Genomic DNA, 144179 nt, shown 5'->3' with positions numbered 1-144179 from the left:
ATAAATGGTGTGATCAAGACTGAACTTTAGTCAAAATATAAATTATATCAATGATAAGTTTCGCTGACGACTATTCTGTCTTCAGTAAAAGTGAAGGACAATTACACGGCGTGTTGAATGGAAAGAACAATCTAATGGGCACTCCCAGTGGATCACGTCCAAACTGAAGAATGATGAAAGCAATGAGGAGTAGCAGAAATGAGATTAGCAAGAAAGTTAAGTCAAAAATTGAGGATCACGAAGTAAGCAAAGTACATAAATTCTGCTACCTTGGAAGGAAACCGGCACTTGCTGGATGAAACAACGAGGGCCTATAAAACAGACAAGTGCGGACGAAGATTGCATTTTTGGCCAAAAGTAGTATACTAGGCTCAAACATCAGCATTAATTTGAGGAAGATATTTTTAAGGATTTACACTTGGGACACAGAATGGGAAAACAGGAAAAGAACAGAATCGAAGCGATTGAGATGTGGTCGCGCGGACTGATAAGAAATGAGAAGGTTTTGACAAAATCTTCAAAGAAAGGAACATATAAAAAACACAAGAAGAAAAAGAAGAAGAAGAGACAAGACACTCGGGATGATAGGATATATTTTAAGACATGAAGGAATAACGTTCATGGTACTAGTGTGTAGAGGGCAAAAGCAATGGGAAAAGAGAGAGATTGGACTATATGAAACAAATAAATGAAGACGCAGAGTGCAAGCACTAGTCTTATATGAAGAAGTGGCCGCAGGACGGAGTTTTCAAAACCAAAGTTCCAATCTATCTGAAAACAGAAGATCAAAATCATTGTACTTGAGAAGTTTTGTAGTTCGGCATTGGGATATGGACTTCCAACGACAAAACTGTAGTTTTCTCTACCAGCAATGGAGACACACATGCTGGGAATTACTTGGGGTGACAGGAATAAAAGAAATGGGCCAGGAAACCAGCTAAAAAAAGACAGAATTATGACTGTGGGAACTTGACCTGGTTGAGAACCCTCAAACTTATCCAGGTCACCCTGAAGTTCGGAGGTAGGCTATCCGAGAGTTTCCCCATCACTACAGGTGTTGGACAGGGCGATGATCTCTCTTCAGCTGCGCCCTAGACGGAAGTTGCAGAGAGTGGACAGCTATGCTATCACCAGCAGCTGCACTGAAGGCAAAGTAACGTCAGTGTGGTGTGCATAGCTTTTGCTGATGACCTCACCTTAGTAGGGAACGGTGTACAAGACGCTTCTTTACAACCTATAGAGAATTTACAGTGTATCAATTGAGACCGGCTTGGAGATCAACGCCCAGATGCCTGAATTCATGACTAACATCGAGGAAGCCCTCTTTACAGTCCAACTGGAAGACACTGCCATAAGAAAAGTTCCTGCTGTTAATTACTTCGGAGAGTGACTTCTGCAAACCAAAGCGAGAGGCTAGCCGTAGACAACAGGTGCATCAGGTCCGAAAGGACAGAAGTATCTCTCTGTCCAGAATCCTCTCCAAGAGCTTCAAACTCCTACTCTACAGTTAGGTAATATAGCCGTCTGTTCTGTGTGCCTCTGAGTGCCTCGCAATGGCCAGGATGGGCCCTCTTAGGAAACTGGAGATGGAGATCCTGAGAAGGACGCTAGGTCCTGTAGGAGAAGAAGGAACATACAGAATCCGGTACAATGGCGACCTCTAAAAAGGAGAAGTCGACGCCTGATAATGAAAATGTGACTGGCCTTCCACATGAGTTTCGACTCACCAACAGGATCTTCGTAGCGACATGTTGAAGGAAAGCCACCAAGAACAAGTGGATCACTTTGTTGAAGTCATGTAAGGAACTATTGGATATCCCACTGAAGGAAACACACGACTATGTTTGGTTCTGGAAAGCCATCCTGCGGGAGATTTCCCCAGTCCCTCACCAATAAGAAGACCCCAGGGACCAAGTGGGTGGAAGCCTAGACCAATAACAGAATAAAATCTCTACTGAAGAGTAGATATGATCCCTGTGCTCCTTCATAGGCCTAGACGATGATGACAAAGAAATAGAAGAAAAAGAAGAAGAAGAAGAAGAAGAAGAAGGAGAAGACTTCATTGAAAAGGAAATACAATTATTCCTTCACTTGGTTACAGAAGGCAAGAGTGGGAAGACGAGGAATTAGGACATGGCGAGATAATATCGGAAATGATGCTGGAGCAAGACGATGTTTTGTCACCCAACCACCACGAACTCAGAAAATATCGTGCTTTTGAAACACAACTTGTTTTTTATTCGCACGAAATAATAAGTGCTGTCGGCAGGGAATGACGGGCAGGTTCCTTATTTCTACATTTCCACAAGGCTTGTGACACTACCCCTCGCAAGAATCTTCTGATGAGATTCTGTGTCTGTGGAATATCGGCTAAGCTATCGGAGTGGATCATCTGTAGCAAATGTTAGGAAGTCATCTAGTGAAACCAAAATCATATCTCGGAAAGAAGGCATTCTGGACCCATCCTTCTTCTTCTTCGCCGCAGGGTGTAGCCGCGCGGTCTCAGGTGTCTCATCACGATCCGCGCAGCTTCCCCCGTCGGAGGTTCGATTCCTACCTCGGGCATGGGTGTGTGTCGTCCTTAGCGTAAGTTAGTTTAAGTTATATTTTGGATCCATAAGCCCTTACCACAAATTTCCAATTTCTGCTTTTTCTTCTTCTTCTTTCTTCCTTGCCTTGACCCATGTCTCTTATGTGTACTGAAGCAGTGTTGATGACTCTGAGTGGCTGGATGTCCTTCCTGCCTGAAGCCACCTCTCCCCTGGGACGGAGTTCTTATACCCCACCTGACTACGTCTGGAGTGAATCACATGTTCGAAATTTCCGTCTAGGGCACTCACATGGCCTGTATCGTTACATATGAGCATGTTGGTAGGTGCCCCGACTATTTAATGTGTGCTTCACAGTACCCAACGCTCATTACCGACGAGATACTGTTTAACTTCAATTTTTATAAATGTTATTACATTTCCCCAGGGGAATGGCTAAAAATTCGCCCGGATCTCGTTCAGAGTTGCATAATGGTTTCCCTAAGTCTATAATTCGAGCTTTATTGCTCAGTCTGTGTGGTATCATAGATCGTTACCTCCCCTCCCCCCCCCCCCCCCTCCCCGGCGCCTCACAGGTGGCCACGGAAACGCACATTTCCGACGGACGCCGACAGCGGTCGCGCAGGAGCCTGGCAGATACAGTGATGCACGCCAGATGGGCCACGCCTTCAGTGGTTCCGACTACGAGTGCCCTCTGCTGCCGCGATATAAGTTGACCAGCAGCGGCCATATGGCCCAGTATCAGTAGCAGTCTTCGACAGTCTTCAGTCTCGGTCAGCCTTCGACAGTTCGCCGGTGCATCAATAGCAGGAGCCTCAAACTGCACGATGCTATAGCTTCGTAGTTGGACCTTACTGCTGCTTGTTCTTTTCTAAAGTTTCTTCCACGATGCTTGGAGAAGTCTATAAGCTAACTTCTGTTTACTGTATCTGCGTGATCGCTGATCACTTCTACTCCTACGATAACGATCGAAGCAGACGAAATGAATTAAAATTTGTGCTGCGGCCGGGACTCTAACTCGGTTCTTCTTGCCAATATCGGAGACCCCTGGCAGTAGTGACAATATGTAGGGGGAAAATGAATTGAAGTTTGTATTGGGGGGGATCTAAGCTTAGGTAGTTCGTGTAGCAATGTTGACCATCGTATACTGCGGTGATCTATTGGTTAGCATTTATGCCTAGCAAGCAAGAAGACCCGGGTTCGAGTCCCGGCCGCAGCACAAATTTTAATTCATTTCGTCTGCTTCGATCATTTCCGTGGATAATAAAAATAGACTTAAATGTCTCAGGGAAACATTTAATTATAAGATCTATAAGAACACCAATGGTGCAAGGACGTCCCACTACGTCCAATGCTGGGTTGCTTGCCAATATAAAAAAATGTTTCAAATGGCTCTGAGCACTATGGGACTTCTTAACTGCTGTGGTCATCAGTCCCCTAGAACTTGGAATTACTTAAACCTAACTAACATAAGGACATCACACACATCAATGCCCGAGGCAGGATTCGAACCTGCGACCGTAGCGGTCGCGCGGTTCCATACTGTAGTGCCTAGAACCGCTCGGCCACTCCGACCGGCCTTGCCAATATCGGAGAGCCCTGGTAGTAGTGACAATATGTAAAGGAATAGTGAATTGATATTTGTGTTGGGGAGGGCACTCGAACCCGGGTCTTCTTGCTTCCTAGGCAGAAATGCTAACCATTAGACCATCGCAGTTTGATGGTCAATATTCCTGCACGAACTGCCTACGCCGCAGTACAAATTTTAATTCATTTCGTCTGCTTCGATCATTATCGTAGATATTAACAAGAGATTTAAATGTCTCAGGGAAACATTTAATTATAACTTCTGTTCCTGTCCAGGTTCCCTACGATGATGGCTGCAGCACCAGTCTCTAGCCCACCTCTCCATGCTGTTGTGCATAAAGTAGTAAACAACAGTATGGAACTTACGTCAGAATGTTAGAAACACCCCCATTTGTGAACTTGCCATGGACTAGGCTGTCGGTAAACGGCAACCTGTTGCTAACGTTAATTCAAAGCTAACGGCACACTCGTAGATCACTCAATCATACACTGTTCTGGGGAAACATTGATGTCTCATTAGCTTGAACAAGGAACTTGCCCAGATCTGTATACAAAGAGCTGTTTGCCGCTCACTGTCCTTCTCTAATTCCAGTTTCACAAAAATTTTTCCAATTTTATAGATGTTATTCCATTTCCCGTTGGGAATGGATAAACATCGGTCCAGATCTCGTTCAGAAGAGGATGAACGTTTCGCTAAGTCTGCAGTATGCTTTTTATTGTTTCGTGTGTGGTATCATTGGTCGACAGCAACTTCACCAGCGACTCACAGAAATGCACTTCTCCGACAGAGGCCGATAACGCCCTCACGGGCACCCGGCGGATCCAATGATGCGTGTACGGTGAGCCACGCTTTCAGCGGCTCCGAATAGGATAGGTTTAAGTCGTTGTTCATACTTTTTTTCACACACTTGGGGAAGGGTAAAGACTACGACTTTCCGCGTAACACAGCTGTGTAACAGACGCTACGCGAGGCGGAGCGAACTGCACGTGACGTGTAAACGCTGTGCTCAGCGCAGCTGACTAACGTAACTGGAAATGCGGAACTTCCAGGTGTGAGCGGCTGCCACTCGCATCGCGCCGTTCCTGAAGTACTAGCCACAACTGTGGAACATTTAGTCGTTGATGTCATCATTCCTTGCTGAGTAGGTAGCGCAGTAGCGATAGTCATGTGCAACTAGCCGGATGCAGCGGACGCAAGTAAACAGTCGACTGATTAGATTAGATTAATACTAGTTCCATGGATCATGAATACGATATTTCGTAATGATGTGGAACGAGTCGAATTTTCAGTACATGACATAATTAGGTTAATTTAACAACATACTTAAGCTAATATAACAACTTTATTTTTTTGTGTTTTTCTTTATTTTTTTTATTTTTATTTTTTAATTTTTTTATATTTTTCTTTTTTTTCTTTTTTTTTCTTCATTTATATCTAAAAATTCCTCTATGGAGTAGAAGGAGTTGTCATTCAGAAATTCTTTTAATTTCGTCTTAAATACTTGTTGGTTTTCTGTCAGACTTTTGATACTATTTGGTAAGTGACCAAAGACTTTAGTGCCAGTATAATTCACCCCTTTCTGTGCCAAAGTTAGATTTAATCTTGAATAGTGAAGATCGTCCTTTCTCCTAGTATTGTAGTTATGCACACTGCTATTACTTTTGAATTGGGTTTGGTTGTTAATAACAAATTTCATAAGAGAGTATATATACTGAGAAGCTACTGTGAATATCCCTAGATCCTTAAATAAATGTCTGCAGGATAATCTTGGGTGGACTCCAGCTATTATTCTGATTACACGCTTTTGTGCAATAAATACTTTATTCCTCAGTGATGAATTACCCCAAAATATGATGCCATATGAAAGCAATGAGTGAAAATAGGCGTAGTAAGCTAATTTACTAAGATGTTTATCACCAATATTTGCAATGACCCTTATTGCATAAGTAGCTGAACTCAAACGTTTCAGCAGATCATCAATGTGTTTCTTCCAATTTAATCTATCAATGGACATACCTAAAAATTTGGAATATTCTACCTTAGCTATATGCTTCTGATTAAGGTCTATATTTATTAATGGCGTCATACCATTCACTGTACAGAACTGTATGTACTGTGTCTTATCAAAATTCAGTGAGAGTCCGTTTACAAGAAACCACTTAGTAATTTTCTGAAAGACAGCATTGACAATTTCATCAGTTAATTCTTTTTTCTCAGGTGTGATTACTATACTTGTATCATCAGCAAAGAGAACTAACTTTGCCTCTTCATGAATATAGAATGATCGACAGCTACGACCGCCGAGGCGGAACTGGTGAGCTATCCATGCAGGGCTTACGACCAGAGACGAGAAGTGAGCATTGCATACTCGCACTAAACTCGCCAGCAGGTCCTATGTCGCCATCTCAGAACTCGCCGTCTGCGTCTGCTGGCACCCGCACTGCCAGTTCCCGCTTCACTCCGTCTAACCGTAAACGCGTCCCCTGAATGTGTTGTTGAGTGCAAGTGGACTGCACCAGCGTGGACAGGGCAGCGAGATCAAGAGTTCACAAGCACACCAGGGGACTCGCGGCACTGTCGCTACACACGTAACAGTTGGGCGGTAACGGATCGGTTCGCAGCGAATATTGTTATTTTTATATACAGGGTGTTACAAAAAGGTACCGCCAAACTTTCAGGAAACATTCCTCACACACAAATAAAGAAAATATGTTATGTGGATATGCGTCCGTAAACGCTTACTTTCCATGCTAGAGCTAATTTTATCACTTCTCTCCAAATCACATTAATCATGGAATGGAAACACACAGCAACAGAACGTACCAGCGTGACTTCAAACACTTTGTTACAGGAAATGTTCAAAATGTCCCCCGTTAGCGAGGATACATGCATCCACCCTCCGTCGCATGGAATCCCTGATGCGCTGATGCAGCCCTGGAGAATGGCGTATTGTATCACAGCCGTCCACAATACGAGCACGAACATGTGGTACCGGAGTTGCGTAGACAAGAGCTTTCAAATGCCCCCATAAATGAAAGTCAAGAGGGTTGAGGTCAGGAGAGCGTGGAGGCCATGGAATTGGTCCGCCTGTACCAATCCATCGGTCACCGAGTCTGTTGTTGAGAAGCGTGCGAACACTTCGACTGAACTGTGCAGGAGCTCCATCGTGCATGAACCACATGTTGTGTCGTACTTGTAAAGGCACATGTTCTAGCAGCACAGGTAGAGTATCCCGTATGAAAACATGATAACGTGCTCCATTGAGCGTAGGTGGAAGAACATGGGGCCCAATCAAGACATCACCAACAATGCCTGCCCAAACGTTCACAGAAAATCTGTGTTGATGACGTGATTGCACAATTGCGTGCGGATTCTCGTCAGCCCATACATGTTGATTGTGAAAATTTACAATTTGATCACGTTGGAATGAAGACTCATCCGTAAAAAGAACATTTGCACTGAAATGAGGATTGACACATTGTCGGATGAACCATTCTCAGAAGAGTACTCGTGGAGGCAAATCAGCTGCTGATAGTGCCTGCACACGCTGTACATGGTACGGAAACAACTGGTTCTCCCGTAGCACTCTCCATACAGTGACGTGGTCAACGTTACCTTGTACAGCAGTAACTCCTCTGACGCTGACATTAGGGTTATCGTCAACTGCGCGAAGAATTGCCTCGTCCATTGCAGGTGTCCTCGTCGTTCTAGGTCTTCCCCAGTCGTAGGCTGGAATGTTCCGTGCTCCCTAAGACGCCGATTAATTGCTTCGAACGTCTTCCTGTCGGGACACCTTCGTTCTGGAAATCTGTCTCGATACAAACGTACCGCGCCACGGCTATTGCCCCGCGCTAATCCATACATCAAATGGGCATCTGCCAACTCCGCATTTGTAAACGATGCACTGACTGGAAAACCACGTTCGTGATGAACAGTAACCTGTTAATGCTACGTACTGATGTGCTTGATGCTAGTACTGTAGAGCAATGAGTCGCATGTCAACACAAGCACTGAAGTCAACATTACCTTCCTTCAATTGGGCCAACTGGCGGTGAATCAAGAAGGTACAGTACATACTGACGAAACTAAAATGAGGTCTAACATGGAAAGTAAGCGTTTCCGGACACATGTCCACATAACATATTTTCTTTATTTGTGTGTGAGAAATGTTTCCTGAAAGTATGGCCGTACGTTTTTGTACCACCCTGTAAAGTGCTTTATCAGAGACACTAAAGTTTACTTCCCCCTTGAGTAAAGCCGCCAAGTAGCCGAATATGTTAACTTCAATGTACCTGTCGCTATATGCGATTCGTCTATTGCGATATCGTTGTTTTGTCCGCCGATTGGTACACTCTCGCTTGTGACTGTGTCGAAACAGTCTTGTCGGCAGTGCTGGTTTATTTCAATGAAATTGTTGTGTGACTGATGCTTATTTGACGGCCTACACTTACTGATCCCAAGCACCTAGCTCAGTGGGCATTTCGTCTTTCCTCTTCGCACTTTAATAAAGTCCTTGAAGTGTTTCACATACATCACTGCAGACTTCAAAAAGTATGTGACATGAAGCAGAAACTGAAATGTAAACAATAATTGACGTAAAGTCTCCAGCTGCAAATCGGTAATTAATGCTTTCCTATTGAATATCCTCCTCAACTGCAATGAGAGGTCAGCGAAATGAATCATCTGACAGAAAGGGGTTGACGAAAATATGGAAACGCCAGAAACGCAGTACATTAGCATGCCTAATACGGTGTAGGAAAGCCGTTGGCGTTTAAAACAACTTCCATTCGTTCAGGAATGGACAAACACAGGTCCTGGATGATTCTCAGGGGAATCTTACACCATTATTCCTGCAAAATAGTTGCTGTTTATGTAACGATGGTAGATGTGGATAGAATCGCGCACCATTCTCTTTACAACAGTCCACAAATGCTCAACAGTATTGAGATCTGGTGGCTGGAGTAGCTGGGAGAGGTGCGAAAATTCATCCTCGTGCTCACAAAACCATTCCTGAACGATACAAGCTTTGTGAACAGGGGCGTTGTCGTGTTGGAATACAGCGTCACCACTGCTCTGGCCACGACTGACGCTGGTAACATATTGAGGTCATTGGACGGGTGCTGTTCTTGGTCAACTAAACGGCGCAACCTGCAGGCTGGTCTAGCACTGTGGAGCAAGCATTATATCAGCCAAAATGGTCACATTATTCTTGGCAGTAATGAAACCTCGCAGAGTAGCCATGGAGCCCCTTGAATACCACTATATGGCTGCCGCATCACAGAAGAGTTGTTTTGGAATGCCAACTCGACCTGCAGTTTTCTGCTTATGGCACTCCCTTTGTGTTGTATTGGTGGTGGTGACAATGTTGGCAAGTATGAAGTGCATTTGAGTTATGCAGTGACTTTTGTAGTTGCCGTCCTCTTATTTTTTGCCATAATCTGTGCAATGACCATTTCTCATGATCAGTCAAAAAACAGTTTCACCCTCACTATGATTTAATAAATGATAGTGAGCTGGTGTAAGCTGCCGCCAGCACACCAGTCAGCAAAGATATAGTAAGAAGATCGATAGTAGACGCTGGCCGTGGTGGGCGAGCGATTCTAGGTGCTTCAGTCCGGAACCGCGCTGCTGCTACAGTCGCAGGTTCGAATTCTGCCTTGGGCATGGGTGTGTGTGATGTCTTTATGTTAGGTCTTAGTAGTTCTAAGTCTAGGGGACTGATGACCTCAGATGTTAAGTCCGATAGTGCTTAGAGCCATTTGTACCATTTGATAGTGGGTGCTGGATCAAACGCACCTATCACGAGAGTGGCCGAAGACAGCCACGCGCCAGCAACGCCCTCTCCATCGCAAGTATTTAGATCGCCGCCGCTGGCCGGAGGGCGCAGTCTTACTCAGGCACTAGCGCAGTTACTGGCTCACTACCTCAGTCACTATCCCAGTTGGCGTCTGTCATTCGTCGCATAGGCTAACGTACCACAACACATGGACGCTGAAAAGTTAAGTAGCAGTTATCTGCTTACGTAAATAAAGAACCGTGTTAATACCTGTGTGCAGTTGTGTTGCAGAAAGAGGGTACCGGCCACCAAACAACATCCTCTCACTTGATTCGTATGGTACAAGACTCTACAGAGTCGACGAGGACACAAAACATAGTTTTCAGCTTTCTGTGTACACAGTATCAGTTCTAGATGTGCTGGCTCTTGAGCCACCAAACGCTTCGGCGCCATCGGCTTCGGAAGCGCTCACGAGACAGGTATCAACAATTTGCTCATGTTCGCTCCGACATAATGCACTCACAACTACACAGAACACTGCTCTGACGATGACTGACGCTTGCAACATATTGAAGACATTTCAAAGGTGCCGCTCGTGGTCAAATACAACAGCACCACCTAGAGGATAGGCTAGCATCTGCATTTATCTTCAAGTATGAGTTTCTCACAGTGTTTCCACAGCTTTATGAAACATGTCTACGTCGAAACTTTTGGAATACTGAAAATGAAAACAAGAGCTGCAGTTCAATATTAGGTACACTGTCTGCACTCGTTTCACAGTTAATATACACTACTGGCCATTAAAGTTGATATACCACGAAGATGACGTGCTACAGACGCGAAATTTAACCGACGGGAAGGAGATGCTGTGATATGCAAATGATTAGCTTTTCAGAGCATTCACACAAGGTTGGCGCCGGTGGCGACACTTACAACGTGCTGACACGTGGAAAGTTTCCAACCGATTTCTCACTCACAAACAGCAGTTGACCGGCGTTGCCTGGTGCAACGTTGTTGTGATGCCTCGTGTAAGGAGGAGAAACGTGTACCATCACGTTTCCGACTTTGATAAAGGTCGGATTGTAGCCTATCGCGATTGCGGTTTATCGTATCGCGACATTGCGGCTCGCGTTGGTCGAGATCGAGTGACTGTTAGCAGAATATGGAATTGGTAGGTTCAGGAGGGTAATACGGAACGCCGTACTGGATCCCAACGGCCTCGTATCACTAGCAGTCGAGATGACAGGTATCTTATCCGTATGGCTGTAACGGATCTTGCAGCCACGTCTTGATCCTGAGTCAACAGATGGGGACGTTTGCAAGACAACAACCATCTCCACGAATAGTTCGACGGTGTTTGCAGCAGCATGGACTATCAGCTCGTTCGCATTGACGGCACTTTGAACAGTGGGAGTTACATTTCAGACGTGTTACGACCCGTGGCTCTACCCTTCATTAGATCCCTGCGAAACCCTACATTTCAGTAGGATAGTGCACGACCGCATGTTGGAGGTCCTGTACGGGCCTTTCTGGATACAGAAAATGTTCGACTGCTGCCGTGGCCAGCACATTCTCCAGATCTCTCACCAATTGAAAACGTCTGGTCAATGGTGGCCGAGCAACTGGCTCGTCACAATACGCCAGTCACTACTCTTGGTGAACTTTGGTATCGTGTTGAAACTGCATGTACCTGTACACGCCACCGAAGCTCTATTTGACTTAATGCCCAGGCGTATCAAGGCCGTTATTACGGCCAGAGGTGGTTGTTCTGGGTACTGATTTCTCAGGATCTATGCATCCAAATTGCGTGAAAATGTAATCACATGTCAGTTCTAGTATAATATATTTGTCCAATCATTACCCGTTTATCATCTGCATTTCTTCTTGGTGTAGCAATTTTAATGGCCAGTAGTGTGCAATTCACGTACCTAAAGTCGTCTTTTCCTACAATATTTCGCTTACTTCATCAAAGGCAGTGCAGTCGCTATGCAAGATAATCCTAAACTTTTGCATCGAGTTTCTAACTAGAGTATGCCATATCCTAAGTGCGGATTATTAGTGCTAAGACCAATGACACAATATCTTATGTACTCTTCCGTCCCCTCCATTACGGCAAAGAGTAATACAGGTTACAAATTATAAAAGTTTTAACGGAGTTCAGCCACCTTGACGTAAGACAGGCTGGTTCGTGGCCCACGAGAAAGACAGGCCACGGGGCGTACGTCACGAAGGTAGGCCTGAACTCAGCAGACAAAATGCGTTTCTAAACCTTTTAACTCACAGCTGGGCGTGTACGTACTAACGGGAATTGCATATTTTACTGGAATCTGCCAATATAAAGTCTTACTGATTAACAGTACTACAGCAAAATTTAATTTCAGATCAGTACTCTATATAAATTGTATTACGGCTTGTTTGTAGCATTTAGTTTCTTCTGCTTAACAGTCCTCATTTCATACAAGAGGTGGTGCCTTACGCAACTGATAGTCATTTTGGCATGATTTTAATTTTATTGTACCCCAGTACACCCGTAACAAATTTTAGCATGATTTTGATTTTATTGTACCTCATGAAACGTCCCCTTTTGAACAATTATACAAGACTGTGCTTAAACTGACACACAATATTTTTAGCGCAACGCAATCTGACTTTCAGAAATCCCTACAAAAGAATGGCCCTGACTAACATTAACCTATACCTTTCACAAATCACTTACCTCACAAAAATCTTCGTTACTCGAACTACTGCAGTACAGCGAGCGCCACTACTGCCAGCTAAATAAAAGATTCAAACTACTGAAGGCACTAACTACTGATAGGGATAGTTAGCAAATGAAAGATATTAATAGAGAACAAACAATGTATTAAGTAGGCTGTTTAGGTTTTCTTATTGGTAACGCCACCTCTGTATGAAAATCACTGGCTGTGCTGTGTGCAGTCCGTGGCTGCTTTGCATTGTTGTAATACTCGCCATTGTAGTGTTAGGCAGCTGGCTGTGAACAGCGCGTAGCATTGCGCAGTTGGACGTGAGCCGCCAGCAGTGGTGGATGTGGGGAGAGAGATGGCGGAGTTTTGAAATTTGTCATGAACTGCTATATTTATATATGATGATATCAAGGTAAATACATTGTTTGCTCTCTATTAATATCTTTCATTTGCTAACTATCCCTATCAGTAGTTAGTGCCTTCCATAGTTTGAATCTTTTATTTAGCTGGCAGTAGTGGCGCTTGCTGTATTGCAGTAGCTTGAGCAGCGAAGATTTTTGTGAGGTAAGTGATTTGTGAAAGGTATAGGTTAATGTTAGTCAGGGCCATTCTTTTGTAGGGATTTTTTGAAAGTCAGATTGCGTTGCGCTAAAAAATATTGTGTGTCAGGTTAAGCACAGTCCTGTGTAATTGTTCTAAGGTGGCGTTTCACTAAGTACAGCCGTAACGAATTATAGGTAGGCCTATGGACTTCTGATCATTGTAAGACTGATAATAGTAAGACTCAACAATAGCGGAATCCAGTAGAAGATGCAATTCTCGTTTGTACATACATGTCTCGTTGCGAGTTAACAAGGTTAAAATCATAGTTTGTCTACTGTGTTGAGCGAGCGAGCGAGCTGAGGCCTACCTTCGTGACCTACGCACCGCAGCCTGTCTTTTCCGTACGCCTCGGGCTGGTTACGCCACGATTAGAGGCGGACCATGAAACAGGGTGATGCACTACAGACGGGCAACACAGTCTGCAATTCTGCGGTAGCTGAGTGAGAGAGAGCACACGCATCAGGAAAACAGAAAAGGACAGTGACTAATCAAAAAAACACCCACGCACTTTCTCTCCGGGGATACCGCAAGAAGCAGTGGACACGGCTAGGGAACACACTCATTGACCAATTTGTTGCGACTAACTGTCAGTTTTGCGTCGGAGACAAGAAACTTGACTGCCAAGAGAACGTCCAACTGGTGACCGAGGCAGCGTTAGACCCTTGGAGATGTTAGCTGGAGGCTGATGTATTGAATCGCGACGCAATTTGTGTGTTCCATCGTCATTAGGAGGGTGGGCGGGTTATACTTATATGTCAGTTTTGCGTCGGAGACAAGAAACTTGACTGCCAAGAGAACGTCCATCTGGTGACCGAGCCAGCGTTATACCCTTGGACATACACTCCTGGAAATTGAAATAAGAACACCGTGAATTCATTGTCCCAGGAAGGGGAAACTTTATTGACACATTCCTGGGGTCAGATACATCACATGATCACACTGACACAACCACAGGCAAATAGACACAGGCAACAGAGCATGCACAATGTCGGCACTAGTACAGTGTATATCCACCTTTCGCAGCAATGCAGGCTGCTATTCTCCCATGGAGACGATCATAGAGATGCTGGATGTAGTCCTGTGGAACGGCTTGCCATGCCATTTCCACCTGGCGCCTCAGTTGGACCAGCGTTCGTGCTGGACGTGCAGACCGCGTGAGGCGACGCTTCATCCAGTCCCAAACATGCTCAATGGGGGACAGATCCGGAGATCTTGCTGGCCAGGGTAGTTGACTTACACCTTCTAGAGCACGTTGGGTGGCACGGGATACATGCGGACGTGCATTGTCCTGTTGGAACAGCAAGTTCCCTTGCCGGTCTAGGAATGGTAGAACGATGGGTTCGATGACGGTTTGGATGTACCGTGCACTATTCAGTGTCCCCTCGACGATCACCAGTGGTGTACGGCCAGTGTAGGAGATCGCTCCCCACACCATGATGCCGGGTGTTGGCCCTGTGTGCCTCGGTCGTATGCAGTCCTGATTGTGGCGCTCACCTGCACGGCGCCAAACACGCATACGACCATCATTGGCACCAAGGCAGAAGCGACTCTCATCGCTGAAGACGACACGTCTCCATTCGTCCCTCCATTCACGCCTGTCGCGACACCACTGGAGGCGGGCTGCACGATGTTGGGGCGTGAGCGGAAGACGGCCTAACGGTGTGCGGGACCGTAGCCCAGCTTCATGGAGACGGTTGCGAATGGTCCTCGCCGATACCCCAGGAGCAACATAGTCCCTAATTTGCTGGGAAGTGGCGGTGCGGTCCCCTACGGCACTGCGTAGCATCCTACGGTCTTGGCGTGCATCCGTGCGCCGCTGCGGTCCGGTCCCAGGTCGACGGGCACGTGCACCTTCCGCCGACCACTGGCGACAACATCGATTTACTGTGGAGACCTCAAGCCCCACGTGTTGAGCAATTCGGCGGTACGTCCACCCGGCCTCCCGCATGCCCACTATACGCCCTCGCTCAAAGTCCGTCAACTGCACATGCGGTTCACGTCCACGCTGTCGCGGCATGCTACCAGTGTTAAAGACTGCGATGGAGCTCCGTATGCCACGGCAAACTGGCTGACACTGACGGCGGCGGTGCACAAATGCTGCGCAGCTAGCGCCATTCGACGGCCAACACCGCGGTTCCTGGTGTGTCCGCTGTGCCGTGCGTGTGATCATTGCTTGTACAGCCCTCTCGCAGTGTCCGGAGCAAGTATGGTGGGTCTGACACACCGGTGTCAATGTGTTCTTTTTTCCATTTCCAGGAGTGTATATTAGCTGGAGGCTGATGTATTGAATTGCGAAGCAATTTGTGTGTGCATCGTCATTAGGAGGGTGGGAGGGTTACAATTAACTGTCAGTTTTGCGTCGGAAACAAGAAACTCAACTCAAAGGAGAACGTCCATACGGTGACCGTGGCAGCGGTAAACCCTTGGAGAAAAGTAAATTGAAGCAAGGGTAGCAGAATATCGAGGCCGCATGCGGTCATCGCTAGTAAACCGAGCGTCACGGAGCTTCAGCTCCAAGTAGGAAAGAACAGTTCAGGCGAATGGGTACGATGGAGTCCATGTCTACGCCATTCCGGTCCAGGACCATGTTGTTGTAGTAAGTCTTGCCTCAGATCAACCAGCGCAGTACCAGCCAGCCGTGGAGTGCCGCAGAGCTGAGCTCAACTGACGAACTTCATGCTGTGTCACACCAACCACCACTGATGGGAGACCTGATTGACTACGAGCAGCAGTGCAGTACCAGGTGCTGTACTCTCCGAGTGTGGGACGGAAGACGACGACCAGGGTTCCTGGCGGACCACCGTCTGGTACGCCTAAGCGCCTACGGGTGCGGGGCCTACCAGGCCGGCAGTACTGGCTTCAACGCCTGCCACCTACACCACACCACGGGTGAGGTGGTCCAGCGAGGAAGAGGCACAGAGTGCCGTCGAGTACAGTCCCTCAGCCGGTAGCTGCTATCTATGCTGTACCAGGCTTGACTAAACATCCGTACCAACGCAAGAGGAACGTCTTCTCGCTGGGACGCAGACGCAAGGACTGGCGCAGCGTCCGACACCGAGAGTCTGTCCGTGACCAGGGCAGGAGGCAACTACGGCCAACAGTGCAGCGCCCTTTGTAAAGTTGTTCAAATGGCTCTGAGCACTATGGGACTTAACGTCTGAGGTCATCAGTCCCCTAGAACTTAGAACTACTTAAACCTAACAAACCTAAGGACATCACACACATCCATGCCCGAGGCAAGATTTGAACCTGTAAAATTGTCGCCGGCTGGGTTGGCCGAGCGGTTCTAGGCGCTACAGTCTGGAACCGTGCGGCCGCTACGGTCGCAGGTTCGAATCCTGCCTCGGGCATGGATGTGTGTAATGTCCTTAGGTTAGTTAGGTTTAAGTAGTTCTAAGTTCTTGGGGACTGATGACCTCAGAAGTTAAGTCCCATGGTGCTCAGAGCCATTTGCACCATTTTTTGTAAAGTTTTCGCTGAATAATGTTTTCTTAGCGCCACGAGCGCTTCCAGACGATTCCTGACATCGTGCGCCGGCCGGCGCGACCGAGCGTTTCTAGGCGCTTCAGTCTGGAACCGCGCGGCCGCTACGGTCGCAGGTTCGAATCCTGCCTTGGGCATGGATGTGTGTTATGTCCTTAGGTTAGTTAGGTTTAAATTGTTCTAAGTTCTAGGGGACTGACGACCTCAGATGTTAAGTACCACAGTGATCAGAGCCAGAGGCGTCCTCTGTAGTAGTCAACACTGGTGAATTGTCTGTGTATGATCGTTCAGTTGTGTTCGCTTCCGTTCGCTGCAGTATCAACGTCGACACTGAACTCGCTCTGTTGATGCAAGTTTACTGTTCAACAACTTGCCTAATTCGTGAAGTGGTCTCGTTTTCTAAACTAAGGTCAAAATTGTTGTCCAGCCAGCGATGAAAATACTGGGTGGTTATCATTAAACTTCCGCTTCTTGAGCCAGTCTAGACGGAAAAATATTCATCGTATTGGTACCTAATTCCAAAGAAAAAATGTTAAAATCTGCGCTATAGGATTTGCCTTGTTAGCAGTGTCAGTGTCAATACTTGCCACTAGGTGCCGGTACTGTCACGGCGACGTAGAGTTGAAACACAAACATCAGTGCGCATTGCAGTTTCAGACAGCGAAAATGGTTCTGGACAAGGCGTGTAGGGCTTTACCTGTACAGTTGTTTTTATCAAAACAACAGCAACAGTGCTGCTGCTCTTCACCATTATCGACCCATCAAAGGAATACCCAGGGATCCTCTCTCCACATCGGGGTTGAAGAATACGATTCGGAATTTGGAATTGACTGGCGATTTGGGAGAGGCCGACGGCCAGTTGTCACGGCTGAGAATACTGGACTCAATGTTTGATCTCTGAACACTCCATGGTCCGCCGTAGTAAAAGTGCTGCAAATGATTGTGAAACGGAATCTGTGCAAACTTCAGATGCAGACGGTCGTAACACTGAGCAAGGTTTGCAACTTGGAATATAAGCATGGTAATCAAGTAACAAATGTTACCCTCTCATGTGGACATTGAAATGCCTTTCTTTCAATTGTTTATTCGTTGTTTTTCTTCTGCATGCCCTTACGAATGTTCCACAAATATTCATTGTCTTACGATCACTTGATTGTCATGAGGGCCCTCTCAAAAAGTGAAAGTTTAATTATAACCACCCTACACAATCGATCTTTAATGTACTTCATGCCATATCGTATTTCCAATTTTCACACAGGGAAAAGCAACCACTTTTTCATTAGTGAATTTATTTAATGACAATTAATGATTACATAGGCGCTGACAGTAGTTTCAATCACATATTGACGTTTAGTGCGAATCAGGAAACGGACAACTGAGAGATGATGAGATGTCTCGAGTTCGTGACTCAGTAGTATCCATGGTATCCGTAGCCGAGAGGAGCAGCAGCATATCCCAGGCCGCCATAGCCGTAGTATCCAGCGTATCCAGGGTACCCGTATCCATATCCACCATAGAGTCCAGAAGAGTAGGCCAGAGGGGCGGAGTAGCCAAGGCCGGTGGCGTAGGCCAGGCCGCGCTTCTCCTTGGGGGCGGACTCCTCAGCGGCGAAGACGGCAGCGAACAGGCACAGGGCCAGGACCTGAAAAAGTAGAGCGTGGTGTCACATAAGGGAGTGCCAACTCAAGCAACACTGCACACTGCAGTTGCCTATGACGACAAAACCTATTCACTTTGAGCACATACATGTGGAGTGAGGCCAACTGTATATATATATATCCCACAGGGTTCTGTCTTGGGCTTGTCGTTAAGTCTGATATACGAGGAGGTGTATTTGGAAATAAGGTCCGATTAGGTGCGGAATGGAAACCACAGTGAAAATTCGACGGAGCTTTGCACAGATGTGTTGGGCAGTGTGTTTAGTGTGCCTGTCCATCGCTTCACGCCGCTCTTTTCAGTTTGGAGGGCAAAGTGGTCACATAGAAATGCCTAAAACAACGGTCTATCCTGCCAAATACGTGGATGTTTAGAGAGATTTCGCCTGAAGTTATGCTGCCCACGTAACATCAATGTCATGCATTTCTTTCTTCAACACACTTTTTAGCCGCATTCTGCAGAAGCAATGAAGAGGCCCCTGCAGCTTTTTCGATGGGAAGCGTTCGATAACGCACAATACAGCCCTTCATTGACTCCCATCGTTGTTCATCTCTGCTCACATGAACTGTTGGCTACGTAGACTGGAAAATTTGTACAACGCCAGGCAAATGTCTAAGTCGGAGCGGCGACTATTTAGAGAGGTAGCTGGAAGGTGTGACTAACTGTTTCGAATAATTTTTTTTTTGATTTTCACTGTGGTTTTCATTTCGCAACCCATCGGACCTTACTTTCCGAACAGGCCTCGCAGGATGAAAGCTTGCTGGTGCCTTAGAAACTGAACCTGACTGCTCATATACAGTTACGAAGCTATAAGGCTTCGGGACCCACATTTATTACACTATCAAGGAACCATATGACATAAATTTCAACTTGATAGATAAACCCGTTCCTGAGAAAAACAGGTCTAAACAGGTGGAGGAACAGGCGACAGTCGCACAACAAATGCCAAATTCTTTTTTCGTATGACATAATAACAAATTAACAATTTTCATATTCTTTCCTTTACTTTCAGTGTGAAAAGCTGCTCCTAGCTACATTTCATGATTCTAGGTCAACGCAAAGCAGTGGGAGAGACATCACGTACATTATGCACGCAACCAAAAATCATGATTCGTTCCGAAATCAGCATAGAATGTGTTAAAAATTTCAAAAATAGCTGGGATGAGTTTCAAAATCATATGAATAATCGATATATCAACGTGCGCTTGATTCTGGGGGCCTTGTGAAACAAGGTTTTTTTGTTCAAAAGTATGAATCTGGCGCCCCCTCAAATTGCTGCCCAGGGCAGATACCCCCTTTCCCCGCCCCCTTCCACCCCCCTTTCATGGGTCCTGGCCTATGTAAAGGAGACGCAAGGCATAGCGGCTAAGGTCCTTACCGAATGTAAAGTAAGGTAAGCAAGAGACGTGAAAAGACAAATGCACCATCTAATGGGAGTTGCGTAGATGGTGTTATAAAACCTGCAGGAGGAGCATGGACAAATGTTGCTGGAGATTGTAATAAAGGTGTGGTGGAGGCCGATATCCAGCAGAGGATATCGAATGACTGATGATGATGGTGGTGATGATGGTGTTGTTGTCCGCACTAGCTGACTAGGTACAGGTGAGGAGCTTACCACGATCTTAATCATGTTTCTTGGTTGCTTCAGACGACAGCTGCTATCTGATACTGGCCAACCTGCAGGTGGCTGCGTTTATATACTGCTCGGTTTCAGTAAACCGTGTTGCAACGGCTCAGCTGCTGGACGACTTGAAGTGGGTGGGGTTTGCAGGTTGCAGGTTTGACGCGTGTTAGCAGCTGACGTTGCGACCGGACGTTGCCCATATGTCGCGCTGCCACGCCATATGCGACGCGCCGGCACGGAAGGCCTATCAGAAATCAGATCGCCAACCCACCGGCCTTCCGTTCGCTGCCAACAGGTGGTCACTGCAGCCATCAAGGTGACGGAGTGGCCAGCATCGAGCGGTCGTAATTCAGCAAGCGATACAGCTAGTGTGAATACAGCAGTCACATAGCAACAATTCCTATTCGATTGGATATAATTTTATTCGTTAAGGGGCCCTCATACACTCAACATTTATTGGGCGATACTGACAAGGGAAGCTCCCCATTGCACCCCCGCGGATTTAGGGGCCAGAGGGGCACAGTGACTAGCCCGTCAAAAACTAAACACAGATCGAGCATGAAAACAGGAAGGTCTACTGAACTGTCAAAAGAGAAACAGCATATGGTGCAAGAACAAAAAGCAACGGCAAGTGGACGAACCGTGTTCAAAACTCCCTCATGCCATTTTTTTTAAGACGTCCGGTCATTGAAATGTTTGTTGTTTTTCTGTGGTCGTGGCAGTTGTCATACTATACAATGGTTATAGAATATGAGTCACGTGGAAAGAACGAGCTACCGTCACAAGTAAATGTGATGAATAGTGGGAGCAGGCGAGATGCTACACAGACGTCTCACAGAAATGAGAACAACAAACAAACGGGTGTGAACCATGTTACAACAAAGTTATTCAAGAGTCAACACTTCCAAAACAAAACGCAACTTCAAAAACTTTATTTATATACGTTTTGACAGAGCACAGAGGAACTGGGTGATTGTGAAACTTTTGCTTTCATTTGTTGCAGCTTATGTGACAAGTTGTTATGTTTTCATCGTTTCCTTGGAAGTGATTGCATTCACATTTATACGAACACCTATATCGAGCAACGAGGCATATCTCACTCACTTACTAGTCGTACAAATTAGGTGCGTCAATAAGGGATTGCTGTCACATGACACACGCACTGTTACTAATACCGTGTATGACACACCAGACGTATTTTCTGGTGGAGGAATCGATTTATTTGTCGCCTTGTCATCAAAGGTTTGCGGTTCCCATTTGAAAGTCTCTTCCTTTCGCCTGCTAATAGAGCAGTTGTGCAGAATCAACTGTCATTATAGGCCCCGACCTTACACCTCGCCGTTGGAAACGGACGTTGCACAACGAAACAAACACAAATTTAAAGCGAGAAACAAAATTGGCCGTAGGGAGGTTGCAATACTGCTCACCCGCTGGGTAGTCCCGCACCCAACCACTTAACTCCTCTATATTGCACTTCCTGTTCTTGGACCGTTCACTGTTTGCATTTTACTTTTTCTTCACAGTTCCTGTTATTATGCTTGATCTGTATTCAGTTTTTGGGCCCTACACTAAATCCGAGGGGGTTCGATGGGGAGTTTCTCTTGTGAATAATGATTGTCGAAAAGACTGTCTCAGCATGTATGAAACTCAAAACAGTCTTACGTGAAATTAAAACCAAGGGCGGTAACGTTAAGAGTTCAATGGGAATTCCGGTGTTTTAATGCAGAGGAGAGAGTGGATAGGTGGAAAGAGTGCATTGAAGCACTATATGAGGGAAGAATATAATAACTTCAATTCCAAAGAAAGCATGTGTTGATAGATGTGACAATTACCGAACTATCAGTTTAATAAGTCACGGCTGCGAAGTACTAACACGAATTCTTTACAGACGAATGGAAAAACTGGTAGAAGCCGACCTCGAGGAAGATAAGTTTGGATTCCGTAGAAATGCTGGAACACTTAAGGCAATACTGACCCTATGACTTACCTTAGTAAATAGATTAAGGAAAGGCAAACCTACGTTTCTAGCATTGCAGACTTAGAGAAAACTTTTGACAATGTTGACTGGAATACTCTCTTTCAAAGGTGGCAGGGGTAAAATACAGGGAGCGAAAGGCTATTTACAATTTGTACAGAAACCAGATTGCAGTTATAAGAGTCGAGGGGCATGAAAGGGAAGCAGTGGTTGGGAAGGGAGTGAGACAGGATTGTAGCCTATCCCCGATGCTATTCAATCTGTATATTGAGCAAGCAGTAACGGAAACAAAAGAAAAATTCGGAGTAGGAATTAAAATCCATGGAGACGAAATAAAAACTTTGAGGTTTGCCGATCACATTGTATTTCTGTCAGAGACAGCAAAGGACCTGGAAGAGCAGTTGAACGGAATGGACACTGTCTTGAAAGGAGTATGTAAGATGAACATCAACAAAAGTAAAACGAGGATAATAGAATGTAGAATTAAATCTGGCTATGCTGAGAGAACTAGATTGGGAAATGAGACACTTAAAGTCGTAAATGAGTTATGCTATTTGGGGAGCAAAATAACTCATGATGGTCGAAGTACAGAGGATATAAAATGTAGACTGGCAATGGCAAGGAAAGCGTTACTGAAGAAGAGAAATTTGTTAACATCGAATATAGATTTAAGTGTCAGGAAGTCGTTCTTGAAAGTATTTGTATGGAGTGTAGCCATGTATGGAAGTGAAACGTGGACGATAAATAGTTTAGACAAGAAGAGAATAGAAGCTTTGGAAATTTGGCGCTACAGAAGAGTGCTGAAGATTAGATGGGTATATCACATAACTAATGAGGAGGCATTGAATAGAACTGGGGAGAAGAGAAATTTGTGGGACAACTTGACCAGAAAAAGGGATCAGTTGATAGGACATGTTCTGAGGCATCAAGGGATCACCAATTTACCATTGGAGGGCAGCTTGGAGGTTAAGAATCGTAAAGGGAGACCAAGAGATGAATACACTAAGCAGATTCAGAAGGATGTAGGTAGCAGTAGATACCGGGAGTTGAAGAAGCTTGCACAGGATAGAGTAGCACGGAGAGCTCCATCAAACCAGTCTCTGGACTGAAGACCACAACAACAACAACAACAACAACAACATGAGGGAAGGATCTGTCTGATGACGTGATAGAAGAAGAAAGAGGAGTCCATAGGGAAAGGATAGGGAATCCATTATTAGAGGCAGAATTTGAAAGAGCTTGGAAGACAGGAAGAACAAACAAAATTCCATCGGAACTTCTAAAATCATTGAAGGAAGCGTCAACTGAACGCATATTCACATTGGCGTATAGAATGTATGAGACTGGCGACGTACCATCAAACTTTCGAAAAAAAATATCATCCACACAATTCTGAAGATTGCAAGAGCTGACAAGTGCGAGAATTATTACACAATCAGTTTAATAGGTCATGTATGCAAGTTGCTGAGAAGAATAATATAGAGAAGAATGGAAAAGAAATTTCAGTCGGATGACGACTATTTTGGCTTTAGGAAAGGTAAAGGCACCAGGGAGGCAGTTCTGAAGCTGCGGTCGGTAATGAAAGCAAGACTGAAGGACAGTTAAGGCACGTTCATAGGATGTGTTGACACGGAAAAGCATGTAGTATGGCGGAAGATGTTCGAAATTCTGAGAAAAATAGGGGTAAGCTATAGGGACTGACGAGTAATAAACAATATGTACAAGGGCCAAGAGGGAACAATAAGAATAGAAGACCAAGAACGAAATTTATTATTTAATTTATTTTGCGTATGGCAATACAGCGACAATATTTTATATATGTACAACAATATGTAAACGAAATGTATAAAACAAAACAATGTGTAAATAGTACATGTGTAAAAAACAAGCAATAGCACAAAAGGATGAAGTACAAACTCTCAAGACAAAATAACTACACGTTAAAAGCTTGGCAATCCTGACTAGAAACTCATTCATATATTTAAAGCTCAATATCTAGATTGCACAGACAATCCAAAGTAGAGGGTTTCACATATATAACCTCAGAGACAGGTCCGGCGCATCTTCTTAAGGGGCATTCCAAGAACGAAATGCTCGGATTAAAAAGGGTGTAAGACAGGTATGTAGTCTATGGCCCTGCTGTTCAATATACACACCGAGAAAGGAATGATGAAAATAAAAGAGAGGTTCAAGAGTGAGATTAAAATTCAGGGTGAAACGATATCAGTGATAAGAATCGCTGAGGGATTTCTATCCTCAGTGAAAGTGAAGTAGTATTACAAGATCCGTTGAATGGAATGGTCAACCTAATGAATGCAGAGCACAGATTGAAAGTAAATCGAAGAACGACGAAAGTAACGAGAAATACCAGAAGCCAGACGAGCAAGAAAACATAAGAATAGGTAGTCATGAAGTAGATGTAGATGAAGTTAAGGAAGTTTTCTACTTAGGCAGCAAAAAACCCGTGTTGGACTGAGCAAGGAGGATATAAAAAACAGACTAGCACTGGCAAAAAGACCATTCCAGCCCAAGAGAACTCTACTAGGATCAGACATAGATCATAATTTGAGGAAGAAATTTCTGAGACTGTACCTTTGGAGCACAGCAGTATGTGGAAAAGAACAGAATTTAAGCATTTGAGTTGCAGTGCTACAGGAGAATATGGAAAATTAGGTGTACTTGTAGGGTAAGAAATGAGAAGGTTCTCCGCAGAATTGGCGAGGAATATACACTGCAGCGCCAAAGAAACTGGTATAAGGATACATATTCAATTACAGAGATATTTAAACAGTCAGAACATGGCGCTGGGGTCGGCATTGCCTATATAAGCCAACAGGTGTTCGGTATAATTGTTAGATTGGTTACTACTGCTACAATGGCAGGTTATCAAGATTTACGTGAGTTTGAAAGTGGTGTTATAGTTGGCGAACGAGCGAAGTGATACAGCATCTCCGACGTACCAATGAAGTAGGGATTTTTCCGTATGACCACTTCACGAGTACACCGTGGATATCAGGAATCCGGTAAAACATCAAATCTCCGACATCGCTGCGGTCGGAAAAAGATCCTCCAAAAACGGGACCAACGACGACTGAAGAGAGTCGTTCAGCATGAGAGAAATGCATTCCTTCCGCAAATTGTTGCAGATTTTAATGCTGGGCCATCCACAAGTGTCAGAGTGCGAACCATTCAACGAAACATCATCCGAAAGGACTTTTGGAGCCGAAGACCCTGTCGTGTACCCTTGATGACTGCACGACTCAAAGCTCTATGCCTCGCCGGGACCCGTCATCACCGACATTGGACTGTTGATGACTGGAAACATGTTACCTGGTCGGACGAGTCTCGTTTCAAATTGTATCGAGTGGATGGACGAGTAAGGGGATGGAGACAACCTCATGAATCCATGGAGCCTACATGTCAGCAGGGGCTGTTCAAGCTGGTGGAGGCTCTGCAATGGTGTGGGGCATGTGCAGGTGGAGTGATATGGGACTCCTGATACGGCTCTCACAGGTGACATGCACGTAAGCATCCTATCTGATCACCTGCGTCCATTCATGTCTGTTTTACATTCCGATGGACTTGGGCAATGGCAGGATGACAATGTGACCCCCATTTCCGCTGGCCACCAAACTCCCCAGACATGAACATTATTGAGCATATCAGGGATGCCTTGCAATGTGCTGTTCAGAAGAAATCTCGAGCCCCTTGTACTCTTAGGGTTTTACGGACAGCCCTGCAGGAGGCATGGTGTCAAATCCCTCCAATACTACGTCATACATTTGTCGAGTTCATGCCGCCCCGTGTTGCAGAGCTTCTGCGTGCTCGGTGGGGGGGAGATACACTATGTTAGGCAGGCATACCAGTTTCTTTGGCTCTTCAGTGGCACATCTGGCAAATAGCAGGTTGCAAGTGCTACTCCGAGACGAAGAGGATTGTGCGGGAGAGGAATTCGTGGTGGACTCCATAAAACCAGGCAGAAGAGTGATGACTAAGAAATAAAAAAATGGAAACATCGGTGATCCATGATTATTATTTATGATTTGTGCAATATATATGGAAGAATACTTTAGAGATTTGAAAATGGTGACGCTCGGTCATTATATTTTGGAATATATTGTAGTAGTCTTGTACAATACGGGGTAGTTCCTGTTGGGTTTGGGCTTCAGCTGAAAACCAGTATGGCGTCTCAAACTATGCATCGAAGGGAGATGGCGTGCAAGTGACGTAGATGGTAGTCTGCCATCTCATTAGTCAAATTTCAAACGCACGTTCAGACCTGCCAGATATTTCTCTGCACTTTCGCAGAGTTTCCCCAACGTGCTGCTCCACACTCCCCAACATGCTGTTCCACGCCATGACGTCAGAAACTCCGCACACTCAACGTCCGGATGCACGGTCCGTGTGACGACGGCTTAACTCCATCACATCTGCGCCTGACACCCGAGAACAAGAGTGGTGCATTTTTCAACAGGATAATGCTCATCAAGAAATATCGCATGTCACTATGAACTGTCTACGTGATGTTGAGGTGTTTCCGCGGCCAGAAATATCCCATCTATCCCCGACAGAACATGTGTGGGACAGCTCGCAAGTCATTTCCTCTCAATGCCAGTGTCCAGGATTTCAGCCGCCATTTGCAACAGTCGTATGCCACCTGGCTTCCGGAGGGGATACAAGGGCTTTACGTCACATTTCCCAACCGAATCATTGTATGCATCCAGGCCAGAGGGGAACAACGTCATACTGATAAGTAGGTTCATACTCTCTAGTTCCTTTGAATTGATACCCACTCAACACGTGAAGTTTCATTTAGTCTCCTCCAAGTCTTCTGCGCGATACACTATTTTTTGGCAGGCGGTGTAGTATTGACTCCAGGAACTGAACTGTTTACCCGAAAAAGAGATGTATTATTTACAAAAAATTAAATTATGGATTTAGTAATGCTTCGGTTTAGGTCATCAGTACTGAATGTGTCAAGGACGGTAGTATATGACTTATCGTCACACTCGCGTCGAGGACGAAGTCGTTGAATAACAGGTTTCGAGTTAGCACCTTTTTACATCTACACCTACGTACATACTCCGTAAGCCATGGCACATTGTACCACTGCTAGTCATTTCCCTTCCTGTTTCATTCGCAAATTGATCGAGGGAAAAACTAGTCTATATGCTTCCGTACGAGCCCTAATCTCTTATCTTCGTGCTCCTTAAGCAAAGTGTGCGTTGGCGGCAATAAGAAAGTTCTACAGTCAGCTACAGATCCCGGTTCTATAAATTTCCTCAATATTCTCGAAAAGAATGTCGCCTTCCCTGCACGGATTCCCATTTTAATTCTCGAAGCATCTCTGTAGCGGTTACATCTTGTTCGCACCCACAGGTAGAAAATGTAGCAGTCTTCCTCTGGATTGCTTCGATATCTTCCTAAGGCACGGATTCCAAACACTCAAGCAGCACCTAAGAATATGTCGCTCTAGCGTCCTCTATGCGGTATCCTCAACAGATGCGCCACTTCCTAAAACTCTGCCAACAAACAAAAGTCGACCATTCACCTTCCACGCTACAATCCATATGCTCATTCCATTTCATTTCGCATTGCCAAAGTTATATCTAGTTATTTAATCGCCGTCACTGAGTCAAGTAGCAAACTACTAATGCTGTATTCAAACACGGAATTGTTTTTGGTATTAATCTACCATAACTTACATTTTTCTCCATCTAAACCTAGATGGCATTTATCACTGAGCCATCCCTCGGCTCGCGTTGGTGCCGTTGCTAGGTTGGCATCGTTTGGTTGGTATAGTTACGGTTGTTATCTTCTTCTTGTGTTCATTGGCGCTACTCCGTTTGCAAGCATTGTCTGTGTGCTAGTGGCAGCAGCGGTAACGCTGGTAGTATCTTTGTGCGACGTTGTGGTGGTGGTGGTGGTGTCTCCGTGTCGTGCGAGTCGATAGTTCGGTTGGGGGCGGACGAGTAGCCAGGTCCGCACAGCGTACGAACATGCCAGGACCACTGGCGGCACGAATGCACTGTCGGATGGAAGGGCTGTAGTCGCGAGGGGCACAACCTCGTTGTCAACTGGACCCAGGAAGTTTGAGTGGACCTCAAATCAAGTAGTGAGACATGCATCATTGTGAGATCTCGCCATTTGCTTGCGTGTTGCTGCCCGCAGTGTCGCCGAGATGAAGAGCAGCAAGTGGAGTGTTTGGGGAAGGTGAATCTAATTAGCCTTCCACCACTTCTTATTATTAATTGTTTCATTCTATATGTTATTATTGGTGAAGTTCAACCAGTGGTATTTTTCCTGCTTAGTGGCCGCTAACGCCCTGGTTACCTACCCTGGAGCTTAGTGTATGTTATGGCAGTGTACTTTTCCTTGCCTTGCCGCTGCTGTCTGGTAAGGAGTGTAGTTCGACAGCTTCCTTGATTTATGGGTTGGGTGGTGTTTTTTTTCCCCTATTTTGGCAGTAGTGGTTCCTTTCTGCTTCCGGATGCTCTGAACACCAGAGTCTGAAGACGTAGTGCTGACCGCCGGTTCCGGCTTGGGTGTGTTATTCCATCGTTGCATTGGTCACTTCACGTCACGTAGATTCAGCAAGTTTGAGGGACTTTCATACGTTGATCCTTGGAGAAACGACTGCGCCCCCTTGGTTTGGTCAGATTTGATGATTATTTTTTGTAGAAATATTGTAATGACTCTAATTTCAAGTTTGAAGATGATTAACTGGTTCTTAAGAGATTGCTATTTACGCCTTCAGCCATCAAACAGTTTTTAAATTATTACTATTGGGGTCTTCAGCCGAGAAATAGTTGAATAGTTCTCATTAAGGCTTTCAGCCATGGGTGTTACCTGTCTTAAAATTTTGATTTGACAATTGTATTCTAGCAGGGAGATTTTGATGATTGTTCTTCAAAAATCATTTTAATAATTGTAACTGCAATTTGAAGAAGTTAACTGGTTGTTAAAAGATTGCTATTCAGGCCTTCAGCCGTGCCAGCCACGGCGGTCTAGCGGTTCTAGGCGCTCAGTCCCGAGCCGCGCGACTGCGACGGTCGCAGGTTCGAATTCTGCCTCAGGCATGGATGTGTGTGATGTCTTCAGGTTAGTTAAGTTTAAGTAGTTCTAAGTTCTAGAGGACTGACCATAGATGTTAAGTCCCTGGTGCTCAGAGCCATTTGAACCATTTTTGAACCTTCAGCCGTGAAACAGTTTTTAAATTATTACTATTAAAGCCTTCAGCTGAGAAATAGTTTGAATTTGTTGTCATTAAGGTCATCAGCTGTGGTACACTTTTTGTTGCACCCTGTATAATACGTATGTACAATATAGGGTATAAAGCGATTTTCCCTGGCCGTTGTGATCGAGCAGTCCTGGGCGCTTCAGTCCAGAACAGCACTGCTGCTATGGTCACAGGTTCGAATCCTGCCTCGGGCATAGATGTGTATGACGTCCTTAGGTTGGTTAGGTTTAAGTTGTTCTATGTCTAGGAGACTGTTGACCTCAGATGTTAAGTCCCATAATGCTTACAGTCATTTGAACCATTTTTTGAAAGTGTATGTGACTGAAAAATAACCATCAGTAATTGATTACGGTCCCAACCACAATCGCAACCCAGTCCTGCATTCCTTGGTACCAGGTCTCAATCACAGCAACTAGAAATTTTGACTAAGTCATCCTGTATCCTCATGGAGTCACTCAACGACGACACCTTCCCGTACAGCACAGCATCGCCAACAAACAGTTGCAGACTGCTTATTATGTTGTCCATGATACCACTTACGTATGTAGACAACAATATCTCTGACGAAAGTCGCTTAAAAAAGTGGTTCAAATGGCTCTGAGCTCTATGGGACTTAACATCTGAGGTCATCAGTCCTCAAGAACTACTTAAACCTAACTAACCTAAGGACATCACATACATCCCTGCCCGAAGCAGGATTCGAACCTGCGACCATAGCAGGTGCACAGTTCCGGACTGAAGCGCCCAGAACCGTTGGTTACAACGGCCGGCGAAAATCGCTTTATACCCTACAGTGTACATAAGTATTATACAGGGTGAAACAAAAATGTACGACACAAATTGCCATACACTTTCCTCACACATAGATGGAGAAATTATGTGGTTTGCCCAGATAGTAATACTTTGCATTTTTTTCCTTCAACAATTTTGTATTGAACATAATGAGAATTATGCACATGAAAGAATGGTGTTTTATCTACACACCCTATTTTTCCACATAATATCCATCCCACTCTATGGCCTTCCTCCAGTGTGAAACAAGGGCGTGTATGTCCTGTCAGTACCAATCGTTGTTCTGGTGGCGGAGCCAGTGCTTCACTGTGTGAATCACCTCCTCATCGTCATCAGAATGTCTTCCACGAATGGCATCATTTAATGGCTGAACAAGTGGAAGTCCAAGGGAGCTAGATCAGGGCTGTAGGGTGGATGGGGTAATTCTGTCGAACCCTATCTTGCATTGTGTTCAGTAGTCCTGGGACTTCTGTGGAGCCAAGCATTATCATGTTTCAGCAAAACATCTCCTGGGTTGCTGTGGCGCCGAAGTCGCCAGAAGCGTGCCTTGAGTTTTGTTAATGTATTGACATATGCTACTGAATTACTGGCACTGCCCCTTGGCATCACATCAACGAGGATCACACCTTTACAGTCCCAGAACACGTTGATTATGACCTTACCGGTGGAAACAGTTGCTTTGAATTTTTTCTTCTGTGGGGAGTGGGAATGGCACCATTCCATCGACTGTCATTTTGTTTCGGAGTCAAAATGGCGAAACCATGTTTTATCACCTGTTACAATCCAAGAGGGCCTTAAACTGTTGCAACAAATCAAGACAAATCTTTTTCTGTGCAATTTGTGATCAACTGTTAGGCACCGTGGGACCCATCTTGCACACATTTTTGAATATCCAAGACTGCAGATAATTGCATCCATACTTCCTTCGCTGATAGACAGATCCAGCATCGAATGCCGAGTCGTAATGTGTCTGTCCTCAGTAGATTATTTTTGTATGTTCTGGACCACTAGTCCAATCATATAAAAATTAAAAACAATAATACATCAGTTTTAAGATATAAATCATGATATTCACCAAGATTTTTAATATTGAATTTTTCCCAAAGTAATTTTGCGTGTTCACAATATTCATCACTTATGTCACAATCATTTAATTCGTTATAAAATTTATCTTTTGTCGGTAATTGTGTTTCTTCCAATTTTTTTCCAAGAATCCATGTAATCATATGGATAAACACCTTTTCTAATTACTAAGTTAAACAATTCTGGAGAAACATACTTTTTAATAATTTTTAATTGCTTTTTCTTCAAATTTGATGAAATTTTATCAAGCGAAGAAGCCATAAATCTAAATGTATCAACAAATCTCATTTTTAAACTATTTGTATGTTTACTAAAAGTAATATATTTACTCTTATTGTTTGGTATTAATTCTATTTCTTTATTATCATAACCAAGTTCTTTCACAAGAAGATGTGAATCATAACCAGACAAGTTATGTAAATAAATAGGTACAGTATCAGGTTCTTGTAGTTTTAAATTACACATATTATGTAATGGAGCAATACATTTTCCAACTAAATGATCATGATGATGTAATTTTTTATCCGTATTGTATAAGGACATTTACACAGTGTACAAACTGTAGATTCAAGATGCATTTTGTATTCATCAAGATCAAGTGATTTCATTTCTTCAATTTCGGAATGTTTTGTTCCAATTTCTTCTACTCCTTGTTTTATACATTTTATAAATATTTTATGACAAATTGGTCCTGTATAAACAACAGGATCCTTATAATTTCCATATATATATATATATATATATATATATATATATATATATATATATATATATATTTAATATAATAAAACCCACTTGGTTCATGTTTTTGATACTTCATTGTATATGGTGTTTCGGGATTTGGTTCACAATTATCTATTTTTAAAAGTAAACTTTCAAAATCAGCATAAATAACAAATGAAATTTTTGTGTAGATGGATAATTTTGAAAATATATAAATTCTCCTTCACCTGACATTTTAACATTTAATGATTTATTAGTTAAACAATTTTTGTGTGCTCATCTAATTTTTATTTACTATTAAAATGTAGTAAACATAAATCACAAATAAATTTTACTTCATTGTGTTTAGTCATTTGTCGTGATACAAGTATAGATAAATTTTTTATATAACAATAATGTGTATTATTATTTTTCTTGAAATAAAATAGATTTACATGTTTTTCCTTTTTAAATTTTTTTATTTTTAATGGATACACTTGACATTTATCATCTTCATTATCAAATGAATAAACATAAATAGATACATTATTTATATTTTCTATTTTTGGAGTACGATCAACTAATACAGGAAATTCAATGTTTTCAAGTTCTTTTTATCAAGATCAAGGCCAACATTTTTATATTTTGTTATTCTATCAGAATGATCATGTACAGGAAACAAAGCTGATTTTATAGACAACAGAAAAGACTTTTGATTATAATTTTTCACATTAATACAAGCTTTATTGTTTTTTATTACTTCAGGTAAATCAATATAAGATGATCCTCCTGTGGAACATATTTGTTAATTGCTAGTTGTAAACTAAATATTCTGTTTAATGACCATCCTGATCCTTTAGATATTTTTTCTAAAATATGTTTTTAACCATATTTGAATTTTTTATTTAAATCTTTTTCTGTTAAAATTGTATAGTTTGGTGTTTGTTGTCCAAATTCTTGAACTTTTTCATTTATTTCATTTGTTTGTAGTTTATATTCACAATATAAATTAAAGTTTATCTTTACACCATGATGTACTTTCAAATAGTCTGAATTTAAAAAATGTTTAGGATGAAGTATATTCATATTATTTTCTAAATTTATAGTTTCTAATCTGTCTGCAAAAGCTTTTTCTACAAGGTAATCTTTAATTGTTTTTCTATCTCTTGGTTTTTCAAATATATTTGTAGAAAATGGAAATATTCTTTTAATGGTTTATGTTCTGTAGTTAGAGAAACATCATAAATATCATAAAATGGTAACTTTTTCCAAAGATTTTCACTAAATCAGCTTTATTACTTTTAACAATATTGGTTTGATTTTCACTTCTTCAGGTGTATAAATATTAACAATATTTTTATATTTTTTACATACTTCAGTTATACAATTTTTATGATTTTCACTTACTTCAGATGTATTATTATTTTTAACAATATTTGTATTATTTTCACTTACTACAGGTGTATTATTTCTAACAATATTTGGATGATTACTAATAATAATTGAACGGTTACTAATAATAAATCTAATTAAATCAGCTTTATGTAAAACTGCATATCCTCGTAAATTATTTATTCTTCAAAATTCATGAACTCTTACAACAGTATATTGCTGTAATTGTTAGCAACTCGTTCTAGTTGAACAGCAGTATATCTTTCTATTTTGCTATTCTATTTATTACAAAAAAATTTTAATAGTTTTGTAAAAATTATTTTATTAATAAAATGTTAATTATTAAATAGATGGATAAGAATTATTATATAATGGATAATTAATCATAAAGGATTATTATTTAAAATTAAAGCTTTCTTATTCTTAATAGATTCTAAGGTACACTTCTTACATTTATTATTATGTTTATCTTTATGTGATGGATTTATATAAAATCAGTTCAAATCTTTAATTTCTTGACAAATTTTACATTTCTTTTTTTCTTCACTTAAAACTTTATTATTCACTGTAGATTTATTTTCCATTTTTGTATGTTATTCACTTGTAATTCGGTTTACATGTTGCTTGAAATAATATATAGCATCACTTTTCCCACGTACACAATGATTTCGATTTTTATTATAATTTTCTACATGACATTTATTTAAACATGGTCTACATATAGTTATATAACCATCTTTTCTGTATTTTTGTTAAGTAAAATTATCAATTGATTTGTCTGTATTACAATATTTAAAAAATTTAGTTTTCATAGAACAATCTTGTTGAACGTAACAGTCTTAAGTGTGCTTCAGCTGGCGCTTGTTCCATTTATATAGACAAAATTTATTAGAAGTGTAAAAAAGTAAATTTTTTTATTTTATATTATTCATATAAATTAGTAAAAAAATAATCATCACCAATAATCATCAGAATCACCACAATATTCTGCTTCATCTTGAGCATCAAACATAGCATTAATATCAGTCTTTAAATTTTTTCTGGTACTTTATTTTTAGTAATAGTTCTACAAAGTGAACAATTTTCTTTTTCCTTTAACCATTCATCAATACATTCTTTATGAAAAATATATTTGCAAATTGTTTAACAAATTGATAATTATTTTCATCGCTTAAACAAAGAGGACAATCAATATCTTTTTCACATACATCAATTAGTACATAAGCTTCTTTTTGTTTGGATCTCATTTCGTTTTGGGTCTCCATTTATAAGAAATATTTTTTATTAAATTTATAAAAAGTTTAATTCTCTATTTTAATTTAATCATAAATACAAATTAAAAATTACAGGCACTATTTATTGTTTGCAAAACTATTAAATATATCTCACTTAAAGGGAATCGATTGTAGATATGTTCAATAACAATCTTACTTATATCAATAAGCATGTTTTCATGATTATTGATGAAGAAAATAATCCATGGTTTAAAGAAAAAGATGTTTCTAAGATTTTGGAATACATTATTCCACCACAAGCTATTAGAGTAAATGTTGATGTTGATGATCGAATTACATTAGAAAATTTATTAGAACAAGGCCCACTATCGAATAGTACACATTAAAATAAACTATATTTATTAGTGAATCTGGAATATATCCACTAATTTTGTCTTCTAAAAAAGAAGAAGCTAAACAATTTAAAGGATGCGTTACTCATGAAGTTTTACCATCAATTAGAAAACATGGAGAATATAAGTTTAGAAAAGAAATGATTCATGCTTATAAATATCAAATAAAACACGAGATAATTGTATACAACAACTACAAGAATTGAATAAATTAAAACACAGAAATAATTCAAATAAAAGATGATAGAATAAAAATGAAAGATTTTGGAATAAATATGAAAGATGTTCTTATTCAAAATTTGAGAGAAACAGTTAATACTGCTTCAGAAATAATAGGTAAAAGAAATGAAGAAATAAATAGTTTATTACCACATGTAGTTCCTAAAACAATTGATGACAGTGTAAGACCAACATTAATTCTTTTAAAATTATTTGATAATGAATGTGAATATAACTATTATGTCATTAAAACACAACGAAAAAATTTACAGAATTAACTATATAAAATCGAAGATAGACATCCAAATTCCGAAGAATTGTTAAGATTGAATTATGATACTAATTCACTAAATCTATATTAGAGAATGAAAGAAAATTTGAAGATTGTCTGCATATGAACTATTTCAATATTTTGGATGACTAAGCACAAGAACAATTGATTAATGATATTAAAATGCTTTATCAAACTGAACTACCATAAAGTAATGTTATCTATATTTATCCAAGTATTGTGTGAATTATCAAAACCAAACCTTTGACATCAACTTTATTATCTTTCTTTTTTAAAACATTTTCAGTTTTTCAACTAAGTATACATCTGGATATTTCTTTTCCTGTAGTTCTTGTTCATAAAAATTTCCTTTTATATCTTCTATTTCATATGTAATTGGATTAGACTGAATAACATCTTCAATTTCAAATACTTCTGTTGACCAATTAGCTGTATATTGTTTTCCAAAAGACCTTTTAGTTTACTAATTCTAATGTTATCACCTTTTTTAAATTTAGCTGCTCACTAGATACAATGTACTTATTTTTAATTTGTTTCATTAACTACTATTGGTTTCATTTTTATTGTAGAATGTTTTGTTTTATTATATTCATCAATTAGAGCTTTAACTAGATCGATCCATTTATAATTTCCTTGTAAAACAAATTTCTTCCACATTTTTTCTTTAAGTGTTCTGTTAAAACGTTCAACAACAGATGTTTTTAATTCTGAAAGAGTTGAATAATGATTAATGTTATATATTTCATTAATTCTTCAAATTCTTTGTTACACAATAATTCTTAACCATTATCTGTTAGTACATTATTTGGCTTTTTTTAAAAGCATCAAATAAGTTTTTAGATGTCTTATCTGTAATCGGAACAGCAAATGCATATTTTGAAAAACCATAATTACTGTTAATAAATATTTACAACTTTTGTTTATCTTAGAAATTCCTTTGAAATTACCAGAATCCATTTCAACTAAATCAGCGTGCTATAAATCATCTACACTAAAAGAAACAACAAATCTTCTTTTAAATTCTTTCTCATTGATTTATGTAATTCATTAATTATATTTTCGCGAACATTATTATTATTTAAACCTTCACCAGCACTTACAAATTTTTTTTACAAATTTACTCTTTTTACTTTTACATATTGTACAAAGCCTTTCGATTCTTTGTATTTTACTTTTAGTTGTTATTCTATGTGAATGATGTGTATCAGTCAAGATTTTACACTTTAAAAAATAAATGTGATAGTTATGTGAAGTATGATTTTCCATTTACATAGATAAAAAATTTATTAAATTTTAAAAATTTATTGAAGTTAATATTATTATTTACCTAACAATGTTATATCTTCTATTTCTTCTAAATCTTCACCTTCATTCTAATTTAAGCCTTTATTAATTTGTGATTCTAATGTCTTAATTTCTGATTCTAATGATTTAACATAACTTTCTGCTGAATGAATTTTCTTTAATGCAATAATAAGATTTCTTTACATATCGTTTATTTCTTTATTATTATATGGCATAATTCCATCGATAATACCATTACTTTGCTTTAAATCTGAAAGATTATTGTTCAAATCTGCTCGAATCTTGTTATAATCGTCTTTATTAACATAGTTATTAAATTGTGTAGAAATACTTGTATATTCTGGTTTTCTAACAAAATTTAATAGTGCATTAATAAAATAATGTCTGTTAACTACATCTCTCACATCAATTGGATAATTTACATTAACAGGTCTTCTATTTTTAAAACTAATATAACCATTACTTAACTTGAAAATAGTATTAACCTCTTTTTGAAATTGTTTAATTACTTTAGTTATCTTTAGATCTATTGATGATTTTAGTTGTTTAATACTATTTTCAATATTATCTAAAGTTAATGTAGATGTATTAACTACTTGTTCATTTTGTTTAAATAAATGTATCTTATTTCCAAAAATGTCCATTTATTAAATCCAACATATCATTAAAATTATAATACTCACATTGCAGTTATAAAAGAAACAGACATAAATGGCCACATATTAGTTCACCAAAATTCTGTATTCTTTTTGTATTGTTATATAATTCATCTTTTACTAAATAATTAACTGACTGTTTTGGTATATTACCACCAAATGAATCAAAAACAAGTTTTTATTTTTATTTTTAAAATAACAAATCCAGTGTGTACCAGGATTATCTGATCTATCTAAATGTACTATTCCACATTCAATTTTAAATGGTTGATTTGGTAATTCATCAGTCATATACAGACCAAAAGTTTTCAATTTTTAATTGTTTAGTATGTTGTTCTATTTCAAAATTACGTGATGCATTATGATATTTATAATTTACTTTTCGAATTTTTATTATTTTCTTTATTCCAGTTCCAGCTTTCTTTCCATTTCTAAATTATTTTTTTCTTCTAATTCTTTATCATTTTTCTCCGCATTTATAACTGCATATACAAGTGCTGTGGATCCACCAGCCAAAGAACCAATTGTTGCTAAATAAGGCAAGGCAGCAATTAATAATGGTAAAAATCCGCCTTCATGTTGTGTTAGTCTTTTACCATGTTTCTTTTTTGTTAAATATTCTATAATTTTTTTATCAACAGGAATACCTTATGTAATAAGTAAGTTTCCACCAACTTTCTTTTATATCTATCTTTTTTGAACACCTGTTAAAATGTTTGAATAGTTTTTCATTATTTAACTTTAATTTAATTGATTTTGGTTTAGTTTTGCCACTAGGCAACAAAGTATAATAAATTGTAAAGTTATGCATTTATATAGTTAAAAATTTAATAAAGATATTTAAATTTATAATCCCCAATCATTTTCATCAACATTAATTCCAATAATTTTCGTTTTCGATACATTATTCCTCTAACTGCTGTAGCTGCAACTTTTTCACCAAATGAAGTATCATCTGCATACATTCTTTCTTTTGCAGCTAATTGAAGTTCTTTATCAGCTATATGTTTTTTCTAAATCTTTATTATCTTTATAATGAATATCATGTTTTTACGAGTTTCATCTAATGGATTTATACCTTTATTACCTTTAGCTAATCTTTCTTCTAATTTTGTACCTGGACCACAATAATTAGAACCTGGAAGATGCATCTCAAATTGTGATTTGATAATTAATGTGTTTGAAACTTCCTGGCAGATTAAAACTGTGTGCCCGACCGACACTCGAACTCGGGACCTTTGCCTTTCGCGGGCAAGTGCTCTACCAACTGAGCTACCAAAGCACGACTCACGCCCGGTACTCACAGCTTTACTTCTGCCAGTACCTCGTCTCCTACCTTGCAAACTTTACAGAAGCTCTCCTGCGCGGGAGCCCCATTTAAATTCCAGAACTTCTGAACATACAGTAATTTCTATGGCACTATCAAGACAGTACTTAAACAGGAATACGTTGATGTTTAATACATTTTACCTGGAGTACCTCTAGATGCGATGCCGATATATCAATTTTCAATGCTCATCTCAGACTTCACCAGTATTTCAAACACAGAATCTGCATCTACATCTACATTCACATCTACACCTCAGTCTACACCCACTTGCACATATTACTGTGTATGGCGGAGGCTACTTCATGTACCATTGCGCCCCCCACCCTTTCGATTCTAGTCGCCAATTTTCTGCTGGAAAAACTGCTGGGCTGAACTGCTGGGCTGCCTGCATGTGAGCTCGAATCTCGCTAAGGTCACATTCATGGTACACTATGTGATCAACAGTATCCAGACACCCCCAAAACGTACGTTTTTCGTATTAGGCGCATTGTGCTGCCACCTACTGCCAGGTACTCCATATCAGCGACCTCAGTAGTCATTAGACATGATGAGGCGCTCTGCGAAACACACAGACTTGGAATGTGGTCAGGTGATTGGGTGTCACTTGTGTCATACGTCTGCTCGTGAGATTTCCACACTGCTAAACATCCCTAGATCCACTGTTTCCGATGTGATGGTGAAGTGGAAACGTGTAGGGGCACGTACAGCACAAAACCGTACAGGCCGACCTCGTCTGTTGACTGACAGAGACCGCCGACAGTTGAAGAGGGTCGTAATGTGTAATAGGCAGACATCTATCCAGACCATCACACAGGAATTCCAAACTGCATCAAGATCCACTGCAAGTACTATGGCAGTTAGGTGGGAGGCCATAAAACTTGGATTTCATGGTCGAGCAGCTGCTGATAATCTACACATCACGCCGGTAAATGCCAAACGACGCCTCTATTGGTGTAAGGAAAACACTGGACGATTGAACAGTGGAAAAACGTTGTGTGGAGTGACGAATCACGGTACAGAATGTGGCGATTCGATGGCAGCGTGTGGGTATGGCGAATGTCCGCTGAACGTCATCTGGCAATGTCTGTAGTGCCAATAGTAAAATTCGGAGGCGGTGGTGTTACGGTGTGGTCGTGTTTTTCATGGAGGGTGCTTACACCACTTGTTGCATTGCGTGGCATTATCACAGCACAGGCTTACATAGATGTTTTAAGCGCCTTCATGGTTCCCACTGTTCAATTCGGGGATGGCGATTGCATCTTTCAACACGATCGAGCACCTGTTCATAATGCACCGCCTGTGGCGGAGTGGTTACACGACAATCACATGCCTGTAATGGACTGGCCTGCACAGAGTCCTGACTTGAATCCTATAGAACACCTTTGGGATGTTTTGGAATGCCACCTTCATGCCAAGCCTGCCGACCGACATCTATACATCTCCTCAGTGCAGCACTCCTTGAAGATTGGGCTGCCATTCCTCAAGAAACCTTACTGCACTTGATTGAAGGTGTGCCTGCGAGAGTGTAAGCTGCCATGGAGGCGAAGGGTGTGCCAGCACCATACTACCGATGGAGGGCGCCACGAACTTGAAAGTCGTTTTCAGCCAGGTGTCCGAATACTTTTGATCACATAGTGTGTTTAAGTGAGAGACACATTGGAAGAGGCAACATATTGGTCGACGATTCTAGTAAACTACGTTCTCGCAATTTTAACAGAAAATCGCAGTGTCATGCACAACACCAGCACTGTAGCGTCTGCCATTCGAACTGCATGAGTATCGATACTCAAGTCGCCGGAGTGGCGTCAACTCAAAAGACTTGCACCAGGCAAACGGTCTACTCGACGGGAGGCCCTAGCCACACAACATTTCATTTCACTGGATAAGTACCCCAATGACGATCCCATATCGAAATGTGCTCCTCTTCTTTGGATCTTCACTGCTTCCTCTATGAATTGTATCTGTTAATAGTCCCAGCAGTAGTCGAGTATTGGTCGAACGAGGGATTTGTAAGCTACCTGCTTTGGGCGGACTAAACTTCCTGAGTACTCTACCAGTGAGCCCCAGTCTGGCATCCACCTCACCTGCCATCAGTATTTTGCGGTCGTTCCACTTCGGGTCGCTCCGTACGCTCACTCCCAGATATTTGATGGATGCGACTATTTTTACTGATTTTCCGAAATCGTACAATCTTACGATGATGGGTCTTCCGTGCATTTTTGGGTAATGAATTGTCTCTGAATGTTATAACAGTTTCAAATGTCCACCGTAGGCTCTAAGATTCCTCACAAAGAAGAAATTTATTGCATCATGTATCACATTGCCCGCAGGCTAGCAGCGCGGTCTAAGGCGCTGCTTCCCCAGCGGGAAGGCGGATCAGAGTCGAGGTCCGGTGTGCCGGATTGTTTTTCCGCTTGTCTGGTATGAGACATTCCCGGGGTGGGGGTGGGGTGTGAGAGGGGGGCGAACTGCACAGTAACCCTGGGTTTGGTGTGGGGCGGCAGTGGGGTGGGTGGACTGCTGTGGCCTGTTGTGGGGTTGTGTACCACTGAGGGCTACGGCGGGACGAAGCCTCTCCATCGTTTCTAGGTCCCCGCTTCAATACATAATACACAATCTACATCTACATCTACATCGATACTCCGCAAGCCACCCAACGGTGTGTGGCGGAGGGCACTTTACGTGCCACTGTCATTACCTCCCTTTCCTGTTCCAGTCGCGTATGGTTCGCGGGAAGAACGACTGTCTGAAAGCCTCCTTGCGCGCTCTAATCTCTCTAATTTTACATTCGTGATCTCCTCGGGAAGTATAAGTAGGGGGAAGCAATATATTCGATACCTCATCCAGAAACGCACCCTCTCGAAACCTGGCGAGCAAGCTACACCGCGATGCAGAGCGCCTCTCTTGCAGAGTCTGCCACTTGAGTTTATTAAACATCTCCGTAACGCTATCACGGTTACCAAATAACCCAGTGACGAAACGCGCCGCTCTTCTTTGGATCTTCTCTATCTCCTCCGTCAACCCGACCTGGTACGGAATCCACACTGATGAGCAATACTCAAGTATAGGTCGAACGAGTGTTTTGTAAGCCACCTCCTTTGTTGATGGACTACATTTTCTAAGCACTCTCCCAATGAAACTCAACCTGGTACCCGCCTTACCAACAATTAGTTTTATATGATCATTCCACTTCAAATCGTTCCGTACGCATACTCCCAGATATTTTACAGAAGTAACTGCTACCAGTGTTTGTTCCGCTATCATATAATCATACAATAAGGGATCCTTCTTTCTATGTATTCGCAATACATTACATTTGTCTATGTTAAGGGTCAGCTGCCACTCCCTGCACCAAGTGCCTATCCGCTGCAGATCTTCCTGTATTTTGCTACAATTTTCTAATGCAGCAACTTCTCTGTATACTACAGCATCATCCGCGAAAAGCCGCATGGAACTTCCGACACTATCTACTAAGTCATTTATATATATTGTGAAAAGCAATGGTCCCATAACACTCCCCTGTGGCACGCCAGAGGTTACTTTAACGTCTGTAGACGTCTCTCCATTGATAACAACATGCTGTGTTCTGTTTGCTAAAAACTCTTCAATCCAGCCACACAGCTGGTCTGATATTCCGTAGGCTCTTACTTTGTTTATCAGGCGACAGTGCGGAACTGTATCGAACGCCTTCCGGAAGTCAAGAAAAATAGCATCCACCTGGGAGCCTGTATCTAATATTTTCTGGGTCTCATGAACAAATAAGGCGAATTGGGTCTCACACGATCGCTGTTTCCGGAATCCATGTTGATCCCTACATAGTAGATTCTGGGTTTCCAGAAAAGACATGATACGCGAGCAAAAAACATGTTCTAAAATTCTACAAGAGATCCACGTAAGAGATATAGGTCTATAGTTTTGCGCATCTGCTCGACGACCCTTCTTGAAGACTGGGACTATCTGTGCTCTTTTCCAATCATCTGGAACCCTCCATTCCTCTAGAGACTTGCGGTACACGGCTGTTAGAAGGGGGGCAAGTTTTTTCGCGTACTCTGTGTAGAATCGAATTGGTATCCCGTCAGGTCCAGTGGACTTTCCTCTGTTGAGTGATTCCAGTTGCTTTTCTATTCCTTGGACACTTATTTCGATGTCAGCCATTTTTTCGTTTGTGCGAGGATTTAGAGAAGGAACTGCAGTGCGGTCTTCCTCTGTGAAACAGCTTTGGAAAAAGGTGTTTAGTATTTCAGCTTTACGCGTGTCATCCTCTGTTTCAATGCCATCATCATCCCGTAGTGTCTGGATATGCTGTTTCGAGCCACTTACTGATTTAACGTAAGACCAGAACTTCCTAGGATTTTCTGTCAATTCGGTACATAGAATTTTACTTTCGAATTCAATGAACGCTTCACGCATAGCCCTCCTTACGCTAACTTTGACATCGTTTAGCTTCTGTTTGTCTGAGAGGTTTTGGCTGCGTTTAAACTTGGAGTGGAGCTCTCTTTGCTTTCGCAGTAGTTTCCTAACTTTGTTGTTCTACCACGGTGGGTTTTTCCCGTCCCTCACAATTTTACTCGGCACGTACCTCTCTAAAACGCATTTTACGATTGCCTTGAACTTTTTCCATAAACACTCAACATTGTCAGTGTCGGAACAGAAATTTTCGTTTTGATCTGTTAGGTAGTCTGAAATCTGCCTTCTATTACTCTTGCTAAACAGATAAACCTTCCTCCCTTTTTTTATATTCCTATTAACTTCCATATTCAGGGATGCTGCAACGGCCTTATGATCACTGATTCCCTGTTCTGTACATACAGAGTCGAAAAGTTCGGGTCTGTTTGTTATCAGTAGGTCCAATATGTTATCTCCACGAGTCGGTTCTCTGTTTAATTGCTCGAGGTAATTTTCGGATAGTGCACTCAGTATAATGTCACTCGATGCTCTGTCCCTACCACCCGTCCTAAACATCTGAGTGTCCCAGTCTATATCTGGTAAATTGAAATCTCCACCTAAGACTATAACATGCTGAGAAAATTTATGTGAAATGTATTCCAAATTTTCTCTCAGTTGTTCTGCCACTAATGCTGCTGAGCCGGGAGGTCGGTAAAAGGAGCCAATTATTAACCTAGTTCGGTTGTTTAGTGTAACCTCCACCCATAATAATTCACAGGAACTATCCACTTCTACTTCACTACAGGATAAACTACTACTAACAGCGATGAACATTCCACCACCGGTTGCATGCAATCTATCCTTTCTAAACACCGTCTGTACCTTTGTAAAAATTTCGGCAGAATTTATCTCTGGCTTAAGCCAGCTTTCCGTACCTATAACGATTTCAGCTTCGATGCTTTCTATCAGCGCTTGAAGTTCCGGTACTTTACCAACGCAGCTTCGACAGTTGACAATTACAATACCGATTGCTGCTTGGTCCCCGCATGTCCTGACTTTGCCCCGCACCCGTTGAGGCTGTTGCCCTTTCTGTACTTGCCCAAGGCCATCTAACCTAAAAAACCGCCCAGCCCACGCCACACAACCCCTGCTACCCGTGTAGCCGCTTGTTGCGTGTAGTGGACTCCTGACCTATCCAGCGGAACCCGAAACCCCACCACCCTATGGCGCAAGTCGAGGAATCTGCAGCCCACACGGTCGCAGAACCGTCTCAGCCTCTGATTCAGACCCTCCACTCGGCTCTGTACCAAAGGTCCGCAGTCAGTCCTGTCGACGATGCTGCAGATGGTGAGCTCTGCTTTCATCCCGCTAGCGAGACTGGCAGTCTTCACCAAATCAGATAGCCGCCGGAAGCCAGAGAGGATTTCCTCCGATCCATAGCGACACACATCATTGGTGCCGACATGAGCGACCACCTGCAGATGGGTGCACCCTGTACCCTTCATGGCATCCGGAAGGACCCTTTCCACATCTGGAATGACTCCCCCCGGTATGCACACGGAGTGCACATTGGTTTTCTTCCCCTCTCTTGCTGCCATTTCCCTAAGGGGCCCCATTACGCGCCTGACGTTGGAGCTCCCAACTACCAGTAAGCCCACCCTCTGCGACTGCCCGGATCTTGCAGACTGAGGGGCAACCTCTGGAAATGTATCACATGAGATCTAAAGCGCGTACCTTAATAACTATGACCACATTCTCAGTAAAAAAGTTGTGTTTGCTGTAATGAAGATGAAGTGCTAATAGCTCTTACGGTATACATTTTAGGGCCCACGTTTACTGAACTCTTTTTTACTTTTCTGGGCTATATTACGACTTTACAAAATTGGAAAAGGACGGAGCTTGCACTACAAAAGACGTGTTTCACGCTAGCGAAGACGACTACGTGCTAATAACTCTTAATGTATGCATTTTTCAGCCCCTGTTTACTTGACTTTTTTGGTTTGGTCCATACTACCACCTCTCAAAATATGAAATACTTTTTTTTTTTTAATCCTGTATATGCAGATTTCCATGTGTGTCTGGGTACTGGTCTCTGTTTCCACATAGTACTAAAATGTTTTTAATTAGTACACACACCTGACTTACGCAACTTCATTTGAAAATTCCACAGTCTAAAACTGGCCATTAATGTAATTTATTGGATCACGATGCAATAAATTACATCTGTATAAAAAAAATTAGACAGCCTACGGTGGGCATTTGAAATTGTTTTAAGATTCAGAAATCACGTCCAGTGTGTGGGCTCACGCATGAAGCAACTTAGTTAGCTTCATGTTCCGTGTTACATTTGCCAGATGAATCGTAATAAATTGGAATGACTCTTTTTTTTTCACATTACGGATTATTTTGTAATCACGCCCGAATGCTGGAAATTCTTCTACGGAATAGAAGGAGTCGCCAAGGAGAAACTTTTTATTTTCAAATTCTGCTTTGTTGTCTGTCAGACATTTTGTATCGCTGGGGGAGGGACCAAAACGTTTGGCTGCAGCCCTGTGCACCCCTTCTTGAGCTAAAGACAACCTTCATGGCAGTTTTTTTCTGGTACTGTAATTACGTACAGCATTGTTCCTTTTTGACTGCTGTGGATTATTTACAACAAACTACATGAGAGAATAAATATACCGTGAAGCAGTAGTCAAAACATTCAACTCTTTAAACAGATATCTACCAGATGAACCTGGGTGTGCACCATATATTGTCGTGACAGCACATTTTTGAGCAATGAAGACTTTTCTTCTTAAAGACTAGTTGTCCCAGAACATTATTCCATATGACATTACTGAACGAAAATATTTAAAAAATGTTAACTTACTGATTCTTCTCTCCATAAGATTTGCATAGATACTGAGTGCAAATGTGGCTGAACTAAGTTGTTTTAGGAGTTCCAAAGTGCACTTATTCCTTTTTTAATTCTCATAATATGGACACCTAAGAATTTTGAAATTTTCACCCTGTTTATTATATTATCACTATGTGTTACGCTTATGAATAGTGTAATACAAATAGATGAGCCGAAGTAAATATGTTGTGTCTTTTTAAAATTTTAGGTGGTACTGTCAATGATACTTTTAAGAACATTGTTTCCCATTTCTTGTGGTACTGTCTGAAACTTGGACTGATTACAATATTACTACTGTCTGCAAAAAGAACTAATTCTGTTTGTTGTGTATTAGAAGAAGACCGTTTTCTTAAGGAACAATAGCAGACCTATGATTGAGCCATATGTGATTTTTTTTTCCTCCAGTCAGAATAATGTCAACAGACTAACTTGACTTAATCAATGAACACAACTACCTACATTATTTAACCAATGAAGTAAGTTACATTTGTTTACGTTGAGGATCAATTGCCAATTCCTGCACCAAGGCAAATGAATCACTTTTGTGCCGTCTAGTTTCATACCTTATTTTAGTTGGCAACCAGTTTCAGCGTTTTACTACTCCATCTTCAGGCCCCTGATTGACATGTTGGAAGATTCTACCTCAGTTGTGATTAAATCAGGGGCCAGCAATACTGGTATTGTAGAGTTTTGCTATAGCGATCACTTCACCCGTCATCTGCCGACTCCAGCAGATGATGGTAATTCGTATTCTGATATGAAAGTAAGCTGAAGAAATACGACAGTAGTGAGAAGAAACAGAAATGAGATTAACAAAAAGATTAACATCTAAGTTGGTGACCACGGAATAGACAAAGTAATTATTCCACCTTGGAACTAAAATATCACATGACGCGCAATGCAGGGAAGTCATAAAAAGCAGACTAGTATACGAAAAGAGGGCATTCCTCTACTACCTGAACAAAAGAAGAAATTTATGAGATTGTACATTTGAAGAACAATATTGTAAGCCGGCTGCTTAGGCCGAGCTGTTCTAGGCGCTTCAGTCTGGAACCGCGAGACCACTACATTCGCAGGTTCGAATCCTGCCTCGGGCATGGATGTATGTGATGTCCTTAGGTTACTTAGGTTTAAGTAGTCCTAAGTTCTAGGGGACTGATGACCTCAGACGTTAAGTCACATAGTGCTCAGAGCCATTTGAACCATTTTTGAACAGTATTGTATGATAGTGAATCATGGACTGTGGGAAAACCGGAAAAGAAGGGAATGGAAGAGTTTGGGATGTGGTGCTCTAGAATGGTATCGAAAATGAAGGGCAACAGGCAGATTCCATCTTTCTAAATTTCCGGAAAGCGTTTGAAATGGTGCCCCATCGCACGCTATTAACGAAGGTACGAGCATATCGAAAAAGTTAACAGATATGTGAGTGGCTCGAAAATTTCTTATATAATAGAACCCAGTATGTTATCCTCGACGGCGAGTGTTCATCAGAGACAGCAGTATCGTCAGGAGAGCCCCAGGGAAGTGAGATAGGACCGCTGTTGTTCTCTGTATGGATAAATGATTCGGCGCACAGGGTGGGCAGCAACGTGCGATTGTTTGCTGACGATGCCGTGGTGTACGGTAAGGTATCAAGTTGAGTGACTGTAGGAAGATACAATACGACTTTGACAAAATATCCAGTTGGTGTGATGAATGGCAGCTGGAAATGTGAAAAAAATGTAAGTTAATGCGGGTGAGTAGGAAGATCAAATCTGTAATGCTCGGATACAGTATTATTAGTGTCCTGCTTGACGCAGTCAAGTCGTTTAAATATATGGGCGTAGCATTGCAAAAGGATATAAGGTGGAACGGGCATGTGAAAACTGTGGTAGGGGAGGCGAATGGTCGACTTGGATTTACTGGGAGAATTTTAGGAAAGAGTGGTTCACCTGTAAAGGAGACCGCATACAGGACGCTATTGCGACCTATTCTTGAGTACCGCTCGAGTGTTTGGGATACACACCAGGTCGGATTGAGGGAAGACATCGAAGCAATTCAGAGGCGGCTGCTAGACATGATACCGGTGGGTTCGAACAGTACGTAAGTGTTATGGAGATGCTTCGGGAACTCAAGTGGGAATCCCTGGAGGGAAGGCGACGTTCTTTTCGAGAAACACTACTGAGAAAAGTTAGAGAACCGGCTTTTTTAAGCTGAATGCAGAAAGATTCAACTGCCGCCAACATACATTACACGTGAGGACCGCAAAGATAAGATACGAGAAATTAGGGCTCATACTGAGGCGTAGAGACAGTCGTTTTTCCCTCGCTCTATTGGCGAGTGGAACAGGAGGGCCAATGACAAGTAACGGTACAGGGTACCCTCCGCCACGCAGCCTACGGTGGCTCGTGGAGTATCTATGTAGATGTAGATGTAGAAATTAGGTTAATTGCTAACATAAGGAACGAGGAGATTCCCCGCAGACATGGCAAAGAAAAGAACATATGGGAAATACTGACAAGAAGAAAGCGGAGGATGGTAGGACGTCAGGGAATAACTTCCTTGGTACTTGAACGAGCCATAGAGAGTAAAAATGTAGGGGATTTGAGAGCTCCGAATGTGTTCAACTAATGGTTGAAGATGGTGTGTGTAAGTGAGACTCTGAGAAGAAGATATATGAAGATGGTATCTGTTCTTTCGGGCATGTCGAAACGGATAAATCCTTGCAGTCGCACTATCTTCTCTGCCCTCGGTGGCTCAGATGGATAGAGCGTCTGCCATGTAAGCAGGAGATCCCGGGTTCGAGTCCCGGTCGAAGCACAAATTTTCAAGTCCCGGTGATGTATATCAACGCCTGTCAACAGCTTAGGCTCTTGACTTAATTACCATTTCATTCTGAGACAAAGAGATTGGCACAGGAGAGGAAAGGAATTCGTGGCGGGCCGCTCAAACCAGTCAGAATACTGGCGACACAACAGAAAAGTGCAATTGAGATCTTAGATGTCTTTATGTTTTGTACAGCTGTGGTTGAACTATATAAACACAGCAGGCACACGTCACACCCTAAACAACATGTGAAGTATCTTCTGCCACTCGCAGTGTATCGGTAATCTGATCTCAAGGTATCGATTAGTGAGAAGAGCCTCGTAAAATAATTGCCACTGTGATCTAATTGCCTTATTTACCACGGATGTAAAGACATCAACACAGTTCTTTTCATTTTCAAATGGATCTGTTCAGTTATCTGGAAGCACAACAGCAGTTTTCATTTAGAGGAACAAAGTCATTGTTTTGTAGGTTTGGGAGTAATTAGGTAACAAAACTAAGTTTAAAGTAGGGACGTCTCCGTTGCCCTTTGGCCACGATGAATGATGCACGATTCGAAAGTTAGTGCATCTTTCAAAGGAATCATGCGGCGGTGAGAAAGAAAGAGAGAGAGAGAGAGAGAGTATTTTGATAAGTGTTATGCTGTTCTTTAGGATACTGGATGAAGTTAGTTGAACTAATGTCAACATATAACTTAATTGGTGTGAATGATGACCAAGTTAGTGTACAGTATGACTGTCATATGCGGCTATTCGATAGAAATAGATGGATGAAGTTTTAATCAATTGTCTTCTCCCAACGATTTGGTGCTCGGTATTATGAAAAGGGTAGTTGCTACTCACTATATAGCGGAGATGCTGAACTGCAGATAGGCACAACAAACAGACTCTCAGAAAGTGAGCTTCTGGCGAACAAGGCCTTCGTCGAAAATAGACAAAACACACACACACACACACACACACACACACACACACACGCACACACACATGATCATACTGTGGCCTCAGCAGCCAGAGACTGTGGTCACATGTGTGTGAGTTGCGTTGGCGTGTGTCAGTGTGTGTGTGTGTGTGTGTGTGTGTGTGTGTGTGTGTGTGTGAATTACGTTTGCATCAGTGTGTGCTAGTGTGTGTGTGTGTGTGTGTGTGTGTGTGTGTGTGTGTGTGTGTGTGTGTGTGTGCGTGCGCGCGTGTTGTCTATCGCCGACGAAGACCTTTTTGGCCGAAAGCTGACTTCATGAGAGTGTTTTTGTTCTGCCTATCTGTGACTCAGCATCTCCGCTGTGTAGTGAAAAGCAACTATCGTTTTCATAATATTGTTACACTCCACCCTTTATTTTCCACTGTTGAATTTGGTCTTCAGTTATACAAACTTTTGACAACTTTGCCGGCCGGGATAGCCGAGCGGTTCTAGGCGCTACAGTCTGGAACCGCGCGACCGCTACGGTCGTAGGTCCGAATACTGCCTCTGGCATGGATGTATGTGATGTCCTTACGTTAGTTAGGTTTAAGTAGTTCTAAGCTCTAGGGGACTGATGACCTCAGAAGTTAAGTCCCATAGTGCTCAGAGCCATTTGAACCATTTTTGACAATTACTGATGATGTTTTATTAACACTTCGAAAAAATCAAGCAACATGGTGAAGGTGTTGGTCCTCCTCTACATAGTCGCCTTTCAATGGGACAAATTTTTCGAAATGGTGGATGACACAGGGGAGAGCTTTGTTGTTGAAGTCTGCATTTTGGCTGTGTAGGGAACGTTCCACCATGAAACTCGAGTCGTTCTCACTCTGGAATTTCCGCCACGCAATGGTTTATTCAACCGAGGAAAAAGGAAGAAGCCGCTGAATGCATTGTCCTGAGGTCCGCGAGTTCGCCTAAACGGGAATTTCACGTCGCGGAGCAATATCGATAAATTCAATCTATATTTTCGTACGCAAAATTCTGACAAATCAATTTCAACTTTTTTAAGTTAACATTGTGTAAATAACGATTATGCATATGACGTTTTTAGTTAGCGTTTTTTATTACGAATAAAATGTTTCACAATAATTATTTCATTTTGTAAAAATTTGTTTACAAAAAGTCAGATTATTGCAACAGACTATAAAACAGACATAAACTAAATATTATTATTATTTGTGAACTCGTAGAGGTTGTGTCCCATTATCTTTGTACAAGTACGACTACGGAAAGGATTGGCTGTTAACACACTGTTATATCACGCCAAGAAGTGCGTGAAGTGGAACCTGAGCAAGCAAAATTCAAGGCTTTGCTAGATCTGCGTCTGCATTTACAAGACTACTTTGCAAGGCACACTTAAGTGCCTGGCAGAACGTTCATCGGACCATTTTCACTCTACTTATCTACCGACCCATATTTCAACAGCATCCAGGGAGAAACGAACACTCAAATCTTCCTGTATGAACTCTGATTTCTCTTATTTTATTACAGCGATCATTTCTTCCTGTGTAGGTGGCTGTCAACAAAATATTCTTGCATTCAGAGCAGTGGGTTGGAGATTAAAATTTTGTGAAAAGATCTTCCCGCAACGAAAAACACCTTTGTTTTAACTATTGCCACCCCAAGTCTCGTATCATATCTGTGACGCTCTCTTCCCTCTTCCGCGACAGTAGAAAATATTTATAGGTAATTGACAGTTTTCGCACCATGCACATACCTTGTCTAAATCATTTTGCCACACTGGTTTTTAATTTCTGATGACTTTATTAGACGGTAAATGATAGCATCATCTACAAACGGTTTAAGATAGCTCAGGCCTTTTCCTAAATCATTTACGTGTATATATTATAAACAGCAGAGGGACTATAACACTTAGAGAGATCTGTCGGATCCCTCTCATATCCTCGTACTGTTCTACACAGTTCTTTGCCTTTTGCACTTGATAAATGTTTGCAGACACAACCATCCTATCGCAAAGAAGTGTGCCATTGTATCGTGTAGATCTGATGGTTGATACATGATAATCTGGATACGCACTCCTATCTTTCCTAATCGAACTTACATGAAAACCCATGACAAAGGAGTATAAAGGGGTAGATTAATAAAAGGAAAATGGGAAAATGCTGCCGCGTGTGTCATTACTTTGAGAATGTGCCAGCTGTGACTAAAAGTCGGTTACGATTGGTTTTCACCAGAAATTTCAGTATGGGCGCAAGCAGAGCAGAAGCAGTTGCAGTCAGCCTCGTAAATAGTTCCTTTTAGTAGGATCTAGATAGATAATTCGATGAATCTCTTAACAGGGTACGGAAGAAGCAAAACAGATGGTACTAAAACGACAGCATTTTTGTCTGATTAATGTTTTTCCTGACCGAGTTGAAAGATGGACATACACTGAAGCGCAAAGAAACCAGTATAGGCATGCGTATTCAAATACAGAGGTATGTAAACTGGCAGAATACGACGCTGCGGTCGGCAACGCCTATATAAGACAACAAGAATCTGGCGCAGTTGTTAGGTCGGTTACTACTGCTACAATGGCAGGTTATCAAGATTTAAATGAGTTTGAATAGCCATACCTCTGAGGATGTCCAAGTAGTATAGGACGAAACGTTAGGAATAGAAGAATTCCATGGAGCACGGCCATATAACCTGGAAGAATTATCAACAACATGAAGAGGCTCACGTAGAGACCCTCCAGTTGTTTAACGTCAGTTGCCACTTTTGGGACCGACTGACTTCTTGCCTAAATCAATGGAGAGACGTCTACAGACGTTAAAGTAACCTCTGGCGTGCCACAGGGGAGTGTTATGGGCCCATTGCTTTTCACAATACATATAAATGACCTAGTAGATAGTGTCGGAAGTTCCATGCGGCTTTTCGCGGATGGTGCTGTTGTACACAGAGAAGTTGCAGCATTAGAAAATTGTAGCGAAATGCAGGAAGATCTGCAGCGGATAGGCACTTGGTGCAGGGAGTGGCAACTGTCCCTTAACATAGACAAATGTAATGTATTGCGAATACATAAAAAGAAGGATCCTTTGTTGTATGATTATATGATAGCGGAACAAACATTGGTAGCAGTTACATCTGTAAAATATCTGGGAGTATGCGTGCGGAACGATTTGAAGTGGAATGATCACATAAAATTAATTGTTGGTCAATAGAGAAATAGAATATTTATAGAAGTTCTCCTGCAAACCTTGCAGATGTAGTACTCCCGAGTGATTTCCCTAAATCGTTTCAGGCAAATGCCGGGATGGTTCCTTTGAAAGGGCACGGCCGATTTCCTTCCCCATCCTTCCGTAACCTGAGCTTGTGCTCCGTCTCTAATGACCTCGTTGTCGACGGGACGTTAAACAACACTAACCTATCCTAGTACTCCCGAAACGATTTGAAGTGGAATGATCACATAAAATTAATTGTTGGTAAGGCGGGTACCAGGTTGAGATTCATTGGGAGAGTCCTTAGAAAATGTAGTCCATCAACAAAGGATGTGGCTTACAAAACACTCGTTCAACCTATACTTATGTATTGCTCATCAGTGTGGGATCCGTACCAGATCGGGTTGACGGAGGAGATAGAGAAGATCCAAAGAAGAGCGGCGCGTTTCGTCACAGGGTTATTTGGTAACCGTGATAGCGTTACGGAGATGTTTAATAAACTCAAGTGGCAGACTCTGCAAGAGAGGCGCTCTGCATCGCGGTGTAGCTTGCTCGCCAGGTTTCGAGAGGGTGCGTATCTGGATGAGGTATCGAATATATTGCTTCCCCCCACTTATACCTCCCGAGGAGATCACGAATGTAAAATTAGAGAGATTAGAGCGCGCACGGAGGCTTTCAGACAGTCGTTCTTACCGCGAACCATACGCGACTGGAAAGGAAAGGGAGGTAATGACAGTGGCACGTAAAGTGCCCTCCGCCACAGACCGTTGGGTGGCTTGCGGAGTATAAATGTAGATGTAGATGTAAATCATCTTACATTTGGAATCGATCTTGTGATGACTTTACTGAGGTTAAACAGCAGCAAGCCCGCCTCCGTGGATGAGTGATCATGACTGTCATGCGAAGGATCCAGGTTCGATTCTCGCTACAGTCATGGATTTTTCCCTGGTGGAACGACTGGAACGGGCTACGCTCAACCTCATGGGGCCAATTGAGGAGCTGTTCGACCGACCAGCAGAGTTTCCAAACTCAAGAAACCCGACAACGACTCACATGCCCCTCCATACCGCATCCAGTCACAGGATGACACGGTGACTGGTCGGACCGAACTGACCCGATTTGGGGCCTGAACGCGGAACTTTACCTTTAAACAACATCATCATCTGTAAAGAGCCTAAGACGGATGGCAGATGGTCTTCTAATTCGTTTGTATACGGAGTGTATACGGGATGTAGTCGAATTAAGTCGGGTGATGTTGAGCGAATTGGATTAGGAAATGAGACACTTAAAGTAGTAAAGGAGTTCTGTTATTTGTGTAGCAAAATAACTGATGATGGTCGAAGTAAAGGGGATATAAAATGTAGACTGGCAACGGCAAGGAAAGCGTTTCTGAAGAAGAGAAATATAAATAGTTTGGACAAGAAGAGAATATAAGCTTTCGAAACTTGGTGCTACAGAAGAATGCTGAAGATTATATGAGTAGATCACATAACTAATGAGAAGGTATTGAATAGGATTGAGGAGAAGACAAGTTTGTGGCATAACTTGACGAGAAGAAGGGATCGGTTGGTAGGACATGTTCTGAGGCATCAAGGGACCACAAATTTAGCATTGGAGGGCAGCGTGGAGGGTAAAAATCGTAGAGGGAGACCAAGAGATGAATTCACTAAGCAGATTCAGAAGGATGTAGGTTGCAGTAAGTACTGGGAGATGAAGAAGCTTGCACAGGATAGAGTAGCATGGAGAGCTGCATCAAACCAGTCTCAGCACTGAAGACCACAACAACAACAACAACACGGAGTGTTCCGGAAAGAATGATGTGATTTCAAAACTATATATTTATTGATTTAAACGTACTACAAACATGGGATCGATTGCAAAATACTCACAAAATCTCAAAGGTGTATTATTACAAATGTTCTGTGTGTCCACTACCAGCAGCACGAACAAGATCTAGATAATAGCTAAATTCGCCATGAACTTTACTCAATATATCTCCTTTTACAGAAGTTAGTGGCGACTGTTATTCTGTTCTTCACTTCTTCTATGTCACAAGGTGAAAGGGAGATGGCCAAGAAAGCAGGACAGTGTCTCCGGGTCCCGTGCGTCCTATCCAGCGTTGAGGCAGAGTGTCAGTAAGAATCTGATGTACGTTGTTGTGACACTGTGGTCATGCTGTATCCTGTTGGAAAATGAAATCATCAGAGTCCCCCTCAGGTTGTGGAAAAAGCCAGTTGTGCAGCATTTGAAGACAGCTTATTCTAGTCACTATGTTTACTTGAAAAAGAAGGTACACTTTTTCACGAGAAATGGCACAACAAACGTTCACTTTATGTGAGTCTCTTTCGTGCTCGATAACGTCATGAGGGTTTTGGAGTCCCCATATGCGCACATTGCCTCTGGTTACTTTAACCGCTAACATGTAATGTTGCTTCGTCACTGAAAATTAACCGTGGTAAGAAATGTACCATCTTCCATGTTCTGACGCAGAGCATTGCTGGAGTCAACCCGTTTCCTTTCATCAGTAACCCGAAGAGCTTGCACTAGTAGTCTGTATGGTTCACACACAAATCGACGCTTTAACACTCATCAGACACTCGTGTTGTTGTGTGGCGAGTAGACTTTCGTGGAGACCGATCAGTCGTTTGCCGAATTCTATCCACCATGCCATCAAAAGCGCGAGGTCGACGTTTGCACAAGCATCCTGTCTCTTCAGATTGGTGATATCAATGACGAACTTCTCTGTTGCTGACGGATCAATGCCTAAACGCCGACGGAGAGCAGGCTGGACCGAAATCACTGGCTCACTATTTGCAAACTGTAGCACAGAAGACACCTTCTGTTGAGCGGACACCATCTTACTTCTTACTGACTTAAAACTGAGAAGGTGCATTGACCGACGTTCAGAGACCATTTTCTGAAACTCTGGGTTACGCTCATTGAAACAACACACATTCACCTCACGGCACGTCCAATGTTTCGTAATTATTACCGTCCAGAATATGTTCATCCTTCTGAAACATCCTGCATAACGGCCTGTAATCTTACCCTCCCACACATCACCAATAAATTTTTTGTCTCTTCATTAGCTTCAATAGCTACGAGAGTAGCAAGATATCGAAAAAAAGTTTTCCTATCTTCATTTTCTCGTTGTTGGCTGCAGTACATCTAGGGGTAGATTCTAGAGGCTGAAATTTTGATTTTCTGGGTTCCAGGTGACATAATAATTGATGAAGTACTTTCTGTTTCTATGACACTTTTTTAAATTTTATTCGGTTTTTCTATATCATACTGACTTCACAATCTTCATTTTCATAAAATCAAACATTAAATTATTATTGCCAAAGTCAAAAATGCGACCGTTTCCATGAGGCATGCCCACTACTGCTAATGCATTTTGCGGTAGTAGCACATTCCAAAGAGTTTACAAAACAAAAGAGTTTACAAACTTTCTTGACAAAAGAGGAATCATCAGCAAATTACAGCGTTACCTGGTAAACTAATTCAGAAATAGATTTAATAATTAGCGTTAGATTGTGCAATTAATAATATAAATTTTAAGTATTACGTATATTTCGTAATTTAAAATATTCCTAAAAGAAGAAGAATTTTAGCTATACAAACAGAGCTAGTAAATATCAAATGCAACAAATTAATTTCTCTTTATACATTTTAGCCTGAAATATAATGCATTGAATAGAAAATCATACGAAATTCTTTGAGTTAAACAGTTGAGATAATGTTCACCTATAATAGATTCGAAAATATTCCTGGTATTAAAGAAAGGTAATGCTAGAGAAGGGTGTCCTACTACAGGGCGATCTAAAAGTTTCTATTAGAGGGCGTTGGTGCAGTATATATACAACGTAGCGCGACTCCGATGCAGGTTTATAAGAACCGACACGTAGGTAAGGGATTCGTGTGGAATTCGTGTCTTTCCGACGTGCGTGAGGTAAATTTCCAACCGTGAACTGTGGCAACGTTATTACTGAATGCATCCAAACAGGATCCACGTGATGTTCCTTTCTTGGCTGGAGAAGGACAAAGACCGGTACACATCGGTTGGAGACTGGAGAATGTGTATGGGTTAATGGTGTCATGGAACGTCGCCTCGTCCCAAGAAGTTTAAGGGCCAGCTGGAAAGGTGATGCTGACTCTGTTATCTCATTACCAGGTCCCTTTGCTAATTGACTTCTAGGAATCTTGTGTCCCCATCACTGGAGAACGGTATCCATGCGATTATCACTTCTGCGGTCCCTAAAAAAAGTCCTTGAAGAGGCGATGACTCCTGTCGGACGAAAATGGGCAGCAAGCCGTTATGAACTTCTGCTCGCATTTCACATCAGGACATGGTGGTTTACCAAAGGGGAATCTTCAAGCTGGTGCGTCGGTAGAATGATTGCCTGAGAGCTCATGGAAATTTTGCCTGATTGGCGTACCGATTCTCGACTGTACGGCCTTCGGATGGAAACTTTTGATTGCCCCTTTTAGACTAGGTATAGAACAGGGCATATAACACTTTCTTGGGGAACGCCAGATATAACTTTCTACACGATAGACTTCCCTTTAGTCACTACGAACTGTTACGTAAATTGCTCGCTAATTCTAGATTTCAGCTGGGGGTCGTGTCTGAAAGTACAGACATCACACATTCATGTAACTGATTCGCCTCGATGAGTAATGAATCGACAACCTTCAGAGCGCGTGCACATTTACGGTCGACCTCCAGTTACTTTACTTTTACTTTTCCGTGTCCAGATCAAATTTTATTTTTCCAATAGTTAGCCACCGCTACGGCTTTGTCGTTGGCTTGTAGCAGGCCACTAAAACTGCAGGGCTCCGGCAGTAGTCGGCACCTGAGCAGATGTGCCTCGTCTTGTACCTCTCCGCATCCGCAAAGAACGTCATCATTAGTCAGCAGTCCCCACTTGCACAGATTAGTTTTGCATCTGGGTACACCAGCCCTCAGCCTATATAGTGTTCTCCACACTGTATAAGGAAGTTTGTTTCCAGGTGCCATTTGCACTTTTGGTATTATCTGCAGTGCGGTTTGTTCATTCCCCCATTTACGGACTCTATTATCTTCCTGTGAACCGTCAAGGATCTTGGTTCTTGCATTAAAGCTATTTCTAGACTTAAGCCTACGAGCCTGAGTGACGTGACCATTCAGTGGGTGTCGAGAATCTGTTTCTTTCTTTGTTCTCTCAGCGTCTGCTGCCACCTGCCTTCTGATCTTGGATGGGGCAATTCCAGCAAGTAGGTACAAAATACCCGTTGGTGTGGGTCTGAGACAGCCTGTAACAATTCGCATTGTCTCATTTACACTTACATCGACCTGTTTAGCATGTGCAGATGCTTCCCATACTGGCGCTGCATAGTCTGCTGCAGAAACACACAGAGCAAGTGCTGATGTTCTCAGTACTGGTGGTTGAGCTCCCCATTCATAGTTTGTGTGCCTGCGGATGATGTTATTCCTGGGGTAAACCTAAGCCTTGGTGTTTTGGCAATGCTGCTTGAAGGAAAGCGTTCTGTCAAGTACAACCCCAAGGTATTTAGGTGTTGGACAGTGCATTAGCTTCTTACCTTGCCATGTGCTCAACTACAGCATCTCTATTGAGCAGATGGAAAGCACATACTTGGATTTTGTCAGGGTTTGGCTTTAGGTGATTGGTGTCGCAGTATTGAGCCAGTTCTTGAAGCGCTCTAGAGAGATTTCCAGATGTTGCATCAAAATTGGACCCCTGGACCACCACAGCTGTGTGATCAGCGTATACGAACAGTCTTCATCTTGAGGTATAGGTTGGTCATTAGTGTACACATTATAAAGGCTGGGAGAGAGTACACTTCCTTGTGGTAAGCCATTCTTCTGCAGTCGCCATCTACTGTTCTTACCATTTAGGGAGACATAAAATCTTCGATTCTGCAGAAGACTACCAATAACCATCGTCAACCTACAGTCCCCTGTGAGGTGATATAATCTGCGCAATATCTTTCTGTGGTTTACCGTGTCGTATGCAGCAGTAAGATCTATAAAAGCTGCTCCAGTTACTAATTTTTTTTCAAACCCATCTTCTATATGTTGCGTCAGATTAAGTATTTGCCCACAACAAGGTATTCCTGGTCTGAATCCGGCTTGTTCCTTTATGAGCTTTCCATCTATAGTTTCTGCCACCCGGTTGAGAATCATCCGCTCCAGTATCTTATAGAGATGGAGTAGAAATGACACTGGTGTGTAACTTTTGGGGTCCTTTATCTCCTTGCCAGGTTGACCTCCAGTGGGAATCTAAAATTAGCGAGCATGGGGTACGTGGACAGGGACTGTGGGTAGGGGGCACTTGGTGGGAATGTGCGTCGGCCGAGAGGCGCCCAGAGATATTCCGCGCATTTGTGGTACACACTGTGTACGGACGGCGCAGTGGTTAAAAACCGCTTACAAGGGAACCTCCCCATCGCACCCCCCTCAGATTTAGTTATAAGTTGGCACAGGGATAGGCCTTGAAAAACTGAACACAGATCAATCGAGAAAACAGGAAGAAGTTGTGTGGAACTATGAAAAAATAAGCAAAATATACAAACTGGGTCGTCCATGCCTAAGATAGGCAATAATAAGGGGGATGCGCGCCGCGGAGCGCCGTGGTCCCGTGGTTAGCGTGAACAGCTGCGGGACGAGAGGTCTTTAGTTCGAATCTGCCCTCGACTGAAAATTTTGCTTTCTTTACTTTCGCAAAGTTATGATCTGTCCGTTCGTTCATTGACGTCTCTGTTCACTGTAATAAGTTTAGTGTCTGTGTTTTGCGACAGCACCGCAAAACCGTGCGATTAGTTGACGAAAGGACGTGTCTCTCCAATGGGAACCGAAAACATTTGATCGCAAGGTCATAGGTCAACCGATTCCTCCACAGGAAATCACGTCTGATATATTCTATACGACACTGGTGACAGCATGTGCGTCACATGACAGGAATATGTTGTCGACCCACCTAACTTGTACACTTGGCGAATGGGTAAAAAGATTCTTCTACCTTGCCCGATTTAGGTTTTCTTGTGGATGTAATAATCACTCCAAAAAAAGTGATGAAAACATAAGGGTTTGTCACATAAACTGAAAATAAAAAGTTAAAATTTTCGATCGAGGGAAGATTTGAACCAAAGCCCTCTAGTTCCGCAGCTGTTCACGCTAACCACGGGATCCATGGCTCTCCTCGTCTCACACTGCTCCTTAATATTGCCTATATTGCACATTGACGACCCAGTTTGTATATTTTGCTTATTTTATCATAGTTCCACACAACTTCTTCCTGTTTTCTCGATCGATCTGTGTTCAGTTTTTCAAGGCCTATGCACTGTGCCAACTTATAACTAAATCTGAGGGGGGTGCGATGGGGAGGTTCCCTTGTTAGTAAGCAGGAGGTCCCGTGTTCGAGTGATGATCCAGCACACATTTTCACCCATCGCTGCTGATTCTGCATAAAGTCCCGATGCAGCTGATATCATTAGTTCCTCTTCTTTCCTTTCTCCCCCCTCCACCTTGTCCGCACCTCGTCTAGGGGCTAGCGTTGCTGCGTCTGCATCACGGGGTCCTGGGGTCGATTTCCGGCCGGGTAGGGGAGTTTCTCTGCCTGGGGACTGGGTATTTGCGATGTCATCATTTCATCATCATCATTTGTGAGAGTGGCTAGATTGGATTGTGAAAAGAAAATGGACTGTGCAAAAATTGGCACTTGGTACGGGCGCTGATGACCGCGCAGTTGAGCGCCACACGAAACAAACATCATCATCATCAACCCCTCCACCTTCAGTTTACATAATGTGCATCACAGCTGCGGATTGCCCGTGGTGTCTGTTCTTCTGGACATGTCCGGAATCTGGAAATAATCAGCACTCTCCTTCCATCTACTCGCTCTGCTCTCTGCGCGTGACAGTGGGCTTCCATTGCACTCTTAATGTTGACACCATAGGTTGTAATTTCACCGAATGGGAAAAAACCACGCTCTTGTACTCTTTTTATTTGGTTATCGTGAGCAGTCTTGTATCACGTGGCAGCGAGACTTGGTTACCTTACGCAGTTCACAAATAGTTTGAAGTGCGTGCTATCACCGATAGTGCGTGAAGAGCTCGAGAGGCGTGAATGGGGGGGGGGGGGAGGGGGGAGGGGGGAAGGGAGCAAACTGTTGAGATCCTATCTTAGTGGGCGCCACTGATAACATCGACCAGCTTCCGCCAGGAGAAAAACAAACAGCTATTCATCTCGAGAGGGGTCGATCACGGGCTAGCGCGAGATAAAGCAGAGCGCACTACTTAAAGCGGGCTGTTGGCGACGACAACTGCGCACTCGTCGCGGTAATTTTCTGGCGGCTGACTCTGAGCGGCAGACGATGGCTGCAGGTCTGGCGACCGCGACACTAGCGCTGTCGCTTCTGGCGGCCACCGTGGCGGCCACCCCGCTGGACATCAACGAGGACATCCGTCTCGACACCGTGAGTCTTTCCCCTCTCGCCTCTTTGCACATATGTTTGTATCGTCCGGTCTCCTTTTCTTTGTTGTATACAGTATCGGCAGATACAAACAGGGGTCTTCAAGAATAGTCCACAAATCGATATCTAGATATCTAGGCGGGCAACAATATTCTCGATTTTTTTTTTCTTTTTTAATTTCATGCTAGACTACTAGGGTCCTCCACCTACCACGTGGGCCGTGGTTCTCTAATCACGAGGAGAACTTGCCCCCCTTCTAACAGCCGTGTACCGCAAGTCTCTAGAGGAACGGAGGGTTCCAAATGATTGGAAAAGAGCACAGATAGTCCCAGTCTTCAAGAAGGGTCGTCGAGCAGATGCGCAAAACTATAGACCTATATCTCTGACGTCGATCTATTGTAGAATTTTAGAACATGTTTTTTTCTCGATTATCATGTCGTTTTTGGAAACCCAGAATCTACTATGTAGGAATCAACATGGATTCCGGAAACAGCGATCGTGTGAGACCCAACTCGCTTTATTTGTTCATGAGACCCAGAAAATATTAGATACAGGCTCCCAGGTAGATGCTATTTTTCTTGACTTCCGGAAGGCGTTCGATACAGTTCCGCACTATCGCCTGATAAACAAAGTAAGAGCCTACGGAATATCAGACCAGCTGTGTGGCTGGATTGAAGAGTTTTTAGCAAACAGAACACAGCATGATGTTATCAATGGAGAGACGTCTACAGACGTTAAAGTAACCTCTGGCGTGCCACAGGGGAGTGTTATGGGACCATTACTTTTCACAATATATATAAATGACCTAGTAGATAGTGTCGGAAGTTCCATGCGGCTTTTCGCGGATGATGCTGTAGTATACAGAGAAGTTGCAGCATTAGAAAATTGTAGCGAAGTGCAGGAAGATCTGCAGCGGATAGGCACTTGGTGCAGGGAGTGGCAACTGACCCTTAACATAGACAAATGTAATGTATTGCGATTACATAGAAAGAAGGATCCTTTATTGTATGATTATATGATAGCGGAACAAACACTGGTAGCAGTTACTTCTGTAAAATATCTGGGAGTATGTGTGCGGAACGATTTGAAGTGGAATGATCATATAAAATTAATTGTTGGTAAGGCGGGTACCAGGTTGAGATTCATTGGGAGAGTGCTTAGAAAATGTAGTTCATCAACAAAGGAGGTGGCTTACAAAACACTCGTTCGACCTATACTTGAGTATTGCTCATCAGTGTGGGATCCGTACCAGATCGGTCTGACGGAGGAGATAGAGAAGATCCAAAGAAGAGCGGCGCGTTTCGTCACAGGGTTATTTGGTAACCGTGATAGCGTTACGGAGATGTTTAATAAACTCAAGTGGCAGACTCTGCAAGAGAGGCGCTCTGCATCGCGGTGTAGCTTGCTCGCCAGGTTTCGAGAGGGTGCGTATCTGGATGAGGTATCGAATATATTGCTTCCCCCTACATATACCTCCCGAGGAGATCACGAATGTAAAATTAGAGAGATTAGAGCGCGCACGGAGGCTTTCAGGCAGTCGTTCTTCCCGCGAACCGTACGCGACAGGAACAGGAAAGGGAGGTAATGACAGTGGCACGTAAAGTGCCCTCCGCCACACACCGTTGGGTGGCTTGCGGAGTATAAATGTAGATGTAGATGTAGAACACGGCAACTGTCATATCCCAGAAACTTGGCTCAGTGGAAGAGGGGTCAAAATCGGCGAACACGTGTTTCGACTAATCTGTAGATATTCGATTGTTGTTGGGAAAACGACAGTCATAATTGATGCTTTACGTGCCTTTTAGAGAGTAAGCAGTTCAACCGAGGTGGTACCACAAAGCTTAGAGTGGCGGCTTAACACTTTTGCGCCCAGTGTTCGAAACCAGATAATTCTTTTTGTTTTCCATTTACACTGTGTGATAAGAAGTATCTGTACACCCCCAAAAACATACATTTTTCGTATTAGTTGCATTTTCCTGTCAGGTACTCCACATCAGCGATCTCAGTAGTCATTAGACATCGTGAGAGAGCAGAATCGGGCGCTGCACGGAACTCACGGACTTCGAATGTGGTCAGGTGATTGGGATTCTCTTGTGCCACAGGTCTGTACGCGAGATTTGCACACTCCTAAACCTCTCTACCTCCACTGCTTCCCATGTAATAGTGAAATGGAAACGTGAAGGGACACGTACAGCACTAAAGCGTACAGGCTGACCTCGTCTGTTGACTGAAAAAAACCTCCGACAATTGAAAAGGGTCTTAATATGTAATAGGCAGACATCTATCCAGACCGTCACATGTTGTTGTTGTTGTGGTCTTCAGCCCTGAGACTGGTTTGATGCAGCTCTCCATGCTACTCTATCCTGTGCAAGCTTCTTCGTCTCCCAGTACCTACTGCAACCTACATCCTTCTGAATCTGCTTAGTGTATTCATCTCTTGGTCTCCCCCTATGATTTTTACCCTCCACGCTGCCCTCCAATACTAAATTGGTGATCCCTTGATGCCTCAGAACATGTCCTACCAACCGATCCCTTCTTCTGGTCAAGTTGTGCCACAAACATCTCTTCTCCCCAATCCTATTCAATACTTCCTCATTAGTTATGTGATCTACCCATCTAATCTTCAGCATTCTTCTGTAGCACCACATTTCAGAAGCTTCTATTCTCTTCTTGTCCAAACTATTTACCGTCCATGTTTCACTTCCATACATGGCTACACTCCATACAAATACTTTCAGAAACGACTTCCTGACACTTAAATCTATACTCGATGTTAACAAATTTCTCTTCTTCAGAAACGCTTTCCTTGCCATTGCCAGTCTACATTTTATATCCTCTCTACTTCGTCCATCATCAGTTATTTTGCTCCCCAAATACCAAAACTCCTTTACTACTTTAAGTGGCTCATTTCCTAATCTAATACCCTCAGCATCACCCGACTTAACTCGACTACATTCCATTATCCTCGTTTTGCTTTTGTTGATGTTCATCTTATATCCTCCCTTCAAGACACCATCCATTCCGTTCATCTGCTCTTCCAAGTCCTTTGCTGTCTCTGCCAGAATTACAATGTCATCGGCGAACCTCAAAGTTTTTATTTCTTCTCCATGGATTTTAATACCTACTCCAAATTTTTCTTTTGTTTCCTTTACTGCATGCTCAATATAGAGATTGAATAACATCGGGGAGAGGCTACAACCCTGTCTTACTCCCTTCCCAACCACTGCTTCCCTTTCATGTCCTTCAACTCTTATATCTGCCATCTGGTTTCTGTACAAGTTGTAAATAGCCTTTCTCTCCCTGTATTTTATCCCTGCCACCTTTAGAATTTGAAAGAGAGTATTCCAGTCAACATTGTCAAAAGCTTTCTCTAAGTCTACAAATGCTAGAAACGTAGGTTTGCCTTTCCTTAATCTTTCTTCTAAGATAAGTCGTAAGGTCAGTATTGCCTCACGTGTTCCAGTATTTCTACGGAATCCAAACTGATCTTCCCCGAGGTCGGCTTCTACTAGTTTTTCCATTCGTCTGTAAAGAATTCGTGTTAGTATTTTGCAGCTGTGACTTATTAAACTGATTGTTCGGTAATTTTCACATCTGTCAACACCTGCTTTCTTTGGGATTGGAATTATTATATTCTTCTTGAAGTCTGAGGGTATTTCGCCTGTTTCATACATCTTGCTCACCAGATGGTAGAGTTTTGTCAGGACTGGCTCTCCCAAGGCCGTCAGTAGTTCCAATGGAATGTTGTCTACCCCGGGGGCCTTGTTTCGACTCAGGTCCTTCAGTGCTCTGTCAAACTCCTCACGCAGTATCGTATCTCCCATTTCATCTTCATCTACATCCTCTTCCATTTCCATAATATTGTCCTCAAGTGCATCTCCCTAGTATAGACCCTCTATATACTCCTTCCACCTTTCTGCTTTCCCTTCTTTGCTCAGAACTGGGTTTCCATCTGAGCTCTTGATGTTCATACATGTGGTTCTCTTATCTCCAAAGGTCTCTTTAATTTTCCTATAGGCAGTATCTATCTTACCCCTAGTGAGATAAGCCTCTACATCCTTACATTTGTCCTCTGGCCATCCCTGCTTAGCCATTTTGCACTTCCTGTCGATCTCATTTTTGAGACGTTTGTATTCCTTTTTGCCTGCTTCATTTACTGCATTTTTATATTTTCTCCTTTCATCAACTAAATTCAATATTTCTTCTGTTACCCAAGGATTTCTACTAACCCTCTTCTTTTTACCTACTTGATCCTCTGCTGCATTCACTACTTCATCCCTCAGACCTACCCATTCTTCTTCTACTGTATTTCTTTCCCCCATTCCTCTTAATTGTTCCCTTATGCCCTCCCTGAAACTCTGTACAACCTCTGGTTCTTTCAGTTTATCCAGGTCCCATCTCCTTAAATTCCCACCTTTTTGCAGTTTCTTCAGTTTTAATCTACAGTTCATAACCAATAGATTGTGGTCAGAGTCCACATCTGCCCCTGGAAACGTCTTACAATTTAAAACCTGGTTCCTAAATCTCTGTCTTACCATTATATAATCTATCTGATACCTTTTAGTATCTCCAGGGTTCTTCCATGTATACAACCTTCTATCATGATTCCTAAACCAAGTGTTAGCTATGATTAAGTTGTGCTCTGTGCAAAATTCTACCAGGTGGCTTCCTCTTTCATTTCTTAGCCCCAATCCATATTCACCTACTATGTTTCCTTCTCTCCCTTTTCCTACACTCGAATTCCAGTCACCCATGACTATTAAATTTTCGTCTCCCTTCACTATCTGAATAATTTTTTTTATTTCATCATACATTTCTTCAATTTCTTCGTCATCTGTAGAGCTAGTTGGCATATAAACTTGTACTACTGTAGTAGGTGTGGGCTTTGTATCTATCTTGGCCACAATAATGCGTTCACTATGCTGTTTGTAGTAGCTTACGCGCATTCCTATTTTCCTATTCATTATTAAACCTACTCCTGCATTACCCCTATTGGACTGACCAGAAGTCTTGTTCCTCCTGCCACCGAACTTCACTAATTCCCACTATATCTAACTTTAACCTATCCATTTCCCTTTTTAAATTTTCTACCCTACCTGCCCGATTAAGGGATCTGACATTCCACGCTCCGATCCGTAGAACGCCTGTTTTCTTTCTCCTGATAACGACATCCTCTTGAGTAGTCCCCGCCCGGAGATCCGAATGGGGGACTATTTTACCTCCGGAATATTTTACCCAAGAGGACGTCATCATCATTTAATCATACAGTAAAGCTGCATGCCCTCGGGAAAAATTACGGCCGTAGTTTCCCCTTGCTTTCAGCCGTTCGCAGTACCAGCACAGCAAAGCCGTTTTGGTTATTGTTACAAGGCCAGATCAGTCAATCATCCAGACTGTTGCCCTTGCAACTACTGAAAAGGCTGCTGCCCCTCTTCAGGAACCACACGTTTGTCTGGCCTCTCAACAGATACCCCTCCGTTGTGGTTGTACCTACGGTGCGGCTATCTGTATCGCTGAGGCACGCAAGCCTCCCCACCAACGGCAAGGTCCATGGTTCATGGGGGGGGGGGGGGGGGGGACCATCACATAGAAATTCCGAAATGCATCAGATTCCACTGCAAGTACTATGACAGTTAGGCGTGAGAAAATTTTAATAGGCGAGCGGCTGCTCATAAGCCATACATCACGCTGGTAATGCCCAAACGACGCTTCGCTTGGTGTAAGGCGCGTAAAAATTGGACGATTGAACAGTGGAAAAACGTTGTGTGCAGCGACGAACAGTGCTACCCAATGTGGCGATCCGATGGCACCGTGTGGGTATGGCGAATGCCCGGTGAACGTCATCTGCCAGCGTGTGTAGTGCCAACAGTAAAATTCGGAGGTCGTGGTGTTATGGTGTGGTCGTGTTTTTCATGGAGGGGCTTGCACTCCTTGTTGTTTTGCGTGGCACTATCACACCACACTCCTACATTGATCTTTAAAGCACCTTCATACTTCCCACTGTTGAAGAGCAACTCGGGGATGGCGATTGCATCTTTCATCACGATAGAGCACATGTTCATGATGCACAGTCTGTGCCGGAGTGATTACGCAACAATAACATCCCTGTAATGGACTGGCCTGCACAGAGTCCGGACCAGAATCCTATAGAACACATTTGGGACGTTTTGGAACGCCGATTTCGTGCCAGGCCTCACCGACCGTCGTGGATACCTCGCCTCAGTACGCCACTCCGTGGAGAATGGGCTGTCGTTCCCCAAGAAACGTTTCACCACCTGATTGAACGTATGCTTGCGAGAGTGGAAGCTATCATCAAGGCAAAGGGCGGGCCAACACCATACTGAATTCCAGCAATACCGATGGAGGGCGCCACGAACTTTTAAGTCATTTTGAGTCAGGTGTCCGGATACTTTCGATCACATAATGTATCTACTCATGACTGTAGAAGATTACAACGTGAATTTTTTCCAGTGTATATTGAAATAATGTCCTTATTCGCCTACTAATTCCATGAAGGGTGAATCAAATAAAAAGAGACAATAAATGAATATAAAAGTTGTTTGCACTTGTTATCGGTGAAATTCCTATAGTGTATTTTCGTTCATAACCAATTGCAAGCGACAGTTTTCTGAAAAGTGTTCGGTTATGTGGTTTTTCCGCGAAATTATTGCTAAGGCATGAAATCTTCAGTAATGTTAACGACTTTTCTTTCCAAAGAGTCCACGTGAAGAAATGTCGCTGCGGCAAAGCTGCCTTCGCGCGATGCCCATTGTGTTCGGAATTTATATGTTTCGAACGTTTCTACCGGCGGTATAATCCAAGGAAATGCACCAAATTTTTCTGAAGAATAATCATAAGAGTAAAATATAAGAATTAAGAGATGTAAGAATGGAATGTAAGAACAAAACATTGTAATCCCTGAAAATATACACACATATGCACTGAAGCGCCAAAGAAACTAGTATAGGCATGCGTATTCAAATACGGAGATATGTAAATGGGCAGAGCACGTCGCTGCGGTCGGCAACGCTTATGTAAGACAAGTATCTGGCTCAGCTCTTACATCGTTTACTGCTGCTACAATGGCAGGTTATCAAGACTTAAGTGAATCGCCGCACGAGCGATTGGACACAGCATCTCCGTCACGAGCGATTGGACACAGCATCTCCGTGGTAGCAATGAAGTGGGGATTTTCCCGTTCGGCCATTTCACTGGTGTACCATGAATATGAGCAATCCAGAGAAACATCAAATCTCCGACATCGCTGTGGTCGGAAAGAGACCCTGCAGAACGGGTCAACTACGACTGAAGAGAGTTGTTCATCGTCAGAGAAGTGCAACCCTTCGGCAAACTTTTGCAGATTTCAAGGCTGGGCTATCGACAAGTATCAACGTGCCAACCATTCAACAATGCATCATCGATATGTGTAGCCTTGATGACTGCACGACACAAAGCTTTATGCCTCGCCTGGGCCCGTCAACACCGATATTGGACTGTTGATGATTGGAATCATGTTGCCTGGTCAGACGAGTAGTTTCAAATTGCATCGAGTCGATGGACGTGTACGGGTATGGAGACAACCTCATGAATCCATGGACCCTGCATGTCAGCAGGGGACTGTTCAAGCTGGTGCAGGTTCTGTAATGGTGTGGGGCGTGTGTAGTTGGAGTGATATGGGACCCCTGATACGTCCAGACACGACTCTCACACGTGACACTTGCGTAAGTATCCTGTCTGATCACCTGCATTCATTCATGTCCATTATGCATTCCGACGGACTTGGAAAATTCCAGCAGGACAATGCGACACCCCACACGTCCAGAATTGCTATTCAGTGGTTCCAGGAGCACTCTTCTGAGTTTAAACACTTCCACTGGCCACCAAACTCCCCGGATATTATTGATCATATCTGGGATGCCTAGCAACGTGCTGTTAATAAGTGATCTCCATCTTCTCGTACTCTTACGGATTTAAGGCCAGACCCGCGCGATTCGTCATGTATATTCCCTCCAGCACTACATCAGACATTATGCAAGTCCATGCCACGTCGTGTTGCGGCACTTCTGCGTGTTCGCGGGGGCCCTGCACGATATTAGGCAGCTGTACCAGTTTCTTCGGCTCTTCAGTGTATTAAATGTATGACACTTATTGTGAAACCTTGTTCTACTTTTTAAATCAATATAATGCCCTTGTATTCCCCATTTTTCTACAGAAATGGCTAGATAAAGGAATCATGTCAAAAAATTAAATAACAACTGTCGGGATGCGACGATCGAGGCTGAGCTTACCGCACGCAAAGCGACTTCCATATTACGTCGAAAACTTTGACGGCCATTTTCTCAGAAACGGCGGAGTATCTACGGATAAACGGAGTCACGTGTTCTCTTATTTCGGCCCTTTTTCCATCGATCGAAGTTTCTGGGTAATGGATTGATGGCACTTGTTGTGTTCTCCTCGACCCAACTACGCAGCTGAGGCCTCTGGTTCCGTTGCTCATGCAGAACTACTTGAAAGTTGGGTCACGTGGAGATCTTTTGTCCTCTGTCCTTGCATAAATGGCAGGAATGCATGATACTCCAAGTAGGAAATTATAACGGAAAAGAATTTTGGTTTAACAAGAGCGATAAAAGGAGAAGATATGGCAGCTTGTGTAGTAAAGGCCCCTTCAGTTGCGCTAACCTGGGAGGAGGTCTCGAAATGTGACATCCCTGTGCAGTGCCTCCAGAGTTTAGGTACTGTGGTATGTTGGTACCTGGCGCCTGGTACAATTACCAGGCACACTAGGTTATACGGTGTACTAGATCGGTGCAAAAGTTCGTAGAGCTTTCGCTTAGCATCGTGATATTCCATTTGCTAGGGGTTTAAAAAGGTCCGGCCTGGTCTAGGTGTAGCATCTTTGATTCATAATCAAAACGCCTTCGGTCCCGGGTTCGATCCCCGCCACTGCCTAAATTTTGAGAAATAATCAGCATTGGCGGCCGAAGACTTCCGGCATAAGAAGTCAGCCTCATTCTGCCAACGGCCTTGTCAAAGAGGGCGGAGGAGCGGATAGAGGTTCAGGGCACTCTCTTGTCCTAGGGGTGGGAAATTGCCCCTAAAGGCGGAAGAATCAGCAATGATCAACGACATGAGGATGCAGAAGGCAATGGAAACCACTGCATTAAAGACACGTAACGTGTATCCACAGGACATGTGGCCTGTAATTGAAGAAGTGTCATGATGATCTCTCCATTGGCAAAAGATTCCGGAATAGTCCCCCATTCGGATCTCTGGGAGGGGACTGACAAGGGGGAGGTTACCATGAGAAAAAGATTGAATAATCAACGAAAGGATAACGTTCTACGAGTCGGGGCGTGGAATGCCAGAAGCTTGAACGTGGTAGGGAAACTAGAAAATCTGAAAAGGGAAATGCAAATGCTCAATCTAGATATAATAGGGGTCAGTGAAGTGAAGTGGAAGGGAGACAAGGATTTCTGGTCAGATGAGTATCGAGTAATATCAACAGCAGCAGAAAATAACAGGTGTAGGATTCGTTATGAATAGGAAGGTAGGGCAGAGGGTGTGTTACTGTGAACAGTTCAGTGACCGGGTTGTTCTAATCAGAATCGACAGCAGACCAACACCGACAACGATAGTTCAGGTATACATGCCGACGTCGCAAGCTGAAGATGAACAGATAGAGAAAGTGTATGAGAATATTAAAAGGGTAATGCAGTATGTAAAGGGAGACGAAAATCTAATAGTCATGGGCGACTGGAATGCAGTTGTAGGGGAAGGAGTAGAAGAAAAGGTTACAGGAGAATATGGGCTTGGGACTAGGAATGAAAGAGGAGAAAGACTAATTGAGTTCTGTAACAAGTTTCAGCTAGTAATAGCGAATACCCTGTACAAGAATCACAAGAGGAGGAGGTATACTTGGAAAAGGCCGGGAGATACGGGAAGATTTCAATTAGATTACATCATGGTCAGACAGAGATTCCGAAATCAGATACTGGATTGTAAGGCGTACCCAGGAGCAGATATAAACTCAGATCACAATATAGTAGTGATGAAGAGTAAGCTGAAGTTCAAGACATTAGTCAGGAATAATCAATACGCAAAGAAGTGGGATACGGAAGTACTAAGGAATGACGAGATACGTTTGAAGTTCTCTAACGCTATAGATACAGCAATAAGGAATAGCGCAGTAGGCAGTACAGTTGAAGAGGTATGGACACCTCTAAAAAGGGCCATCACAGAAGTTGGGAAGGAAAATATAGGTACAAAGAAGGTAGCTGCGAAGAAACCATGGGTAACAGAAGAAATACTTCAGTTGATTGATGAAAGGAGGAAGTACAAACATGTTCCGGGAAAATCAGGAATACAGAAACACAAGTCGCTGAGGAATGAAATAAATAGGAAGTGCAGGGAAGTTAAGACGAAATGGCTGCAGGAAAAATGTGAAGACATCGAAAGAGATATGATTGTCGGAAGGACAGCCTCAGCATACAGGAAAGTTAAAACAACCTTTGGTGACATTAAAAGTAACGGTGGTAACATTAAGAGTGCAACGGGAATTCCAGGTGGAAAGAATACACTGAAAGCCTCTATGAGGGTGAAGATTTGTCTGATGTGATAGAAGAAGAAACAGGAGTAGATTTAGAAGAGATAGGGGATCCAGTATTAGAATCGGAATTTAAAAGAGCTTTAGAGGACTTACGGTCAAATAAGGCAGAAGAGATAGATAACATTCCATCAGAATTTCTAAAATCATTGGGGGAAGTGGCAACAAAACGACTATTCACGTTGGTGTGTAGAATATATGAGTCTGGCGACATACCATCTGACTTTCGGCAAAGCATCATCCACACAATTCCGAAGACGGCAAGAGCTGACAAGTGCGAGAATTATCGCACAATCAGCTTAACAGCTCATGCATCGAAGCTGCTTACAAGAATAATGTACAGAAGAATGGAAAAGAAAATTGAGAATGCGCTAGGTGAGGATCAGTTTGGCTTTAGGAAAAGTAAGGGGACGAGAGAGGCAATTCTGACGTTACGGCTAATAATGGAAGCAAGGCTAAAGAAAAATTAAGACACTTTCATAGGATTTGTCGACCTGGAAAAAGCGTTCGACAATATAAAATGGTGCAAGTCATTCGAGATTCTGAAAAAAGTAGGGGTAAGCTATAGGGAGAGACGGGTCATAGACAATATGTACAACAACCAAGAGGGAATAATAAGAGTGGCAGATCAAGAACGAAGTGCTCGTATTAAGAAGGGTGTAAGACAAGGCTGTAGCCTTTCGCTCCTACTCTTCAATCTGTACATCGAGGAAGCAATGATGGAAATAAAAGAAAGGTTCAGGAGTGGAATTAAAATACAAAGTGAAAGGATATCAATGATACGATTCGCTGATGACATTGCTATCTTGAGTGAAAGTGAAGAAGAATTAAATTATCTGCTGAACGGAATGAACAGTCTAATGAGTACACAGTATGGTTTGAGAGTAAATCGGAGAAAGACGAAGGTAATGAGAAGTAGTAGAAATGAGGACAGCGAGAAACTTAACATCAGGATTGATGGCCACGAAGTCAATGAAGTTAAGGAATTCTGCTACCTAGGAATAACCAATGACGGACGGAGCAAGGAGGACATCAAAAGCAGACTCGCTATGGCAAAAAAGGCATTTCTGGCCAAGAGAAGTCTACTAATATCAAATACCGGCCTTAATTTGAGGAAGAAATTTCTGAGGATGTACGTCTGGAGTACAGCATTGTATGGTAGTGAAACATGGACTGTGGGAAAACCGGAACAGAGGAGAATCAAAGCATTTGAGATGTGGTGCTATAGACGAATGTTGAAAATTAGGTGGACTGATAAGGTAAGGAATGAGGAGGTTCTACGCAGAATCGGAGAGGAAAGGAATATGTGGTAAACGCTGATAAGGAGAAGGGACAGGATGGTAGGACATCTGCTAAGACATGAGGGAATGACTTCCATGGCACTAGAGGGAGCTGTAGAGGTCAAAAACTGTAGAGGAAGACAGAGATTGGAATACGTCAAGCAAATAATTGAGGACGTAGGTTGCAAGTGCTACTCTGAGATGAAGAGGATAGCACAGGAAAGGAATTCGTGGCGGGCCGTATCAAACCAGTCAGGAGACTGATGACCAATTAAGGGTTTAATTATAGTCTCATTTTTTATTTGTAGTTCACTGTTGCTTTTATACATGTTGTCATTTTGTCATTTGGGAATGGTGAGTGGAGATGTGGACGCTAGAAAATGGAGTACCAAGTGGAGAAATAAAAACATTTGCGACATATTCTTATGTTTGCGTTCAATAAAGGGGTGACAGGAACGGAGGCAGCTAGAAAGATATGCGTCTTGTCTGGGGTGAATGCCATTGAGGGAGCAGGCAAGAAAATGGTTTTCTCGTTTTAAGGAAAATCATTCCGACGTTAGTAACCCTTCGGGGTCTGATGAAGAACGTTTAAACGCATTAATCCACAATGAGATACTTCAGTATACTCGAGAACTGGCATATGTGATGAACGGCGATCATTCCACCATCGTGCAACATTTGTATGCAATGGCGAAGGTTCAAGATTTGAGTGTATGGGTACCACATGCTCTAAGCCAAAATCACGAAAATCAGCAGGTGGCCATATATGCATCTCGGCTTGGTCGTCATCAAATGGTTTGCGAACAACACCAACCATTCTTATCCTGTATCGTTACTGGTGAAGACAAATGGTGTTTTATGCGAACATAACGAAAAACAAGGAATGACTGAGCCCAAAAAAATCAGCAATCACTCGTACAAAGACATTCGCACATCCACAAAAGAGTGTTCTGCATCTGTTGGAACAGTGACCGTGTCGTGTACTACGAATTGCATCACTGCTGATATTTTATGATGATGTGGATGATATTTGGTTTGTGGGGCGCTCAACTGCATGGTCTTCAGCGTCTGTACAAAGTCCCAATTTTTTCACAGTCCAGTTATTTACACAGTCCAATCTAGCAACTGTCACAAATGATGATGACCGTGGTGATGAAACGATGAGGACAACACAAACACTCAGACAGAGAAAATCACCAACCTCGCCGAGAATCGAATCTGGGACCCCGAGTTCCAGAGGCAACAATGCTAGCCACTAGAGCACGATCTGCGGACGCTGATATTTTTTGTGGACAACTGAGACGCCTCGCAGACGCAGTCCAAGGAGAACGACCAGGAAGGCTGCGTGAAGTGACGCTACTGCACGGTCACGCCCACCCGCATTTTGCTAGAGTGACAGAAAACACTACACACGTTGGGTTGGGAAATCGTTCCGCACCCACCTTATTAACCTGCTCTTGTATCCTCAAATTTTCACTTTTTGCGCTGTCTATCAAACAACCTTCAGGGAACCTCCTTCCTGGATGAAAATGTGTGCCACACATGCCTCGTCGAATTCTACGCTTCAAAACCACATAATTCCTATAGTCGCGGAATCGAAAAGTTAACCTAGCACTGTCAGACTGTTGTAAATGGTGAAGGAGAAAATATTTATTGATCAGTGAAATCTCTGCTATGTCTGTCTGTTGCGTTTATTAAAATTATGGAAAACCCTATACACTTGGGTACCAACCTAATACGTGCTGTATGCGCCACATGTGACAAAGGATTACTACTGTATTGTTTATTTCTGTATTTAAATCGCTCAAAAGAGGAAAGGCCGCTGGACCTGATGGGATACCAGTTCGACTTTACACAGGGTACGCGAAGGAACTTGCCCCCCTTCTTGCAGCGGTGTACCGTAGGTCTCTAGAAGAGCGTAGTGTTCCAAAGGGTTGGAAAAGGGAACAGGTCATCCCCGTTTTCAAGAAGGGACGTCGAACAGATGTGCAGAATTATAGACCTATATCTCCAACGTCGATCAGTAGTAGAATTTTGGAACACGTGTTATGTTCGAGTATAATGAATTTTCTGGAGACTAGAAATCTACTCTGTAGGAATCAGCACGGGTTTCGAAAAAGGCGATCGTGTGAAACCCAGCTCGCACTATTCGTCCACGAGACTCAGAGGGCCATAGACATTGGTTCCCAGGTAGATGCCGTGTTTCTTGACTTCCGCAAGGCGATCGATATCGTTCCCCACAGTCGTTTAATGAACAAAGTAAGAGCATATGGACTATCAGAACAAGTGTGTGATTGGATTGAAGAGTTCCTAGATAACAGAACGCAGCATGTCATTCTCAACGGAGTGAAGTCTTCCGAAGTAAGAGTGATTTCAGGTGTGCCGCAGGGGAGTGTCGTAGGACCGTTGCTATTCACAATATACATAAATGATCTTATGGATGACATCGGAAGTTCACTGAGGCTTTTTGCGGATGATGCTGTGGTATATCGAGACGTTGTAACAATGGAAAGTTGTACTGAAATGCAGGAGGATCTGCAGCGAATAGACGCATGGTCCAGGGAATGGCAATTGAATCTCAATGTAGACAAGTGTAATGTGCTGCGAATACATAGAAAGAAAGATCCCTTATCATTTAGCTACAATATAGCAGGTCAGCAACTGGAAGCAGTTAATTCCATAAATTATCTTGGGAGTACGCATTAGGAGTGATTTAAAATGGAATGATCATATAAAGTTGATTGTCGGTAAAGCAGATGCCAGACTGAGATTCATTGGAAGAATCCTAAGGAAATGCAATCCGAAAACAAAGGAAGTAGGTTACAGTACGCTTGTTCACCCACTGCTAGAATTCTGATCAGCAGTGTGGGATCCGTATCAGATAGGGTTGACAGAAGAGATAGAGAATATCCAACGGAGAGCAGCGCACTTCGTTACAGGATCATTTAGCAATCGCGAAAGCGTTACGGAGATGATAGAAACTCCAGTGGAAGACTCTGCAGGAGAGACGCTCAGTAGCTCGGTACGGGTTTTTGTTGAAGTTTCGAGAAGATATCTTCACCGAGGAGTCAAGCAGTATATTGCTCCCTCCTACGTATATCTCGCGAAGAGACCACGATGATAAAATCAGAGAGATTAGAGCCCACAAAGAGGCATACCGCCAAACCTTCTTTCCACGAACAACACGAGACTGGAATAGAAGGAAGAACCGATAGAGGTACTCAAGGTACTCACCGCCACACACCGTCTGGTGGCTTGCTGAGTATGGATGTAGATGTAGATGGAGAGACCGAGAAACGACGGAAAGGCTTCGTCCCGCCGTAGCCCTCAGTGGTGCACAACCCCACAACAGGCAACAGCAGTCCACCCACCCGTCCGCCGCCTCACACCGAACCGAGGGTTATTGTGCGTTTCGGACCCAGTGGACTCCCGCCCCCCGGCCGGGAACGTCTCATACCAGACGAGTATAGCTTCAAATGTTTGCGTGGTAGAGTAATTATGGTGCAAGCGTACGTGAATACTGTTTGCGCAACGATCGCCGACATAGTGTAACTGAGTCAGAATAAGGGGAACCAGCCCGCATTCGCCAAGGTAGATGGAAAACCGCCTTAAAAACCACCTACAGGCTGGCCAGCACACCGGACCTCGACACTAATCCACCGGGCGGATTCGTGCCGGGGACCGGCACGCCTTCCCGCTCAGGAAAGGGATTACTATTAGTGGACCATAATATTACTACACCTGGATGTGACAGCGATTCGGTCGGCTCATGTGTTTACTTGTCCACCTGAAGCTCATCAGAATGTGCCCTGCCGTTTTAACGACCAGATAACTTTCTCGTGATGCTATTAAGAGTTCCATAGTACATAGGAGACTAGAAAGAATTGATGAGATTTTTGTTTACTGTAATGTTATCGCACGTTTCCGTTAATGGCCACTGGAGGCCAATTTCAATAATATTGTGGTTGGGTAGTATTGATATGCGTTGTGTATCTATTGCACAATATTACTGACTGTCTATGGGCAGCTTTACAAACGTTTCAGTCTTTGTATTATTGAAATGCACTGAGATGAGTTCTGGGATGGCGATATGCACATATACAGATGGCGGTAGTGTCGCGTAATCAGATAATTAATGTGACTTTGGCCGCACGACGAGAATTAACAGACTTTGAACGCTACTTTCGTGGATCACCTCTGCTATCCTTACTGTAGCTCGCTGTTACTTGCGCTTTCTTCTGTGCATTTGGCACAGTTTGTTTGTACTCTTACTGTTTTTAGTCGTTTCTGTACTTCCGTGTCTTTGCAGGGTGAACTGCTGGTGAAGTACGGGTACCCGGCAGAGCGTCACTACGCCACTACGGGAGACGGCTACGTGCTGGGCATGTTCCGGGTCCCGTCCAGTCCCAAGGCTCGCGCCAGAGGCACCGCCAATGGACACCCCGTCCTCGTCATGCACGGACTCATGTCCAGCTCTGCCGACTGGGTCATCATGGGGCCCGACAAGGGCCTAGGTGGGTCACTGACATCTACATCTGCATCTACACTTCATAAGCTAGCACATTGAGTACCAAATATATTTTAATTTATTAAATTTCTTGATTTCTGAACAAAACATGAAATTTTTTGAAAAAAATATGGTTGAATGTTAAATGTTTCGTGGAATGGTTTGCCTACTATACTACTGGCCATTAAAATTGCTACACCAAGAAGAAATGCAGATGATAAACGGGTATTTATTGCACAAATATATTATACTACAATTGACATGTGATTACATTTTCACGCAATTTGGGTGCATAGATCCTGAGAATCAGTACCCAGAACAACCACCTCTGGCCCTAATAACGGCCTTGATACGCCTGAGCATTGAGTCAAACAGAGCTTGGATGGCGTGTACAGGTACAACTGCCCATGCAGCTTCAACACGATACCACAGTTCATCAAGAGTAGTGACTGGCGTATTGTGACGAGCCAGTTACTCGGCCACCATTGAGCAGACGTTTTCAATTGGTGAGAGATCTGGAGAATGTGCGAGCCAGGGCAGCAGTCGAACATTTTCTGAATCCAGAAAGGCCCGTACAGGACCTGCAAGATGCGGTCGTGCATTATCCTGCTGAAAAGTAGGGTTTCGGAGGGATCGAATGAAGGGTAGAGCCATGGGTCGTAACACATCTGAAATATAACGTTCACAGTTCAAAGTGCCGTCAATGCGAACAAGAGGTGACCGAGGCGTGTAACCGATGGCACCTCATACCGCCACGCCGGGTGATTCGCCAGTATGGCGATGACGAATACAAGCTTCCAACGTGCGTTCACCGCGATGTCGCCAAACACGGGTGCGACCACCATGATGCTGTAAACAGAACCTGGATTCATCCGAAAAAATGACGTTTTGCCGTTCGTGCACCCAGGTTCGTCGTTGAGTACACCATCGCAGGCGCTCCTGTCTGTGTTGCAGCGTCAAGGGTAACTGCAGCCATGGTCTCCGAGCTGATAGTCCATGCTGCTGCAAACGTCGTCGAACTGTTCGTGCAGATGGTTGTTGTCTTGCAAACGTCATCATCTGTTGACTCATTGATCGAGACGTGGCTGCACGATCCGTTACAGCCATGCACATAAGATGCCTGTCATCTCGACTGCTAGTGATGCGAGGCCTCTGGTATGCAGCACGATGTTCCGTATTACCTTCCTGCACCCACCGATTCCATATTCTGCTAACAGTCATTGGATCTCGACCAACGCCAGCAGCAATGTCGCGATATGATAAACCACAATCGCGATAGGCTACAATCCGACCTTTATCAAAGTCGGAAACGTGATGGTACGCATTTCTCCTCCTTACACGAGGCATCAACGTTTCACCAGGCAACGCCGGTCAACTACTGTTTGCGTATGAGAAATCGGTTGGAAACTTTCCTCATGTCAGCACGTTGTAAGTATCGCCACCGGCGCCAACCTTGTGTGAATGCTCTGAAAAGCTAATCATATGCATATCACAGCATCTTCTTTCTGTCGGTTAAATTTCGCGTCTGTTGCACGTCATCTTCGTGGTGTACCAATTTTAATGGCCAGTAGTGTAAGTCAGGGGTACATTTAAATGCCCCCGAATGTTCCTCGAAGTCAAGTACAGGAAATGTCCTGTTTACGATTTCGACCATCATGCAAAAGAGTGTTAAATGTTTACCTAACCTATTTCATTTCTTACTTTTGGACTCGTCATTTTACAAAGCAGCCGGCCTCGGTGGTCGAGCGGTTCTAGGCGCTTCAGTCCGGAACCGTGCGACTGCTACGGTCGCAGTTTCCAATCCTGCCTCGGGTATGGATGTATGTGATGCCCTTAGGTTAGTTAGGTTTAAGTAGTTCTAAGTTCTAGGGGACTGATGACCTCAGATGTTAAGTCCCATAGTGGTCAGAGCCATTTGAACCATTTCACAAAGCACTTGACGGCTTTCCTTCAAAAATCTTTATTCAAGAGATTGCTCAGAAATCATCGGCCTCGTCGTAGCTTACATACCTGCATTAACCACGTGTAAACTGCAGAAGCTAAATCTTGTTTTTCTGCAATTGTCAGGTAAACTCGGTAAGTTTACACTGAGGTCACAAAAGTCGTGGGATCAAGCCAACATCACGTCGGATTCCCTTCTTCCCGGTATAGTGCAGAAAATCAATGTAGCATGGACTCAGTAAGTTATTGAAAGTTTAATGCAGAAATACTGAGCCATATTCCCTCTAAAGCCGTCAATAATTGTGAAAGTGTGACCGGTGCAGGAATTTCTATTGCACCACCTGATTATGCCCCATAAATATTCGATAGGATTCATGTCGGGTGATTTGGGTGACCAAAACACTCGCTCGACTTGTCCAGAATATTCTTCAAACAAATTGCGAACAATTGAATCGGCAGTTGGAAGAAGAAAATAACTCCATAAACCTGTTTGTTGGGAAATTAAAAAAAAAAGCTGTATAACTTACGCATTTTTCATTGAACCGGAAATTATTTTTTATTGCACACACAGAACAACATTTCCATCTGTTTGCAGTGTTCGGACAGTTTCCAGGCGTTGTACTTTGACTCGTAAAATTAAAAAAAGTTGATGGATTTGTTTCCTTCTTCCAACTGATCGAAAATATGAGTAACAATAAAGAAATAAGTCAATAATGCTTTTCAAATTTTATTCAAAATTCTAAAAACATAACACTATAGGCTATTGGAAAAATGTATATAGTTGAAAAATTTAAAAGGGCATCAGTTATTTGACCCCCAACAATGCGCAGAAAGTTTTAGAGAAAAAATCTTGGACACAAAAATCACTCATAATGATCAGCTGGATCTGAGGTGGTGGGCCAGCTCATTAAGTCCTCGTAGAAGTCTCTCTTTTCTGTAGCTATGTAGGTGATTATCTTCTCATTTATGGGTATTTTTCCTGTGTATGCAATCACTGTAGGAAGCGTTATTTCATCCAGTAACTTTGGTTTTTGATGGACAAATCTTGTCTGAACGATGCCATCAATGAATTCGGAGGCTATTACAGAACCCTTCAAATCAGTTGAATATTGAAGGTGTTGGTATTTAGAAATACAAAACTTTGAATGTTTGTCAGTACTTTTCGTTGATTTCTTGAAGAACTTTCGCCATCAATCCTTATAGTTCACGATTTGTTGTGAAGTCGCCTTTCTCACAGAATATCCAGATTCTCTGGCTGTTTGTATCAACTCACAGTACTCGTCCGGACTGTATATTCTGTCCATTTTCCTATTCTTACGCTTGGCGGTACCAAAGATGCTATCACACTGCAGGAACGAATGTTCACGAACAGGAAAATATTGGTGAATTGGAGCAAAACGGCCAAGTGATACCAAGACAAGTAGAAACCTGACGACAGTATTATTCCGATTTTGTCCACCGCAAGCGTCGCTAAAGTTCTTTACAAGTTTCACTCATGTCCTGAATCTTCAACCAAAGTAAGCTACATACCTCATCAGGGCCTGTTTTAGCCACACCTTCTGGATATATGTAGAAATTTGCTGATCCTGTTTTCACATCATCGATACAGAAGAGCTACAACCAAAACTTTCTTAGGTAGAACATCTCTTGCACTGGAATTTTCGGCAGTGGAAGATTTTGCATATAGTCAAAGACGAGGCACCCTACTTCTTCTTTTTCATTGCGCAGGTGCTTCTTTTTGTTTGGAGTAAAATTTCTTGGCTCGACGTAATTGGACCATCTTTCCAGCGACTGCGACACGTTTTTGCGGTGTCGTTGAGAACTAGTGATTTGATCTTCGTTTCCAATTCCTCACATGTGCTACAGACGTCAATTTGGAGCCTCCCAAATCTGTATCCATGGTTCTCATTATAACATTTCCGATGGAAATCGTATTAGACGCTAAATGCGTAATGCGGATATTTCTCACAAAACAGGCTGTGTAAAGTTTTTATGTCCATCCCTTATTGCAGTAATGAGAATGGTGTATTGGGAACTCATTTATATGATCGTCAATAGCACCTAGTATTTGTGGAGGTAACTCATTACTCCTGTTCATATGGTTACCGCCCGTATCAATTGCAGATTTTCCAGAAGCAATTAAGGTAGTCAAACGGAAAAGCGCTTAATTTTTGATGGCTTATAAAACGGAAAATGCACTTCTACAAACTTGAATTCTTTTGTTGACATTATTCAGAACAAAGAAATCGAAAACGTTGTCTCGTTTCTTAGGGTTTTCGTTCTTTGAACGGCGGCCTCTGGATCACGTCTTATTATCAGACCCATTAGGAACGTATCTTGTTCATTTTTGTTTCGGCCATCATACGAATTACCTTGAAAATATTTCTCCTCTTCAGGAGGGAAGTTGTCTGTACATTTCAACTTGCAAGAACAAGAAATGTTGGTGTTTGATTTTGCAGGAATAATGTTACCTGTAGAGGTACTCACATATTGTTCACTAAGAAGACGCTGTCTCTTCTGTATTCACGTTTATAGCAGTGAACATTGCGGACTCCTTTTCTCTGCTTGTTTCTGAACGATGAAGCCACTTCAGAATCACTCTCGGAAATCGATGAAATTATGTAAGTATGTTGTAGTACGAAGAAATTCGTGATTAGTGAAATCTCTACACGAACACGTAATCATATTAACCATCTGTTTGCAAACTAACTAGTCAAAAAGATATTCAGCAGATGGAGCAAGAACGAACTTGTTCCTTGCCCTGCTGCAATGCATGGCAGTAGTTGGAAGACAGAAATAAATCCAGTCTTTGTTTACTTATTAAAACTTACGGAATATTGAAACCTGGTTTTCAACGCTTGATGGGTTGGTTGGTTTTCGTTCCTTTCTTTTACTCTATAGTTTCGTATACCCTTTCATGATTCGAATTCGGCAAAATCTCGATTTATTATTTTCGGTGTTTATTCCCTTCTTCCAACTACCGATTCAATTGTGGTCAGGCGACACGGTGCATTGTCATCCATAAAAAATTCCATCGTTGTTTGGGAACTTGATGAATGGCTAAAAACGAGTAGCCAAACATAGCCATTTCCAGTCAATGATCAGTCCAATTGGACTAGAGCGCCCAGCCCATTCATGTACTCTCGGCCACACCAGTATGGAGCCACCAGCAGCTTGGACAGTGCCTTGTTGGCAACTAGGTCCCATGGCTTCGTGGGGTCTGCACTACCTGGAACCCTACCATCAGCTCTTACCAGGTGAAATCTGGATCATCTGACCAGTCCACAGTTTTCCTGTCGTCTACGGTCCAGCCAATGTGGTCACGAGACCAGGAGAGACGCTGCAGACCATGTCGTGCTGTTAGCAAAGGCCCTTGCGTCGACCGTCTGCTGCCATAGCCCCTTAACGCCAGATTTCGCAATACTGTTCTAACCTATACGTTCGTCGTACGTTCCGCATTCATTTCTGCGGTTATTTCGGGCTGTGTTACTTGTCTATTAGCACTGATAGTATGCAAACGCCGCTGCTCTCGGTCGTTAAGTGAAGCCCGTCGGCCACTGCGTTGTCCGTGGTGACGGTGTAGTGCCTGAAATTTGGTACTCTCGGCACAATCTTGACACCCAGATCTCGGAATATTGAGTTCCATAACTACTTCGTAAATGGAATGTTCCATGTGTCTGCCTCCAACTACCATTCCGCGTTCTGTTAGTTCCCGTCGTGTGGCCGTAATCACGTCAGAAACCTTTTCAAATGAATCACCTGAGTACAAATGACAGTTCTGCCAGTGAATGGTCCTTTTATGCCTTGTGTACGAGATACTACCACCATTCGCATATGAGCTCTCCCATGACTTTTGCCACCTCTGTGTATAATGGCGCCTCTCTCCTTTGAATGTCCGATATTATCGCGTATCCAAATCCTTATTCTCGAGATAAATTCGATCCACTAGCAACTTTCTCCAGCTGGTCTATTCCTTTAACTTTTTCGGAAACACTAAGAACCAGGGCCGTACCGACGGGGTAGTGAGAAAGATCTCCACCAAGGCCGTGGACACTGAGAAAGTGCAAAAACTGACCGAAAAACAACAAAGGAAGTCGATTTAACAACTGCCCAGGCGAGGTACGTTAGCTCTGCTTCCCCTCCTGGTCCTGTCTTTTGTCTACGAGAAGAAGCCTTTCCCTCAGCCCGCGACTGTGAACACACGCGGGTGCCACAGCGTCGTCACAGTTTATGTAGAAGCAGTGCGATTCGTTTACTGATCATCCACTCATATTTTCAAATGGCTCAAATGGCTCTGAGCACTATGGGACTTAACTTCTGAGGTGATCAGTCCCCTAGAACTTAGAACTAATTAAACCGAACTAACCTAAGGACATCACACACATCCATGCCCGAGGCAGGATTCGAACCTGCGACCGCAACGGTCGCGCGGTTCCAGACTGTAGCGCCTAGAACCGCTCGGCCACTCTGGCCGACCACTCATATTTTACAACTGACTTAGCACGAGTTACTTCGTTTGCGTTTGCGTAACAGTCACAAGAAAAATAATTTTACAAACATATTTTGAACCTACTGAACAACTAATGTATTAAAGAGGCGTTTCTTTTTCTATGCAATTTTGATAAAGCCAATTTGTCTTGGAGACTGTTACACAGCTTTATTCGGTTTTGTTTACAAGTTGCATGATCTTGTAAGCTTCTCACGCTAATTAAGGTCACAGGAGCACGGTGTTTACCGAATGTACTTCTGACCAAAAAGCGATTCTGGTGGCTGGAGTCGGAGATCTTTCTTAGTCCTGCCTTTTGAGTTCTTGAGATGGCGTCTGCATAGAATGTTTCATCCTCTAGCACATACTTCTTTTTGTTTCTAACGAAAAACCCAGGCAACAAAGTCCATAGACTTAGCTTTAAAAATCGAGCGAAATACTTCCATAAAAAATTTTCATCCCCTATTTCACCCCTTTTTAGAAGTTGAATTTCGAAAAACACCGAAACACGTAATTTTCCAACCAAAGAACCAAATGTAATTATCGATAGATTTAGCTTTAAAATGCTTTCGTAATGCAATATTTCACAAAATTTTTCACTCCCTGTGTCATCACCTTAGGGGTTGAATTTACAAAAAGAATGACACACGTAGTTTTTTTATTTCTAACGGAGAAATCGATTACAAATTTTGATAGACACAACTTGAAAAATGCTTTCATAATCAACTACTTCCCTTAAAGTTTTCGTTCTCTATTCCAGTCCCTTAGAGCTTGAATTTCCAAAAACATTAAAACACGTTTTTTTAAATTTCTTACCAACAAACCAGATTCTAATTTCGCAGTTCTAGCTCCAAAATAGCGAAATATTTTGAAAGATTCCTTTCATCTCCTGTTTCATCTATTAGGGATGGAATTTCAAAAAATGCTTTCTTAAACGTCGCCTGCACTCAGGGAAATTTCCTTTTGCTACTGCGTAGCTACAGTATTGTTGGATCTCAAAGAACGGCGACCGGATGATTAAACAAATATACTACTTGGCTGAACTCCTCTGAGTCTTCACGGTTTCTGCCGACTGAGGTCTGGAGGGAAGCAACCGTAAAACGTGGGGGGGGACATGTAATTACTCCTCCAATCAGAACCTTTTTCGTTTCCTGCGATCTGCTGTGTAAATAAAAAAGAATTCAAGAGTAAGTTTACTGCAGCTGCTTAATAGTATTAAGGGCGTTCTTATCCATTTTTTTGCAACACGGCACTGCTGCTAAACTTGACTTAAATGACGTAATCGGTGTGTTTGTTTCGTTCAAAGCAAGAAAACGAACAGTAAATTTATTATTTTCTCAGTTACAATCCTTTTTATTTTATTTCTAATCAACAATTTATGCACTATCAAATAATTTATGGGGTGCAATTGAAACGAATGTACGACAGCTTTTTTTAAGCCATAAGACATACAGTGAAGTGACAAAAAGTCACGGGATAGAGATATGTACATATACAACGTGATTCAAGAAGATATACAAATATTTTAATATCTTGTTTTACAAGTAAAACTAAACAAAAAAATTCATGTAAACATAGGTCCGCAGATGTTTGGTTATTGCCACCAAAATACATTTTGTGCAAGGAGCACGAAGATACGAGAAATTAGGGCTCATGAGGAGACATGCAAACAGTCGTTCTTTCGTCGCTGTGTTTGCGTGTGGAACAGGAAGGGAAATTACTAGTAGTGGTACAACGTAACCCTCCACCACGCGTTGTACGATGGCTTGCGGAGTAGGTATGTAGGTGTTGATGTAGCTGTCCATGTCACACGGCCGCAGTCGTGTTATCGTGTTGCAGAGGTATGAGAAACGCCATAGTTAAGTCATGTTCGCATCTTGTCCTCCAAATGCGCCTCATCTCTAAACCCGATGGATCACGTCTGGAATAGGTACGACGTAACTCCGGAAAACTACCAAGGACCTTTCAAACAACATAATTCTTATATAGGAAAACAGCGATCTGTAATTATTATAAATAAACTCGACGCAGTCTTGGTCGCATAACTTTTTTTAATGGTGACCAGTTTCGACCTTTTTACAAGATCATCTTCAGACCATGAATGTCTGCCGGATGCGGTACACCACCAGCCACAAGCTAGAGGGTTGCCATGCTGCACCGCATCCGGCAGACATTCATGGTCTGAAGATGATCTTGTAAAAAGGTCGAAACTGGTCACCATTAAAAAAAGTTATGCGATCAAGACTGCTTCCAGTTTATTTACCAAGGACCTGTCGGATCAGTGGCATGCAGAGCCGCTGCTGTATTGCCTTCCAAAAGTGGACAAACATGCCATTATGTAGGCGGTCGCTGTAAATGAAAAACAGGTAGTTTAATTGGTACTATACAGGGCTGAGAACGAAGTCTTTACCAAATATGCAGCGCTAAGCTAGAAAAATCGTTGAAGATAACACGGAGTAGAAAGCTAACCCTGAGACTCCATTGCTCTGTGCAGCTTACATCCTGGCCGACGCGGGTTTCGACGTCTGGTTGGGCAACGCTCGAGGGACGACGTACTCCAGAAACCACACGTCCATCAACCCGGACGATAACCAGTTCTGGCAGTTCAGGTGAGGCAAGAGCAGTTCTTTCATCTGTATTGTGTACTTCAGGTTACAGAAACACCACTATGTTGTAATATAGTTTGTGTAGCTGGCTTATTAATTACTGGCCAGATAGTGTGACTCTATGACTTTAGTGTGTACTGTATCAAACTGTTATCTGTCCTGCAAGTGTGCAGACAGGCTCATCGTACAAAATATTAGCCATCCCACTAGGAGAGCACACATGACACTTTGGAGCGATGGTGACGATGCAAGTCTTGTACCATGCAGTCATGTAACCCCCAACCTCTCAACCTCTCATAAGTCGTAGCAGTGAAGGGTCCAGCACACTAAGATGAACCGATGTAACAAATGCCATGAGCCCATGACCACACAGTGAACCAAGTCGCCCGATTTGTTGGTGTAGCAAAGTGGACTGTCAAAACGTCTAAAAGAAGCGGTCTACCACTCGAGGCCATAGCCTAACCACAGTGGTCGATAAAGATCGTAATCGACATCGACCAGATACGAGGACTGCACCTTGACACTGACAATCGGTTCTCAAGTCGACAGGGACTGGTGCTGTCAGTTTACAAGTGAAAATAGTGAAAGGAACGGCACACGACATATATTTGAGTTGGGTTCCTCCAAAAATGTCGTTGCTCACCTTGGCCAACAATTCTGCACATGTTCATTGGGCCGAACATTACACAGACAGAACAGTAGCTGACTGTAGACATATACCGTCATCTGACGAGTCGTGATTTGGCATTTTTTTCTAATGGTGCCAGACGTCTAATGTACCGATGGCCCAGTGCATTTAACCCACAGTGTGTCTACAGCATAGTTCAGACAGGAGGCGATTCTGTAATGTTTTGGGGGTGTTCTACGTACAATGACTTGGGCTCAGTCATTCAAGTTACCATGACCACAAACCAGGATGTTTACTCAAGCATACTTGACGACCAAGTGTTCTCCATTCTTCTACGCCTTCTTTATGTTGTGGACACTTCCTGTTGTATATGTAGTAACTGAACTCCAATATTACTTATTACACTGTAAGAAAAAAAATTATCCAAATGGGACGTAAATCAGTGGATATGATGCACATACATAGCCAAACAAATGATTAAAATTTCATAAAATTTTGATCATTTATTCAAGTGAAATAACTTCACAGTCAGTAATGTGTTGGTACATCTCAAGCCCTTGCAAAAGCACTTATTTGGCTTGCCATTGATTGATAGAGTTGCTGGATGTCCTCTTGAAGGGTGTCGCGCCACGTTCCGTCCAACTGGTGCGTTAGATCGTGAAAATCCAGAACTGGTTGGAGGGCCCTACCCATAATGATCCAAATGTTCTCAATTGGGGAGACATCTGGCAGCCTTGATGACCACAGCAGTGTCTGGCAACCACGAACACAAACAGTTGAAACTCTCTCTGTATGTGGGCGAGCATTATCTTGCTGAAATGCAAGCCCTGGATGGCTTGCCATGGAGGACAACAAACCTGTGCTTAGAATATCGTCGACTTACCACTGTGCTCTAAGTGTAGCATGGATAACAACCAATGGGGTTCTGCTATAAAAAGAAATGGCACTGCAGATCGTCACTCCTGATTGTTGGGGCACATGACAAGTGACAGATTGGTGTCCCACTGCTGTCCAGAGAGTCTTCAGACACATTTTCAGCGTGGAACCTGGAGTAGAATTGATTTCACTCGTGAGTCTCGCTTCTAACTGAGCCCCAATGACCAGCAAAGAAGTATCTGGAGACACCTTGGACAGTGGTGGGATACCAGCCTGCCTGACACCTGCCATATGGCGTGACAACCACAAGTGATGGTCTGTCCCACCGTTTCTTTTCATATCAGGACCCCTTTGGTTGCCATCCATGGCACCCTTACGGCATAGCGATACGTGGACGATATTCTACGCCCCATTTTGTTGCCCTCCATGGCAAACCCTGCCGGTCTTACATTTCAGCAAGATAACCCCTGCTTGCACATGGCGAGAGTTTCCACTGCTTGTCTTCGTACTTGCCAAACCCTACCTTGATCGGCAAGGTCACCGGATCTCTTCTCATTTGAGAGCTTTTGGAGCCAACCATCTCGGGATTTTGACGATCTAATGCGTCAGTTGGGCAGTATTTCGCACGATATTCCTCAGAAGGACATCCAACAACTTCTGGCGTTAGGAGCTGGCTTATTCTGTTTAAGAAATAGTACTAAATAATTATAGTGATTTTGTAACTGTTGGTTGGTAATATTTACTGACAAAAGGCAACCTAACGCTAGATTGCGTACTTACAGATATCCTGTGTGGCCGTTTTTTAGTATGACTTAAAAAGAGAGAGAGAGATTTTTAATTAATCGCCAATGCGTCGGTTCTCGATTGTGTCCAGGAGACGTACTGATTGATTACGTGAAAGGGTTTTCTTAATTGATCTTTCGACCCGGATTGCCTTCACGCAACCAGAATCTTCGATGAAACTATCTAAGGGACCTATTTGAATATAAAAATGGAAATGAAAGCCAATTAGTGGAATTTCGTAAGAGAAAGATTAACCGATCGGAAGTTGAACACATTAGTGGTCTCCCAAATATAATCGAGACACCGGGATAAAGAGCGAGCCTGTAACAAAGCTCATATACAATTTGAACATCATTTTTGGTTAGTGAAAGAACGGAATAAGAAAATTACTGCACCGTAAAATATTAATATATTTTGAACAAATTGGCATTGAAGTTCTAGACATTGACAAATACACAATAAATGCATGACATACATCTGATATTTCTTTTATACATGGCGCAGTCCAATAATCGCTGCTTTGTCAGTCCGTTCCTTCTTAAATTTAAATGTCCTTGCATGCGAGTAAGTACACTGTATCCTCACCCGACTTACCGAAATGTTTGTTCGTCGTTTCACATAGTTTTTACATAAAATAAAAATACAACTTGCTGCAATGCTATGTAGTACGTCTTAACATGTCGGCGACCAAAAGTACAAAGCATAATGAAGTCTCTAGAATATTTCTTAACAAAAGATAGATTGTTCTTTCTTCTGTTTCGCAGCTTCTTGCTATCAAGCGCTGCCGCAATGATTTCAAACGGTTCAAATGGTTCAAATGGCGCTGAGCACTATGGGACTTAACATCTATGGTCATCAGTCCCCTAGAACTTAGAACTACTTAAACCTAACTAACCTAAGGACATCACACAACACCCAGCCATCACGAGGCAGAGAAAATCCCTGACCCCGCCAGGAATCGAACCCGGGAACCCCGGCGTGGGATGCGAGAACGCTACCGCACGACCACGAGATGCGGACAATGATTTCAAATATCTGCGCCCAGCGGATCATAGTGTTTATTAAGAGTATTTAAACGCTGGACGCGCGTCTTGGTATAGGCGCACATTAAAAAAATATTTCATCTCTGTACTCTCGCGCTGTGATTCTTAGCATGTTTACGAACTATAGCTCTTTGGTTGTCCTTTTCTTTTATGACAAATATCTCATATGCAAAGTATCTGAAATCCAATAATATTACAAACTCTGTAACTCAGTGCCAAGGTGAATAACTGCTTGCATAAGGGCCGCAAGTGGACCAACGCATTATTGACTTGCTGAATTTCGGAAGATCTATCTCTTGAATAAAGTATCAAATTTTTCAGAAATTGTAATCATTTCTTTGTCTGTACATGCACATCACATCTACCGATTTCTGCATCTTCATCTACATTTATACTCCGCAAGCCCCTTCGCATTATTCCTTTGTGGTGAGTCGTTTTTTGTCTTACAGTGTAATTCATCCCAAATGTTTATGGTATCAGAAAAATGTTTCCCTACAGTAGTTCCGAAAGGTAGCCATTGAATGATACAATTGTGAAACACTCATCTGATGGGACAGTACGAAATAAATAACATTCATTGTGAAGAGAGAAGGAAACATAGTAGGTGAATATGGATTAGCGCTAAGAAATGAAAGAGGAAGCCGCCTGGTAGAATTTTGCGCAGAGCATAACTTAATCATAGCTAACACTTGATTCAAGATTCATGAAAGAAGGTTGTGTACATGGAAGAACCCTGGAGATACTAAAAGGTATCAGATAGATTATATTATGGTAAGACAGAGATTTAGGAACCAGGTTTTAAATTGTAAAAAATTTCCAGGGGCAGATGTGGACTCTGACCACAATCTATTGGTTATGAACTGTAGATTGAAGAAACTGCAAACATGTGGGAATTTAAGGAGATGGGACCTGGATAAACTAAAAGAACCAGAGGTTGTACAGAGTTTCAGGGAGAGCATAAGGGAACAATCGACAGGAATGGGGGAAAGAAATACAGTAGAAGACGAATGGGTAGCTTTGAGGGATGAAATAGTGAAGGCAGCAGAGGACCAAATAGGTAAAACGACGAGGGCTAGTAGAAATCCGTGGGTAACAGAAGAAATATTGTATTTAATTGATGAAAGGAGAAAATATAAAAATGCAGTAAATGTAGCAGGCAAAAAGGAATACAAACGTCTCAAAAATGATATCGACAGGCAGTGCAAAATGGCTAAGCAGGGATGGCTAGAGGACAAATATAAGGATGTCGAGGTTTATCTCACTAGGGGTAAGATAGATACTGCCTACAGGAAAATTAAAGAGACCTTTGCAGAAAGGAGAACCACTTGCATGAATATCAAGAGCTTTGATGGAAACCCAGTTCTAAGCAAAGTAGGGAAAGCAGTAAGGTGGAAGGAGTATATCGAGGGTCTATAAGAGGGCGATGTACTTGAGGACAATGTTATGGAAATGGAAGAGGATGTAGATGAAGATGAAATGGGAGATATGATACTGCGTGAAGAGTTTGACAGGGCCCTGAAAGACCTGAGTCGAAACAAGGCCCCTGAAGTAGACAACATTCCATTATAACTACTGACGGCCTTGGGAGAGCCAGTCCTGACAAAACTCTACCATCTGGTGAGCAAGATGTATGAGACGAAATACCCTCAGACTTCAAGAAGAATATAATAATTCCAATCCCAAAGAAAGCAGGTGTTGCCAGATGTGAAAATTACCGAAGTAACAGTTTAAAAAGTCACAGCTGCAAAATACTAACGCAAATTCTTTACAGACGAATGGAAAAAGTGATAGAAGCCGACCTCGGGGAAGATCAGTTTGGATTTCGTAGAAATGTTGGAAAACGTGAGGCAATACTGACCCTACGACTTATCTTAGAAGAAAGATTAAGGAAAGGCAAACCTACGTTTCTAGCATTTGTAGACTTAGAGAAAGCTTTTGACAGTGTTGATTGGAATGCTCTCTTTCAAATTCTGAAGGTGGCAGGGGTAAAATACAGGGAGCGAAAGGCTATTTACAGTTTGTACAGAATCCAGATGGCAGTTATAAGAGTCGAGTGGCATGAAAGGGAGGCACTGGTATATTGTATATTGAGCAAGCAATAAAGGAAACAAAGGAAAAGTTCGGAGTATGTATTAAAATCCATGGAGAAGAAATAAAAACTTTGAGGTTCGCCGATGACATTGTAATTCTGTCAGAGACAGCAAAGGACTTGGAAGAGCAGTTGAACAGAATGGACAGTGTCTTGAAAGGAGGGTATAAGATGAACATCAACAAAAGCAAAACGAGGATAATGGAATGTAGTCGAATTAAGTCGGGTGATGCTGAGGGAATTAGATTAGGAAATGAGACACTTAAAGTAGTAAATGAGTTTTGCTATTTGGGGAGCAAAATGACTGATGATGGTCGAAGTAGAGAGGATATAAAACGTAGACTGGCAATGGCAAGGAAAGCGTTTCTGAAGAAGCAAAGTTTGTTAACATCGAGTATTGATTTAAATGTCAGGAAGTCGTTTCTGAAAGTATTTGTATGGGGTGTAGCCATGTATGGAAGTGAAACGTGGGTGATAGATAGTTCAGCCAAGAAGAGGATAGAAGCTTTCGACATGTGGTGCTACAGAAGAATGCTGAAGATTAGATCACATAAGTATTGAGGAGGTATTGAATAGAATTGCGGAGAAGAGGAGCTTGTGGCACAACTTGACAAGAAGAAGGGATCGGTTGGTAGGACATGTTCTGAGACATCGAGGGATCACCAATTTAGTATTGGAGGGCAGTGTGGAGGGTAGAAAGCGTAGAGGGAGACCAAGAGATGAATACACTAAGCAGATTCAGATGGGAGATGAAGAAGCTTGCACAGGATAGAGTAGCATGGAGAGCTGCATCAGACCAGTCTCAGGACTGAAGACCACAACAACAACAACATGAGTATGTTACAAAGTGGTACTTTGATAAAATTTGGTGCTTGGCTTTTAATGTCCTAAACCTAATGCACTGAAATCTAAATATCTGTGCTATCTGTTCTCAATCTGTAATATTGGCTTGTAACTGATAGTAATTCTGCAGGTACTTTGTTAATAGTCCTTGTTCTCCATAAATAATGTCCGCCGCTTGTGGTCTCACGGTAGCGTTCTCGCTTCCCGAGCATGGGGTCCCGGGATTTTCACCTTCCTCGAGATGACTGGGTGTTGTGTCGTCTTCGTCATCATCTATCATCCCCATTACGGTCGGAGGAAGGCAATGGCAAACCACCTCCACGAGGACCTTGCCTAGTGCAGCGGTGCGGGTCTCCCGCATCGTTCTCCTACGCTCTGTGAAGGAGTATGGGACTTCATCATCATCCATAAATAGTGACTTCTAAGTTGGGAGATAGTCTTCAGAGTACTGTGCCGAGTTGATTGCTGGTACTGAAATGAACCGCCTAACCTGAATCGTTGCTCTGTGTGTGTCTGCTGCTTTGGAGCCTGTCGCTGGGAGGATTTATATGCCTGCCACTACGAGGCGGAGGCAATGTAGCGGATGGTTGAGAGCACCCCCTATTGACTCCCTGTCCATATTATCGACGTTGGTATATGACGTGTTGGAGGAAATAGCGCGGAAGCAGGAAGAGGTCTGGGTTTGTGGTGCCACCTGGAGGCTGCTGCCCAGAACTGAGAGGTGCCAGATGAGTAGATGTGCCTGTGTGGTGGTGGCCTCTTGCAGTAACTGTTGTGTACCTCCCCCTCCCGGATGATGAACTTTGCCATGACAGCTACCCTTCTTCCAGCTGTAACGTGGCCTTGTTCCCCCCTCCCCAGGTCCCCCTTTTCCTCTCCCCTCCTTCTCCCAGAGTGGATTTTCCTCCTTCCCCCCTCCCCCTGAGATCCAGCACCCGACTCTCTTTCCCTCCCATGTCCTCCCCTACCTGGCTCTCTTCAGCGCGTCCCCCACTCTTCTCCCCCATCTCTTCCCCTCCCTCCCTTCTTCAGGTCTCCCTCATCTCCTTGCGCCTGGCAGATCCTCCGTTTTGATCATCATCAGTGTGCCACGCCAGTGTTGTGTTTAGTGCTGTTTCTCCTGTGCATCGAGAGGTGTGATTTTAACTGTGTGCTGGCCTTGTACTTAGTGCTACGCCATCCATCGATACTTTTATGCTCCAGTCATACTGTGTGTTGTGTACCTTTAATTCTCCCATTGTGAGGTTTTTTGTGTGTGATACTTTTTTACGGTTTTTATCTGCATTTTATTGTCACCCCTTTTTTGTCTATTGTCTTCCATGATGTTACCCCTTTTTTATATCTGTGTTCACCATGTTTTCTCCTTTGTTCTTTTTAAATGTCTTCTATTACTTGTTCTATGTCTTTCGGCTGAAGAGCAGTGCGTATGCTGCTGCCAGCCCGCCCTGACGGAGAACTGAAATACAATAAAGGAAAAAAAAAGTTCATTTGGATGTGGTGCACCTGAAAAAACTTGAGGACCATCTTCCTCGCCAAATTGAGAACATTAGAAAGGCTAGAGGGGGCTTTAGACGGTATTAGATGATGTTTGCAAGGGCTGACTAACTTTTTGTCCAATGTGATTATGTGTTTCACGTGAAACGTAGAATAAACACAAATTGCAGTTTATGATCCACCTTTTTAACTTCCTTATAATCTTGTACAGAATACTTGAGAAAGATGAATGGATTACAAAATTGTATTCTACCCAATAACATACATGTGTGAACATTTACCTTTCATATCAGTATTCAAAGAGGAACAATATTTTCTATCCATTACTTTATACCACATTTAACCCTTAACTAATGAGGTGACTTTTCTGTAACGTATATTACAAGGTGGGGTATCCGTAACCCTTATGTTTCAGCCTAGATTTAAGGGACCAATAGTTTGAAATTTTAGTTTAATTTATTTTACATTAATTTTTACATCTATTTAAGTTTTGTTTAAATAGTCCTTGTTCATTTTATTGCTGCAAATAAAGCCCCTGCAGTCTTCTACTTTTAATCACACAAAATCGCACGTTTTGTGCGGTTTTTAAATAGTACAGGTAACCTAACTGTTAGAGAACTGAACTTTACATTCTGAGAAATTGTAGAATCTCTGTAGCAAGTGAAGTTTCACATAAAACTAAATTCCATGGTTTAAACTTGCACATAAAAATTGCTGTTGATAGGTTGAAAAAGAAAGCCTTCAGAATTGACACTTGATGCTTTGATCTGCATTTTTCTATATCACACTTTATAATTCATTTGAGTTTACCTAATACTTTACTTATTTTATTGGAGAAACAAAGAGTTCCCCATCACAATTGTCCAGAAGTTCTTTCTCTGAATCTATGTGATAACTGGTAATTGTAATATCGTTGCCTTTTCGTTTCTTTCTTAATATGTATCACTGACATCTTTCTCCATCCACCAACTAACAATTTCATCAAACACGTTCCAACGAGCACATTTTGTACAACACTGAAGAAAACAGGTGCGTAGTTCATGGGGCGCAGTTAGGCGGATGCAAGATGTGTCAGCAACAAACAATGAAGGCTCTGATGCAACCAGCAGCTGAACGTTGTAGAGGTAGCGATTTAAGGAGGATTGTGTGTGTGTGTCGGGGGGGGGGGGGGGGGGAGGGGGGGGGGGCAGGCGACTGACATTCGCGAGCGAGTTACAAAATTTTCGCGTGGTCTAAGAGTTAATGGTCTCGTGAGTTAAGGATTAAGACACCTGAGGTACAGGTTAGGGTATTACATATACCTCACCAAGTGTAGCGTAATGGTTTGTGTGCTGCAGCTGGCACGAGATTGGCTACTACGACCTGCCCGCCATGATCGACTACATTCTGGAGCAGACCGGCCACTCGGACCTGTTCTACATCGGCCACTCGCAGGGCACCACCGTCTTCTACGTGATGGCCTCCACGCGCACCGACTACAACGACAAGATCCGCCTGATGTCCAGCCTGGCCCCCATCGGCTACGTCAGCCACATGACCAGCCCCGTCTTCCAGGTGCTCTCACTGTTCATCAACGAGCTGTCGGTAAGTCTCAGCGACCAGCTCTCTGTGAGATATAGTCTGGTGAAGGCAAGCCCCGCTCCTAATGGCTGTATCAGTCACATGACCAGCTCAACGATCCAGGTTTCTCGCTCTTCGTCAACCAACTGAGTTATCCTCCTCCTCAGTGACCAGCTCTCAAAAAGCAATGGGCTATCGAACTTGGATATCCAGTGACTTAGCAGTGTGACAGTTACTTTCAGTATACCAGATATACTTTTGATTCTCTACCCAAAGGAGTAGAGCTGGCGGTATAGAGTCGTGGTTCTCTTCATCCAAGTATCGGTCAAACTGGTAGTGGTGGAGGAAGTCTCCCAATTGGAAAGGGTCGGCCATTTGCCTTACGGTAACTTTGTACACTTACACAGCATTAGCAGGTATTTAAATGATGAGAGTTGCAGTTCTCTGTGACTGGTGGAACTGCCACCAGAGTGCATTACTGTTGTATGGGTTAGTGTTGTTATGGCGTCTGGCAGGGTACGTAAGGTGTACAAACAGTCAGTTGTTGAGTGAAGTAGAAGCAGCGTACTCTTGCGAGACAACGTTGTCAGCATCTGACAGATTTTGAAAGGGGTCTTCATGTGGCTGTGTGGTCGAACCATGCAATATTCGGATTTGTGGAGCATTCAGATGTGACAGTGGCCTAAAGTTGGACAGCGAGGGAAATGAAGGCAGGGAAAGGGGAGAGCCAGGCAAAGTGTCCATGGCGAGAAAAGTGGCTATTGGGCTTCTGGGGGCTATAAGGCGCCAGCATGGCGCCACCAATGATTTAGCTTATTTTCCATGGTTGCCCAATCACCCCATCAAGTCTGACCTGGTTACTGTGCCGCTCGTCAGGTTTATAATAATTTTTGTGGATTTTAATCGTCCAGGTGTAAGGTAAGTGAAGATGGCAGATCACATATGTGTTTTAAATGATATTGTGTTGAAACTGTCATAGTCGACTCCATAATCCTACTTTAGTCGTTCAAAGTTCGATGATGCTGTTAGAGGGTGTATGGCTTTCGTATAATTGCGTCATTGCAGGCAAAGTGTCCATTTCGGCAGTGGCTCCTGGCCACTGTTCAGGGGGAAAAGGTAAAAGCAGGGGTGGAAAGATGAGCTCCGCGGTGATACTGACTGCAAGGCCATATAAGAGTGACCTAGAATAAGGAGAAGGAAAAGAAAATAAAAAGAAGGGAAAAGGAAATGGCCAAAGAGAAGAAAGGCAATAGAAAGATGAGTGGGAAGAGCAGGAAGACAAACCCTAGAAGAACTCTTTTTTGACAACAACGATGAAGACACATAGCGTATGTACCGCGAAGAAAAAGTTTGAAATTCAGGCCCAGAAGAGAAGTGGATTTAGTACGAGTAGTGCTCCTTCTGGGCCCACGAATTCTGTGCAGGAGTTGAGAAACACAGTTCGAGTGTTCTTTGTGAAAAGTGTAAATAATTTAATTCGAATCATGTTCTACAATAATTTATATGTAGTTATTTGTTAAAACAGTACTTTTTTCCTTAATTTTGAGTTCAAAATGGTCACTTTGTGAAAATTGAATTGTATAGAGTGCGTGAGAGCACTCAACAAGTAACGCAGAACTTTTTTTCGTTCTTTTTCGGTTGAAAAAAATCTGGAATATGTTGTCGGACATCGTGGAATGTCCAGTCCTTATAGTTTCACGAAGTTCCGATAGATGGCGGCACTATACGTAGCCTTCAAAATGGAGTCTGTAACGGTGGTGCGTTCCAAGCAGCTGTCATTGATTTTCTTTTAGTGCAAAACCAGAGCATCCCAGGTATGCATGGGAGCTTGCAGAATGTCTGCGGAGATCTGGCAATGAACAAAAGCACGGTGAGTCGTTGGGCGAGACGTCTGTGATATCGCAACAAGGTCACACGAACCTTTCCGTTCTCCTGTGCGCCGGCCGACTGCGCACAGCTCTGACTCCTGCAATGTTGAAACGTGCGGGCACTCTTATTCGACGTGATGTAAGACCTCGCTGCTCAACTGGAAGTCTGTGTTGGCAATGCTGAGACACTCGTCCACCAGCTGGGAAACTCAAAGATGTGTGGCAGCTGGCGTCCTCGCCGTCTAAAAGGGGACGATAAAGAGTAATGAAGGACCATCTGAGCAGAACTGCTTGCGCGTTGAGAGGTTGATCGAACAAAAGTTTCATATATACTGATGACCTTGCTCTTGCTGCCCAGGGCAATCGGTTTGAAGATCTAGAGATAATGATTACACACAGTCTACAACAGCTTGGTACTTACTATGAAAAGAATCATCTCGCACACAATCCTAGAAAACGCAAGTGTGTTCATTCCATCTAAAACATAAACAAGCTGACAGGAAACTAGAAATATTCTGGAATGGAGTTGCACTAGAATATTGTTCCCACCCCAGGTATTTGGGTGTCACTCTCGACCGTACACTGACCTACAAGGAACATTGTCTGAAGCTGAAGTAGAAAATATCCTCCAGAAACTGCCTTCTCCGCAAACTGGCGGGATCGAGCTGGGGTACACATCGACAAATATTAAGAACAACAGCTCTTGCCTTATGCCATTCTGCAGGAGAGTATGCTAGCCCAGTGTGGTACAATTCAGTACATGCAAAGAAGGTTGATGTAGCCTTAAATGACAGTTGTAGGATTGTTACAGGCTGCGTAAGGCCAATCCCCACAGACAAAGTTCATTGTCTCGCTGGGATTGCTCCATGTGACATCAGAAGAGAGGTCGCCGCTAACATCGAGAGGCATAAATCAAATACAGTGACCTCACATCCACTCTTTGCACATCAACCTACCAAGCCAAGACTGAAGTCCAGGAAGAATGTCCTAACAACTTCACAGCATTTAGAAGGATCAGCTGCGGCTACCCAAGTGGAAAGGAAGAGGCAAACACCTGTCAAACTGGATGACACCCCCATAATCCCTGCCGCCTGGACACACGGAGAAGTGGGTGATCTAGAAGTCCTTGAACAGACTCCGGACTGAAGTGGCAAGATCGAGGGACAATCTCCTTAAATGGAACTTCCAACTGCCAAATGCCAACACAACACTGTGCGAATGCGGTAATTGCAGACAACCCGGCATCTCTTCAAATGTAACTCATGCCCAACCAGCTGTAGTATGAAGGACTTAACGTCAGCAGCACCCAATGCTATCACAGTTGCCCAATTCTGGGTGAATACTGTATGGTTTTCTTTGTGTGTACTGGATATGTGTTCATTTTAGTGTACCTCTGACACGAATAAAGAAAGGTCGAATAATTTTTTGTCGAACGTCGTCACAGGCGGTGAAACTTGGGTCTGCCCTTTGTAAACGAAAACAAAACGGCAGTCCATGAAGTCAAGCCACACCAACTCTCCTCTGAAGAAAAAGTTCGAAGCCACACTCTCACCCAGTAAAGTCATGGCGACGGTCTTCTGGGACTCTGAAAGTGTTGTTCTGTTTGATGTCCTCTCTCATGGTGCAACGATCAACACTGAAGTGTGCTATGCTACTCTCAGAAGTCTGAAGTAACGACTTCAGCGCATTCGTCGCCACAAAAATGCAAACGAACTTCTCCTTCTCCATGACGACACAAGGCCTCACATAAGTCTCCACACTCGAGAGGAGCTCACAAAACTACATTGGACTTTTTCTTCTCTTCCGCCCTACAGCCCGTATCTCGCACCTTCCGACTTCTATTTGTTTGGCACCCCGCGGGAACCCGTTCATGGGTGACGGGGAGGTTACTGATGCAGCAAAACGTTGCCTCCGACGTCGACCAGGAGAGTGATACCATGCGGTCATACTGGCCGTCCAAGGTATCCAACACAACACAGATAATGGTGAAAAATTTGGTTTTGTAGCCAAAAATAAGAGAATAATATGGTGTCTTGGAATCCTGAACAAAACCAATTTGCTTCCAGAAAAAAATGTTGCCTGTTCAAGGCCGGTCATACTTAATTAGCTCCTAAGGTATGATATTATACTTGAATAGTTGCAGATTATAATCGCATCGAGAACGAGCATAAGTGGAATGACCACATGAAACAAATAGTTACAAAACCAGATGTCAGACTGAGATTCATAGGAAGAATCGTAAGGGAATGTTACTCATCCACTAAAGAACTGGTTTGGGAGGTGCTTGATCAAGGGATTCCTGTATATTGTTCATCAGTCTGGAATCTTTACTAGGTAGGACTGACAGAAGAGGTAGAGAAGTTCCAACAAAAAGCGGCGCGTTTCGTCCAGGGATCGTTTGGTCGGCGCGAGAGCGCTACAGAGATTCCCAACAAGAACCGGTGGCAGACGCTACAAGAGAGGCGCTGTGTGTCACGAAAAGGTTTACTATTGAAATTTTGAGAGAGTACTTTTCGTAAAATGCTGGACAAAATATTACTTCCTCCCACATATATATCGCGAAATGACCACGACGAAAAAATTCGAGAATTAGAACTAACACAGATGTTTACCGATAATCATTCTTCCCACGAGCCTTTCGCGAGTGGTACGGGAAATGGGGGATCAATTTGAATTTCCTTTACTTTACAACTATGGTCACAAGTTTTTTTCATCAGACTACCGATTTCGTTCTATAATGACCATTTTCAGATCTGTTTTATAAAAACATGTCCTAATGTACTACCGATATCGGTAGTTTGATGTCAAAAATTTGTAACCATAGACAAAAAGCAAAGGAAATTTATTCTATATTCGGGTCACTGTTTTATTCGCGGCCTTAACGCAGCTTCTGAGATTGGGGGATCGGTTAGTGGTAAGTGAAGTACCCTCCTCCACACACCGTCAAGTGGGTTGCGGATTATTGATGTGGATGTAGATTTCTATGTATATCCTTCTATTGCTACTCAGCTTTAAAACAAGGAGTACGTTAGCCTGGCCACTTTGCCCAGCTGTCCACTACTCGCTGTCAGTTTCCCGGTCAGCCATATCTGATCACCACAAGGGAGTACCACAGCGTTGTGCACAGCACACACGTCGTAGCCCGTCGTATTTTTGCCTTTCTGTAACATTCCATGTTATCCAGCAACATTGTTCAGAGACTGTCCGTCCCGATAGCTGAGTGGTCAGCGTAACGGATTGCCATCCTATGAGCCCGGGTTCGATTCCCGGCTGGGTAGGGGATTTTCTCCGCTCAGGGACGGTGTTGTCTTCATCATTTCATCCCCATCCGGATCACAGGTCGCCCAATGTGGCGTCGAACGTAATAAGACCTGCACCAAGGCGGCCGGACCTGCCCCACAAGTGGCCTCCTGGCCGGTGACGCCAAACGCTCATTTCCATTTCCATTGTTCAGCAGCCGGACAAGAGAATTACTGTCCCATGCGCAGACTGCCGTTAACACCACAATAGAAATGGCCGCATTTGGGGTGGTGCCTTCACTGCGGAGCATGGGCTGCTGATGAATGGTGTCGCTCTGTGTCCAGTGATGGATCGCGGTTCTGGACAACTCTGGATGACCAGTGACCACGATCGGTGTATATGACGAGGATCTTGGCAGAGGTGCCATTCTTCCAACGTTTTGGGGAGGCACAGTGGTTTTACTCCCAGTGTCATGCTTTGGAGAGGCATCGGACAATGACGTCAGATCGTTGCTGGCTGTGACTCAGGGAACACTGAAAAGACAACGGTACGTCAGGGACATCGTGCGTCCTCATGTGTCACGTCTCGTGCGTGTTGCTGTTCTTTGTAACATTACGGTGTCATTTTTCAACATGACAAAGCTCGTCCGCGCATGGCACGTATCTGTATGGACGGTCTACGCGATGTTGAGGTACTCCGAGACCTGTCCTCGACAGAACGTGCGAGCGACCAGCTCAGACGTTAGTTAGCTCCTCTCCTGTGCCAGTACGTGTCTAGGATTTGAGCGACCAGTTACAGCTGATGGTCAGCTTGCTTCAGGAGGGGATCCAAAGGCTTGCTGATACCCTTCCCACCAGAATCAGCTACTGCATCCAGACCGGAACGGTGCAACGTGGCACTGACAAGCGGTCTCAGACTGCCAAGTTCTTTGTAGATTTCAATCTGTTTTGTAATCACTGTAATAACGTCTCATACCCTCAACATTCATTTCGTTTCCTCTTCCCCTTTACGGGCGCTTGGTTTTTCTGTCAGCCAGTGTACTTACGTCATTCATTAAAACAGATAGGACTCCAAAATACTTTTGTGTGTGTATGTGTGTGTAACAATGGATTAGTGCGTCTGTGAGTCAGTGGGATACCCAAAATTAATTGGTTTGGGATACCCCAATTTACTCTTATTGCAAGAGTCCAGAGCGTTTTGCATATAGCTGCATAGATGCGAATAAGCAGTAGCAGCAGATGTGCCAGCCAATAGCATCATTTGCCCATTCGTATCTGTCACTCATGCTTGTGAATGAACGAATGAAATCAGTTTCTTTGTGGAGGAATCGATTACTCCCAACAGGGAGATTTCTTTTTTAAAACATATCACGGTCGCCTTTGATTTTAAAACTATTTATTCGTAACATCCACTGTTGGACCTTCGCCTGTGTGGCCGATGTCAAATATTGCCAAAATTGTTCTTCAGCAAATATCAAAACGAGGAAAGATATCTAAAATGCAGGTATGTTATCATCACGTTGTAATAATTCGGTACTAAATGTAATGATAAAGTGTCGATGAAAATTAACTTGCACTTTGTTTCGAAATAGTTCGAGAAGCTTTTCACAGATATTAATGTAAATTATAGCGGATGGTTAATTTGTTTTTGTAGCTGCAGATGAAATAAAATTAGGTTTTCATGCTAGTAGAATATTATGAACGCACTCTAACAAAAAATTCCGACTTATTTTAGAACATTTTCACAATGTACTAAAGTGTTACGTTTTACAAACACATCAAGTCTGACAAACTTAAAACTGCCCAGCTATTTATGTGTTTTAAGATTGGAGGTTCTTCACAGGTATTGTTACACTCACAAATTTTGATGGAACACAATTAAAAACTTTTACTTGAAATAGGTAGTATTACAATATGGTGACCAGCATAATCAGTATGCATAGACTTATTATGCAGAGTCATGAAATACATGACTTTTCATCTAAAAAATTGATAGATTTATAATTATAACAATTCTGAATTGGTATTTCTAATTATAGATGCAGTTTGTAACTCATTGATTTCACTAGCATTTGTGTTACTTGTGTCATTGTATGGTTGTGTTTAGTGCAAAAGACGCTATCACAAACTGCTACTGAATAAGACCATTTAAGAATATTTTCAGTACATTCAACTTCAGTTCTTACATTTTCGATCAAACATTATTTGAATTGTAATGAACTGAGACATTTTCATAGGTAAACAACATAATATGCCAACAGGCAAAAAAGTAGGCTTTTGTATTTCGTAGTAATACAAAATGAAGATCGTGTAGTTTCACAGCTAATTTAGCGAGCTCTTCGTTACAGTGTGTGTCCTGCTCTGTTACTGCAGAACATCCTTGTGCTGGGTACATAACGCCAGTGTCATCTTTTACACAAATAACATTAAACCAGTGCACATGTTCACTGAGGCCTGTGTTGGCATTAATACAGTATAGTGTGTAGTGCGTTAGACAATGTTGACTGGAATACTCTCTTTCAAATTCTGAAGGTAGCAGGGGTAAAATACAGGGAGCGAAGGGCTATTTACAATTCGTACAGAAAGCAGATGGCAGTTATAAGAGTCGAGGGACATGAAAAGGAAGCAGTGGTTGGGAAGGTAGTGAGACACGGTTGTAGCCTATCCCAGATGTTATTCAATCTGTATATCGAGCAAGCAGTGAAGGAAACAAAAGAAAAATTCGGAGTAGGTATTAAAATCCATGGAGAAGAAATAAAAACTTTAAGGTTCGCCGATGACGTCGTAATTCTGTCAGAGACAGCAAAGGACTTGGAAGAGCAGTTGAATGGAATGGAGAGTGTCTTGAAAGGAGGATATAAGATGAACATCAACAGAAGCAAAACGAGGATAATGAAATGTAATAGAATTAAGTCGAGTGATGCTGAGGGAATTAGATTAGGAAATGAGACACTTAAAGTAGTAAAGGAGATTTGCTATTTGGGAAGCAAAATAACTGATGATGGTCGAAGTAGAGAGGATATAAAATGTAGACTGGCAATGGCAAGGAAAGCGTTTCTGAAGAAGAGACATTTGTTAACATCGAATATAGATTTAAGTGCCACGAAATCATTTCTGAAAGTATTTGTATGGAGTGTGGCCATGTATGGAAGTGAAACATGGACGATAAATAGTTTGGACAAGAAGAGAATAGAAGCTTTTGAAATGTGGTGCTACAGAAGAATGCTAAAGATTAGATGGATAGATCACACAACTAATGAGGAGGTATTGAATAGGATTGGGGAGAAGCGACAAACTTCTAGAAGAAGGGATAGGTTGGTAGGACATGTTCTGAGGCATCAAGGGATCACCAATTTAGTATTGGAGGGCAGCGTGGAGGGCAAAATTCGTAGAGGGAGACCAAGAGATGAATACACTAAGCAGATTCAGAAGGATGTAGGTTGCAGTAGGTACTGGGAGATGAAGAAACTTGCACAGGATAGAGTAGCATGGAGAGCTGCTCCAAACCAGTCTCAGGACTGAAGACCACAACAACAACAACAGTGTGTAGTGGTCCGATGTTATCTATGTAAAAGATGACATCAGCGTAATACACGCAGCAAATGTGATGACGACATATTGGTTCGTGTTTGAAGCACAAAACATTTGATTACTTCACTTAACAATAGCCACATGTCCGATGTTGCATCAGTGGAGTTCATGAATAAATAGTTTTGAAGTGAAAAGCGACCATGACCTCCGTTAAAAAGGTTCACTTGACAGTAACCGCCAGCCACCAAATGCTACTACAGAGTTACCTAAGTACCTGAGAATTGTACTTTGTGCAAACTTCCTATCCGACCAATTCTCCAATATTGCCTTTCCAGGTACGAACGTATTTGGAGACACAAGTAATTCAAATATTTAGTCTGTACGGTACTTTTATGATTTGCTTAAAGCAAATCTTCGCAAGATACACGAATCAGTTTTCTTGTAGTGTTAGTGATGTTTAAAGAACCGATATCAGAGACTGGCTGTGACAATGTTTTGCTGCCTCTACTTTAGTTCTCGCCGAGGGTGCACAATATTGGGATAAGATAAATTCGGGTGATAGAAGGGTCATGTGGCCAGTCATTTTCATCGCGGTTCGTTCATAAGTGGAGAATGAAAATGAGGCGCCAGTTAATAGAGTGGATACCCTCTGCCTTACACTGTAGGCCGTTTATGTAGACTTAATTTTTGTAAGAGTAATATGTAGAAAAACAGGTATAAAGAATGGAGAGGCACTGGAAAAGTTCAAAAAGAATTCGACAAAGGTACCAATGACGTAGTTTTGATTTTGTACCTAGTAATGAAAGAAAACGTAAAGCAAAAGGAAGGTATTTCAGTAGAATTTGTAGACCTAGAAAGAGTATTCGTCTGTGTCAGTGCCTTGAAACACATGGGGATATTCTTATGAGACGAAAGACCAGTTCAAATAACGATGAAAACATACTTGAAATTACAAAAGTGGATGATTGAGACAGAGTAAGTGATGATAAGATGTATATCAGATATGCTCGGATGTTATTACCGCTGTAATCCATATCTTATCTTGAAGAAGCAATCAAAGAAAACAATTTCAAAATCAAAATGAGTGCTCAAGGGTAACAAATACCAGCGTTAATGTTTATACAATGACATAGCTTTTCTTGGAAAAAAAGTAAGTTTAGAATATCTGCTGAGTGCAAACGATTACGTGGAAAGCCTAGAATATGGGGATGAAATTAAGCTGAAATGAGCGCAGAATGGAAGAAGTAAGTATAGTGCAAGTAATACATTAGTGTCCGTTAAGAAACCCTTTAGTGACCAGGAATAGAGAAATAGTAAAAGGAATACGTCACAAGTTCATTTGCATGTGAAAATGACACGTAGACGATGAAACATCAGGAGAAGGGCAAAATCGAAGCATTTGGAAAATGGTACTTAAAGAAGAATGTTAGAAAGTGAGTGGATAAAAAGCGAAATGAAGAGATAGTAGAATATTGATGAAAAGAGGATGCAACAAAGTGAGTAATCTGATAAAGTGTCCAGGTATAGCTAACTGGATATTGTAGGCTATCAGTAGAAGACAATATTTAAGGCCATATTTAAAGACTAGGGGAAATAGCATTACAGTCAACTGGAATGTATCGGCATAAGTAAACGGAGACAATGCATAGAGAGTAAAATTCATAAACGTACAGAAATCACGAATGGAAACACACAGGACCCACGTTTAGGACAATTTCTATTCATCACACATATGAAAAATACAGAACAGCCAGCGCTGGTACCTATGCAGAGAATTTCTTAGTTTCGAAAAAGAACACGAATATACTCATTTATGTACATCAAAAGAAATAACACCAGCTTCAGACCTCAATTGTAGCGTAAGATGAGACGGCAGTAAAGTGGGCAGAATTATTCAATTTTTTCTTATATTCAGTGATAAAAATATCAAACGAAAGGAACGAATTACTGAAATTGTCGAAGACTACTTTGAGAAATTTAACCTTTGTATGACTTATAGTTTCATAAACAAATAAACTGACATCCAAACACATTTTTCGGTACTCATCACTTAGAAGGAACTGACTGCATAAAAGTGAGCATTCAGAGCAGTATGTAGTGTTCACTCGCTGTAACATCGTTGGAACTCTTCAAGGAGCTAGGCACTCTAAACATAACTTCCAAAACATACACTAGTGGAAAAGAAATCGTAGCTCCAAAAAATAATTAATGTAATTTTGGGAATACATTTGTCTAGGTAACATATTTGAGTCATTAACATAGAAAGATCACAAATTAATGTCAGCGCGAGATAAGATATTGCAAGTGCGAAATGCTGGTACATTAATAACTGGTGTAATGTGTTGTACAGGTGCCGGTTATCAGTCTGTGAGATGGAGTTCCATGCCTATGGCACTGGGTCGATCAATAAAGGGACAGTTAATGCTGGTTGTGGATGATGTTGGAGGTGTCTTCTGATGATGTCTCGTATATTCTCGATTGGAGATAGATCAAGTGATAGAGCAGGTTAAGGCAACATGTTGATACTCTGCCGAACAAATTGGGTTACAACACCGATATGTGGGCGAGCGTTATCCTGTTGGAAAATATCCCCTGGAATGCTGTTCATGAATGGCAGCAAAACAGATTGAATAAAGGCTGATGTAAAAATTTGTGGTCTGTGTGCATGGGATACCCACGAGAGTGCTCCTGCTGTCGTACCAAATCACACCCCAGACCATAACTCTAGGTGTAGGTCCAGTGTGCCTAGCACGCGAACGAGTTGGTTGCAGGACCTCAACTGGTCTCGTTCTAACCAACACATGGCTATTACTGACTCTGAGGCAGAACCAACTTTTATCAGAAAACCAAGGATACCTCAAGCCTGTCCTCCACATGCTCTCGCTTTACACCACTGGAGTAGCAAACTGCAGTGGTTTGGGGTCAGTGGAATGAACTTAACACAGCCTGTGGAATGCGCGCTAAAGGGCGTCTGGCTTTGAGCTGTCTGTTTGTGTACATAGTTCCGCGTAGTCAGCCGACACCCCCGGGATAACAAGGCCGTCCAGCAGTGTTAGTGACGTCACACTAAGCGGCCCATAGCCGACGCAGCAGTCCACGGACACCTCCGTACAGACGCGCCTGATGCTAACGATCTTCTGTCCGTCATTCAGAAAGGAGCGAACTATGATTCGAACCAAATACCAAATTATATATATTCTTGTAAACAGCATAAAGGTTCATAACGAAATACCGATTACATATACGGGCAGGAATAGGTTCTAGAACTCCTCTGAAATGTGTTTATCTTCAGTACCAGAATGAACATCAAATTGTCAGGTTTTCTAAATAGAAAAGCACTTTGTTAGTAACAGACAGCAATAATGAGACTTGAAGTTGGTGATTTCTACGTGGAAAAGCTGTAGAGAGATTGAAAATGGTAAGTAAAGAGAGCCTCAGCCTTTTGCTCACATTCTTACATGTAAAGCACTTGGTTGTTTTTCATTTCCTTACCTTTCATAACATTTTTAATATTGTTTCAAGAAGTGTATCTTCAATAGCAGAGTGAACTTCAAATTGTCAGGCTTTTCTTAAAGGGAAGAGCAGTCCCTTAGTATCACAGTGCAAGACAGAATCTTGTGTTCAGTGATGTCTATGTTAAAAGGAGAATATTTGATATCTATCTTTTGTTTCCATTCTTTATTACTGGGGATACACTTGCAAAAATTCTTGAAAAGAGCTGTCACCTTGAACATATGAGTAAATTCACAATAGTCATGTGTTTTATGAGATAAAGCGAACTCTTGTTACCTTATTGTAAACGAAAGCTGTGGGGGTTTCGCTATGTATGACAGTGTTTAAGATAATTTACTTTCAGTGTAATAGCTTGAAAATGTTAAGGCCTGCTGTCAGTTGGCATTTGTCACCACCTGTATGCAAGTTTTAAAGCTAAATAGTGTTCTGACAATTATAAAATAGTGGCAAAGTTCCTCAATCGATTAAACTTATTCCTGCCCGTATATGTAATCGGTATTTCGTTATGAACCTTTATGCTGTTTACAAGAATATATATAATTTGGTATTTGGTTCGAATCATAGTTCGCTCCTTTCTGAATGACGGACAGAAGATCGTTAGCATCAGGCACGTCTGTACGGAGGTGTCCGTGGACTGCTGCGTCGGCTATGGGCCGCTTAGTGTGACGTCACTAACACTGCTGGACGGCCTTGTTATCCCGGGGGTGTCGAGTCAGCACGTACACAACTTTGCCACTAGAGCGCGCCCCGCTAAGCACAACAGCGCAGGCGCAGTGCTCGTCCATCTCCTCACTACGAGACGGCGCTGTCTTAGAGACGGACCAAATTCTGCTTCCGCTGATACGCATATTAATATGTAACGCAGCCAGTGAGATTGCTGCTAACATAGAACCTTTTCTCCTCACAGATCACACTCACGCAGTGATACCTCAACGCTCGAGGTATTATAACGAGTGTACAGACCTCAGATTAGTCAGTCTGCATTAGTCTGCATTAGTCTGTGGTCCAGTTTCAGTCTGCACCTAATAAGATTATCGTATTCCTGTACATAGCCATGAAAATAAATGTATAGACACTTCGTCAAGTATAAGAGATATGTGAGAATAAGATTAACGTACCAAGACCAAAGGAACTTCAGATTGTCGATTGTAAATAGCATCCAGAATCAAGCTAAGTAATTTTATGCTTGTTATTATTTTAATAAATGGGTGTGAAAATTAATCAAGTTCTGTTTAAAATTGGTCACGGTCAATGTGCTACTCTAAGCGTGCAAGTGGCATTTCTATCGTCTGACCTAATGGCAGAAGATAAACACGCCACAATAAGACCACGAGACATATTGCTGACACTCGCCTACTTCGTTAGAGCGACAAGTCAAATAATCTGATGGTGTGCGTACCGAAGGTCTTACAGTACGCACACCACACTGTCCTTGAAGTAACCGCCTTGTAACAGTTCGTTGTGTCACTGTGGTGCTGAAACTGTTGCTCATATTGCTGCTGCAGGTAGCTAGAACCATACGCCGAATACGACAGTCTTCCCTCTCGGTAGTGCTAAATGGCTGTCCAGAATCCGGTGTTCTTGTGACTGTACATTTCCGTGACCACCGCTGTCAGCAAACATGTACAGTAATTACATTCCTTCCAAGTCTGCTATATCATAGAATGAACATCCATCTTCTCCTAGCCCTGTAATATGATATTTAAACTCAGTGAGGTGTCGCTAATGTCGTCTTTGTCGCCTTAAAGGCATTCTTGACTAACATCGACTCACCACGTCCAAACTCGAAGGTAATTAACGCTCACGATCGTTAGAGCCTGTTTTTAAAGGGAACCTGAGTTCCATCCTCACAGTGCCTCTACTACCACCACTCTTACGCAACTGGCGAGAAATTTGAGTAGACATAATCTTTCAGATATAGAGACACCTCTACCAACTTTCGTTTATGTTGCACAACTCCATCTCGGTATTGTGATTTATATTCGCTAATGAGTGATTTATATACGCTAATGAAATTTATCAAAAATAAACTACATGATGTCCCACTCAAACCTCCCTGATTTCAAGGACTCAGAAGAGGAAATCCACATTAGATACGACAATGAAAAATGCACCACATTGTAGAGCATCTCAGAGAATTTATATTCCTGCGTTAGAAGTGCCAAGTATCGTCGCCAGACTGCAGCATGGTCGCATGAAATGAAAATTGCGACTCCACCGTAGCAAGCGCAAGCAGTAGTGTGGTTTGCAGTAACAAGATCGCTGATTATAGTGCAAACAAATTATCGTCGTGTGTATGAATGTGATTCACCTGACGTGAAAACAATTAAGGAATGGTATAGAAAGTTTCTGGCAAAAGGAAGCGTTCTGAAACATTCTGGCGGTGCGCGTTACGGAGTTTCAGAAGAGCCAGTGGAGGACAACAGATGTTTCTCAGAAGCCCACGTAAGTCAATTCGTCAAGCATCTAGACAACCCAATGTACCTCGATGAACATTGCATAGTGTAGTCCACCAGCGTCTTCGTATGTCTGCTTACAAATGGCAAATTCTGCATCTGATGCCGAACGACAAACCACATGGACAGCAATTTGCTGCGGATATGCTCCAGCTTATTAATATGGATGCCAGCTTCCTGGAAAGATGTTTATTCTCAGATGAGCCAACCTTTCATCTATCAGGAAGGGTTAGTAGGCATAATGTTCGGATTTGGGGTTCGAAAAATCCGGACGTTGTCATTGAACATGTTCGTGATAGCCCTAAACTAAACGTCTGGTGTGCGCTAATACACGACAGGATTGTTGGACTGTTCTTCTTTGCGGAACAAACAGTGAATGGTACAGTGTATCTGGACATGTTGGAGCGGTTTGTGTACCCTCAGATACAAGACATGCAACCCAACATTATTTTTCAACAAGATGGAGCTTCGCCGCTTTGGGCAACGGCCGTTCGCAAGTTCCTGGATAGGAAATTTCCCAATCGTTGGATCGGACACGAGGGACCCATTGCCTGGCCACCACGTTCACGCGACATTACGCTGCTTGATTTCTTCATGTGGGGATTCGTCAAGGACCGCGTGTATGAGACCAAAGTGGCGATATTCCTAAGTTGCGACATCGTATCACTAACGCGATTGCAACAATAACAGAGGAAATGTTATAAAGAACTTGACAAGAAAGTGAACATAGACTCGATATTCTTCGTACTACAAATGGTTCACATGTAGAGGTGTATTGATGATAAATAAATAAATTCTTTGAGATGCTCTACAATGTGGTGCATTTTTCATTGTCGTATCTACTGCGGTTTTTTTCCTGTGTCTTTGAAATCAGGGAGGTTTGAGTGGGACACCCTGTATAGGAATTTGGAGAGAATAGTAATACCTGCAGCTATAACATAACGAAGACTGACTTAAGTTTCTCATCAATAAAGCTGTAACATGTTCTGAAAGTTTTTCGATATTTTTATCAGAAATATTCGTATTTTTGTCTGTGGGAGATTAATAAACTTCTCGCATTATTTAGTTTCAGAATATCTTAATTTATTGTTTTGTAGCTCCATTTACCTTTTTTTTTTTATCTGTTTCCAGTATCGCATCCCGAAGCTCTCTATACAGCTTCTAACACGTATTGTCTGTCAGAAACAACAAATGACTTGGAACAAGAGTTGAACTGAATGGAAAGTGTCTTGAAAGAATGATATAAGATAAACATCAACAGAAGCAAAACAAGGATAACAGAATTTAACCGAATTAAATCAAGTCATGTTGAGGGTATTAGATTAGGAAACGAGAGATTAAAAGTAGTAGATGGGTTTGCTATTTGGGCAGCAAAATAACTGGTGATGGCCGAAGTAGAAAGGGTATAAAATGTAGACTGGCAATGGAAAGTCAAAATTTGCTAACGTATAATTTAGATTTAAGTGTTATTAATTCTTTACTGAAGGTATTTTCCTGGAGTATAGCCATCTGTGGAAGTGAGACATGGATGAGAAACAGTTTAGAGAAGAACAGAATAGAGGCTTCTGAAATGTGGTGCCACAGAAGAATGCTGAAGATTAGCTACATATTTCACGTGACTAATGAGGAGGTGCTGAATAGAACTGGGAAGACATGAAATTTGTGGCGCAAATTGACTAAAAGAAAGAACTGGAATCGAGGTGTAGCAAAGCTAATGCAGTGAGCGCTCAGCTACGATCTACTCTCTTCTGCAAGAAGGAAGTCAGTACCAAGACTAAGTTATCTGTGCACCGTTCAATCTTTCAACCAACTTTGTTGTATGGTAGCGAAAGCTGGGTGGATTCAGGTTACCTTATCAATAAGGTTGAGGTTACGGATATGAAAGTAGCTAGGATGAGACATCGAGGAATCACCAGTTTAGGAGGGAAGTGTGGGAGGCGGTGGATGGGAAGAATCGTAGAGGGAGATTAAGGGATGAATACAGTAGGCGATTCAGAAGTGTGTAGATTGCAGTCATTATTCGGAGATGAAGAAGTTTGGACAGGATAGAGTAACACGGAGAGCTGCATCAAGCCAATCTTCGGAGTGAAAATCGTGCTCCATATGTAAATATTATCATTTTTTCCCTTCAGTCCAATAACAATCTTTCTTTTGAGAATGTGTCATTGATTATGGCAGTACAACACTGAATGACGTTAGCATCATAACTCTCACTTACTATGAGGTTTCTGGGATGTTTGAAATATTTAACCCTGTCCACATTATACGTTTATTATGTTATTTCGAATAATGTCAATATCTGGTTTTCCATATTAATTTCCATACCACTTTCTCTGCCAGCACGCAGGCACAAAAGTAGTTGATCATTTGGGCAATGACATATGATGGCGGTAGTTACTAAAATTTTTAATCATCGTCATCATCATCATTTAAGACTGATTATGCCTTATAAAATTCCTCCATGATCCCCTATTCATTGCTAACATTGGTGCCCCTTGTGATGTTAAGCCTATTACTTCAAAATCATTCTTAACCGAATCCAGGTACCTTCTTCTTGGTCTACCCCGACTTCTCCTACCCTCTACTGCTGAACCCATGAGTCTCTTGGGTAACCTTGCTTCTCCCATGCGTCTAACATGACCCCACCATCTAACCCTGTTCGCCCTGACTGCTACATGTATAGAGTTCATTCCCAGTTTTCCTTTAATTTCCTCATTGTGGACACCCTCCTGCCATTGTTCCCATCTACTAGTACCTGCAATCATCCTAGCTACTTTCATATCCGTAACCTCAACCTTATTGATAAGGTAACCTGAATCCACCCAGCTTTCGCTACCATACAACAAAGTTGGTTGAAAGATTGAACGGTGCACAGATAACTTAGTCTTGGTACTGACTTCCTTCTTGCAGAAGAGAGTAGATCGTAGCTGAGCGCTCACTGCATTAGCTTTGCTACACCTCGATTCCAGTTCTTTCATTATGTTGCCGTCCTGTGAGAATATGCATCCTAAGTACTTGACACCGTCCATCTGTTCTTTGTTCCTCCTATTTGGCACTCAGTCCGTTTATATCTCTTTCCCACTGACATTACTTTCGTTTTGGAGATGCTAATCTTCATACCACAGTCCTTACATTTCTGATCTAGCTCTGAAATATTACTTTGGAAACTTTTGATCAAGTCTGCCATCACAATTAAGTCATCCGCATATGCGAGACTGCTTATTTTGTGTTCACATATCTTAATCTCATCCAGCCAGTCTATTGTTTTCAACATATGATCCATAAATAATATGAACAACAGTGGAGACAGGTTCCAGCCTTGTCTTACCCCTGAAACTACTCTGAACCATGAACTCAATTTACCGTCAACTCTAACTGCTGCCTGACTATCTATGTAAAGACCTTTAATTGCTTGCAAAAGTTTGCCTCCTATTCCATAATCTCGTAGAACAGACAATAACTTCCTCCTAGGAACCCGGTTATATGCCTTTTCTAGATCTATAAATCATAGATACAGTTCCCTGTTACACTCATAATACTTCTCCATTATTTGCCGTAAGCTAAAGATCTGGTCCTGACAACCTCTAAGAGGCCTAAACCCACACTGATTTTCATCCAGTTTGTCCTCAACTAATACTCTCACTTTCCTTTCAACAATACCTGAGAAGATTTTACCCACAACGCTGATTAAAGAGATACCTCTGTAATTGTTACAATCTTTTCTGTTTCCATGTTTAAAGATTGGTGTGATTACTGCTTTCGTCCAGTCTGATGGAACCTGTCCCGACTCCCACGCCATTTCAGTTATCCGGTGTAGCCATTTAAGACCTGACATTCCACTGTCTTTGATGAGTTCCGACTTAATTTCATCCACCCCAGCCGCTTTATTGCACTGCAGTCTATTGACCATTTTCTCCACTCCCTCAAATGTGATCCTATTTCCATCATTATTCCTATCCCATTGTACATCCAAATCTGAAACATTACTGATCGTATTTTCACCTACACTGAGCAACTCTTCAAAATATTCCCTCCATCTGCCCAAGACATCAACAGGATTCACCAGCAGTTTTCCTGACCTGTCCAAAATACTTATCATTTCCTTCTTACCTCCCTTTTGAAGGCTGCTAATTACACTCCAGAATGGTTTTCCAGCAGCTTGACCCAAAGTCTCCAACCTGTTTCCAAAGTCTTCCCAAGATTTCTTCTTGTATGCTGCAATTATCTGTTTGGCTTTGTTTCTTTCTTCAACATAAGCCATTTTTGATACACCTTCTTTTTCCTTTTACAGGCTGCCTTGACTGTGTCATTCCACCAAGCTGTTTGCTTCATTCTACCTTTACCTACCTTTACACACTACCGTCCAAAGACATTGTTTAGCCACTTCTAGTGCTGTGTCCCTGTACCTTGACCATTCCTTTTCCAATGACTGTAATTGACTACATTTAACTAACTGGTACCTTTCTGAGATCACTGTTATGTACTTGTGCCTGATTTCCTTATCCTGAAGTTTCTCCACTCTTATCCTCCTACATATTGACCTGACCTCCTGCACGTTTGGCCTCACAATACCAATTTCACTGCAGATTAAACAGTGTCATCAAAGAATCCCCTGAATACACCTGTGTCCCTCAAGCCTTCCTGAATTCCTGATCTGTTATTATATAGTCAATGACAGATCTGGTTCCCCTGCCTTCCCAAGTACACCGGTGCATGTTCTTATGTTTAAAAAAGGAGTTTGTAATTACCAAGCCCATACTGGCACAGAAATACAAGAGTTGGTTCCCGTTCCTGTTGGCCTCCATATCCTCTCCAAATTTACCCACAACCTTTTCATACCCTTCTGTTCGATTTCCAACCCTGGCATTAAAATCACCCACGAGCAGAACACTACATCACTGAGTGCGTCATAAAAACTATCCATCTTATCTTGATCTGTCTCTTCACAATGCGAATATACTGACACAATCCTAATTTTCTTGCTAGACACTGTCAAATCTATCCACATCAGTCGTTCGTTTACATACCTTATTGCAACTACGCTGGGTTCCATTTCTGTTCTGATATAAAGCCCTAAACCCCATCGTGCTATTCCTGCTTTGACTCCTGACAAGTAGACCTTGTATTCTCCCACTTCCTCTTCTTTCTCACCCCTTACCCGAATGTCACGAACAGCTAAAACCTCCAATCCCATCTTACTTGCAGCCTCTGCCAGCTCTACCTTCTTCCCAGAGTAGCCCCCATTGATATTAATAGCTCCACATCTCATTACCATTCATTTGCCGAGTCGTATCTTAGGAGTCCCTGGTTTGTCAATTAGAGGTGGGACTCCGTCACCTCCAAAGGTCCGAGGCATTTTGCTCTGATTGTTGCCAGCATCATATTTAAAGCACCAGGGAAGCAGGTTGCTGGCCTTACTTGCCCGGGGTCCCATTGAGTTTTACCCCTAACGGTTGAGGAACTAACCGGTGGATTTGGTTGTCTTTGCCGTCTGAGCACAAAGGTGACCACGACTCAGAATATTTCCGAGATGCCCAGCCTTATTCCAAAGTAACTGGTATCCCGACTGTCAGGACCACTTACTTGGCCACTCATACGTTGCCCGTGGTTCATGAACTAGGACATGACAACAGGAACCCACACCATGAACCAATAAAATTTTAAACGTAGACTGAAATTATTTCTAAGGACAACTACCTCTGTTTCACATAGAACTTTTATTTAAAGCTATTTGTGTATGTAGCTGAAAAGAGTAGCCTATTTTTGATGCTAAATTTATATCTGTTTCACTAGAATCGTGACTGATTTATATTCTAATTTCTGCTTCACTTTTACACCGAGCGAGGTGGCGCAGTGGTTAGCACACTGGACTCGCATTCGGGAGGACGACGGTTCAATCCAGTCTCCGGCCATCCTGATTTAGGTTTTCCGTGATTTCCCTAAATCGCTTCAGGCAAATGCCGGGATGGGTCCTTTGAAGGGGCACGACCGATTTCCTTCTCCATCCTTCCCTCACCCGAGCTTGCGCTCTGTCTCTAATGATCTCGTTGTCGACGGGACGTTAAACACTAATCTCCTCCTCCTCTACTTCACTTTTATTTCACTAATTTATTTACTTAAGTACCACTCAACACTATGTAAAAAAGACACAAGCTGCTACTCCTAACATAAAAATAAAGACTAGAAAAAATTTTGGAAAGCGATATTTGGACCACAAACCGGCATATGTATGAAAAGTCAACAACGAGGAAGACAAAAGTGAAAGGATTAGAAGCCACTGAAGATCGTACAGGTAGACAGAATAAGGAATGGAGAAATTCTGCAACGAACCAATGAAAAAAAAAATTCCTAGTAAAGAATATTGTTAATATTGTTTCGGCGTGTATTGCAGCCAGTGTCATTGTTTAAAGCTGTAGGCGAAGATACGGTCTTAATTGCTGAAGTAGTTCTCGATATAAGGAGGATGGTTGATGCAGCAGTTATGCCGAAATGAATAGGTTATCTGCTAAGTGACAGGAATGGATGAATTGCATCAAAGTAAACCAAGGGTGACAGTCGAAGCAGAAAATGTGTTATTCTATTTAACTGTAGATGGCCAGTATGCAGCTATACAGTACATAGAAATCGTATATATGTTGCCTGCACACTCACTTATTCCAAGTCATTGCTGTATCAATCATCCAAATGTTATAGGAAAGGTGGGGTAGCTGACCATCTAAGATGGAAGTCAGGTGTTCCAAATACGTTGACGTAAAAGATTACTGCAGTGTTTGTAGAGGTGAAGTTTGACACAAAACTAATGGAGAGACTTACTCATGTCTTTTCTTCTTTTTTTTGTAGAAATTAGCTGTGCTTTTGAATGTTGGCAGATACTGACACATTCAAATAGTCTGTTGAAAGATGTTGACGCATCTGACTGCTCAGAATCAGATGCCCATCCATCTGTATGTTCTGTTGGCAGTTGCTCATTCATTTTACCGTTGGCAAAGGCTGACATGTTTGACTGCTATCTTGGCAGATGCTAACGCGTTTGACAGTTTTACTGGCAGATACCGACGTATTCCATAGTCCTCTTGGCAGATGCTGATCCATTAAATTGTTCTGTTGAGCACATGCTAACAATTTTATTTTCACTGTTGTCAGATGCTCATACATTTGACTGTTCTACGCGCACATGTCGCCGCATTTAATTGTCTCGTTGGCGACTGCTGGCACATTTGAGATGTCTGTGGGTATATGCTGACGCATTTGACTGTTGTGCTGGCAGATGCTGACGCAGCTGATCGGCTTGGGAGAGTTCCTGCCCAGCAACGAGTTCATCACGATGGCGGGCGAGATCATGTGCAGCGACGGCGCCTTCACGCAGGACATCTGCGCCAACATCATGTTCCTCATCGGCGGCTTCAACGAGGCCGAGATGAACAAGGTCGGTGCCTCTGTGACGGGAGGTTTACGTATCAAGTACATTCGTAATAACTAGGACGGTACTTCATTCTGAAAGCGGTGTCGGCTTGTAACCACACATTCGCAGTTCTTTCGCAAACGCTCGTTTGCGGACCCTCGTACACTGGAATGGTTTTGCTTCAGTTTTCGTATGCTTTCACATGTGTCAGTCTTTGTTGTTAAATGCAATCCACCCTGTATATGCAATAACAAAATTTTATCGCAATATCAATAGACATGAAAATAATAAATCTTTAGCGGTTCAGACGTTCGTGAAAAGATTTTCATCTGACATCATTTCAGTGATGTACGTTGCCAGTTTAAATTTGTGCTGCCACATACAACCGAACTCAGGCCCACAGAGTATTTTCTTTTTCGAATCACCAATGAATTTGTGTATTACTTCTCTGTTCCATAAATATAAGTTTTAATCATCTTTATCAATTTTCAACTTCCTTCATGGCAAATTTTCTAAAATTTTACTACCATCTCATGTGATTTCTTGACATCTAAAATACAACTTAAGCAGTTAAACTGTGTCTTATGTTTAGCCGGCCGCGGTGGTCTAGTGGTTCTAGGCGCTCAGTCCGGAACCGCGCGACTGCTACGGTCGCAGGTTCGAATCCTGCCTCGGGCATGGATGTGTGTGATGTCCTTAGGTTAGTTAGGTTTAAGTAGTTCTAAGTTCTAGGGGACTGATGACCACAGATGTTAAGTCCCATAGTGCTCAGAGCCATTTGAACCATTTGTGTCTTATGTTTAACATCTCAATATACACTGGTATCCAAATTTAAAGCAACAAATCAATTTTCAACTTCTTTCATGGCAAATTTTCTAAAATTTTACTACCATCTCATGTGATTTCTTGACATCTAAAATACAACTTAAGCAGGTAAACAGTGTCTTATGTTTAACATGTCAATATACACTGGTATCCAAATTTAAAGCAACAAACAGAAATTTTGCATTGTTGCTATTATTTTGCCACAAATCAGTATAAACAGGTGATAGTAAAGTAGAAATAATATAAAGAATACAAAACGTTATAGACTGCCACATGGATAACGGTAAACAAAAATTTTCTTCGTTTTTTCCAACTTAACGGATTTTCACAAACATTCTAACAACTGGTTAATGTGTTCAGTATGGAGTGTGACCACGTCTGGTACCAATACATACAATGACGGGGCATGCTGTGAATGATGTCATCAATCTCACGTTGATTCAATAATGCCCATTTTTCCTGCAGAGCTTCTCGCAGGTCTTGGAGAAGGGTTGGTTGGTGCTGACCCGTCTTCCTAACGTATCCCAGACATGCTCTATGGGATTCAAATCGAAAGAGCGAGCAGGCCAAGCTATGTGTTTCCAAGGAAAAGACATCAACCATCCGTGCTCTATGAGGTCCAGCATTATCGTCCATCAGCACGACGTCTGGGCCAACAGCACTTCCCAACTACCGCGCATGAGACCCCAAGATCTCCTTACGGTACCTGACAGCTGTTAAATCTTGCTGATTGAGCCGCAAAATTTCATGAACAGGTGTTAGAGTGGTCCACACAACCCCTGCCCATACCAGTTGGTATGCTCCACGATATCGGTCTGCTTCCACAATGCTTGGGTCCCCAAATCGTGTGCCACGCGCCCTCCAGATGTGAATGTCGAGAATCTCTCTCCAGACCAGATCCAGACTGATCTATGAAAACATCATTGGCCCACTGTTCGACCGCCAAGGTGACTCATTGACGGCTCCACTCTAGACGTTCCCTTCTGTGAAGACAGGCCAGGTAGACAGCAGGTCTCCAACAATAAAGGCTACTCTACTGAAGCCCTCTGTACACCATCTGCCTCGATACAACACGTCCAGTGCGGGGTCAGGGATTTTCTCTGCCTCGTGATGGCTGGGTGTTGTGTGCTGTCCTTAGGTTAGTTAGGTTTAAGTAGTTCTAAGTTCTAGGGGACTGATGACCATAGATGTTAAGTCCCATAGTGCTCAGAGCCATTTTTTTTTTGAACACGTCCAGTGGATGCTACGAGGTCAGATACCAGTTGCAGTGCAGTTCGAAGACGGTACCATTTTAATCTTACTGCCAAATGACGGTCTACTCTTTCTGATGTCATATGTGGTCGGCCCTGTACTTATCTCCAGGATACAGTTTCGGTCTCTATGAACTGTCGCCTCATCCGAGAGACAACATTGACATTAAGGCATCGGGTCACATCAGTTTGCGACTGTCCTGCTTCCATTCTTCCTAGGGCTCTCCACAGCAGAGAGTCTGATAGGCGTCTTCTCCGTGCCATACTGCACAGTCTGTGACTGAGTACACAGCGACTGTGGATGTGGGGCTACCCGGCAAACACTACCCTGCTTGACAGGTGCACAGACGTCATTGCTGTCGTGGTTGTCCGTTTATCGCAATGCCATCTTCTGGGCAGAACACGATCGTAACAACATCTGCTGACAGTTTGTATAATTATATCGTGAACTAGACACAAGACGGGGAAATACTCGTTTGTTGCTTGAATTTTGGACACCAGTGTTAATCACTGATATTTCCTGCATTTATATGCCACGGTTTCCTATGGGGAGTGATTTAAATTGTAAACTATAGAAACAAAAAATTCCATTATTACGCCAAAAAGTAACATACATTGTGTATCTTCATTATTTCAACACAGTTTAATATACCGCATGGTATTACTGTTAAAAGGTTTCAAAGATCTCAGAAATGACCTGAAATGGAAATGAATTGAATCCTTTAATATTTAGCACTGCAATAGGATTCAGAAATTTGTTTCTGTTACAGTGAAATGGCTACGTAGTCTTTATTTTAAAAATAAAGAACCACCCATCTCTATTATTATTAGAGGTAGATTTAGTTTTAAAATTCTTATCAAGAATCTATGCAAAGGAAACTGATGTGGATGGTGGAGGAGGGCGGGGGCGGGGGCAGAAGGGGGTGCACGCCAAATGGTGTCACCTGTGCAGAAGGAAAAATGCCCTCGAGCTCACACTGACTGTTACTCATCTGTTATTTAAAACATGTTCAGTGTTATGATTATAATTTTTATACTTTCAGGTCCTAAGCTTTCTCAAATGATATTTAATATCACACTACACGAGTTTAGGCAACGGCGTTGCGACAGTGGATGCACTGGTTCCCGTGAGATCACTGAAGTTAAACGCTGTCGGGCGTGGCCGGCACTTCGCAGGCCGCCGTGCGCTGTTGCCATTTTTCGGGGTGCACTCAGCCTCGTGATGCCAATTGAGGAGCTACTCGACCGAATAGTAGCGGCTTCGGTCAAGAATACCATCATCGCGACAGGGACAGCGGTGTGCTGACCACACGACCCTCCTATCCACATCCTCAGCTGATGATGATACGGATGGTCCCGATGCGGCACTTGTGGCCTGAAGACAGAGTGCTTTTTTATACTACGAGGGCTATCCACAAAGTACATTACGTTTTGGAATTAAAAATGAATAAAGTATTGGAATTTTTTTTATTATATACAGATGAAAGCCACACTTAAATACTACTTTTCTACGTAGTTGCCATTTAAATTAACGCACTTATCGTAGCGATGGACGAGCTTGGAAATTCCTTCGTCGTAAAATTCGGCCGCCTGCGCCTTCAACCACGTGGTTACCTCTTTTGGGACAGAAAAGGTGTGATTTTTGTGGATTTCCTGGAAAGAGGCACTACAATAAACTCTCAAAGGTATTGCCAAACTCTGCACAACCTCAGAAGAGCAATACAAAACAAGCGCAGGGGAAAGTTGGGCTCAAAGATCTTGCTGATCCACGACAACGCCCGGGCCCACACGGCAAATGCCACTCGTGAAGTTCTCGAATCTTTTAAGTGGGAGTTGTTTCGTCATCCGCCGTACAGTCCCGACCTGGCACCGAGCGACTTCCACTTATTCCCAGCAATGAAGAAGTGGTTGGCTATGCAGCGTTTTGATGACGACGCACAGCTTCAAGAAGAGGTAACCACGTGGTTGAAAGCGCAGGCGGCCGAATTTTACGACGAAGGAATTTCCAAGCTCGTCCATCGCTACGATAAGTGCCTTAATTTAAATGGCAACTACGTAGAAAAGTAGTATTTAGGTGTGGCTTTCATCTGCATATAATAAAAAAAAATTCCAATGCTTTATTTATTTTTAATTCCAAAACGTAATGTACTTTGTGGATAGCCCTCGTAGTTAAGTCCATACCACAGGATATTCTCAGGCTATCATGGAGATAAGATTTTCTAGTCCAATATTATTCGTGTTTAATAGCTGAAACGTGCTGGAAGGCCTAGTAAAATACAAGCAGGAGATAGTCCAGGATATCCTTTAATTCGTACACTGCCACAAAAAAATTAATACACCCTTTTAGAGGCTTCCAATTCATTCAAGATTTATTGTTCCAACAGCGCATATGGAGTACATTAAATTACACTCCTGGAAATGGAAAAAAGAACACATTGACACCGGTGTGTCAGATCCACCATACTTGCTCCGGACACTGCGAGAGGCCTGTACAAGCAATGATCACACGCACGGCACAGCGGACACACCAGGAACCGCGGTGTTGGCCGTCGAATGGCGCTAGCTGCGCAGCATTTGTGCACCGCCGCCGTCAGTGTCAGCCAGTTTGCTGTGGCATACGGAGCTCCATCGCAGTCTTTAACATTGGTAGCATGCCGCGACAGCGTGGACGTGAACCGTATGTGCAGTTGACGTACTTTGAGCGAGGGCGTATAGTGGGCATGCGGGAGGCCGGGTGGACGTACCGCCGAATTGCTCAACACGTGGGGCGTGAGGTCTCCACAGTACATCGATGTTGTCGCCAGTGGTCGGCGGAAGGTGCACGTGCCCGTCGACCTGGGACCGGACCGCAGCGACGCACGGAAGCACGCCAAGACCGTAGGATCCTACGCAGTGCCGTAGGGGACCGCACCGCCACTTCCCAGCAAATTAGGGACACTGTTGCTCCTGGGGTATCGGCGAGGACCATTCGCAACCGTCTCCATGAAGCTGGGCTACGGTCCCGCACACCGTTAGGCCGTCTTCCGCTCACGCCCCAACATCGTGCACCCCGCCTCCAGTGGTGTCGCGACAGGCGTGAATGGAGGGACGAATGGAGACGTGTCGTCTTCAGCGATGAGAGTCGCTTCTGCCTTGGTGCCAATGATGGTCGTATGCGTGTTTGGCGCCGTGCAGGTGAGCGCCACAATCAGGACTGCATACGACCCAGGCACACAGGGCCAACACCGGGCATCATGGTGTGGGGAGCGATCTCCTACACTGGCCGTACACCACTGGTGATCGTCGAGGGGACACTGAATAGTGCACGGTACATCCAAACCGTCATCGAACCCATCGTTCTACCATTCCTAGACCGGCAAGGGAACTTGCTGTTCCAAGAGGACAATGCACGTCCGCATGTATCCCGTGCCACCCAACGTGCTCTAGAAGGTGTAAGTCAACTACCCTGGCCAGCAAGATCTCCGAATCTGTCCCCCATTGAGCATGTTTGGGACTGGATGAAGCGTCGTCTCACGCGGTCTGCACGTCCAGCACGAACGCTGGTCCAACTGAGGCGCCAGGTGGAAATGGCATGGCAAGCCGTTCCACAGGACTACATCCAGCATCTCTACGATCGTCTCCATGGGAGAATAGCAGCCTGCATTGCTGCGAAAGGTGGATATACACTGTACTAGTGCCGACATTGTGCATGCTCTGTTGCCTGTGTCTATGTGCCTGTGGTTCTGTCAGTGTGATCATGTGATGTATCTGACCCCAGGAATGTGTCAATAAAGTTTCCCCTTCCTGGGACAATGAATTCACGGTGTTCTTATTTCAATTTCCAGGAGTGTATTACATTTACAAATAGCACTAGCGTTCTGAGGTACCACGTATCAACCCACGCTGAAACACCCACATTAGTGCGTGGTGTAGCCTCCACAGGTGGCAATGGAGGCGCTGACTCTTGCATCTAGACGATCGTACAGATGGCGAATTCTGTCGTGGGATACGTTATGCCACGCCGTCTCGACCTATACACGTAGTCCTGTAAGAGTAGTTGGCTGATCAGTCACACGACTATTTCTCGTCCCATCATGTTCCATGCGTGCCAGATCGGAGCCAAGTCTAGAGTTGTGCTGGCCAGGGAAGTTGCTGCTTGTCTTGCAGATGACGTTGAGTTACACAGGCAGTGTGTGGGCGAGCATTATCCTTCTGGAACAACAGATCACCTTCTTGTTCCAAGAACGGCAGAAGAATAAGTCTAACAACATTGTGCACCTACCGAGAGCTATTTAGCGTCCCTCCAGAAACACCAAAGTTGAACGAGTGTTGTAACTTGTCACACCCCAGACCATAATGCCTGGAATGGGGCCACTGTGTCTTGGATGAATGCACTCTATACGGCAGTGCTCACCATCGTCTACACGCAAACGACCTTCACTCGCGTGCAGGCAGAATCTGCTTTCACCACTGAAGACCACGGTGCGCTATTCCATCTTCCAAGCGATCCTCTGACGTCACCAGTCGAGCTGTGCACGTCGATGCTGCGCCGTGAGTGGAAGACAGGCTAGAGGTGTGTGCGTGCCCGTAGTCCCACTCCTGATAACTGGTTCACAACAGCTCCTGTTGGCACGTCTGGGCTCACAAGTCCTTTTACCTTTGCTGTGGTAGCTCTGCGATCTGCCACTCTTGTCTGTACAATACGACGATGCAGGTAGGCGTCTGTGCTGCGTAGACATCCAGAATCTTGTGTGCGGGCGAGAGACTGTTGTAATGGTACTTGAATTACGTAATCATTACAACGTGCAGCTTGTGCGGCAAATCTCCGAAAGGACCATCCCGCCACGCTGAAGGTCGCAATTTGACCCCTTTCAAACTCGCTCGGTTGGTTGTAGGAAGCACAAGTGCGTGTCTGTAGCATCGTAGCCTGCTCGCTTCACACGTTTGCACCAAACTGAGCCTTCTGCTTGTCAGCATTCCCTACCTTTTAGAGTAGACACACATGGCCCTCTGGCGGCTATGGCATGACGCTATTAGTTGGCGGACGATGTTGAAACTATTATCAGTACATCTACTATCCCCCAGGTGGCATATCCGTCATCTGATCAAAACTGGCGACCATTTTCCATGTGTACTATTTTTTTCCCCGGCAGTATATTTTACACTACTGGCCATTAAAATTGCTACACCAAGAAGAAATGTACATGATAAACGGGTATTCATTGGACAAATATATTATACTAGACTGACATGTGACTACATTTTCACGCAATTTGGGTGCATAGATCCTGAGAAATCAGTACCCAGATCAACCACCTCTGGCCGTAATAACGGGCTTGATACGCCTGGGCATTGAGTCAAACAGAACTCGGATGGCGTGTACAGGTACAGCTGCCCATGCAGCTTCAACACGATACCACAGTTCATCAAGAGTAGTGACTGACGTGTTGTGACGAGCCAGTTGCTTGGCTACCATTGACCAGACGTTTTCAATTTGTGAGAGATCTGGAGAATGTGCTGGCCAGGGCAGCAGTCGAACATTTTCTGTATCCAGAAAGGCCCGTACATGACATGCAAAATGCGGTCGTGCATTATCCTGCCTAAATGTAGGGTTTCGCAGGGATCGAATGAAGGGTAGAGTCACGGGTCGTAACACATCTGAAATGTAATGTTCACTCTTCAAAGTGCCGTTAATGCGAACAAACGGTGACAGAGACGTGTAACCAATGGCACCCCATACCACCACGCCGGGTGATACGTCGGTATGGCGATGACGAATACACGCTTCCAATGTGCGCTCACCGCGATGTCGCCAAACACGGATGCGACCATCATGATGCTGCGAACAGAACCTGGATTCATCCGAAAAAATGACGTTTTGCCATTCGTGCATCCAGGTTCGTCATTGAGTACACCATCGCAGGCGCTCCTCTCTGTGATACAGCGTCAAGGGTAACGCAGCCATGGTCTCCGAGCTGATAGTCCACGCTACTGCAAACATCGTCGAACTGTTCGTGCAGATGGTTGTTGTCTTGCAAACGTCCCCATCTGTTGACTCAGGGATCGAGTCGTGGCTGCACGATCCGTTACAGCCATGTGGACAAGATGCCTGTCATCTCAACTGCTAGTGGTACGAGGCCGTTGGGATCCAGCACGGCGTTCCGTATTACCCTCCTGAACCCACCGACTCCATATTCTGCTAACAGTCATTGGATCTCGACCAACGCGAGCAGCAATGTCACGATACGATAAACCGCAATCGCGATAGGCTACAATCCGACCTCTATCAAAGTCGGAAACGTGATGGTAGGCATTTCTCCTTCTTACACGAGGCATCACAACAACGTTTCACCAGGAAACGCCGGTCTACTGCTGTTTGTGTATGAGAAATCGGTTGGAAACTTTCCTCATGTGAGCACGTTGTAGGTGTCGCCACCTGCGCCAACCTTGTGTGAAAAGCTAATCATTTGCATATCACAGCATCTTCTCCCTGTTGGTTAAATTTAGCGTCTGTAGCACGTCATCTTCGTGGTGTAGCAATTTTAATGGCCAGTACTGTACATCTACTGTGTCAACATCCAGGAGAATGTATCCCACAAGTTTATTGTTCCTATTAACTGTGATATGTTATATTTTATATTTATGCTGATTGAGACCGTGTCATGTGACATTTGATGACTTGTGTTGCAGACGATGATTCCCGTCATCATGGGCCATGACCCGGCAGGGTGCTCTACGAAGCAGCTGATCCACTATGGACAGGAAATCCAGAGCGGTTTGTATCGCATTCTTACACGCACAATAGCCATGTTTTATGCCTTTAATAACATGCGTCATGTACTGATGTTACCAATACGTCGTGATGGTTCCACCGCCGCTATTTTGTAGCTAGGAAGACAATGTGATGCATTATAAAACATAAGTTTGCTATTTTTTCAATCTGCGAGTTCTCTAAACACACAGTTCTACGTTTCCTTATTATAATATTCTGTCAGGAACAACGGTTAAATCAGTTAAATTAAATACATTCATTATAACTTCGTAGACTGTGTTACACCACCAGAAATCAAGCAGTGCCAAATATATTTTCTAGAACTGTAGCGGAACAACACTGACGTCATACTTTCTTCCATTCTTCTAGTTAGCTGTTGGTTCTTGTACACATCGTACATTACCAGCGTTTCCTTTTTTTCAGATAATTTTGGACGTCTCACACCATTTTACGTTGTCAAATGCTTTTTCTACGTAGGCAAATCCTATGAAGATATCTTAATTTATCTTGAATATTGCTTCCCTCATGAAGCACAACATCCAATTGGTTTGGTGCTTTTATCTCTGCCGAAGCGAAATTGATCGGCATGTAACTTGTTACTAATCCTCCAAATGTGACCTTTGATGCCTTGCTACCAGCTGTCTGTGTAGTATACGACTTTATACACAACAGAAGAGTGAAGATTTACTTAACTTTTACAAACGTATGAAGACTCATTCTACATCTATGTCTACATCTACACACATCAAAAAAAGTTTTGCATCACCTCGAATCCTAGAGTTGCGGAACCTATACAGAAAATTGGAATAGAGATCAACATAAACATCATTTCCGCCATTTTTGTGGCTCATCAAAACCACACACTGCATGTTGTACCACCATCCAGAGAGACCTTCAGAGGTGGTCTTGCATTGATGGACGCCGGTATTCGTCGTGGCATACTATCCACAAGTTTATCGAGGCACTGTTGGTCCAGATTGCCCCACTCCTCAACGGAGATTCGGCGTAGATCCCTCAGAGTGGTTGTTGGCCCATGTCATCCATAAACAGCCCTTTTCAATCTATCCCAGGGATGTTCGATGGGGGCCATGTCTGGAGAACATGCTGGCCTCTCTAGTCGAGCGATGTCGTTATTCTGAAAGGAGTCATTCACAAGATGTGCACGGTGGTGGTGCGAATTGTCGTCCCTGTACACGAATGCCTTGCCAATATGCTGCCGATATGGTTGCACTATCTGTCGGATCCTCCCCCCCATGAACCATTGACCTTGCCGTTGGTGGGGAGGCTTGCGTGCCTCAACGATAGAGATAGCCGTAGCGTAGGTGCAACCACAACGGAGGGGTATCTGTTGAGAGGCCAGACAAACATGTGGTTCCTGAAGAGGGGCAGCAGCCTTTTCAGTAGTTGCAGGGGCAACAGTCTGGATGATTGACTGATCTGGCCTTGTAACATTAACCAAAACGGCCTTGCTGTTCTGGTACTGCGAACGGCTGAAAGCAAGGGGAAACTACAGCCGTAATTTTTCCCGAGGGCATGCAGATTTACTGTATGATTAAATGATGATGGCGTCCTCTTGGGTAAAATATTCCGGAGGTAAAATAGTCCCCCATTCGGATCTCCGGGCGGGGACTACTCAAGAGGATGTCGTTATCAGGAGAAAGAAAACAGGCGTTCTACGGATCGGAGCGTGGAATGTCAGATTCCTTAATCGGGCAGGTAGGTTAGAAAATTTAAAAAGGGAAATGGATAGGTTAAAGTTAGATATAGTGGGAATTAGTGAAGTTCGGTGGCAGGAGGAACAAGACTTTTGGTCAGGTGAATACAGGGTTATAAATACAAAATCAAATAGGGGTAATGGAGGAGTAGGTTTAATAATGAATATAAAAAATAGGAGTGTGGGTAAGCTACTACAAACAGCATAGTGAACACATTATTGTGGCCAAGGTAGACACGAAGCCCACGCCTACTACAGTAGTACAAGTTTATATGCCAACTAGCTCTGCAGATGATGAAGAAATTGATGAAATGTATGATGAGATAAAAGAAATTATTCCGGTAGCGAAAGGAGACGAAAATTTAATAGTCATGGGTGACTGGAATTCAACAGTAGGAAAAGGGAGAGAAGGAAACACAATGAAAGAGGAAGCCGCCTGGTAGAATTTTACGCAGAGCATAACTTAAACATAGCTAACACTTGGTTTAAGAATCATGAAAGAAGGTTGTATACATGGAAGAACCCTGGAGATACTAAAAGGTATCAGAAAGATTATATAATGGTAAGACAGAGATTTAGGAACCAGGTTTTAAATTGTAAGACATTTCCAGGGGCAGATGTGGACTCTGACCACAATCTATCGGTTATGAACTGTAGATTAAAACTGAAGAAACTGCAAACAGGTGGGATATTAAGGAGATGGGACCTGGATAAACTGAAAGAACCAGAGGTTGTACACAGCTTCAGGGAGAGCATAAGGGAACAATTGACAGGAATGGGGGCAAGAAATACAGTAGAAGAAGAATGGGTAGCTTTGAGGGATGAAATAGTGAAGGCAGCAGAGGATCAAATAGGTAAAAAGACGAGGGCTGGTAGAAACCCTTGGCTAACAGACGAAATATTGAATTTAACTGATGAAAGGAGAAAATATAAAAATGCAGTAAATGAAGCAGGCAAAAAGAAATACAAACGTCTCAAAAATGAGATCGACAGGAAGTGCAAAATGGCTAAGCAGGGATGGCTAGAGGACAAATGTAAAGATGTAGGGGCTTATCTCACTAGGGGTAAAATAGATACTGCCTACAGGAAAATTAAAGAGACCTTTGGAGAAAAGAGAACCACTTGTATGAATATCAAGAGCTCAGATCGAAACCCAGTTCTAAGCAAAGAAGGAAATGCAGAAAGGTGGAAGGAGTATATAGAGGGTCTATACAAGGGCGATGTACTTGAGGACAATATTATGGAAATAGTAGAGGATGTAGATGAAGATGAAATGGGAGGTACGATACTGCGTGAAGAGTTTGACAGAGCACTGAAAGACCTGAGTCGAAACAAGGCCCCGGGAGTAGACAACATTCCATTAGAACTACTGACAGCCTTGGGAGAGCCAGTCCTGACAAAACTCTACCATCTGGTGAGCAAGATGTATCAGACAGGTGAAATAACCTCAGACTTCAAGAAGAATATAATAATTCCAATCCCAAAGAAAGCAGGTGTTGACAGATGTGAAAATTACCGAACTGTCAGTTTAATAAGTGACAGCCGCAAAATACTAACGCGAATTCTTTACAGGCGAATGGAAAAACTGATAGAAGCCGACCTCGGGGAAGATCGGTTTGGATTCCGCAGAAATGTTGGAACACGTGAGGCAATACTGACCCTACGACTTATCTTAGAAGAAAGTTTAAGGAAAGGCAAACCTACATTTCTAGCATTTGTAGACTTAGAGAAAGCTTTTGACAATGTTAACTGGAATTCTCTCTTTCAAATTGTGAAGGTGGCAGGGGTAAAATACAGGGAGCGAAAGGCTATTTACAATTTGTATAGAAAGGAGATGGCAGTTATAAGAGTCGAGGGGTATGAAAGGGAAGCAGTGGTTGGGAAGGGAGTGGGACAGGGTTGTAGCCTATCCCCGATGTTATTCAATCTGTATATTGATCAAGCAATGAAGGAAACAAAAGAAAAGTTCGGAGTAGGTGTTAAAATCCATGGAGAAGAAATAAAAACTTTGAGGTTCGCCGATGACATTGTAATTCTTTCAGAGACAGCAAAGGACTTGGAAGAGCAGTTAAACGGAATGGGCAGTGTCTTGAAAGGAGGATATAAGATGAACATCAACAAAGGCAAAACGAGGATAATGGAATGTAGTCGAATTAAGTCCGGTGATGCTGAGGGAATTAGATTAGGAAATGAGACACTTAAAGTAGTAAAGGAGTTTTGCTATTTGGGGAGCAAAATAACTGATGATGGTCGAAGTAGAGAGGATATAAAATGTAGACTGGCAATGGCAAAGAATGCGTTTCTGAAGAAGAGAAATTTGTTAACATCGAGTATAGATTTAAATGTCAGGAAGTCGTTTCTGAAAGTATTTGTATGGAGTGTAGCCATGTATGGAAGTGAAACATGGACGATAACTAGTTTGGACAAGAAGAGAATAGAAGCTTTCGAAATGTGGTGCTACATAAGAATGCTGAAGATTAGATGGGTAGATCACGTAACTAATGAGGAGGTACTGAATAGAATTGGGGAGAAGAGGAGTTTGTGGCACAACTTGACAAGAAGAAGGGACCAGTTGGTAGGACATGTTCTGAGGCATCAAGGGATCGCCAATTTAGTATTGGAGGGCAGCGTGGAGGGTAAAAATCGTAGAGGGAGGCCAAGAGATGAATACACTAAGCAGATTCAAAAGGATGGAGGTTGCAGTAGGTACTAGGAGATGAAGAAGCTTGCACAGGATAGAGTAGCATGTAGAGCTGCATCAAACCAGTCTCAGGACTGAAGACCACAACAACAACAATATCGGTCGGAGGATGGCATTCACGTATCGTACAGTCGTTACGGCGCCTTCCATGACGACCAGCGGCGTACGTCGGCCCCACATAATGCCACCCAAAAACAGCAGGGAACCTCCACCTTGCTGCACTCCCTGGACAGTGTGTATAAGGCGTTCAGCCTAACCCAGTTGCCTCCAAACACATGTCAGACGGTTGTCTGGTTGAAGGCGTATACGACACTCATCGGTGAAGAGAACGTGATGCCAATCCTAAGCGGTCCATTCGGCATGTTTTTAGGCCCATCTGTACCGCTCTGCATGGTGTCCTGATGGCAAAGATGGCCATAGCCATGGACGTCGGTATTGAAGTTGCACATCATGCAGCCTATTGCCTACAGTTTCAGTCGTAGCACCTGTGGTTGCACGAAAAGCATTATTGAACATGGTGGCGTTGCTGTCTGGGTTCCTCCGAGCCATGATCCGTAGCTAGCTGTCATCCACTACAGGGCGGCCTGACCGAGGCAAGTAGTCGACAGTTTCTGTCTCTCTGTATCTCGTCCATGTCCGAACCACATCGCTTTGGTTCACTCCGAGACGCCTGCACACTTCCCTTGTTGAGAGCCCTTCCTGGCACAAAGTAACAATGCGGACGCGATCGAACCGCGGTATTGACCGTCTAGGCAACGCTAAACTACAGACAACACGAGTCGTGTACCCCCTTCCTGGTGGAATGACTGAAACTGACCAGCTGTCAGGCCCCCTCCGTGTAATAGGCGCTGCTCATGGGTGGTTGTTTACATCTTTGAGCGGGTGTAGTGACATCTCTGAACAGTCAAAGGGACTGTGTCTGTGATACAATATCCACAGTGGATTTCCATCTTCAGGAGTTCTGGGAACCGGGGTGCTCCAAAACTCTTTTTGTTGTGTGTTTATCGTTAGCACCTTAAGGGGAGTGGCGCATTCATTTCCATTTCTGTTCCACTCGCAAACAGAGCGAGTGGGAGACGAGTATGTATGTGCCTGCATATGTACCCGATCCAAAACACTCAGAGTACCTGAAACTATCACGTAGCCTTAAACATCCTCATGTGCACTTCACAAGTACTCTGCTACCCGAGTAGCTGCTTCCTTTGTGTAAAGCAACCTGGATGTATCAAGGGGAGTCCTACAAATCCCGAACCGATAAAACAAATTACAAATGATGTAACAAAAACAGAGTTCAGCTATTCATGTCAGTAGGAAGAAGTACAAACGGAGGTGTCATAGTATAGTGGCTGCAAGTGCAAATGGCTCAAGTGGCTGAGCAGCTGCCGCAGGCAGGCTGTCCTGTACCGTAGCAGCAGAGGGCGCTCGTGGTACAGATCTGCTGGAGGTGTGGCATACTGGGCATGACCGTTCGGTCCCCCCGATCCTGTGCGACTGCTGTCAGTGTCGGATGGAAACTTGCAATTCCGGTACCAGCGTAACGACGCCTGTGAGGTGGTATCAGTACAGGATAACACAGTATGAATATCAGTTACTGACAGATGAGAGAGGCTAGTGCACTGTTTTACCATGGCAACACTCAACCACTTTCTTGAAAATAAACCTGGGCCTACACTTCATCGCAATAATGCCTAATCATTTCCTTTAGTATATCTGTGGTCCTAATTTTCAACACAGCAGCGACCATAAATTTTTTTAGCTGACTTCTGGAACTGTAAAATTTCAGCAATGCAAGGCACGATAAACTACAATGCTTGCAGAAAAAGTGAAGCATCCAGAAAAGGAGGAGGAAACGAAAAGAAACTTCACTGGTTGAGGGGACATGTTGTTTCAGTAATTAAAAAAATCGAGTGAAACTTCCAAATAACTTTACAGTATGAGCCCATTTATAAGTATGAGGTTGCCCCACATCTGGCCTGAATGCGTGCACTAATTCAGTTGGGTGGGATGTCATAAAACTGTTGTATCTTTTCCTGAGGCAAACTGTCTCAAAGTTGTTGTCTCTTTTCCGCTGTGTACTGGGTGTTATGGTTGCCATGATGGTGGTGGCTGAGCTGGTCCCACACACGATCTATCAGAGACAGAGCTATGATCGATTCTAAAAGGATATTTTTGGCTCAGAAATGGCCGGTTCGGGCAATAAGTGGTGTAAGTTCACGAACGTCTTGTCGACCCGTGTTCACGAGTCTGGGTATTTTGACATTGGCCTCTCAATATATATATATATATATTCCTTACTGTCGTTTCTTGTTGCCAATATTAGCTTACTCCCAAGAATAAGCAGCTTTCACTCGGTTAATACACGGCAGAAATCAAACCTGCATTCGGATCGAACTTCCTTAATTCTTGTGCAAAAAGTTGTGCAGTATACTGCTGAATCCATTTTCCATAAGCTACCATTCGAATTCGAAAATCTTAGCAGGAATCCACGCGCTTTCAAATCGTAACTGAAGAGTTTCCTCATGGGTCACTCCTTGCATTCTGTCTAGTTCCTTGAAAAGTTAAGCTGATTCTTATTGTATTGTTGATTTCGTTTACTTAAACTTATGGATTGGCTTTTTTCGGGTTCATGAACATTTATTTTTATCTGTTATTACTTTTATGTTGTAATTCCATGTACTGACACGTTCCATGACCTTGGAGATCTGCTCCTCAATTCGGTCGTACAGGACTTGACGTGTAAATAAAAATAAAAAATCTTGCTGACCTCAGGAGTGCCTCAACATCATGAATACAGTTTACAGACACGTTCCAAGTGAGAACGTGTGTTGTCGTGCTGAAATTTGGCGCCATGATACTCTCGCTCTAGAGATAACACATGAAGACTCAAGTTGCCCCTGACGTACCGTTATGCATTCAGAGTCCTCTCAGTCACCACCACCCACGACCTGAAGTCACGGCCAATGACTCTCCACATCATGAAGTCAGGAGCAACACAGCTCTGCCACTCAAATATTTGGAACAATGGAACGTCTCCCCAGGATACCGAGATAACCGCTCACGATGGTCACTGGCCATCACCCTGATTCGCTACTGAACACAGACGTCAGTCATAATCAGTTCACAATTTCTGGTCATGCCACTGTAGCCTTCACATGGGACAGTAATTCCCTAGTCCAGATGTTGATAGTCTCCAACCAATAGCGCATGCTGACACATGATGTCCCACGGAGTGCTTTTCGGATGGCAAGAGTTGGTCAGAAGGAGCTACGATGTACTTGGTGCACAATATGGCGATCGTCCCTTGTGGTGATCAGACGTGGCCAACTTCATCACTGACTACCGGTAGGACTGTCCACACATTCCCATTCAGTCCAACAATTGGCTACTCTCACATCCGGCTGCCCACAAACCTGGAAACTGACAGGTTCGTCCAGATGGCCAAGTGAAGACCCAAAATGAAGAGTCTTTCGAACTATGCAAGGTGCTGATAACACTGTCTCACACGTGTGCACTACATCTATATGTCCTACATAGTATTCATTCAACATCTGACGCTGTTCCCACCTGATATACACTGAGGTGACAAAAGTCACTGGACACCTCCTAAGATCGTGTCAGACCTACTTTTGCCTGGCATAGTACGCTAGCTCGACGTGCTGTGGTCTCAACAAGCCATTCGAAGTCCCCTGCAGAAACACTGAACCATGCTGCCTCTATAGCCGTCCATAATTGCGGAAGTGTTACTGGTGCAGGTTCCTGTGCACAAAATCTCTCGATTATGTCCCACAAATGGTCGGTGGGGTTCATTCGGGAGATCTCAGTGGTCAAATCATTCGCCCTAATTGTGCAGAAAGCTCTTCAAACCAGTCGCGAAAACTGCGGCCAGGTGACATGGTGCATTCTCATCCATAAGAATTCTTTGTTAGGGAACGTGAAGCCAATGAACGGCTGAAAATGGATTCCAAGTAATCGAACATAGCCGTTTCCAGTCAATAATAGCTTCAGCTGGACCAGAGGACCAGTCTGTATCCTGTAAACACTTACGCAGTGCCTTGTTAACAACTTGGATCCGTGGCTTCATGCGAGCTGTGCCACACCATCAGCTCTTACCAACTGAAATCTGGAATCACCTGACCAGGACACGGTTTTCCAGTCGAGCCCAGGAGAGGCACTGCAAGCGATGTCGTGCTGTTAGCAAAGACACTCGCATTGGTCCTCTGTTGCCACAGCCCATTAACGCCAAAATTTCGCCACACTGTCTCTGCCAGTACGTTCATCGTACGTCGGATATTGATTTCTGTGGTTATTTCACTCACTGTTGCTTGTCTGTTAGCACTAACAGCCCTATGCAAATGGGACTGCTCTCGGTCTTTAAATGAAGGTCATCGGCCATTGCATTGTCCGTGATAAGAGGTAATGCCTGAAATACAATATTCTCAGCACACTCTTTGTAAATCTCAGAATATTGAATTCCATAACGATTTCCGAAATGATCATGTAGAAAACTTTTTCACATTAACCAACTGAGTACTAATGACAGCGCTGCCAATGCACTGTCGTTTTATACCTTGTATCACGATACTACCATTATCTGTCTATGTGCATATCTCTATCCCATGACTTATATCACCTCAGTGTTTACCTTAACAGGCATGGTTATAACACTGAAAACGAACAACACTAATGCACTCAAGTGGCTGTTATACATCTCACAGAGATTAGCAACCATAATCATCAACATCGCCAGCGATGGTGTGTCCATGCACGAAGTTTCATGACGTCCAGCCATGTTTTCTGAGTGGTTCTCTTTTCTGTCCGTCTGTGTTACTCTTACTATCGATGTAATCTTCACTGCATAGGAGACACCGTACAGATTTTTCCCTTTCATCTAGGACTTAACTTGTTCCGTTTGCTTGTTACTGGACTATAGTAGCGGCGTCTGGGTGTGACTGTATGTTTGTCCACAGGCCACTTCCGGCAGTACGACTTTGGCATGCTGGGTAACCTGCAGAAGTACGGCAGCTTCTGGCCACCAGACTACGACATCTCCAAGATCACCGCCAAGGTGGCGCTCCACTACAGCAACAACGACTGGTGCGCCGCACTGCAGGTCAGTATAAGTGGCCGGGGCAGTTAGCCAGGGGCGCTGTGTCTGTGTGCGGTAAAGTTGCATCTCCTTGTATAGAAAGAGAAAAAATAGCCAGGATTCTCTCTACTAGAAGAGATTTAGGAGAGGACATTCACGAAAAACATGCGTAACTTAAAAGATGATCCAAATCTATAATTTTGAAGATACGGCAATGAAATTTTGTCCTTTGATTATATAAACTATATATATAAACTATTCAAGAGATTTCTACAAAGTGATCTATGTATACTCTCTTTGCATACAGTAAGTTTGCCACATGAAGTTTGTTGAATTTATTGAATGGGAGAATTTTAATATTTTTTTCATTTGTAATGCCATAAGTGTAATACAAAACAGATGCAAAATTCCAAGCACTTTGCCCCATCTCGCAGCTCAGCTTACACTCAGTCATCCAAAATTTAGCCTTGATACAACATTTATTGCGTTTATAGAAATAATTCTAGAGTTCATGTTGTTATTGTGGTCTTCAGTCCAAAGGCAGGTTTGATGCAGCTCTCCATGCTACTTTATCTGGTGCAAGCCTCTTCATATCTGAATAACTGCTCCAACTTACATCATTCTGAATTTACTTCCTCTATTCATCTATATAAGTATCCCTCCACAAGTTGTAACCCCCCCCCCCCCCCCACACTTCCCTCAAATACTAAACCTGTGGTGCCTTGATGTCTCAGGATGTGTGCTGTCAACCAGTCCCTTCTCCTAGTCTTGTTGTGTCACAAATTTCTTTTCTCCTCAATTCTATTCAATATCTCCTCGTCTATAATGTGTTCTACCCAACTAATCTTCAGCATTTTTCTGTAGAAGCACATTTCCAAAGCCTGTTTCTCCTCTTATCTAAACTGTTTATCGTCCATGTTTCACTTCCATACATGGCTACACTCCATACAAATACTTTCAGAAAAGACTTCCTAGCACCTAAATATATATTGGATGTTAGCAAATGTTTCTTCTTCAGAAACACTTTCCTTGTCATTGCTAGTCTACATTTCATACTCTCTCTGCTTCAGCCATCATCAGTATTTTGCTACCCAAAAGGCAAAACTCATCTACTACTCTCTCACCTACTACAGTCTCGTTTTCTAATTTAGTTCCCTCCGCATCATGTGATTTAATTCTACAACATTCCAATATCTTTGTTTTACTTTGATGATGTCCGTCTTATATCCTGCTTTCAATATACTACCCATTACGTTCAACTGGTCTTCCAAGTCCTTTGCTGTCTCTGACAGAATTGCAATGTCATAGGAAAACCTAAAAGTTTTCATTTCTTCCCCCTGAACTCTAATTCCTTCTCGAAATTTTTCTTTGGTTTTCTTCACTGCTTACTCAGTGTGCAGATTGAATAACATTGACGTAAGCTACAACCGTGTCTCCTTCCCTTCTCAGCCACTGGTTCTTTTCCTATATTCTGAGAAGAACATACATACAATTAAAAAAAAAGAACAAATTTTATAGGAAATGCAGTTCAAAACTCAACCTAACTTCTTTTCTTATATCATCTCTTCAGAAGCCCCCAGATTTATTCAGAGTCTTCTGGTTTCTTGTTTTCTGCCCTAACTAAATCTTCAAGTGACTTTTCAGCAGTACGTCAGACGCGATTTCATCATTGAAACTTGGGAAATTATTGTCCAAGAGTTCTTATAACAATGAAAATTCATATTTTGGTCAATTTCATGAACGTCCCCCTTAAACTGAAATCCTAACGTAGAAGGCTTAGAGGTTCTCGTAAACTTGAATAATGATAACTGAAAGCAATGGCTATATGGCAATCCAGCGAAGTTTATTCAAAACATGCTACTACATGTAGCGGTGATAACGAAAAACAAATTCGATTTCAATGTTGAGTCTGAAGAAATATCAACAAATTGCTATTGTTCTTCAATATCATAAGGTTGATGAAAGGAGTGTACTGAAAGGATCTTTGCTCCGTTTGTGTTGAACAACTTCTCCTGGAAAATACATCAGAACGCAATCACTGAGTTCATTCAAGTCATCCACAAATACACACTCAACTGAAAGTCATTGTCTTCTGAAATAATTTCAGGAACAAGAAAAACGTAGTGTTTATCTTTATTATCCAACTGTTTCTTTCACAGTACTAGGCTCACATCTACCACACTGCCATGGTATAAACATTTACTTTCTGCCCCACTAGAATTCGCTACTAGTGCACATGTTGCATCTTTATTGGGGAAAGAAAGAGAAATAAAGACAGAGAGAGAAATAAATGGAATTTAAAGGAGAGAAGAAAAGAAAGTAAAAGTGAGAAGAAAATGAAGAAAAAATTAACAGAAGCACAACTGAAGTTGCTAAAAGTCTACAATCTCCACTGGAAGGAAGAAGCAGAAGAGGAAAAGGAAGAGAGGCAGAAAGAAAAAAACAAAGAAAGAAAGAAAGAAAGAGAAGTAACGACTGGGAGAGAAATAAATGGTATTTAAGGGAGAGAAGAAAAGAAAGGAAAAGTACGAAGAAAATGAGGGAAAAGAAAGCAGGAATGAAACACAGAAAGATTGAATGGAAAATCAAAGAGTGGGAAGGAAATAAAAGAAAAGAGAAGACAGAATAGAAAAAAAGGAAAAAGAAATGAAAAGAAGTAAACAAACTGAAATAAGTAAAAAGGAACAAAGAAAAAGAATCAAAGAGTAAATGCAGTAATGCGAGAGAAATATGGATGAGAAAAATAATGTTTTCCATCACGTGTCATATCAGCCGCTACCGTCATTCCACCAGTTACATGCTCATCTGCACACTATTTCCTAACGTTGAATAAACAAAAAGATCATCACTGGAATTTGATTTTGTCTTCTGTTCCAGGACGTCGACAGGCTGTACAAAGAACTACCGAACTGTATTGGTCGCTTCCTCGTGAGTCAGGACTCCTTCAACCACGTCGACTACATGTGGGCGATCCACGTCAAAGAGCTTGTCTACGATAAAGTTATCAGCCTTATGAACAGATATCTCCCGTAACATGTAGCTTACTGAGCTGCAACATTTCACACGATTACAGTACTGTATGTGAGTAGTTTTACATCATCAAGCTTACTTTTAATTGCAAAAATTGTATTACCAAAATGAAATTGGAACCTCTTTTTGTATGGAGCATTTGTTTTGTGAGAAATTGTGAATAATTTCCAAAATAAAATTAATTGTTAATTGAAATAATGGTTGCTTTCATTATATTCTTCTGCCATGATTCTTTGAAACTGTGTTTCCAGAATAACTCAAGTCATTCCAGTCCGTTTTTAGGTAACTTGTCCAATTTGAGAAAATATGTAGCCTCAAATCTATACTCGCTACCTGAACAGTTGTGACACAGTGTCCCAGAATGCTTTAATGAGGCTGCTTATATGCCTCCAGCGCAGACGGTGAACGGAACATTCACTTGTTGTGTACCAGCGCACCCAACTATGTGCTTGGAAAGCACACTTCTTGCCTCATTAAATTTGTAATAATTCTCCCATTTAGGGTTATTATTATTATTATAATTATTTCTTTCCTTTCTCAGACGTTATGTCCGGTTAAAAATGGAAAGTGATGCGGACCTTGATCAAGCGTGACTTCCTTTTAAATGTATGATACATGTTATGCAGTATTTAGGAACTTTCGGGTAATTGAACATGTATCAATAATTACAGATTTCTATAGTTGTATATATACGTTTGAATGTAGCTGTATTGCGTTGATGCACTGGTCGATATTGTGTGGTATGACTCGTGTGGTTGATAGTATAATTCGTATAATGTCAACTTTATGCTGGTGCCACATGTCCTTGGCTCCCTCAGCCAGCTGGATGTATTTTTCTAATTTTTTTCCTGTTTTCTTCTGTATATTACTTGTATTGGGTATGGATATTTCGATTAGTTGTGTTAATTTCTTCTTTTTATTCGTGAATATGATGTCAGGTTTGTTATGTGGTGTTGTTTTATCTGTTATAATGGCTCTATTCCAGTATCATTTGTATTTATCATTCTCCACTACATTTTGTGGTGCATACTTGTACATGGGAACGTGTTGTTTTATTAGTTTATGTTGTATGGCAAGTTGTTGATGTATTACTTTTGCTACATTGTCATGTCTTCTGGGGTATTCTGTATTTGCTAGTATTGTACATCCGCTTGTGATGTGATCTACTGTTTCTATCTGTTGTTTGAAAAGTCCGCATTTATCTGTTGTGGTATTGGGATCTTTAATAATATGCTTGCTGTAATATCTGGTGTTTATTGTTTGATCCTGTATTGCAATCATGAATCCTTCAGTCACACTGTATATATTGCCTTTTCTTAGCCATGTGTTAGATGCGTCTTGATCGATGTGTGGCTGTGTTAGATGATACAGGTGCTTGCCATGTAGTGTTTTCTTTTTCCAATTTACTTTCTTTGTATCTGTTGATGTTATGTGATCTAAAGGGTTGTAGAAGTGGTTATGAAATTCCAATGGTGTAGCCAATGTATTTATATGAGTGATTTCTTTGTGTATTTTGCTAGTTTCTGATCGTTCTATAAAGAATTTTCTTAGATTGTCTACCTGTCCATAATGTAGGTTTTTTTATATCGATAAATCCCCTTTCCTCCTTCCTTTCTGCCTAATGTGAATCTTTCTGTTGCTGAATGTATGTGATGTATTCTATATTTGTGGCATTGTGATCATGTAAGTGTATTGAGTGCTTCTAGTTCTGTGTTACTCCATTTCACTACTCCAAATGAATAGGTCAATATTAGTACAGCATCAGTATTTATAGCTTTTGTCTTGTTTCTTGCTGTCAATTCTGTTTTCAGTATTTTTGTTAGTCTTTGTCTATATTTTTCTTTCAGTTCTTCTTTAATATTTGTATTATCTATTCCTATTTTTTGTCTGTATCCTAGATATTTATAGGCAACTGTTTTTTCCATCGCTTCTATGCAGTCGTTGTGGTTATCAAATATGTAATCTTCCTGTTTAGTGTGTTTTCTCTTGACTATACTATTTTCCTTACATTTGTCTGTTCCAAAAGCCATATTTATATCATTGCTGAATACTTCTGTTATCTTCAGTAATTGGTTAAGTTGTTGATTTGTTGCTGCCAGTAGTTTTAGATCATCCATGTATAGCAAATGTGTGATTTTGTGTTGATATGTTCCAGTAATATTATATCCATAATTTGTATTATTTAGCATGTTGGATAGTGGGTTCAGAGCAAGGCAGAACCAGAAAGGTCTTAACGAGTCTCCTTGGTATGTTCCACCCTTAATCTGTATTGGCTGTGATGTGATGTTATTTGAATTTGTTTGGATATTAAGTGTGGTTTTCCAATTTTTCACTACTATGTTTAGGAACTGTATCAATTTAGTATCTACTTCGTTTATTTCCAATATCTGTAGTAACCATGAGTGGGGTACACTATCAAAATCTTTTTGGTAATCAATGTATGCGTAGTGTAGCGACCTTTGTTTAGTTTTAGCTTGATATGTCACCTCTGCATCTATTATCAGTTGCTCTTTACATCCTCGTGGTCCTTTGCAGCAGCCTTTTTGTTCTTCATTTATAATTTTGTTCTGTGTTGTACGTGTCATTAATTTCTGTGTAATGACCGAGGTTAATATTTTGTATATTGTTGGTAGGCATGTTATGGGGCGATATTTTGCTGGGTTTGCTGTGTATGCTTTATCTTTAGGTTTCAGATAAGTTATTCCTTGTGTAAGTGTATCAGGGACTGTGTATGGGTCTGCAATGTAACTGTTAAATAATTTAGTTAGAAGTGAATGTGTAGAGGCGATCTTCTTTAGCCAGAAATTTGCTATTTTATCTTTTCCGTGGCTTTCCAATTGTGTGTAGAATAAGTTGCTCGGGTGACATCATGTTGAAAAATTATCACTTCAGGCATTTGTGGTATCGTCTTGTCTGTGTCTGTTTCTGCTTGTATCCACCGTGCATGTCTGTTATGTTGTACTGGGTTTGACCATATGTTGCTCCAGAAGTGTTCCATGTCTGTTATGTTTGGTGGATTGTCTATTTTAAGGTGTGTGTTATGGATTGTCTGGTAAAATTTTTTTTGGTTTGTGTAGAATGTTTGGTTTTGTTTCCTTCTATTTTCACTTTTTTTGTATCTTCTAAGTCGTTTGGCCAATGCTTGTAATTTCTGCTTCTTTTCATCTAATTGCTCTATCGCTCTGTGTTTGTTTTCCTTCTAGGGTGGTTGCAGGAAGCATATCCTGCAAAACACCTCTATTTGGATTTAAATCATTTTCCGTGTGGCTAGCAGTGTCGTTACAATTGTGGACGGGTATAGGGTTCAAGCGTCGTCCCCGACCATGACAGTGCTTGTCCGAGGCTTTATTAGTTCTGTCCTGAACCAACTAATCACACTAAAAGGGGGGTTAGCCCTATTAGTCGTTTGTTCTTTTCGTCGCCTTTTACGACTGGCAGAACATACCGGAGGTCTATTCTTTTCCCGGGCCTCCACGGGGTTTATTATTATTATTATTATTATTAGTATTACTATTATTGTTATTAGTGAATGTCTCCACTGGAGAGCGATAAGCAGGTGATCGTCAATCTTTCTTGAGATTCTTCTCACTTTCCCAATATTTCTTCATTTTTCTCCCTAAAGGTCATCTTTCTTTCTTCGGTCCACTTCGGTTGGTATGATTTTGGGTTCATCTCTGGATAAAATTCCATTTATCAATTTTGCTTCTGAATGCATCCCTGTCTGATGCGTTTGTTACGTTAGTTTTTATTTTTGTCAGTTTCCCATGGTATTTATGCTTTAAGTGATGTCACACAGTCAAGTAGACGTTTAGATAATCTGTTTCCAGGCAATCTTTCCAGTGACCATACAACTTCATTCGTCTCTTTCTGACGTAAGTTGCGATGTTTGATACTTTTTCTGTTGTCTCTACGGTTTGCAGTCTGTATCGAACTTGTGTGTAGTGTGGTCCCAGAATTTTTCTAATTATCTTTCTCTCGACTTTCTTAAATTCTTGTAAATGTAGCCTTTGGTTTAATGAGAGTGTCTCGGTTGCATATGTGACTGTCGGATAGATTACTGTATTGTAGTGTCTTACTTTAGCGCCCTTTGACAGACATTTTTTGTTATACATATTTGGAACAAGTCCGGACGCTTTCTTGATTTTCTGCAAGCTGTTTTTTCGTGCACTTTTTCAGAGTCCTGTTGGTTCAATAATTTCACCGAGATGTTTTAAGTGTTTGACTCTCTTGATATCACCATAATTTGTTTTAAGTTTCGGAACATCTATGAATTCAGTCTTCTCAAAGGAGATTTGCAGGGCAACCTTCTCCGCACGTTCTTTGAGGGTTTCCATTTGGGGCGGGGGCAGAGAGGGGTGCTGTTTCTTCACTGTCCGTTACAATCTCTAAGTCATCTGCAAACGCTACCTGTGGAATGTTCAGTTCTCCTTGACTTCTTTCTGGTTCGACTGACTTCCAAAATGTTTGTTTTCTTAGTTCCATTTCCTATTTTTTTGTTACTTCGTCTAAAACTGTACTGAATAATAGTGGCGAGAACTCATCTCCTTATCTTATTCGTGTTTTAACTAAGAATGGTTCCGAAACCTCATCTATGAATTTAATTTTTGATTTAGTTCCTGTCAATGTTTGTTAGATCAGTTTTCGAGTTTTAGTATCTAGTCCGCATTCTTTTAGAATATTGCATAGTGATTGTTTATGTGTAGAATCATATGCTTTTGTAAAATCAATGAATGTGCAGACTATTGGTTTCGATCTGATTGCTTTAATTTTCAGAATAGTTTTAAGATTAAGT

The 144179-nt window shown here is 42.6% G+C and overlaps 2 protein-coding genes and 1 non-coding gene across 3 annotated transcripts; 2 read left to right on the top strand and 1 right to left on the bottom strand.

The window, feature by feature from the left end:
* Positions 1-17982: 17982 nt before the first annotated feature.
* LOC124550970 (cuticle protein 6.4-like) lies at positions 17983-20102 on the bottom strand. Its single transcript, XM_047125789.1, has 2 exons — positions 19976-20102; positions 17983-18346 (listed from the first exon to the last, which is right to left on the bottom strand). Exons 1-2 carry the CDS (start codon positions 19988-19990, stop codon positions 18113-18115), a joined length of 249 nt encoding a protein of 82 aa, XP_046981745.1. The 5' UTR covers positions 19991-20102; the 3' UTR covers positions 17983-18112.
* A 28504-nt stretch (positions 20103-48606) lies between these two features.
* Trnat-ugu lies at positions 48607-48681 on the top strand. The gene has a single exon. It is a non-coding gene; the product is annotated as a tRNA-Thr (tRNA).
* Positions 48682-61129: 12448 nt separating this feature from the next.
* LOC124550969 (lipase 3-like) lies at positions 61130-139572 on the top strand. The gene is made up of 8 exons (XM_047125788.1): positions 61130-61285; positions 77475-77679; positions 86594-86708; positions 95799-96045; positions 117896-118054; positions 126775-126859; positions 136239-136381; positions 139235-139572. Exons 1-8 carry the CDS (start codon positions 61184-61186, stop codon positions 139388-139390), a joined length of 1212 nt encoding a protein of 403 aa, XP_046981744.1. The 5' UTR covers positions 61130-61183; the 3' UTR covers positions 139391-139572.
* Positions 139573-144179: the final 4607 nt, after the last annotated feature.

The sequence above is a fragment of the Schistocerca americana genome, chromosome 9, assembly GCF_021461395.2.
Source record: "Schistocerca americana isolate TAMUIC-IGC-003095 chromosome 9, iqSchAmer2.1, whole genome shotgun sequence".
Taxonomy (NCBI): domain Eukaryota; kingdom Metazoa; phylum Arthropoda; class Insecta; order Orthoptera; family Acrididae; genus Schistocerca; species Schistocerca americana.
Note: the sequence above shows the minus strand (reverse complement) of the source record. Positions and strands in the feature narration are given on the sequence as shown.

Bases quoted from the DNA above. Each gene is read 5' to 3' on its own strand.
- LOC124550969 (XM_047125788.1), top strand. From the start codon at position 61,184: ATGGCTGCAGGTCTGGCGACCGCGACACTAGCGCTGTCGCTTCTGGCG. The intron at 77,680-86,593 runs GTGGGTCACTGA...TGCTCTGTGCAG, and splicing joins GGGGCCCGACAAGGGCCTAG to CTTACATCCTGGCCGACGCG. The intron at 118,055-126,774 runs GTCGGTGCCTCT...CTTGTGTTGCAG, and splicing joins ACGAGGCCGAGATGAACAAG to ACGATGATTCCCGTCATCAT.